This window comes from Manacus candei, unplaced genomic scaffold, assembly GCF_025592945.1.
Source record: "Manacus candei isolate 608988 ecotype Guabito, Panama unplaced genomic scaffold, ASM2559294v1 h1tg000053l, whole genome shotgun sequence".
Taxonomy (NCBI): Eukaryota; Metazoa; Chordata; class Aves; order Passeriformes; family Pipridae; genus Manacus; species Manacus candei.
In genome coordinates, this window is record NW_026138101.1 from 776166 (window position 1) to 919413 (window position 143248).

Consider the following 143248-nt stretch of genomic DNA (forward strand, 5'->3'; position numbering starts at 1 on the left):
GTGTTGACCCAAACAGTGTGAGTATACAGGATATCTGAATGTTATTTAAGTTTTCTAGAAAACAGTTATATCTTTCCCAAGCATAAAGGAGACCTTGAGGAAAAACAAATAGTGCTGTCCTCTATCTCCAGATGCCTTCTCTCCGTGCACATTTCATGTTGGATAAAAATAGCTTTAAACCCTGGGTTAAGTAAGCTTCTTATATTTGAAAAACCTGTTTCAAGTGGACAAAGGAGGCACAACTGAGACACTATAAAAAGGTTTTTGGTTTCAGTGTCTGCAACTTGAAACACCATCCTGATATAATTTTCTGTGTCCAAGAGGGAACTAACCAACATTGAGACACTGATTGCAAAGAGCAGAGTAAGCATGAACAGGAGGTGTGAGGAAACAGGGTGTGGGCTGTCTAGTTCTCCTTTCTGCATTTTTCTCTCAAGAACAGGATAAGTTCCTTTTCAGGGCTAAGTGGAAGCTGCGTGAAAAATTACTCACAGGGAAAAGATAAAAATCCATTCTGCAGATCTCAGCAGTACACCAGGAAAACATGGTAAAATTGCAAGTTGGTCAAGACCTTTGCTACAGAAGAATCATCTAATTTCAGGCCATTTCTGCAGCTAAATTGTCTTGCTAAATTTATTAATCAAGTGTCCACAAACAAAAAAAGAGTGGGGAAAAAAGACTTAAGCAAATATTAGAGACCTGATTCAATTGCCCAGTTGCACTAGTCTGTTCCTAGCTGGCTACATTTCAAGAGAACTTGTTCCCTTCAACATTCCTTAAGTTTCCCCTTAAACACCACACACACCCAAAAGGAGAAGTCAGAAGGCTAATCATCTTCTCTCAATTATCCACACTAAGATCACCTTGGAGGATTATGGCCCAAGTCCTGAAAATTGATCTTTGCAGGATTAGGAGTTAAAGCATTATTATTTCTGATTATTGCTACTCCCCTAAGAATCCTTTTGACCAAAGGCAGAGTTTGAGGGAACTCCTGAGGCAGAAGCATGGTAGGTAGTCAGGTGATGGAGGGGACTCATAACTATCCTAGAACAAGCCATTCCCACATTTGAATCCGTGCATTTTATGATGGAGACCAGATTAACAGTGAAATCTGTTGGATCCCTCACCACAGGGTTTAGGAGACAGGGATTTATGACCTTTCAAGACAGTAGTTCCTCTGAGGGACCAAGTCTGTGTGAGCAGTACCAAAGAAATCCCAAGTTGGATCCATAATTCACTGAGCCCCGACTCAATGAGTATCCCAAGTACAACAGTCCAGACTGACAGTCCCTTACCAAATGTAAAGCAAAAGTCACCCCACAATAAATTCACACGATCCATTCCTGAGAAAAGATGCTCCCAGTCCCCACTCCCAGCACTACAAGCATCTGGCATTGTTACAAATCAGGTCACAGCCCAAAAGAGCAGGAAGCCAGAAGGAAATAAGTTGGGTGGACAGAGTTTACAAGTGCTCTCCTCAGAGAGGTTGCTTCCTTAGAACTGCACCTTCCTACCAAACAACCCTTCCTAGGCTGATCTCAGGGTTGTGCTTCTCTTTTGTGAGTGACTGGCCTCTTGGCCACAGGGGAACAGTGTCAGAAAAGCTGCAGTATTTTTCCCCTGTCCAGAACAGAGACCCAACATCACAAACATGATTCTATTTGTGACAGACTGGATTTCTGTGGCTAAACCACTTCACACCATGTCACCAGCTTATGGTGACAATTCTCTTCTTCCTCATAGGTGCTCAGGAGGCCACAATGTGAACCTGTCAGGAGCCTGATCTGGCTTTAAAATCAGGTGATTTTTAAGCTGAATCAGTTCCCTGATCACTTTCCTCTATAATAAATTCATTTGATAAAACTGAGGGCAGGACAAGAGCAGGAACAAGTAAAACTCGAAAGGAGAAACTAGAAGAATGCAGTAACCCAGCATTACCACTGAATAAAGTAATTCAAGTAATAAAATCACATCACTGTGCCTTAGGCAGAATTAGGTACTAGTAGTGATGATGGGTAGTTCTGGAAAGCAGTTGTGCCCTCAGAAGGATTCAGCTTGAGAACCCACATTTCAGAGTTACAGAATATCTTGAACCAGAACAAGCACATGTAGCTATTCTTTCTCCACATAACAACATTGAGAACATCTCAACATACATACATATAAAAAGCCCCTTAAAGAATATTTTTACATCCCAGCCTCACGTTCAAGCTGTGTGTCAGTCCTGAAAACTGTCAGGTAAGCATTTTAGAGTTCCATGTGTGGTTGTGATTTTTTTTTTTTAATTTCCTCTTTTTTTCCCCTAGAGAGTTTAATGAGGAAATATCTTAGAAACCTTGGAAAAGGACAGACCTCCTATGCCTGTGCAGTAATGAGTCATGGGCAATGTCTGCCCATTTGTCAGTAGGTGGAGAGGGATTTCTGCTCCTGTCATGCAGTCCAAGAGTAGATGACAAGGAATTAGGGCTAATTGAACCACATACCTGAATAAGCCAGAAGAAAGCAATGCAACGCTCTCGAAACTGTAGATCTTCCTTGAATTCTCTCTTGGATTTTCCAAAGGAGATTTTTACAGCATGGAAGAATCCTTTGAAGAAACAGAATGAATGTGTGAGTTACTTTAAAAGCTCCCTTTTTGAAATAAAACCCTGAATTCCTAACTCATTCTAGATGGAACAGGTGTTAGGGTGAAAATCATGTCTCCAGTGTTTCAGTGTGTTGGTGTCTCCTAAGACAATGTGTTCCTGTTGTCCAGGCAGGCTGGAAATTGGTAGAGAGCAGGGAAGCTGCCTGGGCAGGGCTTTACAGGGCCTAAAACTGGAAGCATGGGAAGCACAACTTGCTCAAGAGAGAAAACTAAGGGGAGAAAAGCCCTAATTACAGTCTTAATTTATTTCAAAACAGACATATATTCATCCAGATTATAACAGCTTTATAAAATAGGTGGGACATGTCTCTTAGGTAGAACTCTGCCCTATAAAATGATATGAGCAAGTGAAGCCACACAGGCAGTGACAAGCTCCACCTTTACATGCCCACAAACATTAAAATACATTGTCTACTTGGGAAAACCAAAGAGTTTAAAGACACCTGTGTTAAAGGTGGGGAGAAGAGGGAGTTTACAACTGGAGCACGATTTTTGGGCTCAGTGAAAGAGTTACTGGGTGAAACTTTGTGGGTTCTATTATGGAAAAGGCAGGTTAAAGTATTGTAATGATCTTACTGGCTTCAGAAAATTAGCTGTAAACAAGGAAATGGACATCTGAATAAAGAGACAAAAAAAGAGCACTAAAATTCAACTAGCCACGTTCAAGGTAACACAGAGATAATGGAGGCTGTGTTTCCACACACTACACTGATGCTTTCCCAAAAATAGAACAGTAGATTGTCTCCCTCAGACTAAACAAGACACAGGAACTGAGTTGGACTGGAGCCATGCACAGCACAAAGATTATACTGGTGAGTGCCAGTTTCAAAACCCCAGTACAAGAAAATTGCTCAACTTCTTTGGCAACTTCTCACATGTTAACAGGTCTTCCATATAAGCTTTTAAACATTGTTGTCAGTGGGAATTTCACCTTCTAAAGCACATAGTTTTAGTAGGTGGTGTGTATGCTACAGCAATGAAAAGGCAGCAGAACAAAATGATAGGATGCAGAAAATTTAACACGGGAAAAATGTAAACTGAACATGAAATCCCTGGAAAAAGTATTTAACTGTTAAAAGCATTTAACATTTAAATCACCAACCTTCTTATTTATTTCTAGTGAATCACATAATGGGGAAAACACTTTGACTTTTCCCTCCCCACTAACAATGCAGGTGGTGGCTCTTAGCTTGGAAAATTTTATCTCTGAACTTATCTGCTCTCTGTTTACTCAAGTGCTCTACCAGAGATCATCAAAGTTAATTTCCAACCTGGATTTTCACCTATAAATGCAGAACTAAGCACATGCCAGGCATTAGGTAGCTCTACAAGTTACCCAGTCAAGAACCCTAAATACTGTGGTGTTTGAGGAACTGCCACACTGGTAATTTATACATCCATGTCTCCTAATGAGCATAGTGTACCAGCAAAGTAGGATTTATTCATTCCAGAAGTTTATGAGTAATTTCTGACAACAAATCCATCTGAGAATTTCGTAGTTTGTCAGCAAACAAAGGAAGTGGCAGAATTTCTCAGATTAATTAATCTTAACGTTATTCACCAAAACTTCTTACATAATGAAATAGGGAACAATTCTACATTGACAGACAGAACTGGGATAACAATCCAAACAGATAATTTTCATCTTTTGTTTCTATGAAATGTCAAAGACTAGAAGCATTTTTGTTTGTGTCCTCCATCAGCTTTAACACCACTGTGACCCAAAGCAGACTTAATATACAGCACATGATGAAATATTTACTGACATGGTATCACTTTTTTTCTAATAAAGCAAAAAGAGGTTCTTACAAATATAAAGATAAATTATAACAAAACCTCTCTAAAATCTTCAAAAGACATTATGAGAGATGAGTTTTCTGACAGAGCATTTCCCCCCAGCAGTCTTACCCCAGAGCCCACCCAAAGCCAGGCAGCCACTCTCCATCCTCATCACTTCCTTTTAAGCAATAGCTGGAAATAGCCCCATCTGCTTTGAAAATCAAAGAGCAGCAGCTGGTGATCAGCCCTCTTTAGAGAAGCCTGTGAGACTTAAGTATATTGTCCTGAGCAACTCAGTGAAAATTAATTATAACCTAGCTGGAATTAATTAGAGGCTATCTTTATTTCATCTCCATTGTTGTGCACACAATTGTTTCACTACTCCTCACATGACTTGGTAATTACAGTAAGATGAAACCACTTAAAATCAAATGTCCCGAATGGGCTTTGATTCAGATTTACAAGAGTGTGTTTGTGGAGGTGGGGGGAGAAGAATGCTGTTTGTTAAACACATAACAGATCTGCACACACACACACAAAAAGGTTTGTCAGCTCTTGTTATTGCTCAGTTGGGGCATCAAAACAGAACAGTTCCTTCAGAACAACATATTTCAGCAAACGTACATGAGAAAGCCAAACATAGCTGGCAGAACACAGGCCCATAACTATATGGGTGGTATAAATGTTCAGGACTTCAATGCAACTCAAATAATTCATGTGGCTGAGGATTTGGTGTATCTGAAATTAATCCACGAACACAACAAAGAAAAAAGAAGGTTATATCTGTCCGATGCATAAACATACCCAGCTGTAATGGCCTGCAGGAGGGTGTACATATACACTTTAAAGGTGTATATTTATTTTACACACACATGCCAACTGGGCAGCATGTTTTTTTATTTCCTATCTGCCAGTAGGAGTTAATTTGTTATTTTAGGTGTTCTTAGGATAATCAGATGTTAAAATACTTTGCAGCTGGACATGAGAAAGGTGTTGGTAGTTTGTCATTTGTAGTGAAAAGATGTCTTAAAGCTGGAGGACCATTCAGTCTTATATTCAGAAGTGGCTTTTTGTTAATTAAAAAAGGAAACTAATGAGGAATAAGTTGTCGCTGTAGAAGAGAAATTGTGATGGTATTCTGTTGTCAAATTCAGAAGATTTTAGATTCCTGAAGCTTTCCCCTTGTATTTGAAGGTGTAAGAAACTTCCTGAGATCTGTTACGTGGGAGGAACCAATAGTTTTATCTTGCACTGTGGGAGTGAGTTCTTATAGACACTTTAATACCAATCCAGATCAAATGGTTCTAATCAGCATTTCCACAACCTACTATCAAAGCAGACAAGTGTCTGCAAGTGATGCAGAGGCTTCCCAGATGGATTTGAGAGACAGTTAAAAGAGAAGAGTGTCATCAGGACTGAACAGAGACAGTGGAAGTTTTCTATTTGCTTCATAACTACTGCTCTCATTATTAAAATCTTTGATTGGATTACAGAAATCAGATTCTCTAGTTTGATAGCATAAAAACCATCTGAGAACAGCAAAATAAAAAACCCCAAACTTTGCATTTAAGAGAGAAGAAAACCCACCCATCTATTTATAATCTATTGAAGTGACTTCTCCCTTTAAGCATAAAAAAGCTAAATTGTTCTAAATTGCACATGGGCTTGTTAGAGACTAAATGGAAGCTGAGTCTCCCAAGGACACAAGTGCTTCCAGGGGTAATAAATAACATTTCCCTTGTTGTTACTGTCAAATGGATGCTTGGCACTCCTGGGAATTAAGCTCAGCTTAGTCTATAGCACAAAAGTGAAGGTGGAGCTGAATGATTAATTTATGTGGTGCCTGTTCCTAGGAAGACCCAGAGGTCCTAGGTAGTGGGGACACTATTTTTAGAGTGTGAAATCCTCTGAACTTACCCTGAGTTTGGGATGTATAATATAGGAGGAGCAGGGGGGTCCAGCCTCCCTCTGCCTTGTCTTACACGTGGTGGTTTGTGGCAGAATTTTTGCTTCATCAGTCCTGTGGCAACCTCAGGAGAAGGAAATGGCAAAGAAAAATGGTTCTTCTTGATAGCAGCAAGCTGCTCTATGTGCTCAGCTTTCTGCTGTCTGAAAAACACACACAGGAGCAACATCCTAAAAACCAACAACATGAAAACAATCAGTTGTTTTCGAGACAGGTTATAGTCACAGGCTGAGGCATTCAGTGGGAGCCCTTCCAGGCATCCTAGAGCAATCCCAAACTGTTCTCAGAGACATCCAAGTTAAAATGAAGACTCTGTTGCCTCTGGTACTCCAGGAGAGACTTTCACATGGAGGTACAGAGTTACACCCAGTAGTGTGGCTTTGGGTACTGAAATGTCCCACTTATACAGGACAAACACAAAATGTTCAGGAAAATTTTAAACTGAAGAAGTGCACAACTCTCTTGTACCTGTCACAGATATGCAGGGACAACTAACTGTAGCAGTAAATGCAATAAAATAAAGATTCATCACTTCCTTAGATCTAACAATTCTGTGACAATCTGACTTGATTTCAAAACACACAGATTTCCCCCCTTTTTATCCTCTGGACAACAATTTCTGTTTACTGAGTTGCTTCCCAGAAACATTGCAGTCAAATATTAAAACTACTGTAAGCAGAGAAAGGTCATCATGAACATTATGTTCAGTAGAGCATGGAAAAACTTGATTAGTCTGAATAAAATGAAATATGTGTGTTTCTAAAAACTATGTCTTCCCATTATTTGGTTTAATTAAAGGGAATTTTAGTCTAAATCCAAACTGTCAATGAAAGCTTGTCCATAAGCTAGCAAAAAATCTGTGATTTATTTATATGTGCAAAATCCTAATTATTTCACACGGCATTGTTCAAAGGATCTTTCTGTGAGACCAGTCTCATTTTAATCTTAACAGCATAAGAAACTATTTACAGTTCTTCCTGCTCTAGAAGAGGATTTAAAAACCTTGTGTTCCAACCAGCCACACTGTAATTTCCAACATTTAATTAGAAAATAGATGAGATCACTTTATTTAAACTGGTACTTGAAGTAAGCAATTAAGTGCTTCACTTAATAGGAGTGTGTGCTGTAAATCTGGCCTTTCATTACATGTACAGTCCCTCACACAATAGGTTTCTAGTACCAGACAGAAGCTTGCAGGCATGGCTTAAATAAAAATATGCTATTTAGGAATATTGTGATGTATTTCCACTGCCTCTGGGAGACTTATCCTGATACAGCCTATTATGTGTCCTTATTACATAGAAGTAAGTATGCAATTAATTGGCAATCTGTAGTGGATTATGGAAACATTCCAGATGGATGGGGGTTTATCACAGTGTTTTGCAGCAGCAGCTACTGTAATTTCCTCAGTTTGGGACACTGAATTTACAGGAATTTATTTCTTTGTCAGGTAGGTCTTCTGAGCAAGAATTTCCATTTCCTTTTACATCAGAAGCAAGATGCAGCACAAAGCACCCGTGAGATAACACAGGGTTGCTTCAGCAGACTGTCTTTGTGCTCAGACACAATGGGATGTGTGGGCTGCACCTCCCTTAAGAAATGAAAATGCAATCAATTGACTTGGTTAATATTTTGCTCTGTGGGAAAAACTCCATTAGACAGTCTGGAGCTCCATTAATCTGTGGCATTGCGTGAGCTGTGGCAGCCTAAGCAAGAGAAAGCCCTTCGTGGTTTGCCAACCCTCCTCAGCAGTTTGGGCTCAGGGGTGGTTGTTCACCCTTCCAGGCTTGCCTTCCACTGCCAACTGGGGTTGGATAGTGCTGAAAAAACTGGGATGGCCTATCTGGAGCTGTCACAGGTGGCTCTGATGTCACTGGAGCCATGGGGAGGGAAAGCTCACCTGAAAGCTGAATCCAGACAACATCCAGGAGACCAGCAGACCTTGGCAATGCATCACAGACCAGGGCGGGGGTTTGGAACACACCACTCTCTCCTTCTGTTCTTTAAGATATTCAAATAAGATGCTATTGTGCACAAACCTCATCTGTGCAGTCTTTTGCTTTAGGGAGACAGAAAATGTACGAAGAGCTCCTTCTGCCCTTGATTTTTACAGCCATTTTGAAACCCCAGGGCATGAGCTCCTGTTGTGGTACAGTGTCTGTGCAGCAAACAGAGAGAGAGACCACAGGAATAACCCTCCTGTTGTGTGACCCTTTGGGGCAAATCCGTACAGTTCCCTTTCTACAGTGGCAATAAGTCTCATTGTCCATTATTCTACCCAGGTTGTGTAGATAAAAAGTCCCCTTCACACAGCAGTCGTGTTATGCTCTTATTCCATGGTCTCAAGATTTCTGTTTTCTCCCCTCAGCGTGAATACACAATAAAGCTACTAAAATACATGGATGAGAGTTATATTCTTGTTTGTTTGGGTATCCAGTTCCCTAAGAGTGAACAGCTTTCTATGCACTCAGCAAGTATCAGAATTCTTGTAAAGGTCTCTAAATGCATATTTTAATAGACCGCAGTTCAGCCAAGTAACCCAATCCTCATGTGAACTTCATGCCCTGTTGTAGGAATTTTCACTTTAATGTAACTTAAGATATGCATCTGACTGCAAAATAAAGTATTTTCTTATTCTTCCAGCTATACCTAAGCCTTCTGATTCCCCCTCCTCTTTGGCTTTTTCAGACTGTTAATTGCCCCCTTTACATTTCCATCAACAGACCCCCACACATCCAGTGAATCTCCAGATTGCTTTTGCCATGTGTTAGGATTAATAATTAATGAAGCCAGCTGATTGTTCCAATGACCCATTATAATGTCAGGGCAGAGATGAACTAGAGAGAAGACAGGATTCATTTCTGAAACTCCAATTTCAGTATCAAAGCTCAAAATCAAAACACCATCAGCAACAGAAATCTATTTCTCTCAAGGGATCTGTTTTTTTCTGAGGGGTGGCCAGAACAGCCCCCCAGCCTGGAAAGCAGATATTACCATGCTCAGGGCTTTTAAAACATAAACTATTGTGTTCTTGTCCAGTATGTGGCATTTCTGTGGCATTTCTCAGGGCTTTTCTAACATTTAAATCTAATCCTGGCATTTAATGATAATCGAGCAGAGAAAAAGAATGGGAAAGGGAAACACACATTAGCATGAAAGATTAAGGGAAATGAATATGTATAAGACACAAAAAAGACTAAAATGGTGGTATACAATGGGATGCCATAGAGCAGAGTGGGAGGGCTTCTGTTCATTAAGTGTTGATATAGTGGATTTAAATAAAATTGAGTAAAATCCAATTTAAACACTAGAATAAAAAGACTTGAATGATCAGCCCTGGAACAGAATGGATTTCTGTCCCTCAGAGGTCAGATCAATGCCTGGCCAGCAGCAGCTGCAGATGGTCTGACAGCAGAAGCCTGCAAAAACAAAAACTTACAGGGCTAGATCAAGTCTGCTGGTTCTTTGTAACCCCTCTCTTTGCTGTTCCTCTAACATAAGATTTATCTCTAGCACGAAAAAGTACCTAGCACAGGTGTCTTAGCAGAGTTGGTGTCTTATTAATTTTCAACATGTCTCACGTTACGTTAGCCTCGATGTGCATAATCCTAAGACAGTACTATTCAATTTTACAAGAATAATTGATACTTCAGCAAGCAGACAGTAAATTCTCCTGCTGAGAAAAAGCAAATAAACAAATAAATGACAGCTCGTAAATTTATTCGAAGTCATGGGCAAAGCTTTACTGGAGATAGCACTACACAGCTTATTATCAGCCTGCTGTTAATGTAGGGCTCCCTGCTTTGAGATTATTTAAGGATGACTAACTCATGTTACATTTATTTCCTCTAAACTTGCTCTGGGCTACATGAAAAGCAAGAATCAATTAACTATTTGGAGGAACTTTCAGGCAGTACTACAAACAACATTCAGGATTTCAACACAATACTCTTGTATTGTCCTCACATGAAATGAGGACAAACCCAAACAAGTAAAAATTGTATTTTTTCCCCATTGTTCTGGGTTATAAATCCACTGAAGTGTTTTAGGTGTGAGAGCATTTTAGAGAAGGAAACGTTGATGTCTGAGAAGTTAACAGTACACAATGCATAGGTTTCACTGTTTTCAGTCGTGTCTTCCTGCTTCACCACTCTTACAATTAACCTTTACAGAATGCAAGAGCTTTTTTAAGACTCATCCTACTGCCACAGGATCAGTACTTTTTCTAGCAAATGACTCACTTTTTCATCCCCTCCATGCCATGGTAGGACAGAGAAGACAAGGGTGCTCATATTGTCTCTAGTTGGCTGCACAGCTGAAATTGTGCTGCTGTGACTTCATTGTCCCCAAGGGACTGGCTGTTAGGGCAGGATGGTTTAGTCATGACAGAAGGGAAAACCTGTGGTTATTTAAGGCAATCACTGAATCACTTTTGTGTTGTGCCTGTTATTGATTCACTCTGAACTGTGCTTGGCTTTCGGTGATAATCTCCTTCTACCCTGAGATGTGTCAGGGGCTGCACAGGTGGGGACTGTGCTTTGTTTGGGGGTCACAGGCCAGCCTCTAATGTAAATTACTGGCAGGTTACAACAGTGTGGATAAAACATGCCTAAATGAAGTACTCCTGCCCTTCTGTCTTAGTGCAGAATACCTGACCTACACCTGAATCTTCTGCTCCAAAAGATGGGCTGGGAGCTCCAGCATTCGGATTAAACACAGGGAGCAATCCTGTACTAGTTTAAGGAACAGCTTTATCAGGCTGCTCCCAGCTCAAATGCAAATGAGATTATAATGCCATAATGCAATGATACCTTAGACACTGTGGTTCCATAATATCTTTCACTCACAGAAAGTAAGAAAACTCTATGACAAGCCAAAGAGAGACATTTCATCTGCAACCTCAGTGGATGGCACATTTGAAGGTACTTATTACCCAGAAGGATGTAGGTGAGTTGTGTTTCTTCTCTGCAGGAAAAAGGAACAAAGGCCCTCTCCAGGGATTTTCTGAGGAGTTTGCAAAAACCATCTTTTTATCATTTTAGAACAGCAATTGCTAAACCACTTCAGCCATGGAGTACCAGCAGCTCTCTCTTTTCATTTTTCCTGGAAATGTTAAAAGTGAAAAAAACCACTAGAAAGATCCTTGCAAAGCAGTTATGGATTATTTATGGTGCCTTTAGTACCCAGAGTCTCAAATGCACTGTTCCACGTTGAAAGAATATGGTTTAGCTGTGAATGATCTATGAAAGAGACAGTCCTGGCAGTCCAGTGCTGTAGATGGGATGTACTGAGGGAAAAAATAGAGACAGTGAGAGTGTATTTTAAATAATAAAGTGTATTCAGTACTAATTAATCTACAGGGTTACAATATGAACAGACTGGTGAGATCCTCTGATTATTTTGTCATGTGCCAACACAGTGCTATTCAGGGCTACCAGATCAGTTTGTTAAATACCTGACAGGGGGGTACATGACTAAAATTTCCTGAGATTATATGTGCATTTGACTTTCTGTGTACAAAAAATCTGACTCAAGCCTGTGCTAGGTTTGTGGTGCCATTCTTCTCATGCATTTCTCACCTGTGTTTAAAAAAGCTGGCTGAAGTTTCTGGTTTCAGGTCTGCTCATTCTCCTTCAAGGCAATCATTTTGCTTGCCCATTGCACTGCTACTGGAAGGGGACAGAAACTCTTCCCACCCAAGATGAAGTAAGGGGAAGAAATAGCCTCAAAAATCAAGCCTGTTGTCATGGAAACCAGAACCAGGATTTTCGAGGCCAAAATGGATGCATTTATAAATCAGAGATGAGGGAAATCCTACCCGTTTATAAGAATACATTAAATGGAAAATGTCTTTATTATAGGAAGTCAGATATATAGTAGCTCAACAAATGCTGCAGTGTAAAGCAGTATGTGAGTGATTTTTTTTTTCTATAATACAATATGATCTCATCAGAACCAATGGTTGGTGTGTTGGAGAGAAAGGCAGCAGTAGCCATAGAAACAGCCAGCTCTTCCCAAGTGGAATAAGGTATCGTGTAACACCCAGTTTTGGTGGTGGCCTCATGCTCCTGCCAGATTTGTGGCTGCTTTTGAGTGCAAAGTGGTTTTTTGATGCACCTCAAGCCACAGGAATCAGTTTTATTCCGTGTAACTCCTGCTTGGCAGGTACATCAGCTCTGAAAGGAGGTGCCTAAGGCAAGGGGGGGGTCCTTCTGCAGGATGGGAATAAAAAGGTGGTTTCAGGGGAACCTGTAACAACAGTGCTGTTACTTTTCCTCCCTGTGTTGTTAGAAAGCATGTTGCTACAGCAGTTGAGAAAAATCAGGGGCATTACACCCTGCACTCTTGCAGGACTTGTATGGAGAAATGTACAACTAACCTGCCTGAGGCCACAGAGCAAGACAAGAACAGACCTTGGGGAAAAAGAAAAAAAGAGGTTTTTATCATTTTTCACTCCCAACTGATCACACAGAGCGTTTCATCTCTTCACCTTCTTCTCCCCACCACCCTGAATCTCCCCTTCCCCATATCAGCTGCCAGCAGAGCCCAATATAAAGGCAGAGCTTGGTTTGGACTCTGATCTGTCACGTATCTCCTGTTTAGTGTTGAAAATCACTGCTTTAAACTGCAACTTGAGCCTTCTCTGGGGACACACTCTCTGAGTCACCTCCAGCAGCAGATGACTTACAGGCAGCCCTTCAAAGCTGTCACAGCTCTCTGCTATGATCTTGATCTAACCAGTACCTTACTCAGGATAAAAGCATGTTATCCTCTTGCTTGTTTGTAATGCACAATTGGGCCCAAGCTGTAAAGAGCCAGCCTGACCTTTAACAGCTCATTGTGCTGTGGAGAATAGTTGGATTTGCAGTTTAAGACTATTTGTTCTTAATGATGGTTTCACTCTTATGAGATAAAGTACAACCTGAAAACGGAAAATAAAGAGAAAGCTGCTGTGTTTTGTTCTGGAAAGCAGCTGTGGGAGACACATCTGCCACACTTGTTTTGTGAAGGCACTGGACTTATCCCACACATGGGATAAACACTGAGATGGAAGCAATTTACTGCCCTAACTTCCTTCCACAGCTTATGGCTCTAGTAGGCAGCACACCTGGATCACACAGGAAGCTGTTGGATCAAACAGAAAGCTGCTGGATCACACAGGAAGCTGCTGGATCACATAGGAGCATGAGGCAGGAACAGCTTCCTCACACACATATCTGGTGTCTTACCTTCTCACCTTTTCCCAGGTATTTCTGGAGCAGAGATCCCAGCACTGAGCAGGCAGCAACAACTGGATGCTCCTACAATCTGCACTGGTTTGGGAAGTATTGCTCTGGGCAATAACCACCCTGTTGTGGGCACTTGTTTACTCCAGGTAAGCCAAAGACTTTGGACTCTGATAGACACACTCCACACCTGGACAGGAATATGGGGAGCAGTCAAAAAGATGAGCTATGGTGGAAAATAAACTGTACAGCACAAAAAGAGAGTGAATAGATACAACCCAGCCCAGGTGGTAGGAAAAAGACCTGCACATAACAATTAAACCAGTGCAATGTTACTTGCACAAACACCTGAAATTGCAAGAAATTTATTAGTTTATTTAATGGCCCTTAAAATCACGCAGGCCATGATCATGTTTCCATCGCTTATTTTCAAAACCTAAGAGTTTTCCATACACCAGAGGACAAAACACTGGTTTCTTGTTACATGGTGGGTGTAAATATTTTACACTGCCAAGAAACACAGCTGCCCTGCTGAAAAAGTCTTCCTTCACTAGTAACTACAGATCTAAGATGTTCTAAAGAGTTCTCTCCCACTGTTTGGAGGAAGAGAAAGAGTCTACATGAGTTAAAGAGTTGAACAAGGATGAAAATGAGCTCAGGAATGTTACCAAGATTTTCCCATCTCCCACTCAAACCCTGTTTTTGTTTGCCAGACATGGTGCTCTAAAATGCTTTGATTTTTTTCACTCTATTTCCACCCTGTTGTCTTTGCTGGCGTTAACAATTCCAGGGTTTTGGGTTGATAGACCAAGCAGTCTGAGCACAAGGACACAGCTGTGATAGCGCACTGTGAGGTGATCTATGTTCATGTCCAGCTCAAAAAAACTGGGCCACAGTGCTACTGTGTGTAGTGTTGCCCACATTACAATTGAAATAGCTGAAATGCAGGCTGTTCTCTGAGGAAATGAGACCTTCTGTTCCCATCCACAGCAAAAGGATCCTCTGCTTTCCATCCTGCAGTACTATATATAGAAACAGCTCCAGTTATGCATCATCAGACTCTATGGAAAACTTCCTTATTAGAACAAATACACTGAGAAAATTCTAAAATTCCTCCATGGAAAGCAGCCTTTAAAAAAACCCCAAAAACAAAAAAAAACAAAGCCAACAAAAAACTGACCCAACAAAATTAAACTGAACCAGTGAACCAAACAAAAAAAGAAACAAACCCAAGGACTGTTGATGTTCAGTGAGAGACAGAATTCTACCATTTGACTCCTTTATTCAGTTACAGACTTGCTCTACTCCTCTGCAGTTTTCACTAAACACAGATTGCAAGCCTTTACAAACAATACAGAGGGTTAGGTAATGCAGTGAGTAATCTGGTCTGTTTAATTCAAACTAGACCTGGGCTAAGCAGAAAATAAACAGAAGTGGTTGTGTAGAGTTTCTGAGGATCACAGGTTGCATATTTTATGGAGAAGGCTCCCTTGACGAGGATTATTTACCTTGTTAAATTAGTTCTAGTTTATATGAAGATTATAGCAGATAGTTCCTTAAAGTGAAAGATTTCCTAACACCAACCTGGGCCATAGGTCTTGTTATGAAATGATTTATAAGAACTGTATATCAAACTATATCAAAACTGTGTTGAAATGGCCAACATAAACATCCCCAAATGTCACCCAGTTATCATGGGATGCACCAGGAACCTCCACTCTGTTTTGACAGGTACAGAGCAGCACAAACCTGGGGCACATGAAGGACTTATAGCTCCCCCCATACAAGCTGCAGGGGTGAAGAGGACTTCAGCTGTGCAGCCCAGATTCTCTGTGCCAAGTCAATGCCCTTCAGTCAGAAGTAGATGGATATTCTTCCAGTTTGATGCACAACCACATTTCTCAGTGGCATGAACAATGACAATTGTGTGCACAGCAGGAGCAGCAATACAAACAGCTGTACTGCTTGTGCTGTATCTTGTGAACATCTGGCCCAAAGGAGATCCTCTCATATTTCAGATGCCCAGCACTTCCTACATCCAGCAAACTGCAAGACAGCTGACTTGGAAAAGACATTGGAATCAGTTTTTTCTCTACGTAAGAACAAAGTCAGTCCCAGTTCCTCATTTTTGATTGTTAAACTACATATGTACCTAAGCTAGCTGGTAATTTGCAGTGTTTTTTATGAAGGAAATCTGCATAAGAAAAGAATAATGTCTTCCTCCTAATTGTTCCAAAGTGGAAGAAAAAAAAGTATCTCTTCTCCTCACTCCAGGCAGCTTGTTTTTAGCTTCTTGTTTTGTGGAGTCCAGAAGTCAGCATGGTCAACATCTCATGTCTTCATTAATGCTCCAAGCCTAAGCCCTATAATGTTTTTGCACATTAATTATCCTACCTTCTGACTATTTTATCTAGCTGTGTGATAATTCCACCTTGTCTTCCCATGTAACAGCTCTAATCACAGAATCATAGAGGATGGAAAGGATTCCTGGATCCAACCTCCACTCAAAATGCTACAGTATTTCAAGGAAGACAAAGCCAGGGCAGTCTAGGAGAGCTTTGTTTTCATATTCCCCCCTCACTATGGGTCGTGCACTTCTTCCAGTCACCAGGATCTAGTCCACAGCCCAAAGCAATGTTTATCATCTATATGCACACAAGACATGCTACAATTTAGTTTAGTAAAGTCAGACATTGCAGATTTGCTGTAAATGTAGTAGCTGCATCTTGGCAACAACACATTTCCTCTCAGTTAATAGGCTATGACAGGAGGCTTTTATCCAATCTGTAACTACATTTTCTAAGATGCTGCATATTATAATCTCTACCCATAATCAAAGATTCATAGAAAGGTTTGGAGGGGACCATAAAGGTCATTTAATTCCAACCCCCAATAATCAGAGGCATTTCTTCACTGCACTGTTTCTTTCTCCTTTTATAGATGGGAATTGGTTACTAGCAGGCAGAGGGTTTTCTAAAAGGAAGTATAAAGCCTTGCAAAACCCAGAACTTCCTTTGTGACTGCCTAAGAACACAGTTCTATGAGAGTCAGACCATTTCTTTTCCCCAAATATGGCAATCCCACAGAACCCCAAAGGCAAATCAGGTAAGTAGCTGCAAAGGTAGAGCTGTCCCAGCAGCCAATTACAGGCAGAGCTGAACAACATGGATATAAAAGGACATGAGGGGGAAGGTTTGGACTATACCTTTTAAAGTCAAAAGAATTCTATGCTGAGGTCACACTAGAAGATGATCAGTGGGCTGGGCCTGCAACTAGTTTCATCAAATATCAATATTTTTGCAGGATTCCACATACTGTGACTGCAGATGGTTTGTAAAAATACATCATCTACATCAAAACAGGAAACACGGAGCCTAAATGGCCTTAGGAAGAGGTGCAATGACTTTTGTGTTCACTGGACCCTAAAACATGCACAAAGGTCTTTTATAATTTAACTCCCCTGTTTTCAAGAGGTCGTTTGACCTCTTTTGCAAGGGCCAGAATTCTGCAATATAACTGAAATGCTGAGTAATAACTGGGAAGTTAAAAGTATCAAATGTGTTTCCTCCATGTGATTTACACTAGTGCTTATCTAAACTACAGCCTGCAAGAGAGTGTTGAAACCTAATGGCTTATTTAGAAGTATAGTCCCAACCTCCCCTTCCTAAAAGGTGAATATGCTCCCAAAATACCCTGCTGAAAAATGCCACTGATGTGGTCTCACCATTTTTTGGAGTTCTCTGATGTCTGTGGCTGAGAGGACTGGTGTTCTGCTCAATGTATGTGTGAATGTAGCTAATTATAAGCTCTTGGGAACAGAAATCCTCTGTCTCTCTGCACAGTCTTTGGCACAGCAGGGTCCCTTTCTCAGCAGGCCTTCAATAAGAACACAGTGCAAAGGTGAATCAGAATGATTCTCTGCATCACTGACAGAGAGGGTAACAACCTTAACACACATCTGCTAAACTGAGGAGCAGCAAAATTTCTCTCTTTTAACTCAAGGTAGGAGAAAAAAATAATTTTAAAGGGAATAAAAGACAATCTGAATAAAGCAGAAGTGCTTGATATAAAGACACAGCTGCTCAGCTCATAATTTACATTCCATTGTTACCTTGCAATCATTTCCTTTAACTGAAGGAGACTTACTTGAAATGAGAGACTTTACTGATATGAGAATTATTTGGAACTAAGGCCATTTAGATTTTCTGTAGTCTTGGCAAACTAATAAAACCAAACTTCTTCCTTTTATGCAAGTCAAAGATATACAGTCTTTTAAATAAAACAGTTTGGGGTTTTGTGGGTTTGGTTTTTTTCCCTCTGCAAACAAACACAAGTCTATCAGCAATTCACAAAATTAGCCACAATTGCTTTTAGAACCCTCTTGCATTTTCTTCCTCTTTTTTATACACCAGTATATTCCTGAATGTCCTTAAAAGGCATCTTAGTGTATTCTCTCTTTCTTACTGGCAGAAACAAAGCTGGGGACACTTGACTAGCTCTGCTGGGTATCTGAGAATATACATGAGGAAGTGACTACTCATTTCAGGAGTTCTGTGAACTGTTGCCCTTATGCACCAGGTTTTAACTTGACTTTATACACTCTTGGTGCAAAAAGGTGATGAGAGGGTGTCAATTTGTGACCTGGAAATTCCCCCGCAGCAGGAGCATAATCTGGCTGATTTAGTGTGAGTACCTTGTGGCCTTAAGAGTTAGTTAGCCTGCAGTTTACAGCCTACTGTCACAGGCAGTGACAAAACACCATCCAGTAGCAGCAGGAAGCTTGGTTTAGATTGACAGACAAGGCAAATAAACCCACAGTTCACAGGGACTTGAACAAAAGAGGCTAAAGCAGAACCTATCTTTGCAAAACTGGCTGCTTGGAGCTAAGGCAGGCCAGGTACCCTTTGGCTGGTTCTGTGCTCAGTAGTTGGAGAAAAAGGTCATGAAGTCATCATATGTTTGTGAAGGTGATACTGGTCAGTCAGTCTTGGGGCAAGGTAGGTTAGACCAGAATCTCTAATCTTGTATTTCCTGGCTGAAAGAGACCCTCCAGACACAGCTACAATATGAAACACAACCCTTATAAATTAAAAATCATACAATTCTCTGTGAAACACTATGTCCACAGAAATACTATCCTTTAAAAATAAATTAAAGAAAAAAAGAAGTTAACCTGAATGGGAAAACTTTGTTTTTCTTGTAATGTATGTTTCATTTTTTTTTTCTTTGGCATCAAGTGGAAATTCATTAAAACTGATAGAAACCATTCAACAGACTTTTCCCAGGACCTGCTTTTGCAGCCCAGGGAGGGACTTTCACTGAGAACCGAGTTTTGTCCCCATGGTCATGTATTGTGTTTGCAGAGTTAACGGGAAAGGGATGAAACAAATATCTTATTTAAGCTTTTAGTTCTATACGAATGCTGTCTATAAACGTGGGAGTCTAAACACACTTTCAGCAGTGTCGAAGCCCTCAGTGCAGGCTCCACAGAGAACTTTCTAAACATGCGATGCCATCGTGTGGGCAATTAAGCCTCCAGCAGTTTCTAGATGAACTTCGCCGAATTTCATGGAATTCTAGAATGGTTTGGGTAGGAAGGGATCTTAAAAATCATCATTTCGTCCCTGCCATGGGCAGGGACACCTTCCACTAGCCCAGACTGTGCTCACATTACATGAACATCCCATAAATTCCCTCACTTTTACTTGCCATGTCCTCACCCTGCTGATACAAGCCGGGTAACTCCTGTGCCTCTAGTGGTGACTGTAACAAGTCGAAATCTGTTATCCACTCGTTCAAACGTGGTCTCCTTGGAATTCTGGTCAATGCGTTTCTAACTCTCATCTGGCAGCAAGAAAAATATTCTACATGTTTTTATGAAGTTTTGCATCCATGAAGATTAAAAAACAAAACCAAACCCAAATAAAATGGGTATTTTTAGAACTTATCTTTATCAATATTTTTACTCATTCTTGCAAAAGAATAAAACAGGGGGAGCTCTGCCATGGCTAGTACAGATAGAATTACAGAACGGTTTTGGTTGGGAGGGACCTTAAAGCTCATCTTGTTCAAATCCCCTGCCATGGGCAGGGCCATCCTCCACTAGACCAGGTTGCTCCAAGCCCTGTCCAACCTGGCCTTGAAAACTTCCAGGGATGGGGCATTAATAACTTCTATGGACAACACTTTTTTTTTTTTAATTTTCCTTCTTTTGCACATATAAAGGAACATAGAAGATTTCTATTGAAAACACACTGATCAGACTATAATTAAAAGTTAAATTCTAAAGCTGATTACCTGTTCCATTTGGTTACAGGAACTCACACAGCACCAGCTTTGTGGGAATCTGCACATCTTCCCCCTGGCTGGAAGGAGGAGGAGTCTTCACACTGAGCTTGGGCTGCGAGGAAACCAACTGGAGTCAGACAAAGCACAGTTGATTGAGGTGTCACTGCTATGAAGGCAAAGGCCTTGGTATGTTACAGGAGCCAAACCCTGTGGCTGAAAGTACAAGGAGAAGGCTGCTGAGTAATGTAAGTGAGATAGAAAATTGTTAACCTGAAAAAAAAGTAAATTCTGGGACCAGTTTTCGACCACTGAAGTTTTAACTTTTCTCACAGGTCTGACTGAAGTGCAGGGCTGATCTCTAAGCACAATCCCTGTGACCTTGCACTGGTCCCTCAGCCTCAGATCGAGGTGATTTTGCCAGTCAGGAGATAGAAGTTTAACCTATACATTGAGAAATTGTTGTGTTTTCCCTCCGCTCCCCATTGCCGTTGAAATTCACCAGCCCCTGACTGTTTACCCTGAAAATGAAAGTGTGTGTTTGTTTGTGTGTGTGTTTGTTTGTGTGTGTGCTTGTTTGTGTGTGTGTGTTTGTTTGTGTGTGTGTGTGTTTGTTTGTGTGTGTGTGTGTTTGTTTGTGTGTGCATGTGTACATTACACACAGCCTTTTCCTTCCCAAAAGCCAAGACCTTTTTCCAGCACAGATCAGGGCTGGCAGCACCTTCTGCCACAGATCTTCCGGGCATAATTTTTGGGATGGTTTTTAAAATGCCTCAGCACAGGCCATCGCGGCACCTCAGCTCTGAGAGGGGGCTGCTGGGGGTGGTCGCTCTGCCCCGGCTACAGCTCTGAATTTTTACTTTTATTTTTGAAAAACGTTTTAGGGGCAGGGCGGCTCAGGGAGAAGGGTCTCCTCAGGGAAAAGGGTCTCCTAATGGAGAAGAGTTCCCTCAAAAAGGAGGGTCTCTGTAGGGTAAAAGGTCCCCTCAGGGACAAGAGACACCTCAGGGAGGAGGGTCCCCTCAGAGAGAAGGGTCACTTCAAAAAGGAGGTTCCCCTCAGGGCAAAGGGTCCCCTCAGGAGGATGATTCCCTCAGGGAGAAGGGTCTTTCAGGGTGGAGGGTTCCCTCAAAAAGGAGGGTCCTCTCGAGGAGAAGGGTCCTCTCAGCAAAAAGGGTCTCTTTTGGAGAAAGGGTCCCCCCAGGGCCAAGAAGAAACACCTCAGGAAGGAGGGTTCCTTCAGGGAGAAGGGTCTCCTCAGAGAGAAGGGTCTCCCCGGGGAGAAAGGCTGTCTCAGGAAAGATGGTGAGGGAGATTTCCCTCAAAGAAAGGAGTCCCCTCAGGGAGGAGGATGCCCTGAAGGCGAAGGATGTCCTCAGGGAGAAGGGGCCGCCGCGGTCTCGCCGGTCTCCTGAGCTCTCAGGCCGCCTCCTCACCGCCCTGCACAGCGGGCTGCAGCACCGCCCGCCTCTCCCCTGGCGCTCGGGGTGCCGAAATCCCCGCTGTCCCGGTCCCTCGCTTCCCTGCCTTCCTCCATCCTTCCCGTCCGTCCCTCCCTCCCCGCCGCCTGAGGGGCGGCTCCATGGGCCGCGCTCCGCCCCGGCCGGGCGGGCTGAGGCGCCGGATGGCGCCGGGCTCTGTGTGACGGTCCCGGGGGCGGAGAGGGGCCGGGGGAGCCCTGCCGGTAAGCGGGGAGGTCTGTCAGGGTGGGGGTCTCACCTCAGGGCTGCCTTGTCACCGGGAGGGGGTCGGACACACACACACAGACATACAAACATACACACACACAGACACACAGACACACAGACACACAGACACACACACACACACCAGGGCTGCCCCGCCGGGCGGGGAGGGATGGGCTGAGCACAGCGAGAAATGAACCTTTCAAGGACCTTCTTTCTCCAGCGGTTCGCTAATTTAAATTAATCGTGTCGCCACGGTCACGGTGGTTTCCATTCACTCTTCGGGGTTTACCCCACGGTCGAAATTTTCCTCGCAGGCAAACAGGGCTTTAGGCCTGAAGGTGAGGCTGCCCGACCCGGCCTCTTGTGTGCGGTAAACAACGCAGCAGATAGCGATAAAAATACTGCATTAGGCTCAACACTGTGGCCTTCTGGCGAGGCTGAAGGGCTGTGTGATGGCCTTGTCTGCAAAAAGAGATTCCCGTGGAACTGGGAATCACAAACCGAAAAAGAGGTGTCAGGAAGGACATGGAAATTACAGAAAGAAAACTACAAAAGAATGTTTTATTCCACATCTTACCTTCTTTTTAATGTCACCCCAGACATGTGTCTACCCCAGACATGTCTACCCCAGACATGTATCTACCCCAGTGCAGGTGAATCCTGGGACAGTGAGAGAAATCGGAGTTGTACCATGAAATGTGTAAAACAAGCAAACAAGGAAACCCCAAATCAACTCTCCCCCCTGCCTCCCCCAACCTTAATTCTGTGGGTACCAACTCTCAGTGATTTATTGACTTCACATAAACCTGTGTGTTTTTAATGGGTCTTGCGTTGTTCCTAAATGTTTTTGTTACTTTGTTTCAAAATGTTTTTGTATTGTGTCCTTAGAAAAAAAACATTCTCGTCATTTTCAGAGGCTTTTCCCTGACGGTGTTTTAGTGCCACATCATATTGGCAGACATAGCTTCAGTCCATTAATGCATCAGAATGATGTAGCATAATCTGTCATAAGTAATCCATAATCAGGTTTTTTCCTTCATGTTAGGGCTGTATTGCAGCTGTTAGACTCATGGTCACTTTGTATAAGCTAATTTAACCATTAGATCATATTGGTTTTTCCATTTGATAGAGACTTGAATGATGTTTGCATTGGTGGACGGGGGGGTGTTAGCAAAGAGCTGTCAGATTGTCAATTTTTGAAACACAGTTACAGATGTTCTCCAAATTCATTAAGTCTCAGTGAATACAGAGACTAAACACTAGTTTTAATAATTTCCTGGAAGGGTAGTAGTTTGCTTTTCTTGTTAAACTTGCACTGGTATGTTAGTCAGTTTGATATGTCTTCCATGGCCCTTGTGATACCTTTCTGTGTTTAATTTTTTTTTTTTTAATTCTTTTTCCCTTGCTTCAGGTTGAGAAGATGGGAAATGCAGAAAGCAATGCCTATCACAATCACCTTTCCAGATTTCTTCCTGAGGAGCAGACTGACATTGATGGAGTGTTTGATGCCTTATCGGGGTCAAGTGGCTCAGCTGGAGGAAAAAATGCCAAAGCTACAAAGAAAACTATGACTCTGGCAGCACTACAGGCAAGACAATCTATTATTCATTATATAGCTGAGATGTAGTGAATCAATCAGAATTCCAGAAAGAAATTAAAGATGTGGCAGTAGTTACTTTTAAAGGATTGCTCATCTCAGTTGAATACTTAATGTTTTGGGTGGGATGGATTTTGACTTTCTCTTACAGTTAACATGAGTAGTGAATTTCAGGCCTTTATTTATCTCTTAAATTGCACTGTTGAGTCCATTTGCAGCTTTCCTGATTCTGAAGTAAATTGGGATGTATGGAAATGTTTTTACAGCAACCTGAAAAATGGGAAGAATATTTTCCCCCCTGGAATCTATAGTGTGGGATTATTTACAGATTTTCTGGAGAAGCTGTCACAAAGTCAGTTTGTATTTGGTTATATCTGTCTCCCTCAATGCATCACCACCTCTAATCTCTTCACTTGCACTAAAAGGAGAGAATTCAATTTTGCTTGATTAAGCTGTGATTCCCTGTTTTAGCTAATTAACATGCAATATGCTTCTGATTAACTTTGAATTAATTTTCTAATCAAGAAAAGAGAAAAATGATTTGCTGAAATGGTTGATAACTTCAGTTAGGCAGGAGCTAAGTGGCCAAATGAATGTAGTGGTAAAGTGCATTTTTATATATGTTACACAGCTAATGGGATCAAATTAAAACTCATTGGAAGCAGCAGGTTATTTTAAGGTATTTAGCAGTTCCTCTGCATACAGACCAGCTTTAGCCTTCTGCAGCCTGGCTGTTCAGGAGCTGCCACTAGTCTGGAAACAGTGTTGCTACTGCCTGGCTTTTCAGCACTGCTTTATCCAAGAACCTGTCATTGGTGTCTCTTACCAGTCTGGGACCTGGAAGAAGTTGTTTCTGGCTTTACCTCTAGATCAGTGTGATGGTTGATGAACATTTGTCTTTTCCCTTCCTGCCTTTTTGTTAGCCAACTTACATTCAAATCTTGGAAGGCTGCCTGTAGGTGCCCAGTTCCTTGGTGCAGGGACAATTCCTGTGGCATTCCTGCCTCATAGGTGACTCTGCTCATGTCTGGGCTAGACTGAGATGTGGTAGGTTTGTTCTAACAACAGTCTGGTGACACTGATGAGTCCCCAGGCATTACCTCATGGACTCTGCTTAGGCTCATGCTTTGCTAGAAGGAAACTACATGGCTTCTGGGCCAGAGCAGGCTGCACTGCACAGCTTGGAAAGCAGGCAGAGCAGGAATCTCTAGATCCTTTCTTGAAGCCATTTAAGACAAGGATTCTAAACTGTCAGAAGTGTGAGTCAGTTAGATGTTTATTAAAGGTTCCTTTTTTACACATCTCCTTTCTTTACACCCCAGGTCTACTCTTTGGAAGAGCTAAAAGCAAAATGAGTGGTGGGCAGGATAAGGCAGGGAGTAGGTAGGTGATTCAACAGTGTGAAGTAAAAAGCCCTTGAGTATAAGGTTTTAGTTGTGTTCCCTGCTGCTTCTCCCACTTCAGGCTCATGTAGCATTTTCAGAAAGCCTCTCAAAGACAGCTGTACCCCCTGTGACCATCCCTCCCTCAGTATGGAGCACTCTGATGTGAAGGACTGTGGCTGCTATTTCTGCTCCTGCTGGAATCAATGGGAATTCTACCACTGACGTCAATGAAAGTAGGGTAGAGCTCGGGATATTGGATCTCTATATGCCCAGCAACAGCCATTAGCATCAAATAGGAACAGCCCAGGTGGCTTCCAGAGGAGTGGTATTGAGCCAGCAAATCAGTAAATGGAGCTGGAATAGTGTTTTTGGCAGGTGCAGCTCCATTGATTTCAGCATAGTCCCCACTGGGCTACACCCCTGTACAGAACAGTCAAGGCAGGTCCTCAACATGCTGTGCACAGTGAGGATGCTCTGTAATCATGTCCTAGTGTGTGCATGTATTTGAGATGATTTATTTTTAAACCATGTAATTATCTTGAACACTGTGAAAGTTGAATTCAGAGTCAGATCTTCCCCACAGAGCTGTGATGTGTGACGATGTGTATCAGTTAGATTTCAGTTCAAAGGGCCAGGCATGCCATTCAGATGAATAACTCCTGATCTCACCTGTCTTAACATCAGGGTTGCCTTACAAAAATCAAGGGATCCCAACTTTGTTCCATGTTTCAATTAGTTGATATGCAGAGGGAAGTTCCTCAGGATTGTTTCTGCACATGCACATAGAGTTAAACACATTGTCTTGTGGCCAAAACTGAGATATGGCAAACACTTTACCTTCTCTTTGGTTTTAAATATCTATGAGCTCCACTGTCAAAAACAGACATGAAACATGATTTTGAATATTTGACTGGCAAAATTGTAGACCTTTGCAACAGAGTTATCATGTAGAAACACTTTGCTAATATTCTGTTAAGACTTTACAGTGTGGTTTTTCTGAAGTGCAGTATCAGTATCAACCTGAAATCAGTAAATAATCACTATAAAAATATAGATTTTTTATTTTTTTCTCTCGGAAAACCAGTCCTTTGATGGAAGTTTGTTGCTCGTAGTAGATACTACATCTCAGCACAGATTACCTGGAATACATTAGTTATTCTTCACTTATAAAATGTGCTCTTTGCTGTTTCTCCCAGGCACATACTCGGGAGGCACTGCCAGAGCAAATGACTGTTCGGTTGTACAATGGGATGAAAAGCATTGACCTGCCTGGGAAATCATCTGGGCTGAGTGAACAGATTGCTAAGGAGCAGTTTGTAATTTTTATGTCAGACCTCTTAAAAGGGAATGCAGATGAGAAGATTGCCATAATAATGAGAATGATCTCCAAGACAGAAGGGCCCGTGAAGGGCAAACAAATCCTAGAGGTAAACGGGGCAGTTAAAATGTGTGTGTGTGTGGGGACAGTAAGAGAGCAGGGCTGTATTTAAGAGCCAGCAAGGGTTGTGGTGTGACTGATGCTTCTGGAAATTGAGCAAAATACTTGTTAGAGCTTTAGTTGCAGGAGAGTTGTGGGAATCAAATATAGCTTGCAAGGTGAAAGAGTGGGATGTCACAGAACAGTAATTCACCAGCAGCTCCTACCACTGCAAAACTTGGTCCTCCACTTCTTCTTTCATGCCATATTTTATGGAGTTGCTTTATGGAGTAACATGTACAAAATATCGAAAAAGGCTTCTTTTCAAGACCTATGACACTGAAATAGCATTTCTGTAGTTCCTGACTTGTCATGGCAAGAGAAGTTTCTGCCTTGGGATTACAGCATCAATACTGCTTGACTTTATTTTCAGACAGTCCGTTGAAGCTCTTGGCAATTTCCTCTAAGAAATACCAAAATGGTGATGTTTTAATCTTTTCAGTTCACAGAGGATCTGATCATGTCTCTAGTCCATGTACTGAGCTACAGGAAGGAACTGAAAGGTTGGACTTTGGAGAATACTCGGGATTCTGCCAGTGGAGTAAAGGCTTTGGCTTCTCAGCTGCTCTCAGAGTTGAAGCTTGCAGGTAAGCACCCTTGGTGTAGCAGATCTTAGAGCTCCTGTAATCACTGATCTCCTGGCATGGGAATTTTATTTATTTTACCTTACCAACTTTCTCCTCTAAATTCAGGACAGCTTTGGGTTGACGTCCCAAATTAGGTGGACATGCAAAACTATTTGTCGTGGAACATGTCTGTTTTACAAAGACCTGGCTTGCAGATGATGGGCATTTAGATGCATGGGCATCTAAGTATTACTTATTTGAATATATTTATCATGTACTTATGACCACATGTCCTTTTACAAAGCATAGGTCTGTCTTTGCACTGTTGTAATAACAGATTTTGCTGTCTTGCAAAGAACATCCCCTAAGTTGTAGCCAGGAGCCCATGTTTATAAATTACAACAGCCCAGCCAATGAATGTCACAAGTAGATCTTAATTCTGTGGTTGCATTTGCTTAATGTAGTTGACACTTTATTGTCATGGCTCCTTTCACATGTGGTTTGCTGTCCATCAAAATAATGAAATATTGTGTTTACACTTAAAAATCAGCTGATTATTTTCCGGACTGGGAAACTTACTCCTGTTTCTATATGTCTTATTATTTAGATGGGACAAAACCTGTGGGTCCTCAGCTGCTGGAGACAAGTTTTGATCCGAGTGTCGTCGAGGACTGGGTGTACAGAGTTCCTCAGGTCTCAGTTTTCCTCAGTGTCGTGATCAGGCAGGGCCTCCACGTTCTCCATTCTCTCCCAGACCAAACCAACGACATCCTCAACCTGGTTCCCCGCTGCAAAGGCATGAAAGGAAGAGGACTTGTCAGCCTCTTTGACATCCCATCCATCATATACATCAACTCCCACCTGCCTGCAGAGCTGCAGCACAAGTGGCGGCTTTTATTTTCTTCCAGGCTCCACGGGGAAAGCTTTTCACAGTTGTGTGGGCACATAGTGAACAAAGGGCCTTGCATAGTGATCCTGAAGGACTTGGATGGGTTTCTCTTTGGTGGGTTTGCATCTCACTCCTGGGAGGTGAAGCCACAGTTTCAAGGTAAAACTCACTTTTTTTTGGTATCCCATGGCTCTGGTAAACATTCCCTGTTCTGTGCAGGTACAAGATGGATACTTAATATCCACTTCATGGGTACTGTCACTTTACTTTCACGACATACAGTGTTTCTTACACTTCCCAAGTGTATTTTTCTGTGGCAAAAATAACATTAATTTTCAAAAAAAGCACAACGCATGCGGAGTTATTCTTAGCATGGCACTCAAACATGTTACAGATTAATATTTATAATTTTCTGTTTGATAAGACCTTTAAAATTGCAGGACTTACTGATCTTGGAGCAAGTTTTCAGGGAAATTTATCAAGCCCTGTAGCTGCATAGGTTGAAAAGTAAATGAAAATTAAGGAAGTAAGCACAGATGATTAGAGATTAAATGATTTGTCCACAGGATGGCAGTGTTCCATCAGGAACACCTGAGCCAAACGCCAGGTTGAGCCTCCTGTTGTCGGTTGTGCACTGTCTGTCTCTGTTTTCCTTCTAAAATCCAGCAGCCAAAGGGTTCTTTGGACAAGCTAAACTTTTTGTTCCCTCGAAACCTCAGTAGAGAAGAGAAGGTTTTTTTCATAACTCTTTGGAAAGAACTTTTGTGATGGATTTTTGAAAAAACAATTATGGGCTCTGGATAATCCGTCCTGTTGGGAATTCTCACTTTGGCTACATCAGAAACTCACTTCCTATACTTAATTAGTATTTGATAATTACCACTTGAGTCAGTTAATATAGCGTTATGTTATGTTGATTACACAATTTCCTTGTGTTTTTTTCCTGATAGAGTAGCACGTACAGTGTATTAGTCAAGCACAGCACAGGTCCCTCTGAGTACCAAACTGGACATAATGAAAGTTGTGCTCTAAATCATTGACTCTGAACTGATCTATGTTTCAATGTAGTCAGAACCAAGGGTGTCTGCACTCACATCAGTTTGTGCAGATCTGGCAGCTGGCCAGTTTTAGATGACAGAAGGCAGCCTGTGGTAGGTGTGCCCTCATACAGTGACATAATGTCCTAGTCATGCCTCTGATTGCCCTTGATCACAGCTTATAATTGCATCAATGTCTGTGACTCTGCACAGAATTACCTGAGAGTAAACAACAGGTCTAGATCTTGCTGAGAGATAGCTACTGGCTTTCTGAGGTGGCAGCTGCTGTCTTTGAGCTATTCAGCTTCACTTCTTCCATTAATTTTTCTATCCTATTTGTAGACAAGTTATTGTGTGACCAGTTGTCTGACTTCAGGTGCTTTTCCGTTTACAGGTGACAACAGATGCTTTCTGTTTTCTGTTTTCCCCTCTCTTGCTGTGTACACATACACAGGGTACAATGACCACTTCATGTATTTGAACAATGGCCAACAGACTATGCCAAATGGACTTGTAAGTATTCAGAAATGACAGTCTGGAAATTGGATTTGTAGCTTGTGTTTGGAAGAGGTTTTTTTTTTTGGTTTGTTGTTTGTTTTGTTTTGTTTTGTTTTTGGTTTTTTTTTTTCTGTTTCTGAGAGCAGATTTATTTCACCTTTTATTCTCTGAGGATGTTTGCATCCCTTGTGCCCCACTTTTAGTAGGAGGATTTTTTCTTTTTTTGTGTTAAAGCATCAGTGTAAAGTGTGAGCTATGAATGATGATGGAGAGCTGCTTACAGCACTGATAGAACCCATACTTTTCTTTACAGTTAATATGTATATTGAAGTACTGAACCAACTAAGATGGAATTTATTTGTGTGTGACCCAAGCAGGTGTGCTTTATATAGGTTAAATTTCTGGAGGTTCTGGGAAGAAACCTTTTTGCCAAGTTTGGTTATCACAGAAGTCCTTCTAGGTGTCCTCCCTGGACGAATTGACTGCACATATCCACACCACTGGAGCAGCACAAAATAGCTGATCTGTGTAACTGAGGATCCTTCCCCTGGCTGCTCTCACTGCCACACTAACTGCTTTTTAAATGATGGAAGAGAGAGCCCAACAGAATTAGAGTGCAAACACTGCAAGTAGCTGCTGCTGCTGCTGTGTCATTACAGTGGCAGAAGCTTCTCTTACTCAAATTCACAAATGAGCTCTCCAGCTGCAGAGGAGTTTCCACAGAGCTACCACACACTACCTGTTTTGAAACTGCTTTGCAGTTTTGCAGCATTACGTGCCCATAACTTTGGGAATTGCAGCAGGGTGGAATAAATTTGCTCCAAAGAAAGTGAACAACATCAAGTTACGTTATTTGTTTCTGTAGATGCTTTTCTAAATGGAAAAGAGGCAGCAAACCAGGGCACTGTCACTCCTGTTTGAAAACCAGGAGCTAAATTTCTGGTACAACTCACAGATACTGGTATTCTTTGAAGTGTAGAGGGAGGGCAGTATCACTCAAGTAAATTCTTGTCTGTCTTCAGGAATGCAAGATGTGGGTACAGAAGCCCAGGTTCACTCAGTATCCCCCTTTTTTTAACCTCTCCATAGAAGTGTGGCACAGACACTGAGCACAGCAATTTATTCTCTAGGCTTCATGACTTTCCCAGTCCGTTCTGCCTGTGCAACCAGTGTTTAATGTGCTGCTTTGGTTGACAGGGTATGGGTGGACAACATGGATACTTCGGGCTCTGGATAGACAGTGACTATGGGAAGGGACACAGCAAAGCCAAACCTCGATGTACCACCTACAACAGCCCCCAGCTGTCAGCCAAAGAGGATTTCACACTGGATGCCATGGAAGTCTGGGCAGTGGGAGATGTCCCTGAAAGCGTGGTAGGTGAACCTGTGAAATGGTGTCCTGGTTGGAACAGAACATGCAAAACCCACAGTTGCAGTTTTCTCATTAAACTCTTTCTCTCTCTGTTGTAATTAATAATATTTTCTATAACTGGCCCTGTGGTGCCATGTATTTTGTAGCAGGCAAATAGCAAAATAGTAGTGGAATTATGGAGGTTGCCAACAAGAAAGACCTTCAGGAGCCAAGAGGTGATAGAGTCAGAAGAGCAGTACTTTATTCTGAATTTCCAAAGGCGTTTCCAATATTGATGAATGGTCTCGAGGAGGAACCTCCTTGGAGAGGGGTTCAGTAAAACCCAGTGTTTATAAAACAGAAAACAAGCACTGGAAACTCTCAAGTAAAGCCCAGTCTGTAGTTCAGGAACAGACCCAAAAGATTTCTTTATCAGTAGCTTTAAATTTACTCTTGTTTTACAATAATTTTATGTGATTCAATTGATGCCAGTCTTTCTGCACTTGGTTTATTTCTGGGAATGAGCAGGAACCCTCTTTCCACTCTCCTCTGTCCCCGTAATTTATTCTTATATTAAACTATCTGGTCTGTACAGCTTGGTGTTGTTTTTTTTTTTTTTTTCAAATTTTTACTTCTTTTCATACTAAATTTGTGTGCCTTGACTTCACTGGACACAGAGCTCTAAATAGAAACAGAACAAACTGTTTACAGAAAATGTCAAATTGTAATTGAATCTCTTCTTTAAAAAAACCCTTACTTCTGCACTTCAGTCTGAGGTGAGGTTAACCAGGATGTTCTGGTTGGCTTGTAACCTGAATAAACTTGAAATAGTTCACTGTCATCTTAGGAGAAGTTTATGGCAGCTATAAAAATAATTTGCTGTATCCCAGTGAATCTTAAATGCCTTACTTGGAAAGTGTGTCTGCTCCATTGTGCCAAACCTGCAAACCAGATCACTTATGGACTTCTCTTGAGTGTGTCTCTTTCCCTTAGACTGATATTGACATTTTAAATTGAGTCTGTTTTATTTTCTTTTGCAGACAAAAGGTAAGAAGAGTATCCTGGATGTGGATCCTGAGGCTCAGGCCCTGTTGGAAATGGCTGGAAAAAGTCGTCACAGCGAAGGTCTCCGGGAACCCATTGAAGAGGACGAGGATGATGAGAACTAAAGGAATCACAGTAAAATGAAAATCCCTTTATTTTTATTTGCTTCCAAGTGTTAATGTTCCTTGGAGAGCGTATTTTTTCCTCTTTTCTTTTTTTTCCCCTTAAATTTACCTAATTATCTGGGACAAAGCTTAAGCCTCGTACTTATGTAATATTTAGGTCTAATACAATATTCTGCCTGAAGGGTTTTGTTTGGGGAGGACGGAAAAAATAACTGGGGACACAATCATTAGACATGTCTGAGTCCTAGCTGAATATGAATTTGCTTGCATTCCCCATAGATCATGTCTGAAAACTAAATTGAAAGCAGCAGAAGATATTGACAGTATGGTGTACTGACTTGGAGAATTGATATTTTTGTATATATATATATATATACAAAAAATGTATATATATATATATATAGACTGTCCAAGACACTGATTAAGGCTTTTATACCTCAACTGCAGATTTATTTGCATGTAATGAAATTAGTCAGTGAATTTGCAAATTGTAATGATGTCTTACATTGGTAAACAGAGAATAGTCCACGATTCCATATGAAGGGTGCTATTAATTTGCATTGCTTTGGTTAAAGCATTAAATTTGACATTTTCTAAGTTGGTTTTTTAGCAAGTGACTCCATATGGGCTGTAAGATGTCCAGAATATTCATATACAGCAACAAGGTTTATAATACTACACTATAGTTCAGTGCATCTCACTTCAGCTGTTTCTGCAGAAATTTGTCTGTTGTTTTTTAAACTTAGTAAAACAGAATCACTGGAATCATTCAGCCATATTTTTCCTAAAAATGGGCCATACTTTCAGCAGAAATTCTCCAGGGAAGGTAACTTCTTTAGTAGCCTCACTCGAGACTGGACTAAAAAGGAAGCCAGTTAACTGGGAATAGGATCTGCAGATACCTTGTAAAAGAAATAAAAATCAGGGTTATGTAAAATGTTTAAAGAAGATTGCTGTACACTTTATTTCCACATAATTAATCATTACTGCATTATAGAAAAAAATGCCTGCAGTTATTTGGGGGTTTTTGCTCTGTTTTGTGACTGTTCACCAGTCAGCACCAGTTTTGTCAGGTCTCTTGTACTCAGGGCTTTTTCTACTTGAATTTGTTCCCATCTATCAGTAATTAGTTTGACCTCACTAATTCTATGTGTAATTAACTTGTCAAAAATAACCCTAATTTTTACCAGGGAGTGTAATTTCTAACTCAACAAATAGTGAGTTATTTGGTTATTGGTGTCTGTGATTGTCAATCTTTCTCTTCCTGAGGAAAAGGACTGTACCCAATCCTCTTTGTCCTGGCATGACTTTGTCTTCTGTGCAACTTAGAGCAAAAAATGTACCAGAATTCTGCAATTCCTGATCACGTGACCTTCCTTCAAATTCTTTCCCTTAGTGTTTTCTTGTGTGTGGTCTTTTTTTTCCCCACCTGTTGTTTTTCACAGGGAGCCAGATTTGAATATTCTGAATAATCTGCACTTGTGCCTTAATGTAGGTCCCATTCTTTTAGATTTTGTTAAACAAAGTGAACTTAGGCTTGAAAGGAGAACATGAAGAAATCACTCCAGCCAGACATCCTAGAACTCAACTGTGCATTTTGTACACTACCTGAACTAATGACTGGGGCATATATGCTGTTTGTTCCAGTACAGAGTGTGCTGGGGAAGGCCTGAACTAATGTCCTTTTTGCTTAAATAAAAACCTGAAAGTCTCCCAAGTTTGTAACATGTAGAAAAAAAATGTAAGAAGCGAAACAATTGCACTGATACTTTTGTATAATTTTCTCCTCTGTATATTAATAAGAATGTTAAATAGTACAATGTAGGGAGTGCTGTATAGACAGCAAGTCAGTACATGAAGCTCTGTGTGGGTGTGGTGATACCAGCTTTTGTTTGAACATTCTCAAACTCCCCCCATAAGTCTCAGAGGTCTTTTCCACTTAGGCACTGGGTACTCCAAGTGGATGGCATACAGGAATGAGGCAGCTGAATTTCTGCAGTTACACATAAAATAAACAGCTGGACTTTATTTTCCTTCCATTAGAAGGCGGAGACTTGTCTTTGAGAACTGAAACTGTTTGCAAGGGTTTTTAGAAAAATGGTGAGGAGGCTGTGTCTGGGGAGGGTGAGTTTCACAAAGCTACTCTTCTTCATAAGTATTTCAGTGGCCAAGTTGTCTTTGATTTATGATAAGTATCAGGATAGCTGTTTCTTTTCAGACTATGAATCCAAAATGTAATCCTGTTTAAACATCATGTTGTGACAATCAGCATAGCATTGTGACCTCTGAAAGTGTAGTTTTTTGACAAGTTTGTGTCTGAGACTCTTCATCTTCACTTTGAAGTGATGGTGTTAAGCTGGAGCAAGAGGAAAACTGACACTATGGCACTTCAGCAAATGTCTCAGTGAAGCATTATTTACTAGGACACTACTGATCCAATCAGCAGGTGGGATTGTTCAAAATTGTTCTTTAAATGTAAAAAATGGGCTTGGGAGAGACTCAACTTTTTTTTTCCCCCTGAACCTAATGATTAAGCACTCTGGGCTTTCTGCTCATGCACCTAAAACATCCAGAAAGCATTTATCAGCAGTGGGCTTAGCTGTGATCTAAACATCTCAGTCCCTTTTGTGCAGCTCTTGATCCAACTGCAAAGCTCAACATCCCTGCTCTGTATGACTCATTTTTATTCTCAGATGCTTGTGAAAACAATTCCCTTCCCCATTAAATCCACGCACTGCTGTGCTTTGGATCACATCACCTTCCAGTTTGCTCCTCTGTCACACAGGTACCAAAAAAGACAGCTGAGGGTTGGCACTTCAGCTCTCTATCATCTCCCCACAGTTTCCTTGAAAGGCTTGCTGAATCAAGGCTGGCTATCTGGAAATCTAGAAACACTACAGATTGACTACAGGAAAAGAAGTGCTAATGAAGGCAGGTCTTTTCCAGTCTTCTAATTTAATGTAAAAGGACAGGTCTAAATCAAGTCTCACACAGATACTTGTCAATAACATTTAAAAATGTAGATTTTATTAATAAAAATGACTTTGATTTAAATAAATAAAATTTCAGTTTATGCACAATATATTTTTCTGTACAGGTGTGGGACTATTTTGTCTGGGACTATCACAGCCTTCTTGACATATGTTATAAAAATATACCTGCTCTTGGTTTGAAACCGGAGCTGCTGCAGAGGTTTCTGTAGAACAACTCAGGTGGGGCGTGTAGAGGAGACTGGTGGTACAGATGTATGTGGGTATCTTCAGGAAGGATGTGTGGCAGCAGAAAGAGATGCATTTGGATTATCCAGCATCACAGCTCTGTTCCAAGAGTGTTTTAGAGGAGGTCTGAGTCAGGTGTGACATCCCTTTGTGTGCCCCGGGCGGCAGCAGCGTCGTTCACACAGTTTGACGAGCTCGGACACCACAAACACTGAGGAAGCCAGTCCAGTGAGGAACAGCAGGTCTGGGGGAGGAAACAGAGTGCAGGGGAGCTCAGCTGGGCAAGAATCCCAGGGCAGGGCCTTCCTGCAGCTGGCATATGTGCTGGTGTAACCCATGGGTGCATGGCCTTGCCATGCCTTTGCCAGCTGGAGAATTAGGGAAACCGCTGCGATGAACAAGGGATCCATAGCTGGGTCTGCTCAGAGGGTGGAAACCTCTACATTAATAATTTGGGATCATTGACCACTGCTTATGACAACAGGCCTGATGTGGATGCAACACAGTGTGGTAGGGTGGAGTTTGCTGATTCAAATGGTGAAACCTGCATTGCATTTCAGCTGGGAAACAGTCACCCTGCACTTTCTGAAGGGAGTGCACAAGGATCCGAGATAGATTTATGGACAGAAACATCAGACCTCATAGAAGATCTTGGCATGTCTCCATTTACTTGCAATTATGTGCAGTAAATCAAAATTCAAAACCCAGGCTGGGATAATATCATTAAATACTACTACTATTTGTGTATAATTATGTGTAAATATAAAGGTATAGGAGCTGTTGATTGATTTCCCCTACAGAGATGTGGTGGGAGGTAACATGAAACAAACTGGGAATGGCACCTGCTTTTTAAAGTAGCTTAAATGAAAGAAAAACCAAACCATTATTTATTTTGCAACTTACCTAGCACTCCTAAATTCTCTGTCTGGAAGATCTTCTGTAGTGGAGGGATGTATATAACAGCCAGCTGTCCCAAAAATGATCCAAGCACGGAATACAGGAACATGCGGTTCCGAAAAAAGCCAATTTCAAGTATCAACTTTGTCTAGAGAAGTAAGGGGGGGGAAAGAGAAATGTGAATCTCTGCTGGAACATAATATCACAATGTTTCTTTACATGCAAACTCCCTTTTTGAAGTTATATAAACACTAACTTAGGCAGAATTACATAGTTGCAAGTAGTTGCAGTTGAACTGTGATGGATAACTTTATTTATATAAAAAGTTGATAAAAATCACAGTGCTTTAAATGGCATTAAAAAAACCCCTTACTATGCAAACTGCTGGTATTCTAATTTATGTTTGTGATTTGAGACAAGAAATTATTGCTGACAGAGTGATCTCACCTGAGAGCGACATGTCAGGGCATTGAAGAGGTCAAAAAACACAAAACAGGTAAAAGTCATCGTTGTGGTTCGAGGAGTTATGCCACCTTTTGGATTCTGGAAGCACATTTAAAATTCAGGGCTTAGTTAAGCCTTACAAAAACATGTCAATTCAGTAGGTGAATTAAATGTTCCCTTTAATGATCCCAGTCATATCAAAGGGTAATAAAACAAAGGAGTCAATCGAGTTCTAGCTATTATAGGTAGCATTAATTTCTCTTTACTGATTTTTGAGATTATGATTTTATCAACTATGTTTTAAATTCTTAAAATGATGTGGAATTGAGTAAAGGACATTCTAAATTAAATTACCTAAACTGTTAAAGTAACAGTCACTATTTACCAACAGCAATCCATAGCACTTGGCATTTTCTACCTACATGCAAAGGTAGAAGTGGAAAGTCCCTTAAAGCATCGATACCACAGCAAGTAAGAGTTTTCCTATTGTAGTTAGGAAGCTCCAAATTAGAGGCAACACAGGAAGGCAGAAGCAGAGCTATGAGCTGACCCTGGTTTCTTAACCCTCTGCCTGCACTGATCCTTCCCCACAGGATACATCCCTGAAAGTCCTTTGCATGTCCTTGAGAAACTGCCCTTCTCTTCATTTTCCACCCTGATGAAAACAGGATCCGATTGCAGATTTTCCTCACCTCCTTCCAGAAGACAAAGAGGGTTCCACTGATGATAATGAGAGCTGACATGAAGATTTTCAGGATCAGTGATTTGCTGAGTATGGTGTCTGTGATACACCGGGGGGGCTGTTTGATGGTGTCCCTGTCAACAGGTTCAACTCCCAAGCTGCCTCCAAGAGAAGCAGAGGGATGTGTTTAGTTAGTACAGGGCATCCCAAAAAGGTACTGCTGATACACCAGGGTGGAGCTGGAGGAGGCAGTTCTTTGGAATACAGCAGGAGTATTCTGCCAGGGTGACATAAGGCCCCAAATTTGTCTGTGACACCAACACCAAAGGTCTCTTTTGCATATGGAGCTGCTAAAATGACACATTAGACCATCATGTCATCTCCCTGTGCCAGAGGGAGAGCTAACTCTGAGAGTGTGGCCAACATCTCTTCCATGTTGTGGAAGCAGTAATTGGAATTGGTTGTAGTTGTAATTAGCAGTTGGATGAGGTTCCTAAGTGTTGTGATTTTGGGGCATACGCTCCCACATGTACCCAGTATTCCCTTCCCAGTCTATGAGCAGGTGATGTTCTCAGTATAACAGACCATTCCTAGCCAAAAATGACATAGTTAAGTGTTTCTACCATGAAATAGTAACACAAAAATGTGAAGTAAATGCTTTTGGACAGACCAGAAGGGAATAAAAGCACAATTTGTCTTATCTAACCACCAAATAATTAATGCATTGATGAGGAATCAAAGCCAAGAATGTTTTGCTCATGTGACTCTTCCATACCTCTGGGCTGGCGGCCCATCCATGATGATGTTGATCCATAAGATCTGCATAGCATTGAGTGGATTTGGTAGGTTGAGCACTGTTGACAGAGTAACTAGGCTCAAAGCTGAGATACTCCTGCAAAGCACAAAAGAACATTATTCTGCAGGGACTCTCCCCCTGAAGGTGCTTTCACTGGAAGTGAAGCAAACAGGAACTTACGTGCTCAGCTGGAACCGGACAAAGTTTTTTATGTTGTAAAATATTCCCTTTCCCTCTTCTATTGCATTCCTGGAAGGGAGAGGAGAGTTTATTAAGTAAAGAGCACTAACACCGTTTTACACTGAGCTCCCTGTGACACTCCAAACACAAGCTGTCTTCTCTAGCCCTTATTTCAGTTGAAATTCAGAGCACAGCTCAGGATGAGGTTGTCAATGCAGCTTCTCACTTACAGTCACTTTATCAGAACTAGGAGATCTGAAAACATGGGTCACATGGCCAGGTTTTGGTTCATGAAGCAGGCCTAGGATCTATTTATATCCCTACTGGACTCTGCCCACTCTCTCTGTTGTTAAGAACCAACAGAGCATTGCAAATTATGTTTTTCCTCTGAACTTCCTGGATGAGGAAGTGAGCAAGTGAGAATCATAAAGGTTGGAAAAGACCTCCAAGATTGTTGAGTCCAACTTTTGGCCAAAAAAGTTCTGATCTACTCAGACTGCTGGGTAGGTGCTCTCAGACCCCAGTTAGCTACAGCAACGAGAAACCAGAGCTTTCAGGTGAAAGGGGGCTTTGTCACCACCACTTGAATCAAATTGCTGTGTATGCTGAAAATGAGCTGGACCCACACTGGGTATCTCCACGTACATGTCCTGCATCTTGCCTTGTTCCCAGGGCTAGTTACACAACAAACTTGCTGCAATGGATGGCCAGAAAGTATCTGGAGTAAGAAAGTGCCTGCTGGTAAGAAAGTGGCTAAACCTACATTACTTTTGAGAAGTCATCGTCCACGAGGATCATGTTGGCAGCCTCTTTGCTCACGTCCGTGCCGGTCTGTCCCATCGCGATCCCGATATCCGCGGATTTCAGGGCCACGGCATCGTTGACACCATCTCCTGTCATGGACACCACAGCACCAGCCCTCTGCAAAGCCTGTGGGAGAGGAGAGGTGACAGGCTCTGTAGCCAGAAGATAAGTAAGTCCTGTAGGCAATCACAGGGTTTGCAATAACATCGAGGGAGCAGAAGTGCTGTGTGACTCTGAGGGTAAAGCAGGCTCAGCAGCCACTGAGGACAAAACTCAGATCAAGAATTAAGAGACTGGATTTTCAGAAGTATAGAGCATCTCATAACTCCAGCAGAAGTTAGAAGAGGGGAGTCAAGTCCTCAGAAATCATTGTCCTGATATTATGCTTGCTAATAGCTCACTAGTGTCTTTTAAATGCCCAGGCCACACTTGCAAGAGAAATCACAGAATATCCTGAGTTGGAAAGGAACCTGAAGGATCATCAAGTTCCACTCCATATCTAAAACCTTCAGTGTAAATAGTGCCAATGCTCTAGCTGAGTTTTGACAGTCCTTTAGTTTGAGCTGATCCTGCCATAGAAGACCAGGTCATCTAGAGAACTCTGGCTCCCCCTCCCCCTTGTTTTTGTGAGACATGCAAAGGATTTGAGAAGCTTTTAGTACCTTTATTATTTTTAGTTTGTGCTTTGGACTTGTTCTGAAAAAAATGGAAACCTGAAACAACAGAAAACAAACAAAATGTAATTAATCTTGTATTGGATGGAAGCTATTGGGAATAGGCCTTGTTTATGTAATCAAAACCATTACATTTTGGACAGTGGATGACAACTCTGCCTCTTCCAGTTGGTCCAGCTCTTCCCCAGACATAGCTTTCAGCTTCCCATTGCAGAGACCAATATTCTGTCCTGCAAAGAAAAGCTCAAAATGAGATCTGCCCATCAGCTCTGGAAAAAGCCAGCTCTTTCCTGACTTAGAGAATAGACAGCAATTAAAGAATTTACTGGGAAATGTGTCCGAACCTGGGGCACCAGACAGGACACACAGCTCTGGGACTGGGCCAGTCATCCTGTACTGACTCAATGGGAATTATGGAAGTAATATTGTACCCAGAACTAGAGCTGGTGCTAAATCTGTCACTCTCTGCTCTGCTACTTGCTCTGTGCATTTCTAATGGAAAAATGAAAAAAATGTGAAGAGTTGAAATACTCACACTCTGAACATTATTGGATTCTATAATCCCAGCAATACCATCTGTGTCTTTTGAGGGTCTTACACTGAGATTTTGCCATTTCTGGTGCTAAAATAGAATTAACTCACTGGAATTTGGCTCATAGTTCGTAGATGCTCTATTACTGCATTTAAGTGTTAATTCAATGGAAAAGCAAGAGCTCAGTGACTTCTAAAACCTCTACTGCACACACAAAAAGGATGATAAAGTTGGTTATTAAGTGATGTAACATTTGACTGATCTGACAGACATACTATAGGTCCCCAGGGAAGAAGCAAAGTTTGGTACCTATAGCCACAGCTGTTTCCAGGGCATCTCCAGTTATCATCTTCACTGCCACACCAGACTCAAAAAGGACCTGAACAGCTTCTCTCACTCCAGCCCTTGGGGGATCAATTATTCCAACCAGACCTAAAAATGTTAGTTTGCCAAGTTCTGGACCTGAAGCCAAAGCGAGTACTAGAAACAGAGGGGGGGGAAAAAGATGACAAGAGTAAATTATTAATAATGTATTTCCATACATCAAAAGGAACATTTAGAGGAGATATGAAATTGCCAGTTTTCCAGCAGAAAAAGTCATTAAAACTGGATCTTTAGTCATTACAATCAGATCTTGTATAGACAAGACAAATATATAGACAAAATTCAGTCCAATTAAATAATAGTTCATCTGAATCAGAGCATTTCTGTTTGACATGTTTCTCTTAGGATTTATGTCCTTCTCATTTTAAATTGAATACCACATCTTCCCCAAACACAGATGGATTAAATCGAGACAATGCAATGTTAGGCCAGGCACAATTAAACTGCTAAGTTAAACAATAGCACTTACACTTTTTTTTTTACTTTAATCTAAAAATGTGAAATGTAAATTCAGTTAAACCAGTGAGACTCCCATCACGTAAACATCAAGGCTCTGAACATTTCATTTCTGTTCCTGGTGCATATCCACATCATTCAATCATTAAATCACTCAAGGATATTTTGCCAGGGGTTCGTGTCAGTGTTGCTTTGATGATGGAATCATAAGCTGCAGCAGCTGCCTGAGCTAATCACTTCCCTTCAGAGCAGTAATTTGCTGTTACCACAAGGGCAGATGATTTGGATATTGTAAAGCAAGCGCCGTACACGAGTTACTAACCACAAGACACGGGGCTGGAGAATATGTACATTAACTGTACCAGCTTCCAGATCCGGCTGCCAAGACTTGTTCTCATCTACTTACAACCTGGGAACACGCACAGGAGATGATGTCTTTGTTACTGTGTGAAAGCCTAAGATATTTCTGAAGGGATGTTTCTAGTGGTGAAGGAGATGACACGTGTACAAAAACTTCTGTGGGCTGTGCACTGACACGCAGTCGGGATCAAGAGGAGATTGTTAGATTTGGTTCTAGTGAAGAATTGAAATGAACTTCAAATGAAAATCTCAGCACCCAAATCCATGTTTGGAACTCCTTTCAAAGTGGTTTTTTGTTGTTTTTCAGGCAGCTTCTCCAAAAGCAAACCTTGGCAGAGTAGTGCTTATATGGGGCCCAGCACAAAGCTTTTCAATGCATCATTCAGACTGTATGCCAGGCAATCACAACACTCCATGGAAGAAAAACATTCACCTTTCCAGTGCTTATTTCAACCCCTTTCAAGCTCACTAATTTAAACCCAGCAAAAAACCAGATCAACCAGCAGACCTAAGACATGGTCTTCAGCAAACTCTCACGAGGGTTGCAAAGGGATCATCCAAGCGATGTTAAGAAACTGAATTTAAGCTGAAAGAGATTTAGATGGGATATTAGGAAGAAATTCTTCCCTGTGAGGGTGGGGAGGCCCTGGCACAGGTTGTCCAGAGAAGCTGTGGCTGCCCCATCCCTGGAAGTGTTCAAGGCCAGGTTGGATGGGGCTTGGAGCAACCTGGGCTGGTGGAAGGTGTCCCTGCCCATGGCAGGGGGTGGAATGAGATGAGATTTAAGGTCCCTTCCAACCTAAACCATGTTGTGAATCTGTGATGACTGAGCCTCTGTCCACCCTAACTAAAAAAGAGCAGGAAAGTACCAGGGCATGATAACCCATAAACTTAAGACTGACCTCGAAGTCCTGAGGAGCCCATTCGCTTCTCTTCCTGCTGGTAGGCAGCTTTCTGCTGGGGGGTGAGTGACAGTGAGATGCCACCACTGTTGTACAGAGTGCAGTATTGAATAACTTCTTCAAATGCTCCTTTCATAAAGTAAATATCTTCCTGGTCCTTTAAAGCAAGGAGATAATACACTTTATATTAAAAAGAGAACTTTTTTTTTTTTTTAAAAAGGATCTTTTGTTTCCTCTTTTACCTGTTTCATGAGATGTCCAGGAATTTGCATTATGTATAAGATGGGATATTTTTGTTCTGGCCATTTTTCATGTTCAGCCATCAGAGACAGAATTGTAATGAAAAGGTTGGTGAGTTTTTAACCTCACCAGTACAGTATCAGCCAAAATGAACTCCTTGACCCAGTAAGGGGTAAAGGGCCAACCTTTTTCTCCCAAACACCATATCTCTCTTTGCCTGTCAGTTATCTCTGAAAAGCTTTTGTTTTCCTGCTCAAACCAGTGTATGGAAAGTATTCTCTCCTCCCATTCAAACACAGCTCTACAAGGTAAAATTACACCCAAGTTGGGAATTTGGAGGTTTGTTCAGTTTTCTCCCGACATAGTTAACTCCTGAAAACATTATTTGCTGAAGAGATACCATTTCATGCCCATTGTTGAGGTGCACAATTAGAAACACGAAACCAGCCACCACCACTGTTTGCTTTACCTGATTTTTCAGTGTGCATTTCACAGCCATCCACTTCTGTTCAGAGCTAAATGGAATTTCCTTCTTTCTTACATAAATGTCTTTTATGTCAGCTAATTCCATCTGAAGTAAGGTAAAATAAAAAGAGCACTGTAATGCTGAACACTGCCAAAGTTTGTGTGTATATATATATTTATATATATATATATTAAAAGGGTTGACTGTTGACCATGTCCTTCCAGGCTGTCAGATACCACAAAAATTCATATTTCAAATATGAGAGAAAAATTCATAATTCAAATCCAACTTTTCCTTTTGGTGCCTCATGTGGGATAAATTAAACTGGAGTTCAAAGCTTGATTCCTACTAACTTTTAAAAGAACTAGGGAGCTGCTCTGCCTTTTTGGTGGGGCTTTGGGTCAAAGGAGGTTCAAGTCCATTCCCTAAAACTACAGCAAAGCAACGGGCTGGGCAGATTTCTTCCAGCCCAAGCTCAGGCTCCCCCACTTCGGTTATTTCCCAGTGACTCTAGTTGAAAGAAAAAGGGAAATTGCAAATAACTGAAGGGTAGATTGTAGCTGTGGTTTCCAATTATTTCCTGATGAGTTGAACTCAAAAAGCAATTCACCAAACTGAAAAATTAAAAAGAGAAATGGAAGAGACAACCTCCCACATATTCTGCTATTGCTTGGCTACTGAATGCCAGAGCAGGAGGGAGCTTTTAATTCAGCATTTAGGGAAGTGAAATATTATTTTTAAAAAAAAGAAATTTAAAAAAATCATGATTTTGCTGTTAGTTATGGGCTTTAAAAATAAGAGGTAAGATCAGATGCTAGGAGGTGCATCATTTCATGGGGTACCCTCTGTACTTTACAGCCCAGCTGAGCTCTGAAGCCACAGGCTGTGTTATGCTGATTAGGTGATACCTTGAGGTATTTTACAGCCTCTGCCTATGAGCATGAATGAAACATCCATAAAAAAAAATCTTCTTTAACATAACCACAACTAGAAAAAAAGTAAAAGCTGCCAGATGACTCAAAATGAGGGTGACCCTCTGCCATGCTTTTCAGTCTGGCCTGTTCTTGCTCATGTTTCACTCCTGTCTTCCTCCTGAACTCTTAATTGGCACATGCAGAAAATGTTGAAAAGGCTGTCCAGTCTGACCCTGAAAGAAATCCATTCCACAGCCTAACTGCATGATTAACCAAACCAAACAGTTATTGCTGTTAGTGCAGAAGCTCAGGGAAGGTGTTTGCCCACGACAAAAAGGTTGACTGGGAGAGGTGTACATGTATGACCTTGGGAAGAAGAGATGAGGAAAGATTAAAACCAGTCTGGGGAATTTAAAGCAGTCTGAATGCTGCTGCCAGACCTAACAATTCCAGCTTTTTCTTTTTTCATTTATTTTTTAAATTTCTGGAAAGTTTTAAACCATAAGAACCTTACCTTCATTGCCAGGGCAATGAGAGCTCCTTCTGTGGGTTGTCCTATCACACTGTTTTTCCTGATAACAGCATTATTGACCACACAGCCAGCCTGGAGAAAGGGACAGGTTTTCATGGTTTATTTTTTTAATTACTAAATTCATAGCTTTTCCATCTCTTTAAATGAAATAATGAAAGATTGGAGAATGAAAGCAGCCACATCCCAAAAGATTGGTGAAAAGATTCCCCACAGCAGCAGCATGAACTGAGATCAGTTCTTGTGCTTTCTAAACCCCCTTACTCCATAGGATACAGCAGTGAAAGCTTAGTGTCTCCCCTACTATTGATTCTAATGTGAAGTGTGGATAAGATATGACCTAATCTCCATATGAGATTCCAGCTCATATCATTTCACCACCCAAACACTCATTTTAATTTACAGTTGAATGTTCAAAATTTTATTTAATGCTGACACAGGATGCAGAGATCATCACAATACATTTATAAATTGACTATGTGGCTAAAGTCTAGAGTCTGTCCGCACTTAAAACCTGAACATGGTAAAATGAATCAGTCTCTCCTCTGACAGAATTGTGGTTTTATCCAAAATATCATTGACTCTTGAAGCTGATGACCCTGGTCTCTCCCTGAATGTCTTATGATCTCTCCCTTTCACCCATAAGCTTCAGGTACCACATCACACTCAGCATCTTTCCATGAGAATATTTTAGCAGGACAGTTCATTTTGGAGTTACAAAAGTTGTTTGTTTTGTTTGTTTTTTTTTTCATGCTAATTACCCAAAGTGATTAGTTCAACTGAAAAGTGAATTTAACTGGGGTAAGCTGGTTCATAGGTTACACTTACCTCCACTAGCTTCCCAATGGAGACGTTGGAAAATTCCTTAAGGATCTCCTTTGTTGGCAGAAGATAAACATTTCCTTCTCCATTGTAGCCCACCCCGCTGACCTGAGGGAGGGAGAGACAGAAAGGACATATTTCCCTTTCAGAACAGTCCTGTCTGGCACAAGTTCTAATTGTGAAGGAGTTCTGGGATTCTTTTTTCTGCCTCAAGCTTAGAGGAAAGGCAGCAGATAGTGACAGTATAATATAATAGCTGTATAGGAACAAAAAGAACCAACTTGTCCTATACAGAACTTCTTCACCGTGATTTCAGGAGTCTCCTGCAGCTCAGGTGAGAAATCCAGGCTTTTGGCAGCAGTGGGTTCAGTGGTTTTGTCCAAGCCCTGCCCTCACTTTTCACACAGGTAAACAAACCAAGCAGAAGGATTAAGCCACATCTTCCTACTGAAGATAGACCAACAAGGGTGGGTGGCAGGTTTCAGTATTCACAATAATTACAGAGAACAGCAGGTTATGTCAACGAGCAGGTTATATCAACTGTGATATCTGAGCAGTTTGTGTACCCTCAGCCCCACCTCTGCCTCTCTCCAGCGCTGCAAAAATCCCTTCTTTTAATGGGACTGGTGATGTGCAACAAACTGCTTGGTTTGGGGCTGACCAGCCTCCCTCATCTGGGTCTAAATGAACTAGAGGCAAAAGTGCCCTGCTGAATTTCAGCAGCAAAGCCTGAATTACTGTCCCATGCCCACCTCTGCCTGGAATCCATCCGAGGTCACCAGCCGGGTCACCGTCATCTCGTTGGCCGTCAGGGTGCCCGTCTTATCTGAGCAGATGACATTGCAGCAACCTGAGGAAGGAAAGTTCTTAATCAGAACTGATAGATGATGCAGCCCAACAGTGAGATTCAGAAGAGGGAGGACAAGTTTCCCTGATGTTATTTAAACTGCACCAGTGAGAAAAGACCAGGAAATGGATGAAACTCCTGACAGGGTGTGTAAGGGAAGGATTTGAGTGCACGTCAGGGCATTGGGCACATAATTTGGGTGTGAGATGGGGTAGGAGACATCTGAAGAGGGCCATATTGTCTCATCATAGGGTGGGCAGTCAGAGGGCATTGATCCCCAGAGAGCTGGTCAGTGTTTCTGAGTTGCAACATCACACAACAGAACAGCTGCTACATTCCAAAAAGACTGCTCAAATTCCCACTGCCATGTGCTTCCTCCCAGGGGCCATTTGACCCTTGCTTCCCTAAATCAGGAATAGCAGCCCTTTCCTGCCTCACCAAAGGACTGTGAGAGCAGATGGGTTAAAGGCTGTTAAAAAAGTACTTAAAGATCCACAGCTGAGAGAAGAAGCTGCCCCTTTGCTCTGCTTTGTGCCAATCCTGCTTCAGTAAAGCACATTTTTCCAGGGCCCACTTACAAAATACAGTAAAGGAGTAGATTATCAGAGATACCACATTCCAGAGGGTTTCCACTCCCAAGAAGGGGAAAAAAAATCACTTTAATAATAATAATAAAAAAAAAAATAAAAAATCAGACTCCAGCTCCCTTCTGAGTCTGAATATCTTCCCTGGCTCTGGAGATGCCCACAGTGCTTGGGCACAGACCCCACGAGCATGATGAGCTCCAGGTAAGAGCCTGGAGAGAATAAAGCAGATTAGGCTGCAATTAAATTAATGGTAGTTTTCAAGGATTAGCAGAGAGCAAAGCCATCACTTCCAATACTACATATTTAGTTACTGACAATTGGAGGAGAAGGATTATTTCTCTCCTTTTCAGAAGTTTAGCAGACATGGCACTCTCAGTGTGTGGGTGAGCACAGGTTTGGCCACCTGGCACTGGCAGTTCTGCCTCCTTGGGCACAGCCCCACCAGAACGGAATTCCTCATGAGGGAAAAGCCATTTCAGATGTTCTGGGTCAGGGCAGACACAATAAAATAAGGGTGATAAGACTCCTTAACTGCAGAACAAACAAGGGCAGTTCAAACAATAGCAGGGTTTCCAGAGAAGACAGGGTTTAACTGAAGGATCTGGTTGTGCAGCAGATATCTGGGACTTTGCACAGACCAGGCTTGGCATTGATGTGAGTTTAATGAGGGTTCTAAACAGACACCACAGTGTCTCCTCCTCCCTTTCCCTGCTACACTGACCCAGGCATGCAGCCACCTGGGAGTAAGGGCCCATTTGAAGATAAGGGGAGGTGGAAGAACGATTTCCTTCTGGTTCATTCTGCTCTGATGTTCTGAGGATGGGCAGGATGCCTTCTCAAGGTCTCTCTGTGACTTTTTGGATATGAGGGAGATGGCTACCCAGGCTGCAGAAGGAGATATTTATTTGTGCTGCAAGGCTTGACTTGAGGCTGGGAGGTTTTTAGCCAGACACTGAGGAATTGGACAGGATGGACTTGCAGGATGATCCCAGAGCGGGGAGAGGAGGGAAAAACCAAGCTTTTAACCCAAGCAGGGCATGTATGTCTGTTCCCTGTGGACCATGGCTCGGGTTGCATCATTCCAAGCACCTGCCTGTGTTCACACCACTAAAATGAGGGAAAAGGGTGAGAAAAACAGGGTAGAACACATTTAATTCTGAGTGGGTTGCTCTGTCCCAGTAAGCATATTCCAAATTTCTGTTTTTCATCAAACCAAGGCTCATAGGGCCAACCCCTGGCTCAGATTTTGGAGTCTGGGAGGTGACTGAGCTGCGTGGCCCCTTGGTAGCCTTACCTAAGGTTTCTACTATGGGCAGCTTCTTCACAATGACCTTTTTCTTGGCCATCCGGAGAACTCCCAGCACCAGAGTGACTGTGACCACGATGGGAAGGCCCTCAGGGATGGCAGCCACGGCCAGGCTGGGGACACCAGAGACACAACAGCTTCAGCAAGGGGTCAAACAATGAATACTGACCAAAATGTGCCACAGGGACATTTCCATGACATGAATTTTTCTGAGTGTCTGCCTGGGAGCACCACTGGGACTCCTGGCTCACTGTAAGTACAAAACCAGGATATTTGTCCAACCCTTCAACCTTTTTCTGGATGATTTTTGACAGAGTAATTATTTTTCTTCTTTACATTGCCAAAGAGCATTAATTTCTGGCTAAGCAGGGATTTAGTGGTTGGATTTCATTTCGTTTATTTAACTTTCTGAGGATGGAAGTTGAATATTCCTTGGCATCATGGCTCACACATTAGCTACTGGCTCCTGGCCACATGCAGCCCCTCATCTCCTCTCTTACCCACTATGGAGGGGCAGGACCAGCTCCCCAGATCACTCCAACTGGTGCAATACCGAAACCAAAACCTTCCACACCTGATACGTTGGAAAAATCCAGCCACAGTCTGCATGTTCAATATTAGATATTCCTTGGAAAAGTCTGAATGGTTTTATGTCTGTGCAAAATATAATCAAGGAGGGCTTTCAAAACCATAGGCTGCTCTCCAAAACTCAGGATTAACCACTTTTCTTTGCCACCACATGCCCTGGCAGACAGGGAGGTGGCACTGAGCCATTTTGGCTTCTCTGTTGTCCCCTCATCCTGGGTTTTGTTTTAATTTCCATAGAATAGTTTTTTAAAAATTGATTTTAGAGCCATGACAACCCCAAGTAAGATGGTTTATGGGCATTACTGAAATGTAGTAACATGGTTTATTATGTTTGATTAAGAGGCTGTGCATGCTCTTTTATGCTGCTGAATTGTTCATTCATATCTTTAGATGTAAGTCCAGTAAGAACAGCAAAGAGTAATATTTGCTGTTGCTACACTCCCACTTAAATTCACAGTACAGATAGGAAAGGGCATTTCCAGCATGATGAGGTAGAGATGCTAGTGAAGATTTTAAAAATGCCAATTTCCAAAATTAAATAAACCCTTGATCTTTTGTTCTCCTAATCTCTGTTTAAAGCTCACATTAATGTCACCAGTGCAAGAGCAATATGTACTTAGGAAGGGTCTTACTCAGGTTCTCTCTTGTGAAATGTCCATTGTTTTGAATGAGGAATTCCCTGGGACGTGTTTCATTAGAAATCAAGGAGAAAGGTGCTCTCCAGCCCTCACCTGACTCCAATGGTGAACATGCTGAGGAGATGCTTCCCTTGCAACCACCCAATGAGCATTATCAGACCTGGGGGGGGGGAAACAATCCCATTAAAAAAAACTTAAATTCATAAATCTCTAACCTTCCTTAGCTGTTGTTTTAGAACTAAAAGTGCAATAGAACCCCAAATATCTCCTTCAGAGTTGTCTCCTCTTAAACCCCCAAAGTCCAGGTAACCCCCATTAACAAGGACTTCTGGGAAAGCAGCCCTGGAGCACAGAGGGATTCCACAGCCGACCGTGCCAGTGCCAGCATTGTGTCCCACTCACCAATTATGCCAAAGGAGAACAGGCTGAGCTGCTTCCCCAGTCTGTCCATGTTTTTCTGGAGAGGTGTCTTGGGAGTCTGGAAAAATCAGAGAATATCCAGTTTTCTTTGCTTGTTATGTGGGATCAGAAGATTCTTGTCAGCCCAGAACAACTGATCCACACAGTCCTGCTTATCCTTTCTGTGGTCCCTGCAGTTACCCAGTGCTTACCCCACCCAAATCCCAACAGGGTCTGTTGGGCACAGACTATCCAGCAGGGAGTGAGTCTGCCTCAATGCACTCAAGACAGGCAAAAAAAGTGGAGATAAATTAGTCACATTAGTGTGCAGCTGGGGAGACAAGGTAGGGACACTAATCTGGAAAGGTCCTTGAGTCTAGGACTGGATAACGTGTATGCAAAGCCTCTGGGACAGGGGTAAAAAGTCTGAAGCCCATCCCCATGGTCTGTGCTCTCTTCTCCAGGGCTGTCTGTGACCTGGCAGACCCAAGCAGACCCTTCTCCTCCACTGAGCCAGCTCAGAGAAAGTTTCAGGCCAAGGAAGGTACGAAACCTGAGCTCCTATTCTGCAGCAGCGCTTTGCAGAGACCTGCAGAGCATCACAACAGCACAGAAAAGTGGCTGCTTCTGCTTTCCTGGGATTTCTTGTGTTAATGGATCAAGAATTAATTAGTTTCTAGACCCTCATCTGTGTTAGTTCAGAGATCTGACTGGTGAGATCTTAACATGTGTAGAAGTTAAAGATTTTTATACCTACTGGAAAATATTTATGTGAAATAAAAAAAGAAGAAACCACAAGTTTTAGGTGACTATGAAATTAGGTATGAGCTACATATCACAAGTCTGAATTCAGAAGCCTAACTCCTGCTAATAACCTTCTCTTTCAGATGCAGCACTTGTGGTCAGTCACACAGGCATTCTGTAGCAGGAACAGAACTGAACTCAGAGCATTAACTCTTGGGACTGCTCCTGCTCACAAACTGTCACCCAGGACATCCAGCATTTCCATAGACACAGATTGTGTTACCTCTTCAGCTTGCATCATTTTGAACACCTCGCCAAACTGGGAACTTTCACCTGTGCCAATAACTATGCCCTGAAAAAAAGGGAAAAAAAAAAAGAGATGGAGATGAAAAAAATCTAGAGACTCACAGAACCCCAAAATGGTTTGGGTTGGAAGAGACCTTAAATCTCATCTCATTCCAAGCCCTGCCATGGGCAGGGACACCTTCCACTAGCCCAGGTTACTTCAAGCCCTGTCCAACCTCACCTTGGACACTCCCAGGGATGGGGCAGCCACAGCTTCTCTGTGTAACCTGTGCCAGGGCCTCACCACCCTCACAGTAAATAATCATAATGTCTAACCTAAACTTGCCCTCTGTCAGCTCAAAGTCATTCCCCTTTGTCCTATCACTCAATGCCCACACCGAAAGAATCTGTAACTATTGCCAAGGAAAGGATGGATGATGTCAGGACTCACTTTTCCCTTCCCGTACTGCACCAGGGTCCCCATGAAAACAACATTGCTCAGTGTGGTTATGTCTCCAGCTTCCAGCAACACAGTGTCAGTCTTGTTGCAAGGCTCAGCTTCTCCAGTAAAACTGGATTCATCCACCAGCAGATCTGTAACCTAATTAAAGAGACACGTTTCTGGCACTGTTAGGACAAGGAATTCCCAAGCCAGGCTCTTCCATAGCTGAATTTACCTCTATCAGCCTGAGGTCTGCAGGAACTCTGTCTCCAACAGACAGGTAGATGATATCTCCAGGCACCAGCTCTCGTGCTAGAAGATGCTGCAGTTTCCCTTCCCTTAGGCTATATCAGATAAATGGAAAAAGAAGAAAGCAAACCAGGCTTTGAGGTTTTTTTCCTCCTGCAGGCTTGGGAATGTGACTGGCAGGAAAACAAGAAGCCTTGCCCCAAAGAACTTCCAACGTAAATAAGAACATAAAATCCTCATAATGATGAGAAGAGGATTATGTTCAGTTTAGACTCAGTTTTAACTTACAAACAAATGGGCAGGTTAGGGATGATTTACATTTCAGCAATAAGTGAATTATACAGTATTTAGACAGTAGATAGGAATGACAAGAGGGTGTGCTTTTATGATCTGAATAATGAAATGCAGATTGTTTAACCTAAAAGGAAGCTTTTTAAAGCTACAACTAGCCCTGTCATTCCACTGTTGCATCCAAAGTACAGCCTTCTAAACAGTCAGATGCTTATGGTGTCATATCATAAATAAATAAAGAACCAACAGTGGGGTTTGTAAGCTCCAAACCAGGGTGAACTTTGGACCAGAGGAAAACCCCACACCTCTTTGGCAGGGCCAGGCTTCCCTGAGTCTCAACGCTTATTTATGTTGGCCTTGACAAAACTGACTTGTGGAGACTTAAATAGGAAGAACTTTTCCTGTAATTTAAGGCACTGACAGCAAACATCAAAGCCCTTGGGGCAGCAGGATCTCACACACCCTGTGGCTGCCCCAGGGGCTGTGGAACTGCTGTGCTCCCGTGTGCCTGACAGGTGTGTACAGAAACAGGCAGCGAGGAACCCCAGCCCACGTGCACCTCCACTCCTGTGCTGGTTTGTGCCAATCTTTTAGGGGTAAAACTACCCTAAAGTCCCCCAAAAATACACAGGTGAGGTTTTCCCTGCCCAGGAAATCAGTGACACACAGGACGCTGCAGGGATCTTTATGCAGGGTGTGGAGTGGAACATTTCTGTGACCTTCCTGTCTCTGAGCATTTATTCAAATACAGGGTGCCTACTTTAATTATTTCATCCCCTTTTCCTGTGACTTGCAGCTGCATCCACACATGGTGCCATCCCTCCAAAGGACCAGGGTCTCATTATGTCCACAACAACCTGAAAGAATTTTCTTCACCTGGTGGTTCTGTCCTCCTACCCCCATCCCTGCCAAACCCCTGCAGCAGGAATGTCTCACCAGTTGCACTCGGGGGGCACCAGCTTGTTGAGTTCTTCCAGAGATTTTTCCGAGCGATATTCCTTTTAAAAGAGAAAGGAGAAGAAAGCCAGGAGTTACAGGAGAGGGCTTGCTCCTAACAGCCAGGGCCATGGAACTGAGCTCTGGATAACCTACCTGGATGAAAGCCACGGTGACCACGATGAGCACAGCCTGTGAACAAGGAGGAGTTACAGGTGTGGACACACCAGCTCAGGGGGCCACCCAAATGTTGGGGTGCAGGAGAGGTCCCACCTACCATGGTGATGCTCGCTGCATCCTCATATTCCTTTGTGATGACACTCACCAGAGCTGAGGCCAGCAGCAGGAGGATGAGGGGGCTTTTGAACTGAAAAAAAAAAAAAGAACAAGTCACAATATGAAATTAAATACAGACCTGCTGAAGCTGAGCTGGTGCAGAGCTCAGCAGGAAGGATTCAGGTGTGGTTTTGCTGCAGGGACCCTCCTTGCTTGTGCAGCAGCATTGCTCTGCCCAGAAAGAGGGTGCAGCACCTGCAACCAGGCATCATTGCAAATCCCAATCCTGTACAGAGTGCTTTGGGGACCAGCAGGACAAGACTCACACCAAAAGGCAAAAGTTTTCTCAGTTTTTCCCTTTTTGCACAGACAGTGCTCCCCTTTGCAGGCACACAGCACAGGCCTGACTCCAAATGCTCCTTGGATGCACAATAAGTACACTCAAAGACTTTATTGTCTTTTCAGAATTTGAAACCAAAAATCCTCTTTCTTTTTTTTTTTTTCATTTTTTCTTTAATTAATCTGCTCAGCTCCTCATTGGACCAAGGCTGTGGGAGTCAGGTATTCACCTTTTCACTTCTAAACATGGATTTTAAGGCCCATTCTCCTACCTGAGGACATTACATCTCCATTGAGCTAATGTGGGAATTGTTGGAAAGGAATTCAGTAGATAAAGAAAAACTGCCTGTTTTGGGTAACAGATGTGTGGAGATGCTCAGTAGGAAAGCCAGGATTTAAATGTCTTCCTTGCTGAAACCAAAGGTGAAAATCCCTCCACTTCTCTTTAGAAAACTGGGGCAAAGGGGATGTTTACAAAAAATAGCAGCTGTAAAAAGACACAGCAAGTGTCTGCTGAGGGATGACACTTAAGTGCAGGGTGTGAATGCAGTGGGACTGCAGCAGCTCCTCCAGAGACACCAACAGGTTGCAGGAGGCTCAGAAATGCCCCAAAGAATTCCTTTGGTGCCTCTGTAAGAGAAACTGCTTGCTAAAGTTGAGCAAAAAAACCCAGCATCTCACTTGAAGAGATGTAGAGATAATTACCAAGACCTTAAAGAATGCCAATCATATAGAAAAAAGAGATAAATCATGACATAAAACTGAAGTCTTTCAAAGCAACTCAAATCTTCACAATTTGACTAAGCAAGAATAAAATTAGTCAAATTACTAGTTGAAAATAAAAAATAAAACCAAACAAAACAGACTCTTCTTGTTTAGTGAAAAGCTCTAAAAGAGAGGTGAAAGATGCTTTAAAAAGTTATGAGAAATAGTTAATAAAAGCAAAACTCAAGGATAACTCAGCTGAGGGAAGACAAGATTGCAAATACCACCTTCTGCCTGGTTTTTTGGGGAAGCTGGCATGAAATCATGGATCTTCACAGTTCCTGGCACCATGTGTGAATGATTCTGTCACTGATATCACTGACACTGCCCTGGGCTCCACAGCTGCCCCTTAACTGCAGGTTTAGGCCTTTCCCTCACTGTGGCAGCCAAAGATCAGAGCAGATCTCAGCTGCTACTGGTTCTCCTCAAACCTTTCATGATTTTATCACTTGCCTTAAAGGGAGTAAATATGCTCCAGCAATCAGGGCACTGATCTTGATTTTTGATACAGCTTTTGATTTGTGGGCTGTGTGGAGATAAAAAGGTTTATTTCTACTAGAAGATGTTATCTTCACACTCTACATGGGGACCTCACAATGGTTTTCCCAGGGAACAGACAGTTTCTGTGTCCAGGGCACAGCCTGTCGCAAGGCTGAACCTCTGGAAGCAGAAACTCTGAACAGTTCAGTGCAGAGACACTCTCAGCCAGGGGACTTTGCCAGGAAATGAGAATCTGTGCAGAAAATCCCTTACCTGGTCCAGATATTTCTTCCATATCGGCTCCTTCTTCTCGACTGAAAATTCATTCCAGCCGTGTTTTAACCTGCGCTGGAGCACGGAAAACTCAGACAGTCCAGTCTGTAAATCAACCTAGAGGGAAAAAACCCCAAACCCAACCCAAATATTATATATTGTTACGGAAAACTTATTTAGGCAAGGTTATGTTAAACCCCTGTAAGCAGACTGGGCAAGACGTTCATGGCTCAGTTCCCCACAAAAAAATAAATCTGCCCACTCTTTTCCTCTTTAGTTATTTATTTTCATTAAACCATAAATCTTTATGAACAACCATTACAGAAAACCTTAAAGTAAGCACAAGTTAATTAAAAAAAAAAAATGCATTTCCAAAAGGGAGAAACCCAACAGTAGATAACAAATTAGAAATCTAAAACAGTAAAGGAAAGAATTGATTTCTGATTTTACTGTATATTTAAAGAAAAGCATTAAAATAAAAAAACTCTGACAAAATTCAAAGAGAACAAAATTAGAAGGGATAAGAGCTATTTTGTCTGGGTTAAAAAAAACCACTGAGATCAGAAACCACAATATAGCCAAGCATTATAACTTTCCCTGGCCTTTTCCTCCTTGAATCCCAGTGTCTGAGCTGTGCTGGAGCCCCTCCTCAGCTTCAGCCCCTGCCAGGGCTCCATTTTCCAGGCTGGGCAAGGAAATTCTTTCACCCACAGAGCAGTTCACTTCAGTGAAATCCCTCCCTGAGACAAACAAAGCCCAAATTCCCAATGCTGACCCTCGAGCCCATCCAGGCAAGGATTCACCCCATGTAAATCCAGAGGAATTGGGCACTCCAGGAGTTTGCATGAGAATTAAAGACCTGTTTTGCTGCTCAGCCCCTCCCCACGGGCAGATCCCTCCACCTGCACCCCATGTTGGCAAAGACCCACACAAATCCTTACGTTCAGAGCTCTTGCCAAGTCTTCCTTGTGGCATTTACAGGCATCTTTCGGGGGCACAACTGTCACCTCCTTCTCCTGCTCAATTATTTTCAGTTCACAGTCCTCCCGGGGCTGAGTAAACAAGACAAAGCAATTGTTAGGTGAGAGCAGAGCAAATGAAAGCATTTCAGCACCTCTTTGCTCCTTCCCTTGATCCCACTCCCTCCCCTCACTTTGCCAGGTGCACAGCTTCAATTAGCTACAACATATCCCAAGTCACAGCTTTATACCATCCCCTAATTAATCCTGATTACAGCCTCCAAGCCAGGTGTCATTCTTGTAGTGGGAGAAAGGCCATCAGGAGCTGAGTAGCCGAAAAGAGAAGCTGCTGATGAGAAAAGTGTGTCAGGCTGTGCTGTTTGAGGTGTCCTGTCCCACATGAGCATTTTTCCATCTCAGTGTCTCACCAGCCCGCTGCACACTCAGCACTCAGAGTAAGGAAAAAACCCTTTCCCCTTGTTAAAGACATAATAAATGAACTGAAAATGTGAGCTAGGAAAATCTCTGAGCCAGCAGATAGAGCAAAATCTCCTCTCCCAAATGCAGGGCTGTTTTGCTCCACCACTGATTGCACAGATGCTTCCAAGCAGGATAAATCTTCTTGCTCCATCCAGGCAGCCCAAGGTCTCAGCACCCCAATCTCTCTTTCCTTTCAAGATTCCTCATTTTCTGATCAAAAATGCACTTTCCAAAGCAGCAGCATTCCCTGAAATCTCAGCCCATGATAGAGGTGGTGTGACCACTACTGTAGGGTAAATGCAGAGAGGGAGAAATCTCACCCTTCCCAAGGGACAGCGATTCTGTTCCCATTTACCTTCATTCATGAAGCACCAGAGTGTGTGTTCATTAAGAAAGGCATCCCCAGGGATCGTGGTGCTCAGCCCTGGCTGGAATTTGTCACCTCTCCCTGCTGCCAGCACCCAGGGGTGTTTGCTGTGGGATGCTTCCAGGTCTGGCTCATCTACAGCTGAGCAAGGCTTGGAGGATTTCAGGGGTGTCTGCAGCAGTACTTGGGTAATTAGTCCTCCTGAACAGTCAGGAGCTTTCTGGGAACATCCAGTGCTTTACAATGTAAGATAAATGCAGGAAATCAGAAATGCAGAAAAATCTCCCTGGCTGTTTGCTCCTGCTGGGATGTGGAATTGGTTTCACTCTCTTGGTTTCTGGAGAGCTCATAGCAGGTGAGCAAGGAGCATCTCTAAGCCTTGCTCCTTGAAGAGGCTTTAGCCACATCCATCTGTTGCAGCCCCCTTTTAATGGCCATTTCCTGACCCACAGCTCAGCTGCCAACACGTGGGACACCCACCTGCTCCCAGCAGAAAAGCACAGGGGTCTGCCCTGACCCCTTGGACTGGGGAGGGCTCATTTAAAAGCCATTTTGCCCCAAGAACACCCTGCCTTCCCCAAACCCCAGCAACTGGCCCAAGATCTCCAAGGGTTTTCCTGCTCTCATGATTCCCTCACGCTGGTGACCACACTTTGCCCAAAGAAGCTGCAGTATTGGTCCCCTTTTCTGAGCCATACCAGCACTGGACATCACCCTTATTTCAACATCTCCTTAATAGGCATCTCTAGAAGAGGCAAAAAAAAAGTTCTTCAGTGTTTAAAAGGGATGATTTATATCCCTATTTGTGTGTTCTGGTTGTGTAAATTCATCAGTCCCCTGCAACTTTGTTGACATCCAGACACTGCAAGCCTGAGAGCCATCCATGTGTCTAAGGAGATGGAAGGACTTGGTGGGAAGAAAACCCAGGGCTGTCACAGATAGACACATCCCTGCATTCATTACCATCCTAATTAACATGGCTTCTACAGGCTCCTCTGTGCTGCAGGTGACACACTCAGATATCAAGGTATAGACTTGCCTTGAAGGATTTTAAATTTTAATTAAAGCAGCTGGAGGGCAGGAAGAGACCTGGGCATGAGGATGACATGCCTGCAGTCCCCGGAGCCAGCAGGGCAATCAGGGCCCAGCTCTATAGCTAATATTTACCTCCAAAAAAGTGTGGAGGAAATAAATGACAAAAACCATGGTTGTGCCCAAGCTGTGTGTGATTTCATTCAAAATGTTGACAGCTCCCTGCTCCCGACAGCCAGGGGGGAAAGGAACAGCTTTATTGGGATGAGTCCATGTGCCGTGGTTGGCTTACACCTGGGATTTTCCCACCAGATGAACAGCCCCAGTGATGCAAAGGTCAGAAAAGCAGCAGTGGGACCTCATCTCACTCATCCTCTGCAACATTCTGCCAGTGTAGAGCCCCTTTTCACATCCCACCCCATGGATGTTGGGCACCAGGCAGTGTCCTGAGCAAACCTCTTCATAAACAAACCTCTCCTTGAGCATCACTTGCTTTTCTATTTACATTGCAAAGCAGATGTGGGTTATCCACATTATCCATTTACTTTTATAACCTTTATCCTTTAGACACAGGAGTGCACAACTCCACACAGCAGGGCAGGAAGAAGTAACAAAAAGCTAATTATCAGTTTATCTATTGCTTTGCAAGGTCAGGAAATACTGGAGGCTGTAAAGAGCAGCTGGTGGGGGCCGGGAGCCACCTCGGAGGTACCTGCACATCCCTCATCCCGAAACAATCCATCAATTGTCATGCTGAGCAGCCCATGTGGGAGAAAGAAAGCATAGGACTTTCTGCAGAGCACACAGCCTTTTTTGTGTACTCTGGCAAACAGCCCAAAAGATCAGTTCTCTGGATTTTCCCCCACTTCTGCCTTTACTGAGACTTCACATATTCTTTTTCCGAATCTGAGATTGCTTTGGACCAGTTAATGTACTGTAATCCAGAGTGGGCTGGGTTATTTAGTCTACAAGGAACCCTTTAACTTTATCCTTAGAACATAAACTTCATCCTTACCAAAGACGCAATGAATAAATCAAATCATCCCCTCCAAAGCCCTTTACATGGCTGTTTTTTTTTGCAGACAGGACAGGCAAAATTCCTCTGTCTCAGGGGTACTGGAATAATTCAGAATCCAACCCACAGCAACCCTCAGCTTGGACCAAAATACTGCAAGTATTTTCAAGTAAAGAAGCAAAATACTATCGAGTATGGAAAATGTGAGTCATTTACCAGCCTAAATCATAAACTGAGAATAAGTTCCTTATTTATCAAGTTCCTATTTTCATTTCACTCTGCTGCCTGCTCCCTATCCTGTACCAAAACTCAGGTTGTCTCCCTGTCCTGTTATGCACACATTGCTCTCTGCACGGACCAGAGCTAAAATTCAAGAGGGGTTTAGATTTGGAAGTAAATACATGTCACTATTTATTTTGTCACAGCAGAAATGGTGCAGCCAAGGAACAGGCCAGACTAATTGCCAGCAGCCTCTTGCCTATGTATGATCAGAAATCTCAGCTTCCCATCAAACCAGGGTACAGATATTCTCTGTGACTTCATCAAGATTATCTTTTCCTGGGATTTTGGGCTCTTTGTGAGCAATGTAGAGCAATATCTCCTAACCCACTGTGTGGTGCACAGGGTAAGAGTTCAATGTCTTGTTTTCTTCTCCCTGCAACCTCACCAACCCCCACACTGGATGGACGAGACTCAGAAGAGAGCAGGGGATTAGCTGAAATCTCATCTGAGAAAAGGCCTCAGTCAGACAGTAAGAAAAAGCACAGGAATATTTCCATGTGCATGGATGGTGCTCGTTGGGATGGGAGTAAGGGCTTAACTCCACGTGCTGAAGGAACTGGACAAATGGGGTCCACGTGAGAGAGACCCAACCAATCTGTCACGCGGGAGAAAAAATAGGGCTTGGGCCATGGAAAACCCTGTGCTGAGCAAACAATCACATAATCCCAGACCTGAAAGTTTTGTGATGAAAAAATGAGGAGAATAGCAAATGTGTCACCCAAACCACCACTTTTTGGTCCATCTGCACCCAGGAGAAGTAGTGAGAGCAGGATGGGGAAATCAGTGCTCTACACCGGCACTTTTGGAGGAAAAGAAAGCATCACTTCCAAGTGGACTCTGCAGGTCTGAGCCAAAGCTGTTCTTGGCCACTCATTACCAGCATTGACAGCAGCAACAGCACAGAGGGCAGCCTGAGGGTCACAGCCCAAGGAGTCACAGCCCCTCTACCACTGATCAGGGGACCCCTGGGGACAGGGTTATGAACCTTGCTCTTCATTTCCCCTCTGCTGGGCAGGGCTGGCACGTTGTGCCCACACTCCAGAGCTCACACAGCACTCATGGCCACATAGCATGTGCTCTCCCACGTTTCCTTAATTTTGAGCCTCCTCAGTGCAGAGAAGAATGTTCCTGGGCAGAACTCAGGCCTCAGCTTTATGTCCTGTGAGTATTGCATAAAAGCAAGGCTCCCCATTGCTCCCCACTGCCTGGTAAACAACATTAATCTCACCCCTCCTTGCACGGGGAGTGACTGGGCTGCTCAGGAAGGGAGAGCGCAGCGGCCGCAATATCAAGTTACCGGTGGGACGAAGGAAACAAAGTAGACAAAATTAACCCCAATTACACAAACTATTTCAGCAGGTCCAGGCAAGAGGCACAGGCAATCCTCACCTCCTCTTCCGGCTCTCCGCTTCCAAGGGGCTGATACTTCTGCACGAAGCGGAAAAATGACCTTTTCTGGAAGAGTTTGGTGAAAATCCCTTCTCCCATCTTCTCTGCGCCGCAGTGGGAAGTGCCCCAGGGCCACCGGGATGGGGCCACCGGCTGCTGGAAGTGCGGGCTCCAATTCCCTTGTGAGCTCAGGGCTGGAGTTACCTGCAGGGAGAGGCACCTTCACCTGCCGCCAAGTCACGCCTTCGGCCGGCGGTGCCGGAGGAGGCTGCACACCCTCGGAGCCACGGCAGGGTGCTGCCCGTAAAACCCTGCTGGGGGAGCCTGGCTGTGTTTGACGCCGTGCCTGGGACACGAGTGAACTCGATATGTGTGTGTGTGTGACAGCACCTGAAGAGCAGGTTGAGGTTTTCTTCCGCCCTCTGGAAGATTGTTGCGGGAGGAGCGTCGGCGGTGCCACATCCCGGGCAGCAGATAGGGCAGGTGTTTTGCCAAGGCTGCTGTGTGCAGAGGCAGGACAGGTTACACACACTGCCCAGCCTGTTTGTAAACTTCCAGGCTGGGGTAATCCTCCTTAGGAAATGCTCCAGTCAGCAGAAGGTCGGTATTTATAAGTATTTGCATCAGGGACAGGGCATGAATGTGTGATGTGGGAATTTGTGATGATCATTTGTAAAACCACAGTGTTTTATTTGTGCTTTCATGGTGGATTGCAACATGCAGCTAAAGTCGAACTTCAGTGTCAGAAGCTGGACTTTGATGATTCCTATGGGTCCCTTCCAACTCAGGATAGTCTATGGTTCTATCATTCCATGATTGATGAAGTTCACCAGTTACATAATTTCCAAAGATTTATGGCTGCCTGTCAGGGAGCATCATGCTCTGGTTGGCGCCATGAGAACTACATCCTCCCCCAGGCATCATGACTGTGGGATTCACTTACACTTAAATTGTCTCTGAGGTGTAAACTATGAGATTAAGATACTCCTTTGACAGTAAAAACCTCATCAAGGGAATAGATGTCATTCCCAGCAGGAGGAAAATAGACGTGTAATTTCCTGCAGGAGAATAGTTTTCTCCAAGGAGATCCAGATGACAGCTTCACAGCCCTGGAGCAGGTGGTGATACCTAGATCATGATGAGGCCGAGACCCCAGATTCTCACCTGTGTGACAGCCCACGGTACCCAAAACCTGGCCAACTTCCCCCAAACTGGTGTTTTCCCCTGGAGAATTTCAGCGTTGCTTATTTGCATCCCCCAGCTCCGGCAAAAACTGATGAGCCCCGTGGGACACTCCCCTGGCACGATCTTTTTGCCACAGAGAGCACCCTGTGGAGGGAGAGGCTCCTTCCCAGACTGAGGAGAAAACAAAGAGATTGGGAAACACCCTGCAAAGAGCCCTGTTCTCGTAAAACACAGCTGGTGCTTCCCAAATCCCTCGGCTCCCTGTTGAGCAACGCTTTCGCAAGGATCCAAACTGGATGCGTCAGGCAGATGAAGGAAGTTCCTGCATCGTCTCAACAGCCCTTCTTCCCATGGGAAAGGATCCAGGGGACAATGCTGGGCTCTGATTTTCTGGGAATCTCACATCCAGGCCCTTCCCAGGGTTTAGGTAAGGTGCTTAGCTGGGACTTGGAGCAGCCCAGGGGTACACAGGGATTTGGATATTATGGAAATGTGAGGGAATTAGGAGGTGAAACCCCTCTGAGCTCATTTATGCTTTCACACTGATCCTTCACCTGCTTCCCTGCCTGAACGAGGGCTCGTCACACTCTTGTTCCTCTTGTGCCACCTTGAGGGAAAAAAACTCTGCTGCATGGGTAGAATTGAGTTTGCTGCTACCCAAAAATCCAAATACTTCACTTTCAGGTTGGGATTTTCCTGGGCCCCTGGGCAGAACATCCTCTGCTCCTGGTTATAAATGCAAAGAACAGAGTTTTGGGCTGTGGTTCCTTTCCAGCTTGTCAATGCTACTGATAAAGGCCGAATGAAATCCTTAGGTCTGTCCCTAGGTGTGGAATGAGGAAGGAAGAATTTAATTAAAGCTCTTGGTTTCTTTTTGCACAGTGTCCACTGCTTAAATCGGGACACTCACCTGGTGGGTGGCTCAGACTGGGTGAAACAAGCCCCACCATCCACATCTCCATCTGGGACACGCTCTAAAGGTCTTTTTTGTTTTGCATGGCTTCTCCCGTGGTTCTTGCTGTTCTGTCTGTGTAGAAAGGTAACAAGAAGGAGAAAATAATGGGAAGAAATAGGATTTACCTCTGCAGACTCACCAGCAAAAAGTGAGTTTTATTGTCTACCTTTAAAGGATCCTAAATGATGCTGTAAATCCTTTTGCCATAGACAGAAAACCAAGGCTCACCCGACCCCAGCTCCAGAGAGAAATCCAGCCTGTGTAGGCAGTGTGAGGTGGGAGAAGAAAATAACCCCCTGTATGAACAAGTCCCTGCTGTGTCACATCACTCTCCAAAGATTTTTTTATGGGTTGTCTTCGCCTCATGGGCTTCTTCACTGCTCATCAGCCCATGGAACAGCTTCCTGAAGGTAACCAGAACACTCCTGCTCCACAGAGCTTTATGGAGCCCTAAACCAGGCAGTCAGAAATAGAGCAATTTTTATATTATTCTGATTATTATGGTTATAATTCTAGACTTCTTGAAGATCTACTGTGTTGATCCTGCTGTTGATTCCAGTAGTTGGTTTCTTGGATGCACCGACAGCTCCTCAGTGTCAGCTGCAGATGCTGCCTTAGGTCACACTGTGTTTTTTTCCACCAAGACCATTACCCAGCTACAGCAACAGGAACTATATTTGCTTGCATTGACATGGAAACAAGCTGAAATTAAAACATGATTTTGTGGTGTTCACCAAACAGATCCTTCTCTTGAAAGCCGAGGTACTTGGTCCATGTCACACTTGCAGGAGACAGGAGTTATGTACACACACCCTGTAATCTCCCCTTCCAAACAGTCTCTGTGAGAACTGCCATGAAAAATCCAATTGATCCCAGCTCCCCTGATGGAGTGAAGAGGTAACCTGACACCTAGTGCTGGCTGGCATCTTCTCAATCCCCCCTGGAACACCTTTCCAAAGCACTGACTCCCCACTATCCCCCCCATCGATAAATTACAGGCAGTTTCTCTCCCTGATACAGTTTCAGGGCAGAAGGGAGGCAATGCAGAAGGACTCCTGCCCACTCCTGACAAGCAGGTTGAGCAAGACTGATGTGGGTGGAGCAGGTGGGATGGTGGAGTCTTGCCTGCTCCTTGGAAACGCAGAGCTCAGCAGCCCAACCTCTCTCCTCTGCCAGCCCCGTGTCCTGCAGTGGGCACAGACCAGCATTGCCCTTCAGCTTGGTTTGTTTTTCCACCCTTCCAGCGAACCTTGGCCTCCTGCAAAGCTGCCTGAGGAGCTGCTTGTGGGCCCAAATCACCTGAGCTGGCAGCTGAGACCCAGCCAGCAGCGACCAACAGCACTGAACCAACAAGGACAGTGCCTGGTGAGACCAAAGGGTCACCTTCTCCTTGGGGCATCATCTCCAGCCTCTTTACAGTCTTGTCCGTCCTCTTCGGCAGTAGGCATGCAGGTGACAAGAGCTGAGGGTCTGACCTACAAAGGTGGCCCCTCTGAGAGGGGACAGGGCTGGTGGGTGTGTTTTGGGGGTCCGTCCCCTCCCTTCCAGTGGACAGAATGACTTCTGCCTCCTTGCGCCTCTGCTATCTGAGCCTCCCCCAACAACTAAAATATAAAATATTTGTCCCTTTTTTCATCGTTTGAAGCTCAGTGTATGCCAAGAAGACCCAAGTGAAACCAGGCAGGGTTGAAAAATAGACTGGTCACTTTTTATTGAGCACCGAAGCGGCAGAGCCGGGACACGTCCGAGCACGGGGGGCACAAACCAGGGAGGAGCTGCCTGGGGCTGCCCAGATCCCCAAAGATCAGGGGGGCCATGGGCATTGCTAGCACACAGTGACACCTGGCAAGTTTATTATAGCACCAAACACGCTGTAAAGTGTGCATGGAAACGTTAAAAACAACCTACAACAGTGATTTCCTACTGTGCTGCACAGGTCTGATTTAACTGCTGTTAAAACATTTGTCTTTGGAGAGAAGACAAGCTGAGGACAACCCACTTGGTCTGTGTTTTCATTTCAGTGTGTGATGGATGTCAGTGTTGAAAACACAGCACTTGGACAAGTCTCTTCTGTGGCTTTTGTTGCTGAGCTTGACAATTAATAACTTGAATCAAAATGAAAAAAAAAACAACAAGAATTGTAGCACCACGAGAAAGGGTGATGGCTTTGATAACACCCAGTAAACAGAAATTCACCAACAAATTACTGATTTGTCAATTTTCCTTTTTTAAAAATCCCTTTTGCAAGAAGAAAACACCTGCACCATCCCACCCAGGTGGTCAGGAATGTGCTTCTGCAGCTACAAAAAAGCAGACACCGAAGTGACTGTGTCCACTCAAATTAAGCATATTTTTGGCCGCTTTGAAAGATTAGGTTGAGATTTGAAGTTTTAATCTTTGAAATTTGTTAATGCTCAACACAGGCTTTTTCAACTAGATCCTCACAAGGTTTTAGACACTGAATTTTTTAGTTTAAAATAGAACAATTTGATATTTCGTCTTTGGGGCTTAGCAGTGATGACTGAAGGGCTTTGCCCATTTAATCAGAATTTGATTTTTTCCTGAAAAAATGCTGAACAAAATCAATCCATTTCACTGAGCAACACTGAGGAGCAAGGCTGCAGTAAGATAAATAGCAAGTTTCTGGCCTAAATTGAGATTGGAACTATCAAGTGTGGATGGGGCCCTGAGCAACCTGATCTAGTGGGTGGTATCCCTGCCCATGACAGGGGGATGGAACTAAATGAGCTTTAAGCTCCCTCCCAACCCAAACCATTCCATCATTCTACAGTTCTATGACTGCTCTCTTTGAGCAGGAATTAAGATATACATGAAGTGATGAGCAGGAATTAAGAAGTTGTATTTGATAAAATTCTAGAAATACCTCTGTCCGAATATTGTGTTGCCTTTAACATCTAACACCTTAAAAAAGGCTCAAAGAAGTGAATGGAGATCAACAAAGGAAGATATTTAGGAAAATGTGAAGCCCTTCAGCTGTTCCTGTGCTCTGTAAAGCACTGAGGGCTGTGCCTGTTCATGATAGGAAACAGAAGAGCAGCTTGGCATCTTCCATCTCTCCAGCTGCAAATGTTACATGCAAAGTGTTTTATAGGAATCTTGGCTTTGGCTTAAACTACTTTGTGAGTAGAAAAAAAAAAACCTCCTGTGTTTTGTGAGTGGAAGCAGGCACTTGCATTTGTGATTTGGGTATTTGTACACACTGCTACTACTCTGCAAATTAAAATGCTAATTTCATGCACGCAGATGGAGACATGTAATAAAACAGGGAGGAAACGTGGCTTCTTCTGCCCAGCAGTTCTGGCAGATTTGTCACAATAAATGCAAATGTCCCTTTAGAACTGCCACAGAACAGGAAAATATTAATAGAAAATGTGTTTTCCATTTTGCAGTGCTAAACAGCTAAAAGAAGCTGAAAGGCCCAAATACGAATAACTTGATCTTAAGGATTTATGGAAGTCAAACTAAAGGTACAGTACTTATAAGGAGCAGTGGCCCATCTGCCAGACAATCCTTTTCATCACACAAATTTATCCTGAATTTGCTTTTCTAGTCCATTCAACAAATAATCCAGACTTCAGCCCTTTTGCTGAGGTTTTGCAGGTACAAACCCACATATTTTGTGACTATTATCAGTGCTGGCTAAAAACAGCAACTTACAAAGCCTGGTACACACATGTGGCTGCTTAGATATTTTAGAAAGAAATCTGTTCTGTTATTAGCTCTTGATCTGCAGCTTACCAGACTGAGAAGCTAAAGGAAGGTAACTTAAAAAAAGAAATTATAAAACTGTTTTGCTCCTGGCTCAGACTTCCTCAAATTCTTAAGACTTCAAGTTTAGGCTTGTAGAGTGGATGTCAAACCTGGTAAAACATAGATATAAATAGGAAAAGAAGAAACTTGCAGGTTTCTCTGAATTTTAAGCTTATAAAAAGGCTTATTTAAAGCAGTTGTTGAAGAGAGGCAGGCACTGGATTTGATCCAGAGAGCCTCCCTAGTCTTACCTATTTTAATGCAACTTAGATATGATAATTAGGTAAAAATCGGATGTCACTTCATTGTTTTAAAATTGAGTTTCGTTCATGGTCATGAAATCTGAATTGGTGACACAACAAGCACATAAAGGGCAAGCTCTGTGCCAGCAGCCTGACAACGGCACTGGGGCTTACAGGGATCCCTTGGAGGCATTTGCATTCCATTTGGAGAAGGGCAGCTGATAAAAACAGTGTGGTTTCCTTCGGGGGATCACATTTCTCCCCCTCCTGATAGGTTAAAATTTAGACTCATCCTGTTCCTTGAAGTCTTTTATCAGTGATGGGCAGATGTGCTCGTGGAGATTTGGGACCAGAGTTCTTCCGAAACAGAAAACTGCTGGGTAAAGCATTCCTTGACAGAGGGGTCCAGCTGGGTGAAAATCAAACAAAGAAAAAAAAAAGAGGAATTAAAATATTTATCCATCCTGGGATGTTTGCACAGAACTTGTCCTTAAGTAGGTGAGTAATCTTAACAGCCAGCCTGACGTGGGTACAGAGGGACACACTGGGCTGCTTTGTTTTCATAACTCCCAGCTAAGCTCAAGTTAGTTTTAAAGTGAAGCTGAAAATGTTTAAAAAACCATCTTGGGACACAACCTTTGGTATAATAAGTATTTTCATTCTTTCCTAATTCAAGCCTGATAAGATGGTTGGAGCTTTTGCTGTTGGCTTGGCTCTGGCCAGAAAAATGTACTCAAGTGAGTGGGTCACACTGGTCGACCCAACTGTTCACACACATGAAACTACCCCTCAAAATCACCTCTGTGCTGAAGTATTTGCAAAACTGACCCTTACTGGAGTCAGTCCAGAATAAATAGGTTTTTGAATTGTCCTGCAGGAGCAGTTACACCTACATTAGAAGTCCTTAAACAGAAAGTTTAAAGACTTAGGGCCCACATTTTGCAGCATTTATTTTTCATCCTCATCCCGCTCCATCCTCTAAGCACCCACAACGCAAAGGTTCTTCAAAGAAATGGGGTGCATCTTGTGAAATGAGAATGTTTCATGGAGCTGAGATGTCCACCCGTACAGAGTTTTAAGGTGCTGAACTTGCACCAGCATTTTGATGACAGGTGATTTCACCCTCAAACAACCATTGCTTTAAATAATTTCATACCGAGCACCAACTATTTCCACCCAGCTCCCCCTTTATTCACAGGACACTTACCCAGGCACACCTTGGATTAGCCCAAATGCTTCTGCTGGTTTTTCACATAGCCAACCACATTGTTGGAATTGCTCCCTGTAAAGGAAATACCAGCAAAATAAGATTTTAAGTTAGTCTGTGTTAAATGTTTCCTCAAGATCCTCTCAGCAGTACAGTTCTACTGGTCTCATTATTTAGCAGTTCTCTTGGAGAGCTGTGACTGCCCACACTGGAAGAGAGGAAGGGAAATCCTTTCCTAGTTTTATCAGCCAAACTGGCCAAATGTGGCTGTTTGTAAATCTTATCATACCAAAGGTGTTCTCTAGTTATACCTGAATGTCACTTCCAATCCGATGTGACTGTCCCCCTCTAGATCCAAGAGTGAGCAGAAAGCAGGAGCTTTGAAGCCATGAGGAAAGAGATCACCTGGAAGATGCTTCTGCTTTCTTTGGGACACAGATCTATCAATTTGTGAGAGGGACCTGGCACCCCTTATGGCTGCAGGTCACACCAAGGGACTGATTCCCTGGGCTCACTCATCTCTTGTCACATACCACGATGCAGGACAGTGGCTAAAGTTTTTGACAAGAGTTCTGTGTTCAGCTGCACAGAGTCCTGGGCCATGAGCAAAGCTCCAAAAATATACTTAAAAATAACAAAACGTTATTGGATTGTGTGTTTCCCACCCCCTGGGTGGGAAGCCCTGGCAAGAGGCTGCACCATTTAACACATTCCATCACAGCTGGAGATTCTGATTCTCCAGAATCCACACCTTGGTCCCTGCAGATCTTAAAACAAGATCTTCTGCCCAAGGCATAGAGAGTTGAGGCTAAAGAATCTCTTTTTGCTACATGCAAACTTTCATTTCATAAATAGCAGATTCCTTGTAAGCATTGCAAGACCTATTTAGCTTTATAATAGCAAACATTTCATGCCAGCAGCTTACCAAAATATTCCTTGTAATACTTATGCCTCAGGTTGTGTCCATCTGAAAAAGAGGGTACATAATGAAAATATACCCAGGCAGCTTTCATTCTTTGTGTTAAACTCTGGCCTTTTTTGTACAGCAGAGAGAAGTTGTAGATATGGAAATAATAACCTCACAATGAGGACAGTAAAAGGTCTCTGTAGCTGGAGTACTGTGGGCTGCTATAAATTCTTAAAAAACTGTTTAGATTGTTGAGCTATGTGGACACAACTCGCTTGCCACAGGAGTGGGAATTGCTGGCCACTTGCATGTTATAATATTTTTGGTAGCTACAAGTCAAGGAATCACAGGCTTTCCCAAAAGAAATAAAATTTGGGTAACATTTCAGGCCATGTATTAGCATTTTACATAATTAAAGTTCCAGCTAGGTTGTTCTGTTTGCCATTTGTATAATTATTTAAGCTCTTAGAAATCCTTCATGTCTAGGACACCTGTAGTTCTATATTGTATTGGTTACTATGGATGTTAATAAAGGAGAAGTTATAAAAGAAATGATCAAACCTCTTGTTCTGTTATGGAATCAGCTCTAAGATCTGATTTGATGCTTCCCCTGTTTTTGCAGAGAAAAAAAGGCAAAACTAGTGCCTCAAGTGTGTACACTGAGGTGACTTGTAGCCCATTGCAGACATAGGTTCTACTCTTCACTGAAGTTACACATACCCAGACATGTTTTGAGCTTTCCTGGAAAATCCCTTGGCCTACGTAAGATCCTCTATTGCACAAACGTGTCAGCAGAATAAAGGGAATAATATTTCAGACACAGAAAGCAAAATCAGAAGTCAAAACTGGAATTTGAAACTCATATTTCTGACTTAAGTGTGCAGTAATACATAAATATTTCTGGTTTTTGTGCTGTGCAGTAATGGCACCTGCAGATCACTACTTGCTCTGCTCACACAATGCCAGAGGACACTGGTGTCCTGGTGTCCTGCTCCCTTCCTTTCTTGTTCTCTCATGCAAACATCAGTGTGCACTGAAGAGAGGGAGGGGGATTTCCAGCCCACTGACCTGGGTTTCCACGGAGTTTGATGCACTGGCCCCTGTTTGGGATGCCCTCGGCCGTGTTGCCCGGGTTGATGATGTGGCACTCGTAGCCCGTGGGGCAGTGCAGGGGCTCATCCCCATCCTCGGTAGTGCTGCAGGCCTCGGCTGCAAGAGAAGCCTGCAGGTCACAAACCAGGGCTTTAACACCCAGGGGGAACCAAAATGTGCCAACACAGCCCCTCCTCCTGCACCTCCTGCCAGGCAGGACCTCAAACTCCTTCCGTGCTGGACTACCATGGGGCTGACACCTCCAAGGAATCCTGTCAGGGCAGGTGACCCAGTTCACACCTTGCACCAAAGCTGATGTGTATCCTGACACAGGGAGTGCAGGTCAGCCCCATTACCTGCAACAACAGCCTCCCACAGTCTGTAGGAGGGTCTGTGTGAGGCTGGAGGGTGCTGGAGACCACCCACCACTGCCCACCCTGCTCCCACTCAATGCAGCTATTCCCTCCCAGCAGGGATGAGTCTGCTCCAGCCAGGCTTTGGGCTGGGTGAGGGATTAGGAAAACGTGACCAGGAAGCTGGCAGTGTGCTGCTCTGTGCTCCACACCCTTTACCTGGGGAATCTAAACCTCAGGTGTGACTCACGGGGTAAGGCAGTGCCACCCCCTGTCCCAAACCCAGGCTTTAATCTCCCTGACCCTGGATATCCAGCAAGTGCAGAGCAGAATGGGAAAGTAAAGCAGGGCCCAGGCAGTTTTTGTGGCCACTAAATGTACAGACTATGCAGGGACACTCCACCCTTTCATTTGCAGGGTTTTAATTTCAAGGGCCTCTGCTGTAATTCTCATGCTGTGACTGATGGCTCTTATTTCCCTAATTACCCCCTGAAGCTGAGATGAAGGTGTTAAGATAAGAACAAATAATATAAGCATGACAAGGATGGATGAGGAGGAACCTATTTTGTCTTATTTCTAGCAGTGCAGCTCCAATGAGCTGGAGGCAGAATTTTCTCTTCAAGAATGAGGAGTTTCCATAATAGATGAGAGTTGAGGCTCGGTGAGTCTGATACCATCTGTGTAAGACCAAAGAGGGTAATTTATTGGCACTACCTGTGTCTGACTAAAGTTGATCAAAAGCTGGAATACCTTTTTCATGAAAAAATCAGGAATTTCAGGTATTCATACATATGGGAATGACTCATAGAAGAAAATCTCTCTTCCCACCACTGCACTCTGTTTCAACTTGAGGCATTGAGAAAACATTAATTAAAAGACCTTTCCCTATGGAATTAACCTGAGAAGCCCAATCTCATTAGCAGCCCCCAAGCTTGGCTGCTCCAGCTCCATGTCAGCTTGACACAACTCTGCAGCAGTTTGCCAGAGCTCCTGTCCAAAGCAGCCTCCAGATCCAGGAGCCCCAGCCCCAGCCCAAGGCATCTGTGTGATGAGGCCACTCTGGATTAAAGGATCTCCTAATCCAAGTGCACCCACAGTCTATCAGGAAGCTGGCAGAAAATGATGACAAAGCCTTTTTCTAAAAGAAAGATATATTTCTAGTTATTTGAAGTATGGTTACAAGTCCACTTCCCTGGAGCATTCCTAGTGCTCTGATGGATAATCCATACCCATAAAGAGAATTTATTTACTGCACCAGAAACCAGCCCCCAGCACCACACAGTGTTATTCCTATGGAAACTCCAGACAAATTCCAGCAGCTCCAGCAGACCAGCATCCCTGGAAAGCCCCGTGCATGAGGAATATCTTGTCCAGTGCCTTTGTATAATTACTGATATCACAGAGAAGACAGTGAAATGTACTGTACCTTGTAAGACTTCCTCTGGGCCATCCAAAAGCCACCCATTTCCTCCCAGCCAGCGGGGTTTGGGCTGCACCAACCAGTCTAAGACTGTGGAAGACAGAAACAAGAAACCACAGAGTCGAGATGGAGCAGGCATGGGGCACAGTGTTATGGAAAAGTCATGGATTTCCTCCAAGAGCCTGTGATGAAGTTGCCAGGCTCCTGTAGGATGGGTTTGATTTTGACTTATATTCATGCTCTTGTTGTCCCAGTGGCAGGAGAGACAGGTATGTTTTCCAGGGCCACAAGAGCCTGGTATCATGAAGGATAAAACAGCTGTTGCTTCCCATCCTCCCTTCCCATGGCAAGGGGAATGATGAGATGGCTGCCTCACTGCTGTGAGCACTAATTCGGATTAGGATTCCTTATTTTCCTGAATAGAATCACAGAATCAACTAGGTTGGAAAAGACCTCGAGTCCAACCTTTGACCCAACACCACCTCATCAACCAGATCATGGTGGTAAGTGCCACGTCCAGTCTTTTCTTAAGTACTTCCAGGGGTGGCGACTCCACCATCTCCCTGGGCAGCCCATTCCAAGAATATGGAAAACACACAATTATAGAATTGTTTGGGTTGGAAAGGACCTTAAAGATCATCTCATTCCAAACCCCTGCCGTAGGCAGGGACACATCTCTCTAGATCAGGTTGCTCCAAGCCCCACCCAGCCTGGCCTTGAACACTTCCAGGAATGTGGAATGGAATATGTCATGCCAGGAAAAGAACTAGCCATGAGTGACTTCTACAATCCAAGCTGATGGAAATTTGCAACACTGGCTTGCCTTAGGTGATTTTTTGACTCAGCAATCACCTCAGAAATCAGAAGTATGGAACTGAAGCTTCATCCTCAGTTCACACCCAAACCAGGCCTCCCACCCAACACACATAGGGATGACCACCACCAGTTCTGCATGTTTCTCTCTCAGTTTGTTTAGGGGCCTGATGCCTAAAAAGCTAAAAAATAACTCTCTAAAACTCCTTGGAGTATTAGAAAGCAAAAAGCACTCCTTTATTTACAGCACGTGGGGGGCGTGAGAATCATTTCCAAAGTACATCCCCGAATCACAGAGGTTCTACAGTTTTTATATCATAATATCTAGACATTACATAATCCGTTACACCCACTTCCCAAACCACCCCTCCTACACTACCACCTTCACCACACCCTTGACACACCTCCCGAATTTGAGTCGGTGGTCCTAAAGTGACCACCCCTTCATCTTTATCTTTGTCTTCCTTGTCATCTCTGTCCTCCTGGGAACGGCTTCGAGGCCTCTGGGTAGTTTTGATTACTTATATCGAGTGATGTGACTCTGTCATGGCTCTTCCTTACACACTTCTACAGACAAGCAGCTCTCCACCTTCCTAAAACCTTCTGCCTACTGAAATCCCTGATGAGGAACGTTAAACAGCGTTTCCAGAAATCTCGCGCCGCGAGCTAAAATTGCCAAGGAGCTGTACCAAAACCTTACACTACATTAATTTTTAAGGCATCGGGCACCACTCTACCTGGTGGGGGCTGCACAGACTCCAGGCAGGCGTAGATGCAGCCGTTGTAGCAGCAGCGTTTGTGCCGCTCGCACTCGGAGTCGGAGCGGCAGCTCGGCACCTCGCAGGCGCGCTCGGGGAGGGTCTGCGGCGGGGGGGGACAGCGGTCGTTCTTCTGGTAGTGGGAACTGTGAGAATGAAGAGGGTACTCATAATCCTTGCAAAGAGAAGAAAAGGAAATCAGGTTTGGCATAAGGGTGGACACCGAACATCCCCGTCAGCTGTGAGGCCTGAAAGCTGGAAAATAGCTCTCTAAGGCTCTTGTTGGGTATCAGAAAGCAAAAAGTGCTCGTTTCTTGCAGCAGGAATGTTTTCCAGTAGTTGCTACAACTTTATACTGTCATCTAATTACAATATTTGGACACTACCTCATCTGTTACACCCGCTTCCAAAACTGTCCATCCCATCATCCCACCCTCAGACACGCCTCCTGAATTTGAATCGGTGGTCCCAAGGACCCCTTATCTTCATCTTCCTCATCTTGTTTCTTGGTCTTTGGCACAGTATCACGCCTTCTGGAATGGTTTCAAGGCTTCTAAGTAGCTCTAGACTGGTTATATCAGGTGTTACATCTGTTTCTCAGTATATTTTACAGGTAGAAAACTCTTCACCCCCTTAAAATCCCTTGTTGAAATTCTTAACGAAGAATGCCAAACAGCACTTCCAGAAATCCTGCACAAAGGTACTTAGCAAGCTAAAAGTACTAACAAGCTATACTAAAATCTTATATAATGTAGATTTTAAGGCATCAACTGAAGCACAGGAAAGATTTTCAAAGTGGTTTTTCAAGTATTTGCTAGAGAGGGGAATTAACCACTTGGCTCCTCCAGCTGTCTACTGCACTCTGCTTTGGAAACACCAAACCACTAAATTATTGTGTGGAACTCATTTTGTAATTGAGATCATTGCAATGAAAATTAGGAGGTTAAAAATAAATCCTTAAAAGCCTTTTAGACTTGTCTGGGAAGCAGAAAGAAAGACTCCAGGCATCCTCATGATGAGGACACAAAACACTTTGATAGCAAAGCAGTGGAAGTGATGGCACTGAATTGTTTTGGGGTTATGTTTACAAACGGGACATGGAACAAATATCCCTGGTAACATCTATCTCCTCAATGGGCTCCTTGTGCTGAAACCTCCCAATGGCTCCTTTGGAGCACATGGGCCTTTGCAAAATAGCATGTTCCCATATGTATTCTCCAAAAAACCATCCTAGGAGAGGCCCCAGCAGGCCTGGGGATTGATCTGGTCCACAGGGGCTCTGCTGTGCATCCAAGCAGCAATTAATGATTCATAACGGTGAAAACAAGATCTTCTTCACTCCCTTGGGATAGTCTAATGTAGAGAATGTGTGTGTGTCTGTGTGTGAGAGACAGAGAATTCCTAATATTTCCGTGAATGACTGCCTCCTGCCCCGTTCCCAATATCAATAAACAATTTTCTTAGCTTTTTTCTTAGTTGTTTCATAGAATCATTAAGGTTGGAAAAGACTTGTAAGATTATCAAGTCCGACTGTTTCCATTCAGTCACCAAGAAACTGCTCAAAAGCCCTTTTGAGAGGTCCTTTTCCCTGGAACTGATAGGCTGTTTGAACCATAAAATAGATTAAAAAAAAAAAAAAAAAGATTTCCTAATTTTGATGGTGTTTTCCATGCTGAAGGTGCAAGCTCTCACATGATTCCATTCCTCAAAAGCTGCAAACACTCCAGCTTTGAAATAACATGTCTGAATGGAAGATATTGAAAATACACATTTTTTTGGTGTTGTTGGATTTTGAATAGAGAAAATGCTTGGAACAAGTGTAATTCTGGGATATAAGGGAGCATTTAACAGTAAATCTGTGCAGTTCCAAACATTGAACAGGTTTCTCTGTTGGAGGAACTGTTCATCCTAGAAGGTCACAGTTTACTATTCTATTTGAAAGGTCAGCTGCAGATGGAAATTTGACCAAAATAATACTGGCAAATAATGGTCACATGAAAAAAACCCTCAAACAATTACTGCAGTTGATTCACAGATGATTCAGAAACCAAGAAGCCAAAATTGCGATGAACAGCTGGCTCCATGAATGAAATTTCCGTTTGGGAACAATATAACAGCTCCAGCCAAATAACTTTGGACCTCCTGACCTCCCTGCCCATTTTCTCTGGTCACCTATTGCTCAGAACCCATTTCTTTAAAAACCTCATGGGCAAAAAATATTTTGCACTTTTAATCTAATAAAACCAGTGCCCCTGGTTTATATGTGCATAAGTCATCCCAAAGGAAAACAGGATTCCCTCACTCTCAAAATAACCTGGTTAAGTATGTCCCCAGGTTTGGGTCACAAGGTTTTTTAAAAGCTCTCCAGGATTCACAGTTTGGCTCTGAGCAGAGTCAGATTTATTTTTTTTTTTTGTAGATTGTGACAACAATAAAAATTTCTTCCTTTACAAATATTTTTCAATGCAGGAGGAAAATTGCAGTTTCCCAGGGAAACTTATTAAATCATTTTAATGATAATATCCAGAAATGAAGTAAGGGGAAACGTTCAGAGTTCAGCTGAGGAAACCTGAAGGTCAGCAAAGATGAGGAAAAACCTCAGTGGAATCACAATTTGCCTCCAAAAAATCCCAGATCTGTTCTATTATTTGTGCCTGAAACAGATCCCTGAGCTTGTGTCAAAGCACAGTTCTCTGTTAATTCATATTCTGCATGGACACCCCCAAGACAACACGTGGGCTTTATTTCAGCCTCCCATCACCAGGTCTGTCCCTGGCAGGTATTCCCAAACACTGGCCATAAACCACCTTTCCTCTGGAAAAAAATACACAGCCAGGAGGAATTTAGAATCCTCCAGTATTTCTATTAAAGACCTGGAAAATCACAGATCATTGGTGATCAAAGTTGGAAATATCAAACTGAAGGCAGGTTAAATAATCTGAAGGATAAGACCAAAACAGCAGGAATAATATTCTCCTGCTACTGACTCTGGATTAGTCATTTTGGTGCTGGTGTTTGCAGTACTGGAAAATTGTTGCAAAGTTAAAGAAGATGCACAATAGTGACTAAAGGACTGGAAAGCAGGGAATTTTGTGCAAGACTTGTGTGCCTGCAGGTCCCAAAGGGGAGGCTGAGGCTACTCTGCTCATATGTTGCTCTGAGGATACTTGGGACAGAAATCTCCCAGGAGGTGTGCTGACCTCAGTATTGATTCATGACAGCTAGCTGGAGGGTAAATAAATTGTTGGAAGAGCATTACCAGCAGCTGTGAAGAATTCTTCATTTCTGGAAAACTTTAAAAGAAGGCTGGAAATTTTTCTCAAACACTTAATGCAGTTGACAATGGAATAAAATCCAGACTGGTTATTTTTCCCAGTGGACATGTGGGTGCCTTGATAATGAATTGAAGCCCACTCTGAGGTAGCTGCCTCCCTCTGTCCTTTGGGAACAGCCTATGGACTCTGTGGGGGCTGCAGAACAGCAGCTGCAAATCACTAAACTTGATAAGTGTCCCTCTGGCTGTAAAATACACGGATTAGCTAAAAACCTGGAAGCCCAGATCATAAAAGCTGGAAGCCCAGCCCTCCTTCTCTTCCTTCATCCCACTGTGACTGCCAGGTTTTTCTTCTCACTGATGTCCCTCTTTCTTCCTTCCATTCCCACTTGACCCCTCCTTGCCAACCAACACCCTTGCCAGGCACCTGATGAAATTCTCCTGGCCAGCTCCTCCTCACCACACCTGCTCCTCATTCTGCATCCATCACTTTTGTGATACATTCCTCCTGCTGTGGACTCAGATATTTTGGACTCAGACAACAAAACTCTTCCTGCCTCTCCCTGCCCCCTCCCCTCAGGCCTGTGTCCTGCCAGGGGTCCCATGGGGGTGTCTGTGGCCCATCTCCCATATGGCTCCGTGCTGCTGAAAGCACCTCCATCTGTTATCCCTCTATCCAAGTGACTCACAAATCAGCTCTTCCACCTCCAGCCTCTGATTCTCCAACTGCAGGGAACACAGAGCATTTGGTAGGACAGAAAGCATCTCTCTGAGAAAGCAGAGGGGCTGCCAAAACATGCTCTTGGTGGGTAAGAGGATGGAGACCAGACACCTCCCTCCTTACAAGGGTTTGAGCAGAAGGGGGAAAAAAAGCATTTTCTGTTTCCCCTAGACAAATGTTCCTGTCAATATAAGCAATTCTAACTGAGCTTGCCAGATCAGTAGCACCTGGATTCATGTCTGCCAGGAAAAACAGCCCTTTGAGGAACTGCAGGTTGAAAGAGGAGGATATATCCTGAGGGGAGCAGGCTTTGCCTCTACAGGGCTCCTTATCTGAAGATCAACATGTAAATTCCTGTCCTACTCCTGTACTATCTCTCTGGGTCATTTACTCCTTAGTTCCCACTGAATTTGAGATTCACATCAAAATATGGCAGAAGAACATACGAATAAATACACTTTCCAGTGAGTAATTTTGCAGGAAACACAGCTCTCCACAGCACCATATTTCAATTGAAGTGTAAACCAGATGATACTCTGTCTCCAAGAATGGATACAATGAAGATAATTTCTTGCCAAATACTGAGGTGCCTTTCAAATATTAACACCATGTTTTCTGCAATATTTCAAGGAATCAAGGCAGTATTTCAGTTCATTCATCAGGGGTGTCACACTTCTGAGTCAGCAATTGCACAAACCAAATGTAGCCATCCCCAAACATCATTCTAGAAGTCATGGGCATGAAAACATCCTTTTTAAATTAAAAGCTGGGGAAAATTGATGGAGAAATCCACATGTGACACCAAGATGCTGTTTATACACAAGCAATTCTGGAAGATGCAATCAGACCTGACTGGCTGGGGCTTCCACTGAAGTGATACAAGGGCCAGAAGCCTTGGGTCAGTTCTGGCTTAAAAGGGGAATTTAGTGGATTAAGTCAAAATTTCAGATTCTTTTTTCCCCTTTATATACAACAGGTCTTGAAAGTCAAGCTGTCAAACAATTTTTTTTCATTTTTATTTTTTTTTTTTTAATTTCAATTTTCCCCATGACCATTTCTAAGCAGTCTTTTGGCCCAGACACGCCAGAACAAAACCTAGCACCACCATTGCCTCTTCTTACGGTAACTGGCTGCTGCTTCAATTCCAAATCCAGCACTGCTGCTCCAAGTACCACTGCAGATTTGGAAGCTCAGAATCCTACAAAGTCTGCCAAAAGTGGGCAGGGACAGATGGTGCCACTGAGTGTCTGCCAGGCTGTGGGCAGCAGAGGGGAGCTCTGCTCCCTCTGAACGTGCCAGGCAAGGCACAGCCACGGGAGTGGATTTCTCACATCATCTCCCTGCACCCTTTAAGGTGATGGGCATGGAAGTCTATATGCACCAATATTTACAAAACCATGAGCAATGCCACCATCCCTGTACTCACATTATCACTGGGAGCTGGAGACATTTACCCAAAATTACCTCAAAAGGCAGTGGAGCACCTGGGCAGGGAACGCTCCTCCCCACTCTAAGCAATAAATCACATTATCTTTTTTCCACTAAATCTATCCCCAGCCACGCAGGTTTTGCATCCCTTTTCTCCCCAACCAGGCTTCCCTTGCTGCCCTGGGAAGTTTTTTGGAAAAGCGGTGACGATGCCACAGCAATGCCCTCTCCCTTCTCCCAGCGTGCTTCCCAAGCTTCCCACCGCAGCAGCTAGGTGGCAAAAGTTCCCTCCAGCCTGGCAAACTTAATGATTCCCTTCTATGAAGAGCCAGCCTGCGAATCCAAACACTCCTTATTCTAAAACAATACACACATGTAAGGAAAACTCCCCTTTCACGGGGAGCACACCCGGCTCCCCCTAAAATCCCCCCAGCCTTACTCACATCGTATTTTTCCGTCATTTTCAGATGCAGAGCGCGCTTCCAGAGGGTCCTTGCACCGCCCGAATCCGGCAGCAAAACTAAGACACACAGGGCTGCAGCGAAGATCTTCTTACAGAAATGCATCTCCGGCAGCACCCCGGAACGCATCTTCCCGAGGAGAGATCCAGCAAGGAGCCCGGCTCTCGGGATCCAGGCGGTTCGGAGTCTTGGCAAGGAGGGAGGGAGCCGGGGAGGGAGGAGAGCGAGGGCTGAGCGCTGCCGAGAGCAGCTTTTCCCTGCGCAGCTTCTGGGGAAAAAAAAAAAAAAATTAAAAAAAAAAAGGAGCCCACAGGCAGAAGTCAGGAGCTGCTGTTGAACTTCTTTAAGTTAGATCAGGTTCTCGGCTCACATGTTCACACAAAGCACATGCTCTCCTTGAATGATAGATGGGAAGATTACTTGGAAAGATTATTTTTAGACCTTTGTTCCCGACATCTGGCATCCTCAGAGAGCCCCATTCAAAGCCAAAGCGTGGGATCAGATGACAGCTGCCGCAGGGGGAAATAAAGGTCTTGGAGGGGTGGGCTCGGCAGCTTTTAGCAAACAGCTCACCCAAACTTGCCGAGGGACTGGGCTCTCCTTTTGTGTGCTTCCCACCGTGCCCCGAGCCGTGGGTTTGCATCATGTTTTGACAAAGTGATAACTTCATCTGGAGGTGGCTGGAAGGAAATGACTTAAAGACACGATAAACGTGCTTTAAGGGGCTTTAATTAGACCAACTTGACGTTAGCTCTCTGCGAACGGTTTTGAAGAAGGGGAAGATGTGGCCACTATGAAAAAACAAATCCATGTGCATGGGTGGGGAATAGGGAAGGAAGGTGGTTTAGAAATGACATGACCAAATAGAAAGCAAGGAAGGGGACATGAGTCAGGCTGTGCCTGACAATGGGAGAGACGGAAGGAGTGGACGTGGGGTTTCAGATAACTCCATGGACACTGAGGCACCCACGTGTCTGAAGGACAAGAATGGACTCATGAAGTCAGGCTGGAAGCATCCCAGCATCCTGCCTGGGGTGGAGGTAGAGGCAGGTGCTGAAGAGAAAGTATGAGAACAAGGCAACTGTTACTCCTGTGTGTATATATGTACGTATGAATGTATATACCTTTATATGTAAACCTTCAGGAGTGTTGTTCAGGGCTTGCTGAGCCAAATGTAGGGGCTGTTTATTTTATAGTTCCCTCTGAATTTCTCCTCCAGTAGCTTGTCCAGCCTCTGTCTGAATGAAGGAAGAAATGGAACCACAAAGCCAGTGGAGATACAGGCACCAGGCCCTGCTTGCCTTCAGTTTACTCTATGCAGTCCTGCTGAGCAGAGTGGAGGCTTGCTGGATCCATTGGGTTTATTTTATATTTACTCTGAAATGATTCTACAGAGGACTGTTACACCCTGTGGACAAACACAAAAAAATTCTTCCAATTCTTCCATATACCTGAAAGTATATGGAAGACACTCTGATCCAAGACACTCTGATCCCAAGTGTCAATAGCTGCATGTAGGTGGTAGCCAAAGGATTTCCTCTCCCAGTTTGCCAGAATATGGTGTTGGGAACTTGGAAAGAGAGTGAAGAGTGGTTTGAAAAGCTCTGCATTTAAGGGAATATGTTTGGTTTATTTAGAGTTCAGGTGTTTACAGGGTTTCCAGCAGCACCTGTGCTTTGGGAGAGTTCTGTCTGTATCTCTGCACTATAAAATCTTCTTAGCAACAAAACCTGTTCAACTCATGCCAGGGAATTTAGTTAGGAAGTAAAGCCAAGCAGGGTTTACTGTTGAGTGGGGAAAGTAGAGGGGTAGGGAAAGAGAATGAAGAGTTAAACTGAGGGAGGGTCATCTCCCTCACAGCTGCAGCAGTACAAGGAGGCCCCAGTGGGACAGCAGAACAGGTGCCTTAGCTCTGCATGGCCTGTGGATGCCCTAAGGAGTCCTGATGGCAAGTGTCTGAGAGGAGATCCCACGGAGATACAATGACTGTATATCACTCTGTGTCTGTGCAATCTTCATCGCTGCTTGATCCTTGGGTTGCTCCTGCAATGACATGTCAGTTATTCCCTAAGGTCTGAGCAGGGTTTTGGGGAACTGACAGGATTTGAGGTGACCCCATGGAACAGTTATTTCAGGCATGGAAGGGGACATGGAGTGTGCATTTGGGCTGGAGAGCCTTTTGTGCCACAGAGGCTTCGTGGCCCTCCACCAGGGTGCTGAGATTGCCTCAGCAGAAAGCACAGCTCCAGGTCCCTGCCAGTACCACCCTGCCAGTTCTCCTCTCTGCCAGAGCTGTAGTCACATTTAAGAGTATTTATCCAAATTTTCCTTTGAACAGGTCATTTCCCTCAGGCTGTCTTCTCTTAGGTCTTCTCATGGGTCAGCCTATGGCAAAGTGACTCCTTAGTGGCTGAAGTGTGACCATGGGATGGAGACAGAGCTCAGCACCTGCAGGGCACTGTCATCTCCACCTAAATCTCATCCAAACCCACTTGAAATCAGCAGCTGTGCTGGAATTAGTGAAAGGCACACCCACAGAGCTCCACTGCATCCAAAGAAGAACATATCACTGCCTTAAGACTTCAACCTGTGACTTTGGTTTTTGTTGCTCAGAGAACTTTGTCTGACACAACAGGATGCTTTCAATTACTTTTAAAAACCAATCTCCCCTGTTTTTTGCAATATTAATACCTGTACTTTGATAAAGCACCTCTCAGGCACAACCAGGAGCTCCCACCCATGTCCTGACTCCTGTGCTGGAAGGTGACAAATGACATGGCCGCTTGCACAGAATAAACAAGATTTTTCCTTAGAGTATTCCTACTTAATTTATGTCTTTGTGCTGATATTTCACTTGTCTGGGCTCTTGCTGGAACCCAAACCTACTTGAAACAGCTGTTCACAATAAATCTCCCTAATTTAATTTCATTTTTTGATGTTTCATATACTTGAAATCTGGACTTGGAGCAACTAATTCTAAAGATTAATAGCTACTTCAGACACCATTTACTGGCTTTTCTCTTGGCAGATATAGAGCTTTGACATTTATCTGGGAAAAACCAGGGTCTGTGCCTTACAGTTCATGGGTTGTACACCAAAGCAGTGAGAATTCTGCAGGACTAAAACTCAACAGCTGGACATGGTCTTCACATAAAAATGAAAGTTGATGTTATGACACTTATAACACTATAACTCCTCCTGCACACAACTATTTCATCTTAGCAAAGGGCTGCATGCAATGCCTGGGCTGGATTATCCCTACCAACAGCTGGGGAAACTTAGGCCCAGAGTGAGTGATCTGCTGAAATTAGACCTTCTTCCATCTGCACAACCAAACTGGAAGGGTTGTACCAGCCCAGTCTGGGCCAGGGCTCTGTGCTTCCATGCTCTGCACTCCTATTCAGTAGGGAATTCTTCATGCCACCCATTTCCATTCCTCACATCCTTCTACCTCCAGTCTGCCTTGGGAACTAGGCAAGGGGTTTTACATATTTTTATAGGATTAAGAAAAACTTTCTTAGCACTATTGGAAAGAATGTATTTCTCACCTTTTTCTGGATATTCCTCTTGGCAGTCCCTGGCAGGGCTGTGTTGTCACAGGACAACTGCAGGACAGCTTTAGCCCATTCATATCCACATTGTCCTCCCATTTTGTGCCCAGTGAACACCTGAAACAAGAGAGAATTCAGTTCCCTCAGTTATGGAGGTGCCTTTCTCCCATCAAAGGGCAGTTCATGTCTTACCAAGTTCACTTTTGAATGGCCCATTCTGACAAAAAAGAAGAGAAGCAACTTTGACTTTCTGAAGAATTTCTTGCCTAACAAAGCAATTCTCAGCAGGTTTATGGCTCCAACTATTTGTATAAAGCATTCTTAGCAGCTTATGAAGAAATTATAGGCATCAGCCACAAATTCTTACAAGTACAGCCACTGGCAATAATTAGAAATTTAAAATTTACGGGTAAGCAGGTTTTTGAGATGTGTTAGTTCAGATGCTGAGTATGCAATGATGTATGATGATTTAAAAGCAACTATTACAAGGAAGAGAAAAAAATTAACTGCCAAGTGCAAAGCCACACCTAAGGAACACATCTGGCCAGGTGCAAAACCTGTGTGAACCAAGCAGTCAGCAAATTTCCTGTCAGTGAAAGTTTACAGTGTGCTTGGTTGTGTTCATTCATAATAAAATGGTATTTTTCTATGTGCTTGTCCAGGGAATCCACAGAACATCACTAAGTCAAGATTTCTCTGCTTCAAGATTTGTGGTGCAGCTCCTCACACCAAATTCCCGCTGCCTTCAAGGATTTTGAGTGAGATTGCTTCATACATCATCACCGAGCAAGGAGTCATCCTCTGGGCATGAATCTCTGTGAACTCCCATTCCACAAGTGGTTTCAATAAGGCAAATCCTGCAGTAACATAAATTGCTGTCAGATGACAGTGCAAGAACACGGGCAAGACTTGAGCGTCTCCCCTGGACCTGTGAAACCCTCAGCGTCATTTGTTACAGTGAGGAAGATGTATCTGAATGAAAGGACAGGTATTTTATCAGGCTACAGCAATAAAATAGTTTTTTTGGGACCAGGACTCGTGCTGCCTGATTAGAATGACTGAAATAATGTTTTTTTAAAAAATGTTCTCAGGGAGGTTCTGAGTGAAAGTCACGGAGCGTTTTGTACAGCCAAGGAAAAATGTCTTTCTTTAGCCAAAACCAAGGTGGGTCAGCCTAAGTCAAGACTTCCCCTTTCCCAGAGGAAAGATCTGACTTTTAAGGAAAGATTGTGTCAAAGAGAGAGTTTCTTCAGAGCACTTCACTCCAGCAGCACGAGGTGACTCATTTTAGCTGGATATAATCACAGCACCTTCATGCCAGGGGTTGCTGCAATTCTTTATTCAGGGACTGTTTCCTTGCCAGCTCTGTACAGGTTCTGCTGCCAACAGCAAAGGGCAATGGTTTTCTGGGAGTTAAGCAGGTTAGGAATTGTTGATATTATCTGATCCAGTGGGAAGGAAAGGTTGTGGCTGCTTTGCCTCCCCCCACCTCCTGCCTGGGAGGTCCTGCCTGATGTACCACTTGGGAATGGGGTATGTGTGGCCTGGGGGAGACCTACAGGTGTGTGCTGGGATCAGCAAAGGGTGACAGAGCACTTTCCAGGGCTTCTTGTGGATCAGGAGAACAACTTCCCCTGATCACAGTGACTAAAAAACAATCTAATGCTCCTCCCTGCTCCTCTGGCTGCCTCGTGAAGGCTCAGCCCTGGGGGCTCACCTGCCAGACTTCCACTCACTTTTAGGAAATCAGGAAAAAAACCCAAGTAAATCCAGAGTGCTTTTGTTGTGAATATAAGCAAATAAAGAATCACAGCCCTGATTCATCTTCCCTTAGCTAACCATGCCATTAAATCATGACAACCTGCCACGTGAAATCCAGGGAAACCTCTAGGAAGCGCTGGGCTCCCCAGCAATGATGGATAGCATCACTTGTACCTGTGTGGTGACCCCTCCAACCTTTGCTTGGGTAAGATATCCTAAAGCAGCAATACTATAATTGCTACTTTTTAACTTGCCTAATCCAGTAGATTTGGATTGTTCCCTGCATGGACTATCGGGAAAAGGAGTCCCTTATGTGCCCATCCAGATGGGTGAATCTGATAATAAACATATAAAGAACCTGCAGCATCTCTTGAAGGGTGCAGATAATACACCCCCTCACCCAGAGGGTTATTTTATGGCCAGCTCTACAGGAAGACACCAAATCTGGGGTTTCAGTATGGACTCATTCCTTCCCTGAGCAAGGAAAACTGTGCCAGATGTTTGCTACCAGCGAACTCCACTGGGGATTTATAGAATGAAGTAAAAGATCAAAAGCAATTCAAAACACAGACAGGTGATTCTCTTTAAGCACCTGGCCTCAAGCCCTTGAAAAGCCTGGCAGAGGTCAGTGTTAAGTGGCCCCTGACCATTTGGAAAGGCCTGTAAAGAAGAATATAAAGTGGCTCTACTTTTAACCAGCTTTATTGGATATGAGGTATAAATTAAGCAGATGAATGTAATTAGGGAAGCGCTCGCACGAGCTCTGCATCCCACTAACAGAGTTACCAGGAAGTCTTCGACTGCATGATCAAAACATCCTATTAAGGGGTAGAATGGTTCCCTGCCTGGGGGAGAGGCTCTCCTGTGGGTGCAACCGTGCCTCTGCTGCACTGCCGGGTGCCCTGGGGACACCACTGTGAATCCCAAACAATTCCTCTGGGTGGGACTGCCAGGGCTGTGGTTCTTGCCCACACCCTCCCTTGTGCCGCTTCCCTCTGGGACATTGTTGTCCCAAAGTCTTTTGTCTCCAAAGAGGCTTCTGTGAGCAGTTGATGTCCCCTCACAGAGGCAGGAGAGGAGGTTGGAGGGGCTGGGGGGAGCAGGGATCCTTTCCCTCAGGCCAGTGGGAGTTGCTGCTTGTTTTGGATGGGGGTGGGATGTTCTGTGAAGTTCACACACTGTGACTGCTGAGAGAATCCAGTCACAGACTGGAAACCTCAGAGAAATCTCCCTGGAGGTCAGATTTCACCCTAAAATGAAGGATATGGGAAGTTAGTCTGTCTGTGGATTCACAGGGATTTTACAACCTTTACCATGTTCTGCACAGCAGCCAGGCTGATTCCCTGAGCCAGGCTCTTGGGGACCACAGCCCTAAAATAGCTGAACTGTGCTCCAGGGGCTCCCAAGAAGTGTAGGACATGGGATATCTTGCTTGGACCATGGCAAAGCACAAGTCAGAGCCAGGGACCATGCAGTTGTGTCATAATGGACACCAGTAAAACCAGTTAAAAGGCACATGCCTTTACAAATTCCCAATTTTACATTACACTGAAACGGGGGTTATTTGGTGGCTGATTCCCTGCACTGATCCACAGAGAATTGGCCAGGGTCAGGCAGTTTAGTTTTGGGGCTGGACCTCTCTGAGCTGGAGCTCTGCCTGCCTGTAGCCCCAGAGACAGATGGTTTCCCATAAAAAAAGTGTCCTGCCTACATCCAGAAATAGATCATATTCTTAGATCATATTCTTAGATCAAGTGCCTGTCAGTGGCACCTGCAAACACTGCACAACTCAGATGAAGGGCCAGATGTGTATCAGCACCCTGCTTGCGTAGGATTTCCTTTAGGAAACCTTTCACCTCCACATCCCACATCCTATTACAAGTGAACTCCTTTCACTCTGCTGCTCTGAGGCCATGAGCCCTCTGGCAAGGACACCAAGTGATATCCCAGGCCCAGCCACGAGGGAAATGTCTTTAGAGCTCTGAAGTAACTCCAGCTGCTTCCGTCAGCTCCGAGGATGTCAGAGCTCTCCGGAATAGCTGCTGACGTGCACCTTGAGCTGTGCTTCCACCACAGCACAGCCCCAGCCCCTGCAGGGACTTGGCTGGGCAGGGAGCATCCCTGCAGCTCATACAGGGATTTTAGGATTTGCAGTCAGTAATGTTGCCCCAGAATTTCTTAAAAGATATCTGAGGATTTTGGAGCCCGAGTCGCATTTGCTGTATCACACCATTGCTCTTAAGGAGTTTGCTATGGGAAGGCAGATAGTTTTTCTTGTCTTCTCTTATCCAAGGTGGAGGGTTAAACAAGCCATAGAAAATCCCACTTGCCTTTGACCTCTTGATAAAAGTCTTATCTACAGCTGGTTGAAGATAGACAGCAGTAAGCAGACTTGTTGCAGATTGGGTTTATCTGGAAGTGTTCCCTTTTAAGTCCTTCAGCAGAGTGTCTGGACGTCAGCACATGTGTTTCCATCACCTGCCTGGTCTGAAGGGGACATACAGGCTCTCTTGTCTCCAAAATCTCTGGATCTCATTCCCCACTGTCTCCTGGTGCCCAGACAGAGCTCAGACTCTGGTTTCCATCCTTGCATTGTTTTGAAACTTCTCTTGGCTTGGACATAAATATAATTAGATACCATTTCAAAATAGGAAATCAAGAGATGCAAAACTGGCATTACAAAGAAAAAACTTCCTGCAAGAAAGTTCTCCAAACAGCTTCCTGACATGCACACATGCCTCTGGGCAGACAGACAGCATCTGCAAGGTTTGATGTGGTAGGAAAACACAAGAGAGCTCAGGTAATGTCCTTTTTTGATGTGTGTACCCCTAATTAAGAGGAGGCAGCTTATAGCTTCTGTCTTGGCCAATTTCATTCCTCAGCTCAGCAAGGGACTTGTTTTAGCAGTCAGACATAGCTTGGTTTTTTGAAGGCACCAGGAGAAGTATAATAAGAAGGGGTTTCCTCCCCTTGTGTCTCTGTGTGAGGTCCTGAACAGCAGAGGTTTAGTATTCCAGCTGAATTCCTTCTGAATCCTTCAGCAGGCTGGGAGAGACACATGGAGAATTTCCACCTTTTATCTGAGCACAGAACTTTCCATCTGAATAGTGTCTCTTTAACGGGAAGCTTTTTGTCCTCCAGTGAGCCACTCATTTTTCGGGTGACAGTAACTTGCATTTTGCTGCAGATGTTGCCTATTACAGTGTTTCCCATTCCTGACATAAAGGGGATCCTGCAGGTCCTCTGGGCAAGCTGTGCCTCAGCCACAAGCAGTGCTTTGCATTCTCTGTCATGTTCCACTCCTGTGCAGCTGCACAAAACCATTTGGGCAAGCAGGGAGAGAGGAGAACAGAAAAGCTTGGGGACATGTGGGAGAAGAAGAGCATGAGAAACAGGGACATCTCTGCCACAAAGTCAATGGTTTGAATTTTGTGCAGGGACTCAAGCAATTGGTTTCCATGCTTGAGCAGAGGAGGTTGGGTGTTGTTAGCCAAGCACAGAGCAAAAGCTCTCTAAACACCCTGTTAGCACCAGGCAGAGCTTAAAAGCAGCACTAAATCCAGACTGTATTTCAGACCTGAGTGCTGAGGTCCTACAGAGGATGGTCACACCTCTAACTCTCCTGGGAGTACACTCCCAGCTCGGCAGGACACAGCTGCTTGTGCCATTCCCCATGGGAACTTTATATGCTGGAAAATGTTTATTTCAGTTTTGGATCAATGTTCCTGTTAAATATTGTGTATTATATAATGGAGCTATATAATGTTATGTTTATGTTATATAAAGATAAATCTTTTTATGTATCTACATAGTTCTATATGTTTACATATGCATAAACTTAAATCTCCAGCATGTTTCTTGTTTGTTCATGCCCCTCTAGCCTGCCCCCTCAAAAAGTGATGGAACCACATCATAGAACTGCAGACTGGTTTGGGTTGGAAGGTATCCTAAAGGTTGTTCTACCCCTGCCATGTGCAGGGACACTTTTCACTATCCCAGGTTGCTCCAAGCCCTGTCTAACCTGGCCTTGGACACTTCCAGGGATGGGGCAGCCACAGCTTCTCTGGGCAACCTGTGCCAGGGCCTCCCCACCCTCATAGGGAAGAATTTGTTTTTAATATCTAATCTAATCATCAAATCTCTCTGCTGGTTATGTTATAGCTCTTCCTAATACAGGCTACTTAATACCTGTAGAGCAGGCATAGGGCTTGCCAGTGTTTGAGTTCAGACTTACGCTCAAGTTTTGCACCACTTAGCAACATTTTTGCTTCTTCAGGGTTCATTTATCTGAATTTTTCAGTGCCCAGCAATTCTGGACATGTTCCAATGCAAATCATTTCTACAGAACAAGTAGTTGTAGATTTTGTCCAGCTTGAATCATGGCAACCTAAGGCCTCTGTGACTTGTATCTAATTAGTGGGAGTAGGAGAACATTCTGAAAGTATCCTAGAGACCTTTGAGCCCACAAGTCCCATGGGCCATTCTTTTAGTGTGTTTTCATAGTATAGGATAAACATTTGCAGCTGATTTGGCAGAAGTTCCAGATGTCCTTCCAAGCCTACCTGTCTTTCAAAGTCATTAACCTGTTCTTGAGTGTAACCAGCCCCAAGAAATCACTGTTTTCTGCCTAATCTTCCTGAAGTAGGTGCATTATTTCATCATCCATGTTTTCTGCATTCTGAGAGTGTTAAGGAAAGAGGAGGAAGTGAATAGCTGAATATTCAAATAGTTTCTCACAATATCTCTCTGTCTTCTCTTTAAAGTCTTGAATTTGATTTTTTCTTCCAACTTACATCCAGCAAGCTCTTTGGCAAGAGAAAGCTCAGATGAGGCTTGGTTCCTTAATTACATTATTGGCAGACTGTGGCATTCCTTTGTTACTTTCTTGATCTAATTCCCCCTAAGAGCTGCAAAAAGGAGAATGGTGGATTAATTTAATCATAGCTTCTTGTGTGGTTAAATACCAGCTCCTTTACTGTCCACCCATAGGTTTGGGTGCTCTGAGCTCCATCTCTTCCACCCAGGGGGAAAGGCTTTTCCTCTGTACGTTTTTTCCCTTCAGACTTTACATCAAAGGAGTGATGCAGACTAAACTCCATGCCTTGGGAGTAAGTGGAGACTCAGTAGCTGGAGTAGAGAATCCAGAGCATTTCTTATTCCATCAAGTCCTTAGGGACAAAATGACAAGGCCAATTTAGCTGATGGCTGAATGGCACCTCCCACAGCTCCTTGGAGCAGCTGCAGGCACGGGAAGGGTCTTTGTAAGAAGAATGCCAAAAGTCAGTGTCAGAGCAATGAGTTTGCTTGAAGTTTTTGGGGCACTGAGCCCCACACCCCTACTTTGCTGAACTCATGCCTGTGTAGAGAGAAAATCCTTCTCATGCCAAGGTAATGGAGACAAATACTGTACAAACTCTTTTTATGTGGAGCTTCATGTCTGCAGAGCTGGCAGTTATTACAAACTTTCTGTCTCTATTAACTCAACACTTCTGCCAAAGAAACCCAGGACATGCTGTTTGCAGCAGGGCAGATTTACTTTTCTGTGCAGACTTAAACAGCTGTTTCAGGCTGTGAGTGAAAAGTTATGGCATTTGCAGCTGAGCTTTTCCAGACTCTTCACTGAAATGTAATCCTGGAAGTGTGAGTTGTGTCTCTTCATCTCTGGATCTGTGTCCCTCAGATGTGAGGCCTGCCTTTGTCTCAAGGGTTGAAATCTCACTTGTCCCAGATTAGCTTTGGAGGAACCCACTTAGTCCCATCTAGTTCTAACTCCTCTATCTCTTTCCTTTGGGAGCTTGTTGCCAACTGTAAATTTGAGGTAGCCTTTGCAAATCAAAGTAGCATTTAATTAGAACATGAGGGTCTGAAGGGTAACAGTTAGCACCCTCTTCATAGCTATTGATTGAATGAATTCTAATCTCTGGACCACTGGATAGTCCTGCTTCTAGGAACTTCAAGGCAGCTCTCTCCCTCCTTCAAGAATCTTCACAGCAATTCCTTGAGCAGAGGAATTCTTATTCTCCATAGTCAACTCTGTGTCAGTGTTGAAAAATCAAGTTGCAAAACTGGGCTGGAGTAGGTTCTTCCCAACTAATTCCTTAGGATTCTTTGCTGAGCTGCCTCAAGGAGAAGTCTTCACTGGGGCTTTGATCTGGAATTCCCATACAGGCAGTTTTTCACACTGCTGTTAATAACCTAAGCTGGCATATTTAAACATCTCAATGATTAGTTTACATACAATAATTGTGAAATAGTACAAAGTACAAAATACTATATTATTCAAAGAACTATCAAGGAAAACATATTTAAACATCATTTGGATGTATAGAAGGAAACTCAAATTAAGCGAGAATGAAGACTAATAAACCAGCAGTCTATGCTATAGGAAGGCACCATTATATCCGGGAGAAAACACTGGAATTTAGGTCAGAAATTCCATAACATACACACAGGTCACACATGACCTGGCACAGCAGCCCAGCTCCTACAGTTTCCCCCTCTCTCTTAAGAAGAAAACGTGCTGCTCTCCCCCCTCTCTACCAACTGAGATTTATAATTGCATGTTACAGAGTCTGATCCTGATTTTTTTTGTAAGTAATTGTTTGCTAAGAGATCAGAAGAGATAATAACTGAGAATATAAGCAAATCCCTTCACGTGAATAATTGCATGATCAGCCTGTTAGTGGGGGTCACAGTCAGAAACTTCCAGGCGGCTGCTGGGACAAATGCAAAGTCTCAGGAATGCATAAGCAAAGGCATTAGACACAATACATCTACTGGAGCAGCCATTCATTAGACAAAGCAGCTCCTGGAAACATGGAAAAACATGTTCAATGCAGGAATAACTAATGGCTCTTTCTCCCAAAGGGCAGTAGTTATTGTAAATTGTCAATACTCATAAAGTGACAGCCTGAAAACATATACTTTAGGTAGTAATACTAATTCTTAACAAAAATATTTTGACAGGTATATCACAAACCCAAATGACAATAAATTTCAACAGTTTTCAAATTTTCTGAAAAAAAAAAAAATTCTATGGAATTCCACTCTGTTTGCCTGGAATGGGAATTTCAAATCAAAAAGCTGAGAGTGAACTGACCCGTTGTGGTCCAGAAGCATTTCAGCCTGTTTCACCTTCTTCTCATTATATGCTGCTCAGAGGGATTTATAATTCCATACTCTGTGCAGAACAGATGTAGAGAATAATTTCTGGTTTCTCTGAAACATGATCAGCATATTTTTAATTGGGGGCTTTGCAAATGAGTTCCTTCCATAGTGGAGGCTTGGGGCCACCGGGAAAAGAGAGGCTTGCTGATCAGAGTGCCCTGGTGCAAGCCCAGAAGCCAAGGGGTTACTACCAGAACCATGGAGACATGGAAAGGGCCCTGAGGAGCCTCACCAAGCCTGTAGATCCACAAGGAATCTTGGCCTTAGCCCTGCATATCTCGGGACATGAGTAATGTCTGTGCTGCTGCTGCTGCTCTGGTCTAACAAATGCCAGGCTAACTGGCTAGATCATTACCCTCCCCACTATGGGACTGATCCCACTCCCTCTGGAGCCAGCTGGAGCCTTTCCAGGGGGTGGATCAGCCCCATTCCTTTGGCTGTTTGTCCTTGTAGGGCACATGGGTCCTCCTCCCACCACCCCGGGAGGCACCGGGAGCCCGAGGTTGGGACATGAGGGCAAATCCTGGAATCCACAGCTATTCCTCAGAGGAGATGGAACTCCTATTTAAGGAAAGGAAAAAAAAACCCAAACAACTGAGGGATGGTTTTATGACTAAGTCTGGAATGAGGCAAGGAAAAATAATGTGAACAGTTCAAACCAAAGGAGATGGGTTTTATGTTTCAGTCAGCCTGGACCTTGAGAATTAAACGGTGGCACTGCCAAGGTACACCCCAAAATGTGTCCCTGGGAAAAGGCTTTATCTGCTGACACTGCAAGGAGGATTGTAATATTGGGGAGGTCTCCCTGCAGAGCAAGATTTTGGAGTTCCAGCTACTGTAAAAAAATGAGCACAATGATGGTCCCCACCCCAAAGCACAATTAAGACTTGGAATTGCAATTATCCTGCGTTCCTCAGTCTGCAAGTTTTGACCTTTGGTGGGGTCAGGGACTGGTAGAAAAGGCACAGTGAAAGGGTAGGAAAGTGGTGATGGTTGACAGCAGAGCAGTGTTGACAGCAGATGAGTGTTTCCAAGAGGCAGGGATGAGCAGGGGTTGTGTTTACAGGCTCTGAGGGCTTCTCTGGGTCAGGGTACTCTGAAATGTAATACAATCCCACCCCTGGATGGGGAATCCCACCCTGGATAGGGAATAAGGGTTTACAGAGTATGAGTGAAATTCTAGTTTTAAAAACCCAACCTTCATCAAAGGGCTCTACGTCAATCCATCTGTGCTTGGCCTCCCTCTTCGTGCATGGGGAATATTTTGGAATTGTTTCCCATTTATGACTGGCTGCCCCTGCTGTTTGGGTCTATGTTGTAGAAAACAACAGAGAAAAGCAAAACCCTGGCCCTATAAAATAGGAATGTGGGGAGCATAAAGTCAGAAAACTGACAACAGGCAGAGAAGAACCTGAAATTATTTCTAATTCATTTTTTTCAAATGACAAGATTTCAAGGTATGTCCCTCCTGCTTTAAATTTCCCACTTACTGGCTGATCCTCAGCTGGGACAAACTGCTCTGGGACCATTGTGTTTTAGGATGAAATCCTATTCCCATTGCAAGTGGAATTGATTCTCATAGCACAGGAATCTCTGCTGAAATCTGTGGGTTTCACACTCTGCAGGGAGGCAAATATTGGCCTCAGACACAGTTTTCATTGAGGATTTTATGGAAGGAAACATTCCAGTTGTTCAAAGGTTGCATTAAAAAATGCTGATTCTGCAGCATTTTTAATTCGGAGGCAAATTTAAGGTAATACTTACCCTTTCCCCATGTCAGAATCAGCAATATGAAAAAAAATTGACAAAAGGTTTCTTATTAAACCCTGAGAAGTGAGGTCAGAGGGTTAAGGAGCTCTGGGAAACAGAAATCCTTAAGATGCATGTCTGGTTGTTTTTGTCTGAATGGGAAAGTTGCTTTGTTTGAGCCTTTTAAGTGACAGGGTTTGCAGAACAGAGGTAACGTCTGCTGATAAAGATGAAGAAAATCCCCAGGTCTGAGAATGAAAATTGAACTGAGACTCCACTTCAGGGTGGAGGAGACAGCATGTGCCTTTTGTTGTGGAGGAACTCACCCCTAGGGATTCAAAAGTCAAATGCTCGACCTCAAAATGCGAAAATAAAGATGCTAATTTTTAAAAATAACTGAAAATATTAGAACCACACATAAAGATGCAGATTCATGTGGATTTCTTGGTGAGGAGGTGTGGCAGTCTCTCTGCTGATACTCAGCACAAACCTCTGATGGGCCATTCCTTGTCAGTGCCAATGTGTGCAGGGAACTGCAGTGAGAGTGGTTCAAAATATGGAGGAGTGGGAGAAAATCCCTTCCCTGCCTCCACACAGTGATCTGATTAGCTACAGAACTTTACCTCCTGCACTCTGTCCTTTTCCCAAAAGTTTGTTTTTTTCCTTCTGCTTTTTGGTCACTTTTTTTCCTCTCCCTTGGAAGAAAACCCAGCTTTCTTATTTCTACCTTCACAGCTCCTGGGCTGCGTGGATTGCTGATGGATCAGGATGGACAAGGACACACCAGTTGGGAGAACTTTAAAGGCAAGAGTCTGTTGGATGCTGATTTTACAAAGACAAGACAGTGATATGGAGCCAGTGCACCAAACTCCTATCCAGAGAGAGGAAAAAATTTGGAGGCTGCCTCCTTTAAAGAATGATCCAATCTTCATTCCTCTTAGATTACAAGTTAAAACATCTTCCGAGAAAAAAAAACATAATTTTTTTCTTATTTTCCCTAAGATTTGTGGTGTAGCATTATAATAGGAGTATAATTACCTTAAATCAGACATAGCCCATAGAGGAAACAGATGCTTATTCCTTTTAGAGATTAGACAACCTTGCAGCTGGTCCAATAGGAACAGAGTAGGAAGCAGGCAATATATCTCATAAGCATCAAGCAAATTAGAACATTGCTCAGGAAATAAGTAGATCTTGTAACTGATAGAAAAAAAGTAGTAGGTAATTTTTTTTTTTTATGCAGGCTATAGCAAGAGTTCATTCATTTTGAAGTTGTCAGCCTCTCTAACCACCATGTTTTGGCCTGCTGCACCTTCTAGGTCTGCCTAGCAGTTTGAAAGAGGAGAAAAGAGGATTTTCCTCGAAACTGCATTTGGCACTTCCATAGCACATCCACCAGCAGCTTTCTTTGCACTTGCCATTTTATTTCTGAGTTCAGGATTTTTCCAGAGCAGCTGATTCTCACTCGCATGGAGTTCAAAGCCCAAGTACCTGGGGCTGCTCCCCAGCCTGGACGAGCCCCAAAAGAAGCATTTTTGCTTTCAGAGCTGACTGTCTGCCCTAAGACCAACTTAGGAGAGGTGGGAACCTCAAGGCATCCTCCTGGAGAGATTTTCCGGTTCATTAAAGCCTTGCTACATTAATGGCCTGTGCGTGATTTCAGAGCCTGGTGTGCCGAGCTCCTGCAGTTCGTGCCTGGAGCTTGTTAGTGTAATTTTCTAAAGATTAGCAGGCATTGATTCCACTGGGAAGCCTTGGGGAAATGCCCCTAATCCCTCCTGGCTGCTGCAGCACTGGATGCCGGCGGAGGGGCCTGCTGGGCCCTCACTGCTGCCGGGGATTTGACTCTCAGGGAAAGTTTTCCCTTTATAAAGCTGCATCAATTGCAGTGGAGAACCATTAGCTAATGGTGGCTTCACTGAGGCAGACAATTCATTTTTATCTTCCCAGGTTGTCTGAGCCCTGGAGGCCTCCCACAAAATATAGATACAGACTCAATTCTGGCTTCGGTTTCACTGTCGTAACTCCTGTTATCCTCAGCAAGCTCAGACAGGTATGTTATAGATGGAATTTTACCTGCTGGAAGGACATCATATATATTTTCACCCAGAAGAGTTGTGTGTGTGTATGTGAATTATTATACAGTGGAGAAAGAAATCTAACCAGAATAATTCCTAGACAAAAAAATAATTTCCTAGATGAAAGGTGGAAAGTACTAAAATGAAGTAGAGGATGTAATTCAATTTTCTGGTTACAAAACAGAACATTCTTGGTAGCATTAATGAATGAATGCTGAGTTCTGGGCCAGTGTTTACAAATCAAATCTCACAGTACACAGGTGGGAAGGGACAATAAAAAGTCTAATTTTAAATTAAGGCCACCAAAGGAGGACCTTGGAAGCTGGCTTGTATTCTGAACAACTCCTTACCAATTCTGCATGAGCCATGGACTTAGGGATGTGAATACTGCTTTCAGTACCCTGTTCTGAATGCAGAATGATTGTCACTGATTTTCAGTTTTACTCTGTGTACAGACAAGCAGAGCCTTACCCTGGGGAAAGTATTATCAGTTGTACGTCAGCAATTGCCTAAACAAGGAAACAGTGAAACTTAGAAAGAGAACAGCAAAGTGCCTAAAGAAAGACAAGTTGTCTGGATAGTCCAGACATCGTTTTCTTATCTTTAGCTAAGATGGGGAAGTAGATTTGTTGGTCTTGACAAGAAGGCCCTTTGTACATTGTGGGAGCAGGAGACCCTGGGGGACAAGAACAATGGGCTTCCTTTGACACTGGGATTGATTACCTTCAGGAAGTGCATGTGGATTGCTCTGTGATTGAATTCCAGTATTGCTTTTTCACGATCATCTAATTATATTACAGACTCTATCATAGTCCTTTAAATGGCCACAATCTCTTTTACTGCAGTAAAGGGATAACCACAGCTCAAAAAATTGGTATTTTTTAATGGGCTTTGCAGCCAGCTGCTGACAGCACAGACAACTACAGGGATGTGTTGCAACATCCATGGTGTGCCCCTCCAATTCCTCTGCTTCAGAACTGCCTAAATCATGTTGGCAGGAGTCTGTGGGAGTGAGAGAGCTCTGAGCTGTTCCTCGCCATTCCCAACCAGCAGGGAAATGGTTGCTGATAGACAAGAATAAAAAATAGGGCAGTGTTAGGTACCTCTTGCATTGGCAGTTACATTGGATTTGGGGGCATTCGTGTCCATTCAGAGTTGGAGAAGACATAACTGGTATAAGACTTCTAGTAGTAAGGCCACGTGCACCAGGAGCTGCTTTACAAAGCAATCCAAACTATTCTGAATCTGCCAACAAAACACCAGGCTCACTGCTCTCCCTCACAAACCAATATCTTACAAAGTCCAGACTTCTGTCTTAAACAATAAGATTTAGGAAAGTTTTCCATTTCCCTTTTTCTCACAGTATTTGTTTTTGGGCAGATGCCAGCTTGCCCCATAGCTGTGGCGCTCATGGGAGACCTTGAGTAGGGGCATCTTGCATTGCTCAAGGACTGCCCTCAAACTTGCATGTTGCACAAACAGGCCCCTGTGAAGAACAAAGTTGATTCATGGCTGTTTGCTTACAAACTTTTAAAAGCACAACAGTAATTTATGGGAGATTTCCCTTTCCTGTCACCAGTGCTAGACCTGGAGGAAAGCTCTGGGCTGCTTACTTTGGTTATGTGCACACAGCCCTTCTATGCTGAATTACCAAGGACGTTTCCTTGCACAGATGCTGTTTTTTTGTGCTGCAAGTGATGAATTCCAGAGATACAAAAGCTGGAAAACTGTCAGCAAAGAGCCTGTGGCTCAGGGAAAGGAAAGGCAGCTGCTGGGAGCACCTCTCCCTGCGGGTCCCCTGCCGTGACCTCCACCTCTGGCAGGGAATCAGTGAGAAAGAATGGTATTCCAGGGCATGAGCTGGCTCCCGAGTGGAGGTCACTGGGAGCAATGACAGGGATGTTTGGGGATCAGGAGGACTCCCAGAGATTTAAAGGTTTGTGAATAAAGACTGTGGGAGTGGTTTACAAAAGATGTTTTACTAAAAAGAGAACTCAAATGGCCAGAAATTCCTCCCCACTGTTGTTACTTTGATATCATAGCTAGTCACAATCTAATTAAATTAAATTTTTTCTGATTTTGTGCAAAAAAGGTTTGTGACTTTTCCAACCTGGGGGGCTGCCCAGTTCTGTGAGAGGACATGGGATCCATGTGTAAATCATTCCTCCTCTCCAGCTGACCTCTTGCTATGGTGGATTAAAATCTTCTCCTTATTTACAAACATCAGCTCACTGAATAAGCTGCTGAGGGCTGCCATTGTTGATCGATGCTAAGGTCACTTGAAACATCAAAGCAAAGGCTATTTTTATGAGGAAGGACTGAGAAAACGTGGTAACCTGCCTCTCTTCCTTTCCAGCCATGTGCAGCAGCAATGATTCCATCATTGAGTGTGTTTTAGAAGTACAGGCTGCAACTTTTGTGGGCTGAAGATTAAATACCAAGTGTGGTTTTGGTGGCAGCAAGCACAAATCTCCCAGTTCCTCAGAGCTACAAGTGCCATTTACCTCTGTGCAGTGAATAAATAGGGCAGTGCAGATGGAGGGGGTGAGGAGGGGGTGAGACCTGGGGTTTGGAGCACCTGGTTGGGATCGATGTTGCAGGCACTGCTTTAGCATCACCCACTGTCTCACCCCAGCAATTGAAGTCACTGGCACAAGAAGTCAAAATGGCTTTATCAGTAGCATCAAAATGATATAAAATCCCTGCTCATTCCTAATTTTATGTTAGCAGAGAGATCCCTTTATCCCCTCAGCCCTAGGATTTAAATCAAAGATGCCCCTTTGAGATTATCTCCGTCAGCTTTTCGAAGTTGCAGATCCCACAAATAACACCAGCCATGAATTTCCCCCATCACTTTAGATTTCCCTCAGTCCCATTTAAATAAAAAAGTGGTTTGTTGCTTTTAATTTAATTTTGCTTTTCTTCTTATTATTTTATTTCCTGTCAGGTTGAAAAGATTAAAAGGTGCAATTCATTTTTCAGACAAAGTATTTCACTGAACTTCCCTAGTCAAGAATTGGGATGTTTGTAACAGATTTCAGGTTCACACAAGCAACTGCTCTCTATTTTTTTTTGCAAAAAACCCAAATAAATATGCAAATTAAAGGCATCAGTAGCTTAGAATCTCACCAGAAACCATAAATAGCTTGCAGCTTATTCCAAGGAAATATATTTTGGAAAACCTTTCAGCTTTCAAGAAGGCTTCAAGGTGGTGCAAAAGGAGAGAAAAACTAAGCCCAGTTTCCTCTTGCTCCCACTACTTTCATAATATTTTACCTTGACATTTGTAATTTACCAGACAAATGATTTGCACCGAAATTGGAATATTTCCATTGGTGAGAGAGGATGTGCACCATCCAGAACACTTTTGAGGGTTGTTCCTCCTGCGTTTGGCTCCTGACCTCAGAAGACTATTTTCCACTGTGAATGACACTCAAATATAGCTCACAGTAGATGTTGGGCTAAATATAGCAACCTAAAAAAGGCATTTTTATCGCAAAGTACCAAGATATTAATTTCCCCAGGCATGACAGCCTTTCAGCTTTGTTTGGCAATCAAGAAAAAGTGAAAACACTGCATTTCTGCTGTTACTTAGGTGAGAGAGCTGAGGCTAGAGTTGGGTCAAAGCCTTTACCTCTGTTAAAAGTTGTTTTTGTGGTAAAGCTGCTTCCTGGAAGCCCAGGGTAGATGTTAGACCCCCAAAATGGGCCTTCCCCAATTACTGTTGGGAAAAGCAGACTGCTTTGCTTGCAAGCACAAGTCCCAAGTCACTTCAGCCCTCGGTAACATCTTCCCTCAGACCCTTGGACTTTCCTCCACCTCAGGTCCCTCTCTTGGGTACAAACCCTCCTTTGAACTTAGGCTCAGGCATGGGAAGAGCAAATGAACCTGTAACTTCATGGAGCCAAAGAGGGGATACTTTGTCCCACACAATTTCTTATAACTTCCTCAAACACTCTCAGTTACATCCTTGGCTTTTCTTTTAAACTAATGTCCAAACTTAGGTCTTTATATCTCCATCACACACCAAACATCAAAGGGCCTCCACGTCTTGATGTGAAGACTATAGCCTTTTTTCACTTTCCTAAAGCAGTCTTCCCAAGAAACCCAAACTACAAGCTCTGAGAATTCCAGTAATCTTCAGGTGAAGGTCACTGGTAAGTGTATAAAAGCAGAGGATTTTGGTTGCACGAGGCTTTAAGCACCTTAAATGAGTAAGTCCCCTCGAAGGAGGGTTCATGTGCTTAAACTTCCAGATGGGCTGTAGGGTTTTGCTGCTTTGGGATCTTGGACCACAAAGCACACAAAGGAGATCTGTCAGGATTCTGATGAACCACAAGGGCAAATTTAATCTGCTTAGAAATGTGCAGCTGACTTGATACAGATTTTCTGGTGCACAGATCAAAGGGAGCGCTGTGCACTGGGCTGGCCTGTGTGAAATAGATGTAGAAAAATGGGAAAAATATGAGAAAACTATGAGTGGGGCTTAAATCTACAAAAGATTTCCCTATATTTGTTAAAGAGACTCTGCCTGTTCACAAGGCAAGTAGTGAGGAGAGGGGAATACAGGAATTTTCTTGCTTTTTGTGATGGCTTCAAAATAACCCTCAAAACTGCTACAACTACTGGCCTGAGTAGTTTGCTGTCAACTTCTTTCACCTCCTTGGGGAAAATGGGTTCTTTGAGCCTCCTGGGAGAAATGGTCAGGCAGAAATGATTCCAGACTGGAGAGAATGGGATGGCTTTTGTATTCACAACATCTCTGTGGCTTATACGGCACAGGACAATCCAAAGGGTTTAGGGAATTAGTTGACAAGTCCTGTGGCTCTCTGAGGTTGTTGTTGAAATTAAAGAGGAAATATAAAGCTGGCTTTGTCATAAACCAGGACTCTGTAGCCTTCCCCAGACAGGACTTTGACAGCAATCAATAACTAGAAAAATGAAGCCAATTGTTGGCAGCAGGATTTAATATCTCTTTGATATGGTACTTGATTTTATTTCTGTACCTGGCTGTCATCTTCTGGGACAAGATCTGGGAGGAGTGAAGCAAAATCCAACTTTTGTTGTGCTTTCACAGTAAGAGTAAGTTTGTTTTGCAACTTGAGGTGAGGTTGTACACTCCACAAAATAACTGCTCAGTCCCCCATCCCCAAATTCTTGAATTCCTCTCAGAGGTTAAACACAGCTCTGCTTTGACCTGGAAAACAAGATATGTCTAACGGATTTTTAAGGATTAACTTTTCCAAGGTGCATTATTTAACTCATTACTCCAGTGCTCAGCTGAACTGTCAGATTTGGTCTTTGTTGTGACACTTGGAATAATCTCCAATTAGACACAACAGATTCTGCTGGGAAACCAGACAGAAATCAGGTAGTGCCCAGTGCTGAAGCTAAATGGGCAGACTGAGCAAAACACATGCTCAGGGGTTCCCTGCCACTGTACATGACCAGACATGAGCAGATTTGCTGAGGGCCATGAGATGTGGGCCAGTAGTGAAGGGTGGGTGTCAAATTCTTGGCCAACTTGCACCAAAATTTGAGGAGACACCAAGCAAATTCCTCAGCTTTGTGAAAGACTCTCTGAGGGACAAACACTGGCAGCGCCCAGAGTTCTGCTGCTCCCTGGAAAACAGCTGCCTCCTCTGGAAGAGTCACAGCAATCCCCACTGCTGGATGGCAACAAATGGCACAGAAGCATCTGTGTGTTCAAAGCAAAACAAGATCTGAGGGGCAGCAGGTCCTCTGCACAGAAATGATACTGGGAGTTATTCTGGCTGCTAAGGGGCTCCAAGGGGTGCTCATGTGTGCAGGGAGAGATGCTGCATCCCTGACTGAGGCTGCTTTATGGAGCTGTACAGGACCTTTAATGGGACAATCCCCATTTGATCCCAGACTCCACTGTCATTCTCAGGTGACCAGTTCAGACTGCTTATTCTGAGACTTTCAGAACTCCATACTACAGGTTTCTTTTTTTGCTGTAATTTTATATTCAGCCCTCACATGAAATGTCACTGCAGGAATAAGTAGCAGATCACTTCCCCTGGAGCACTGGGCAATCCCAGCTCTCCTCCCACGTAGCCCTGCAGCATGCTGAGGGCTCTTCCCATGGCACAAGTGAGTAACAGAGCAAGTAAGCAAACACTTGTACAACATCTGCTACTGGAATTACAAGACCTTTTCCTCTACCTAGCTTTAAACATGAGCCATCACCTTAAAACTAGCGTTATTTCCTAATCTCAAAGAAGTGCTGCTACTGCAGGCACTAATATTAATCAATGCCACTAGTCCTAATCAGTGTTGGTAACAGCTTTATCTGGAATTCAGAAAGGTGATAAACAGATATTTTCATGTTTTGTTTACAAACTCTCCTCTCTTCCCCTCAGGAAAATGTATGTTTAGTAAATACCTCTGATGACATGAGCAGGTTTTATTGTTTGAGTTAAATGAATGTCATAGACTTAATTAGTTACACATTTCCCGAGCAGGAAATGAGAAGCCATTAGAACTACTGCATTAAAATACCCCTCAGCTACTGCTTCTTTGCAGATGATTTCAATTTTGTTCGTCTGCCTTTCCCTGTGAGTGGTTTCACCAGAGATGCTCAGGGAGCAGCACAGGATGAACTTTGCAAGAGGGAAGTGACCTCCCGCTTTGCTTCCCACAACTGGAGCAGGAGCCCTGCACCTTTCCCATCCTCACCCCTTCCCTTACAACTAGGGAATAGTCTGGGATCAGCTGAATCCTGCTGGGATCAGCTGCCCTGGCTGTGTCCCTTCCCAGCTCAATGTGCCCCCACCAGTCTCCTCACTGCTGGGGTGGGGTGAGGAGCAGAAGAGGCCTTGGCTCTGTGTGAGCCCTGCTCAGCAGCAGCCAAAACATCCCAGAATTATCAACAGTTTGCAGTACAAATCCGCAACACAGCCCTAAACTAGAAACCATGAGGAAAATTAATGCTATCCCAGTTCAAACCAGCACACCTAAACTCCCTGACTCACCCTGATCTGTACCATCCTTCAGTCTCCAGAAGGAAACCCACACCTATTTCTGTACCATCCATCCTCTGCACATACCTGTGTAAGTTCAGCCCTCTGGTGTTACCTGTCACCTACAGCTCAACAGGTAACATTCAGCCTTTCACTTCACAGTATTGTCTCCATAACAGGAACAAGCAAAGAACTAGAGAAAACTCAAAGAGGATGAGCAGACAGACAGGGGTTTAGTTTGCTTGAGTTCCCAGCAATATGCTCAGAGGATAATGAGTATGATGTACTGCTCATTTCAGTTCAGGGCCATGTTCAAATAAGCTGAGCCATTTAATTAATGAATATACTTAAAATAAGGAATAGAGGGATAAAAATCACTGAGAGGTGCAATTATTTTGACAGATGCTGCAAGTAAGGTCCTGTAATTCCTCATGGAAGGATTGTGCTGAGCTAATTGTAACGCAGTGATTCTGCAAACAGGCTCTTTTGGGGGGCTCTTTTGCCTTGGGTGAAACTGGTCCTTCACTGGGACTTTATTTAGAGACTTCTGAGACCTCATCAAAAGCTGAGAAGTACTGTTTTTATAATATATATATAAAATGGGGCAAAAATAATCATTGCAGTTTGGATTAGTGAGCTGAGACAGGATTTTAGCACCTGTCCTTGAACTCCTGCTTGTATTGCTGTTGAACACATGAAAGGCACATCCAGACAGGCACAAACATGGTCTGCACCATCCCAGGGTGGTGGAGGGTGCTGGAGCACCTTCATGGTGTCATGATCTGACAAATGACCAAGGGCAAGGGCTTGTGAACCTTTTAGTCAAAGGTGATCCCTGAAATTCTTTAACTCTGCCTCTGAGGATTGAGAACAGCACATCTGGAGAATCAAACTCCTCCTCAAAACAATTATCTGTGATTTATGTCATCTCTAGCTTTTAATCCTCTCCCTAAATCAAAACACATAGCTTGCTCTTTTTTTTGGAGACCCTAAGCAGTCACACAAAGTTCACTCCCTGGAACCCACCTGCTCTGAGATTCTCACTTTAAACTTAGAGCCAGGCTTGCTTCGTGCCTGGCTTAAACCACAAACTTCTACAGTGGGGGCCTAGAAGTCAGGGCTCAGACTTTCTCGAGAAATTTGCCATTTGAGGATGGATCTAGACAGAAGTGCTCATTTTGAGTGAGGTCTGATTTTGTTTGGAAATTAAATCTATTTACACAAGCTCTTTGCAGCTTAACAGCTCTGGGTAAATCTCCTGTAACCCCACACAGCATTATCACTTCTGTTTGAGAAGGTACTGAAGGCTGAAAACTCACATTTTCTAATTTCAGGATCTTGTTTGCTTTCTGATTTGATAGCATCCTATATTTTCTGATGCTTCATTTCTTCCATTTCCAGTTACGACTGACTCTTCCATTACTTCAGGACTATCAAATATTGCAAAAGATGAATTACAAGGAAATAGATGTTTGGTACTTTGTTAATGCTACTCAGCAGTTACAATCTGAAAAGCATTTTGAAGACTCTAAAACCTACTCAGAAAAAGAAATAACATTCATTTAATTTATTTTAGTGATGCTGTTAGTGTCATCCTCAAATGTCACACAGCATTTTCTCTTCTTTTAAAGGCAATTGAGGATCTGACTGCAATCCTGTTCGCCATTTTGCCACAACTGTTGATTTAACTTGAGAGGATGAGTGTTTTTATTGTGCTGAAAATGTCACAACAGAAACAGCCTGGCTCTAGAATAACAAGGATCCTCCACCTTCTGAAAGCATAGCAGGGCACTGCAAGCTGGAGCTGGCCTGGGGGTTCAAACTGGGAATTAGACTGGGAGATGCCTTTGCTGAGACATTTAAGAGTGTCCTCTGTCCCTTTTTAAGAATGCAACTGTCCCAATCAGATTACATGGGTTTTTAAACAAAGACACTGCAATGCCCAAAGTACTGCAATGTTCATGCATATGATGCTCTCTTGACAGGAGGAAGAAGATGTAAAGTCTTTGCTGATTAAATACACTCATCCATGCAGTGATTTGTCAAACATTTGGATGTGCAAGCTGTGATCAGGGAGCTGAGAACCTCTGCTTTGAAAGGGCAGTTGATAATAAAGTGTCATGATGTGGAAGCCGGGTCTGTAACCACAACTCAGCTCTCCAGGGTGGCCCCTGTTTTCCTGCAATACTTGTTGGTGTAGCCACTGTGAGTTACCTGTGACAGCACTGATTAATGCCAGCTGAGAGCTTTGCACTGCCTTTCCCATCCCACTGACAACCCCTGGCTCAGATTTGTCTCCACGGACATAAACTGCACCTTCCACAGCAGAAAATGGGACAGGTGGAAGGCAAAGGTCTGTTTTATTACTTTTTATCACATACTGGTTCTTCTACATGTAGAACCTGATATTGATGTACAGCCACTTTTGTCACTGAATATCCATCTGAGAACAGAAGACACTACAAGGACTTTAGGAGACCTGTTAACATCAGCTGGATACATGAATTTCTCCCAGAAACCTGGATGGCCTCCCCTATGCTAAAAGAAGCCTCTCTCCATATTTCAAAGGTAACCTGAAGCAGTGCAGCTACTGCATTAACACAATATCATTAAAAACTACTTAGGAGAAATTTCCACAACAGCCATTACCCTTCCCCAGGAGCAGTCACACCACAGGAGAAATAAAAGGACTGTTCTTCCGATGACTGTTCAGTGATGGTCCAAAACAGAGTGTTTCAAATTTCATCATGTTAAGCAATCTTTCTTCGGGGATATAGAGTCAGTTCAAATGGAAAGGAATTATTGAACAGGCTTGTAATTAGCCAAACCAAGCCTTACAGGTTAAAGGTGCACATATTCCTTCAAATGATGATGTTAGGACTCAATTAGATTTAAAGCACACTCAGAAAAAATCATGATGTACATTAAACACAGGAAAAGCACTCCAGAAAGAGGTTGTATGAAACAAAATATTTACTTAGTCTTAGGGGAACCTGCTGGTGGGAGATGTCTGACTTGCAGCATTACCAAGGAAATAACCTCTTACAGTCTCCTTGGAGCTGATGGGGACTTTCAAAGAATATTTTGCAAGTTAGTCCTAGCCCAGCACATCTGCTCTTTAGACTAATTCTCCTCTGTTTCTCCCAGGTTCCTTCATTGTCCTGCACAGCCAGCAAGGAGACTCTGCCTGAGACCTTCATCTCAGAGTACAGCATGAGAGCAGCTCGTAGGGACACATTGAAACCAGCACACCAAACCCCAAAGGCAGCAGACACGCTGTGGTGCCATGACAGAGATCTAATTACATCCTTTTCCATCCACAATTAACCTTACAGGTGAAACAAGAAGGTATCAAGTACAAAAGTGCTGCTGAAAGACAAAGCTAGAAAAGTCTCCTTCATTGCAGAGCTACTGTGAGCAAAGAGGAAAATCAAGAAACCAGATTTGAGACCCTTTCTGTGCGCCCTGTTAGCCTGCCACATCACTGAGCTGTCACAAATGCAAAATCCAGTTTATACCAACAGACAGGCATCTGGGCACACACTTGTTAACTCACACCACAGATTCAAAGCAAAGTTTTAGCAGATTAGGGGAGAGAGAAATAAAAAGAAGTGAAAAATTTGTTGCTGTAGAAGCTGAGCATTTAAAGCACTTCTGTTCGAGACAGTGTGGAAATAAACAACTTCTTGTAGACACTGCCCTCATGCTGCCTTTTAATTGAACTACATAGATCAAGGAGTGCCAGAGGGAAGAGAAAAACAAAGCAGCAAGGAATTTAAATGAGTTTTAGGGAGGAATTAGGAAAGTCACAATCAAGCCGGGACACAGCTGTAAATATCACTGATCGGAGTACAATGACAGGGTGGATTTTCACTGCTGGTAGCAGCTCTTACAGATGCCTGTGCAGATCATCCCCCTCAAGCCAGACCCCACATGCTTTACTCCTTTCTCTTGTGTGTTATGGATATTATTATAGATCCCTCCTGCATGAGCCCTCACATCTGTATGTGTGGACAACACCTACACATGGAACAGACAGGATTGCCCTGGGTGTCTGGCTGTCCTTCTGATTTGGGACTGGTAATTCTTCTAGACCCAAATACACATTCTTAAAAGACTCTGACTGTGGGGCCCCAGGAAAAAAATCACTTGGTTATACACAGGCACTTCTCAGCATTTTACCCACGATGAATGACCTAAAACCCAAATAACCTCTTGCCCAGTGCCACAAAGCCTGAGCTCTAACTGAAGACCCCAGATGATACCAGATAATAAATAATTACTATCATCATCTTCTACATAGACCAAAACCCAAAAAGTAACACTTGAGTGCCACTGAAGTCAATGGGAGTTTTGCCAGAAACTTCAAGCTGGCAGGATTTCACCCAACCTTTCTTTCACATTAGATTTAATTAGTGGTCAGTAATGAGGCACTCTTAAAATTCTCCGCATCTGGGGAAAGAGAAACATGATTAGATTAGAGTGTACAGTTATAATTCACAAATAGGATTGTTAGAACTAGTTTTCCTCTGCTTTTTTTCTCCTTCTTTGCCAGGAATAACACAATTAAACTCAGCGTTTCCACACATAATTGAGTCAGGAATGACTGAAATAAGGTGGTGGTGAAGAAACCTGCTGCAGACTCCTGACATGGAGGCCTGATTTAGGGGTCTCATTTCAGATTGGAGGGAAGTCTGATTAATTCACATGTGGTCCTGCATAGAGGAGTACAAATTAACCACGAGTCACCCAAGAACATGGCTTCAGATGGAAAATAAATCAAGAGGGAATTAGTCAAAAAGTAAACTACCTCTTCCATCAGGTTAATGAACACAGACCATTTTTCTTGCCAAGAGTGTCCTCAGCTGAATCAAATGAGGTTGTGCTCAGAAAAGCTCAGCTGTGAGTGCACCAGAAAAGCATCTCTGGTCTGAAGGCAGGACCCCCAGAGAGCACCACGGTGGTGACACACACTCTGCAGTGCCATGTCACACCACTGCCTCTCAGACCAAGTCATGGCCTGGCTGAGCCCTGGTAGAAAGTTGAGCTTTATATTCATTTATCAGACTACTGAGTTCCCATTTGGTTTGCTGGGTCTGCCAGACCTCTTGTCTGAGGACCTCCAGGGATTACAAACTGAAGAGAGGACAGCACCCAGCTTACCTTCTGACACCCAGCTGAGATGAAAATGTACAAATACACACCCAGAAGGAGCTGTTGCATTGGAGCTACAGCAGGTGTTGTTCCACAAAAGGGATTCTGGTGACAATCCACTCAGAGGTCCAAGAACTGAGGAGGAATAAATAAGAGCAGAGTGGTGTGGCATGGCTGGTACAAAAGATGGCCATGGGATAAGCTCAACAAAAAGGCTGCACACATCCAAAGTAGATGGAAAATGGGGTGATGAAGGAGGAAGTTCAGAGATCCAGCATGTAAGTTTGATGGTTCTTGGGAAAACAAACCTAAACAAAACAAGTTTGTTTGTATTTGAGAATTCTGTAGGAAGCTGTTCCTTTGATTTCCTAAGCAAACATTTTCTTGGTCATATGAAGCTCTTCTAATATTCCACAGGGTCAATAGAAAACAAAGACTGGAAGCTGAGCTCAACATAATGATGTGGCATAAACCCAAAGTCAGGCACGAGCTGTAATAATGGCTGGAAATATGGATTTTATTTCCATTTGCTTTCCTGAGTAAGTGCTCCCTGGTTTTCATTAACATTTGGAAGAAATCATGCCAACTCCAAACCGATTAGGAGGGGAAGGCAGTAAATGTAGCATGGATTATGGGATCACTGTCTAGATTAAGCTGGCCAGAGAATGGCCACAACCTTCACTTTCACAAAGCACAATAGTTTCCACTTGTGAATGCAAATGACTGGACACCATAGTTACAGCTACATTATTATATCCAGGTCTTTATTTTCTCTTTCACTTCCCAGAGGATTACTCCATTTGCTTGGAATAATAAGCAATAAAAATGAGCGGGCTATAAAACCCAGTGATCTGGATGGATTTACCCCAACCTACTTCAAACATGATCCGTGGTCACAGTGATGACAGGCCATGGCCAGAAGTCTGCTGCAGTCACAGGAACAGCAGACACAGAATTCCACACTCACAGGATGAAGAAGGATGACTGTATGGGTGGTTCTCCTCAGTTAAAATTCACATTTTAGATTTTTCTTGCCCTTCAAACATCCTTTGCTATACTTAGGGGGTGTGGAAACGTGGTATTTGTTTCACTACACAGCCCAGAGGTGTTGAGTTTCTAACCTGCCTTTGCTCAGTTAACACCAAAATGAGCAATTACATTCAGCATAACTCTCAGCTCAAATGTCATAAATAGCCTGCCCTGGAGGGATCACATTTTCATCCTCATCAATGTATAATTGTGCATATCCACCAATGTCACATCCACAGGAAAAAAGTCAACCTTGCATTTTGCACACAATCCCAGATGCTAAAGAGAAATTCTGGCACTGTTGACCACTTAACACAACCGGGTTCCCACACAATTTACATGAGTCTGTTACTGGTATCAGCTGGAATCTCATAAAACCACAGAAAAGTTGTTGACCTTCCTTAAGCCTTTCTGTGCCTTGGAAGTGCTTATCAGGAGCCAGTTTGCAAGGAAAAAACTCACTTCTCCAAAATGCTTCTGGAAATACGTGACCTTCAGAAAACCAGGTGATACTTTAGGCTCCAAGACTCATGAGCAACAGTTATTCCAATATTTCATGTTGTTTCTAGAAAGAGGAACTCTGGTACACAGCCTTCCTGGAATTCTCAACTGCAGTGGTAAATCTGGGGACTTGATTCTTAGATACACCACAAATCACCTCAAATCCTTCAGGGCAAACAGAAACAGACTTCTGAGATAGCTCCCCATATATAAATAAAAGTTTGTTCATGTATAAACCCAATACATATTCATAAACCTCAATGCATTCATTGGGGGAATGTTAAATATATCACCCGTGTTACAATCAAGAGCCTGGTGCATCCCAAGGAGCTGCACATATAACTTTACTGGTTTGACAATATGATATTGTAGAATTGTGCTCTGTCACTGTCTGGCCAGGCTGTGTCATCCCGAGGGAGAGAATCTCTGCAGAGCCTATTTCTCTTCCAAGCAGAGGAGCAGAGCAGTTAAGGATTAAGTGCTGCAGGCCTTTTCTCAGGCTCCAGGTCTGAGAACAAAGATGTTTCCCTCCAGCAGCAGAGCAGGGAGTCTAAAACTTGAACAATTGCATCTTTTTTTTCCTGGGGACTTTTTCACTGCAGTGTAAGAGCTTGCCTCGCCTTCCAATTATTTTAACTCCTCGGAGAGCAATCACCTCTTCTAATGGAAGTGATGCCAAAACTCCTGGGAGCACCAACGTGGCCCAAAAGAGTATAAATCCTTCTCCCACTTTCTCTCTTAATCTCCACTAAATCCCCTTACATTACGCTGAATTAGATAACAGGGGGGGCATTAATATTTCCTCAGATAAGAAATAAGCTGCCCTCAGTTAAACATCCCCTATTATTTATATCCATGTGAGCAACAACCATGATTTAGGGGATGCTGAATTCTCTGGCTTTTTTTTGGTTTGGGTTCTTTTTTTTGTTTTTCTTTTGAAATATGGTTGCATATTTCAAAAAAACTTGTGAAGCTGGGGACGGAAGTTATTAAATGGGAAAAGCCTGATGGAACAAAGCTGATCCAGAACATGGATTGAGGAATATTATGTAACTATAAAATGTTTCCCAAAAGCAAGTGAATAGTGCCCTGAATCTGTGGACATGACATCACCACCTCCTAAGAACTTAATTCCCACAGATCCATTGTATCTTATTATTATTTACAGGGAAAGCACTGAGTGAGATTGTCTCCAAAGCACACACTGTGTGCAGCCATTAGGCTTAGGAACTGCTGCTGCCTGTCAGGGCTTCAATAACTGGGTTTATGGGCTTCTCTTTTATTATCTGTGCTGCCAAGATGTGGATCCTCATTGAATCCACCCACTTCTGCAAAGGGGGAATTGTCTGTTGGAGATGGGAAGGCTTTTCTGAGCAACACTCACCTCTCAGGAGAGAGTTTCTCATCCAAAGTGGAAAAGGATCTTTAAATATTTTGTCCAAGCAACAGATGGAAACATCAAAAACCTAATTAGAAAAGTACATTTATTTGAGCTGACAGGTTAATCTGAACTGTAACTATGGATGACAAAGCCCCAGGCAAAACAAAATTCATGTGGTAATTCAGCAGGAGCTGTTGATTAAAGAATTACCAAATAACCCCCCTGAATCTGCATTTCTGAGGTCCAGCTCTGATTGCCCAGCAGTTAACTTAATGGCCAGATGAAAGCTCAGTGCTCAAATGATTCAACAGAATATTCCATTTTCCATCAGCAAACACATAAACCAGGAGTTATGAGAAATCCTTTGTACCTCTTTGGAATTAGCAGGATCTGGGCAAGCTGACTGTAATGACTTATTTGATGAATGAACTTTCCCCCCTTGGCAGGGAGCACATGTTGTAATTTTTCTGAATGTGCTTATTATTTTAAATTGTTTGCTCTATCATTGTCTCAGCAAATGAAGGGAAATGGATTGTCAGGAAATAAATATCTGAGGTCATTGAATCTGCATGTTTAGTCACAAAAGGGTATGATTTTCTACCATGAAATCTATTCTTCCCCTGACATATTTGTGTTTTCTTGCAAAACAGAACACTTCTGCAAATAAGCATAAAGAAGGAACAGTGACAAGCAAAAGAAGGGGTTCCCAGCCAGACCATTGCATACTTTTATTTCTGTTCAGTTACCCACAACACTGAGAGTCCTGCTGACATGTTTAATTCCAAACTCTGAATTGCACCCACTACTCTCAGTCCATCCCACTTATCCAGACTGGTTTTTCGCCTCCAGCATCCTCACTGTCAAAGAAATGAACCTTCAAACTCCCTGTTACCCTGCAAATTCAATGAACTCAGTATAAATCCAGCTGCAAAGATTTCACAGCATCGTGTTAATAATTTGCATCTCCAGCGTTTAAGCCACACAGATCTCTGATTCTGTGCCCGGCCCCGGCTCCGGACACCCCGTGCAGGGGAGCCCAGTGTCACACGGGCACAGGGAAAGTGTCTTTCCTCCTCCCAAACGCTGTCCTCTCCCCTCCCTGGCCATCAATCGAGGTTTGCCCGAGCCCTGGAGGAGGCTTTTGTGTGGGCAAGTGAAGAAATAGCCTGACAGACTGCTCCCCGTGTCTAATCCTGCGAATCAGGACCAATAATCATCTTAACTCTTCAGCAGATCTATTTTTAATGAGTGCCGCCCCCTTGCTGACTCTGGGCTCCCGATTCCAGATGTGAAGCCATTGGCTGCTGGCTAATACTTGACTTTCACTGGGACTGCATAATCCCTCGGGATTATTCAGTGAGATTCCCTCTTCTTTTTACATAACCAAGGGGACCTTTCTTATTTATCATCAGAATCGAGTGGTTTCTAAATTCAGGCCAGAGAAGCTGTTCTCTAAACAGCCCTGCTGTACACTGATATTTATCCATTTATAAATGCAATATACTGAACTCAGACAACTAGGTTCCTAATTTTCAGCTTTTCAGAAATTGTTGCAATTAAATCTCCAATAATATTTTTTTTTTCACTATATTCAAATTTTCCTTGGGGAAAAAAAACCAACAGATTTTACTCCTAGCCCAAACCTTATATAACTCTTCAGGATATGATTCATACTACAATTGCATTTTGAAAGACACACACATAGACATTGATGTTGTCTGCCAGCATATCAATTTTCTCTGAAACACATAAACTCTCACTGCCTTCCTTTGGCTGAAGGAAGAAATCTGTCAGTGTTTTTAAAGTCCAATATGAAATACCTCCGTTGTGACAAGAACTGAGTGGGAAGATTTTTCCTGTTCCCTGAAGAACTGTAAGATTTTGGAAATGTTTCATGTTGTGCATCAGGACAATCCGTCAACACTTTCCAAATTCTCCAGGAAGAGAAATTCAGATTTCTTGTCATAAGTTCTGTGCAGCTGAAAAGTTTCTTCCCTATAATCTGGTAACATTTTGTTCCCATTTGAAGCATTACATTTTTGAGATATCTAAAATATTTAAAGGAGAGATTATTGCCTTCTAAAACCCCAATGATTTTCTTATTTTGCTAATGATTTTAAAAATCGTTAAAAAATAAGAAATTCCTTTAAAATTTTGTCGTTTTCCAAAGGCAAAATCCGATTAATTTCAGGAAAGAATTTCTCAGGGTGACTATTTCTTTAAGAATCAGCAGGTTTGTGGACTCAGTTACCTGTATTATAATGTCTTAATTAAAATGATCCATTTGAACAGGAGCCAGAGAGAATTCCTACACCTTGGCATTGTGTTACCAGGGCAGTACCCAGGGGAGCACAGGGAGCAGTGGAGGGCAGCTGGCTCTGCTATCTGGTTACTGAAGCACTCATGTGTTTCCACCCAGGAATCCTGCAAATATTAAATATTCCTCATGGTTTAATTCAGGAAAATCTTGCTACATGATTTTATTTTATGTAAATTGGAAATTTAGAGAAACAAAAATTATCTTCATTTTGACTGTAATGTTTTTGGCTTTACCTGTTACTCTCTAAGATCTCAATGTAAAAACAAAGTGGGATTTTTGCTTTGCAATTATTTTAAAAGGAAGTATTTTTTTTAAACAGCCACTGAATGTAGTCAGAGGTGTAAGAACCAAGGGATCTCAAACAAGAGCACTAATGAAATATATGTGTCTGGGTTTGACTTTTGTAATGGAAAACAGAAGCATTTCTGTGATTTCTTGACTACACCTGTACTGCATCTTCCCATCACACATTCTTTCCCATCACACATTCCTTCCTGTCACATATTCCTTCCCACTCTGTCCCTCCAAGTGTCCCTGCAGTGCCCTGTGCACCAGCCACAGGAAGCCTGACACTGTCCTGCCCAGCCAGAGTTGCTGTGAAAGGTTTAGAACTCGACTGGTGGGTTCCCTCAGCAGCCAGGACACGCAGACAGACAGGGGGCTGCACAAACTGGTTTCCAAGGAAACCAGAAAAAACCCCAAAAAACCCCAGTCTCGCTGGATGAAAATATTTAATTCAGTGATTTAACAACTTCCTCTAGATTTAACTTGGTCTTAATGATGATTTTTTAAAATTTTGACTCCTTGAGTAGGAAAAACCCCTCATTTTACTTTTATCCACATTTTTAAAACTACATCACAGGTAGTTCATAGGACTTGGGTAAAAATACAGGACTGGAGATGGACTTTTGTTCTCTTGGCCTTCCAGACCAAAGTTGATTAATTTAAATATTTTTTAATATATAAATTCCATGGTTTTGTTTGAAGGTTCAGACTTTGCCATTATCATGTTTTTAAGGCTGTAAAGGGATATCAAACCTACGACCTGGAGGCACCAGGTACCACAGAGCTAAATCCAGTGAGACTGTTCTGTGTCCTTGGCTGTGCCTCCATGACAGAGCTGGAGAGCTCTTTAACTTGTGCTTTTTGAAAAAAAAATTAGTTAATTCTGAAAGGTCAAGCTTTGCACTTCATGTCATTTGATCAAAGGCTGGAACAAAAATTCAGAGATGCAGCAAGAGGGGATGGTGTGCAAGCAGTGCCTGCTTAGCCAGGCTGTCTTGGGGAGAGGTGGAAGCAAACACCACACCTTGTTATGGTGCTGTGTGAACCAGCTATCACACGCAATATCCTTGTTACTTTAGCACAATCCCTAATGGGCTGAATCACTACATTGTTGTAATCTGATTTAAAATGAGAAATAGTCATAAACATCTGCTCCATCACCACCCAGTTTGATTTTACTGAACTCCTGGGTGTATTGCAGTGAAGGAGCCGCCATGTGCTGCTGAGGTCCTGCCCTTTTCATCTTCTGTAGCTCTACTAACAACCTCCAGAAAGTAAGAAAATCCAGAGAATGACTCAGAGGTAGAGCAGGACTGAGACCAGAGCTCAGTGGAAGTTGTTACACGGTAGGTCAGAACATCCAGGAGTCACTCACAGCTACCCACAAACTCCCACACAAATAAATGAGTGTACTTGGAGAAGCTCTGGTTGTGGTGCCACCCCACAAATATCTGTGCTATTTACCACACTCCCTCCTCCAAAGGACCATGAGGACATGGGGTATATCTGGAGGAAGGTAATTGAGTCACCTGAACAAACAGGGGGATGAGAGAACACTGACTGAGAACATGTACTATGAAATAGGAATAAAATCAACCTCAGTTCTCCATGTATCAATATGTTTGTGTCATCTGGCTTATTTTTCTACAGTGAAAGACAAACTATGAGATCCATAAGTAGCTTTCTCTGGCTGCTTCCATCTATACTGTTAAAAATATAATGGATTTGGAGAACATATAATATTTCCCAACCCTACCAGTTAGGCTCCAACCCAGTGCACCTGCCAGGCAGCAACACAGACCAGTCTGGGGGTTATGGAAGACCCTTTTTCCTAACCAGCCAAAGATTTCCCCTGTGTTTTAGTTCAGCCTCAAACATTCCTTCTGGATCCCGGTATTTTCATTTTCTATCAACTTTTGTCAATAACAGACCTCAAAAAGTAAACAGGGGCATTAAACTGTAAAAAAGAAAAACAACTCAGAGAAAATCCTCGGCAAATTGTCTTCTAGAAACACCCTGTTACCTACACACTGAGTTAAAGATCAAACACATGCAAGATAGAAATAGAGAGAAAGGAATGAGTCTCTTGCCTTCACTGTTTGGCTTTTCATGTATTGGCTGTGTTTTGCAAAATATTATTCAACCCCCCCAGCAATATTTCTCTCTCACAGAGCTCAGGGCCTTGGGATTTCAGCAGCCGGTTCTCACACAGTTGTTTCAGCCTTAAAATCTCTCTTCTCAGTAAATGTACTTAATCCAGTGACAGATTGGGCTCTTACTGTGTAGACAGAAGAAATAATCAAGTACAGGACAGAAAATCCCAGACACCCATATGACTTTACTGCCAGAGAAACCAGACGGTTTCTTAAATTACAGAGAACATGTCAACAAATAGCAATAATGTGGTGAACTATGGCCCAGCATGGCCTGATCCCTGTTCTAACACAGGGCTTGGCTTGCCCAGCTCAGCTCTAATCTTTCAGCTTTGTGGCCAGGCAGGAAGGAAATGCAAAGCTGGCACAAGCCTTGCAGAAAAAATTTTGAGGTAACAGAGATGTGTTTCATCTCTATTTCGTCTCTCACTGTGTGTTTCTTTGGTAGTTAAGTGGGATCAGTAGTGGAAGGAAGACTTTTTCCTTTCCAGTTTTTCAGAGGCTGATTCTTTTCTAAAATAAAGTCTGTTTAAGTGTGGCCTGGGGCACTCATGGTAGCACATCCGTAGCACAGGCAAGGCCAGCAGGACCAGGGGGAAAAGCTGCTGCAGCATCTTGGTACCAAACTCACTCTTCCTTCCCACTGTGGAAGTCCTGAAAATGGGACTCTGCTCCCTGCTATGTACTTTTCTCTTGTTTACAGTGAAAGCCAGACCACAAGGTTTATATATTTCAAATCAGAAATCCTCCCTGTGTTAATTAGCGCGGGCTCTCAAACCCTGTGGAAGGCATCTGTCTCATGTAGGTGATTAAATACAGTAAAAGGAAGTTCAATCTCCTTCTCAGAAGGCAGGAGCCACCCCCAGAGAGGTTGCCTCTCCCCAGTCATGCCACAAGAGGAGAATTGAAGCTGATCTCAGCTGATCCATGATGAGCTCCAAGACTGTGAAGTCTCAGCTTTGCTAAAAGAGGTAACAAAGCTCTCAAGAGCTTAATGAAGCCAAAACTCACCCCAGTTCACTGTTTTCCAAGTTGAAGGCTGTTCCATTTGTCCACATAAACTAGAGACAGTTCCCCCCGGATAGATCTCTCCTTTGTTTCTACCCCTCTTTTCTAATAATTTTTTAATAATTTTAAATTGGTTTATTTAGCACAATGACACAGAACTAACTTTTCCATGTGATTTGTTTTCCTCTTCCTCATTTTATTGTTTCTTTTGATTTCCTGTCTTCTTTATCTCCTTTGTCTTGAGCTGTAGGTGCCCTGAAATACCCCCAGCTGCTTTTGCTTTTCAAATCCATCTGCAGCCAAGAAACAAGCAGGAGGGATGGGAATCCTGCAGTCTTGTGCTGGGAAGAAAGAGGGAAACCAGGAGCCAGAGGTGGGCAATCTGTGAAGGACAGGAGCCCTGAGAAACACACTGTGAGTGGAACTGGAAACAAAGCTAAAAATTACAACCAGGGGGCTGAGGGTGAAAAGTTCCATTTCATTTCCATGCCTTCTGGATTCCTCACTCCCTTAGGTCCTTTCAAATTGAGTTGAATCTTTGTGATCCTCAGACAGGCAACATTCACACTGACTTGTTATTAAGCATCCTGCTCTCACACCTCCTGAAGATGCAGCAGGCCCTTGTTCCAAAAGGAATTATTCCAAACTGACGTGCCAGATGGACACACAGATCTCCACAGAAGTTCATTCCAGCACCAGTCCTCTGGTTTTTTTGAGACAACCCCAGTAATGAAAATAAATGCCTGGGGCCTGACAGAAAGCAGGCATTTGATTACATTAACAGCCAGTTCTGCAGCCAAGAGTGATAACAAATTAAATAGCCATCTGAGATGTTCAGTAATAAACCCAGGGATGCTGGCACAAACTGCCATCTCTGTCTTGCTCACAGTCTCCAAAGATCCAGTCTCCAAAGTCACTGAGCACCTTCACCCAGATCCAGCAAAGCATGTGAGTGAGTGAGGGGTTGGTATCAGCAGCAAAGCCCAAGGAACAACTCATATAATGAACACTAAGCCTGTATTTAACTACTTTGCTACAATAAAGGCAGAAAATCCAATTGAACATTTAATATATATATGAATTTGATACATAGGAACAAGTATGTCCTTAAGTGATGAGTGACTTCCAATTTACACTGTTAGGAATAATGTCCTGCAGCAGATACACACAGTTTATGTTACTTTACAACAGCTAATATTTAAACCTGAAGCAATAAAATTATGGTAATTCAGAGAAAAGATTGGAAGTGAATTTCTAACCTGACTATTCTAGCAGCTCCCCACAAGCTATGTTTCTCCTAAAAGGTGATTTCGTGTTTCTGAGGTTCACAAGCTCTGCACAGAAATGTGGTTGAAGAAATATCAGTTCTGACACATAAAATCCCACTTCTTGAGATCTCACAACTTACTATCCAAGTGTTCAAGTTTTTTCCACGGGAGGTAGCTTTGTGTGTGTGAAAATGTTTCAGCTAAAGTCATGCTGCGAAATAAAGGAAAAGCAGAAATCACCAGAAAAAAGCAGAAATGAACTACCTGCCCAGCCTGTGAGTAGCATTTTCTTTGTACAGGTTTCACAACAGATTAAAGCAAGAAGCCAAGTCTTTTCAATTTAATTTTCTACTCTTTGGTGCTTTTTCCTCTTTCATTAAATTTCAGGTCCAGCAAGTTGGTGGTTCTAAGAGTTTTAGCCCACATTAAATAAAAAATACTACTAAAAAAATAAATTCAACACTAAGACTTCATGGTTGTAATGAAAAGATTAAAAATGCGATCTAAATATAACTTTCAGAACCAAGGAGGAGGTACAAGTAAGAGAATATCTTCATTTTTTTGTAAACAAGTAATAATTTACAAAGATTAATTTGTGATTTAGTGGCTGGTGTTGGCAATGCTGTTGTTAAGCACCTGCTCCATCCATATGAAACTCTGTTGGTTTCTTTGACTTGCTCACTTGAATTTAAGCACATGAACAACCATGTTCCTACACAAGAGCTGCTGGCAGGAAATTTCCCAGCAAGACTGAACTTGAAGGTAATTGATCTCCAAACTTCTCCAACAAAATTCCCTGCTCTGTTTGCTTACATGGTCAAAATGAAACAAATGCTGCATCAGAAAGAAAAACACTTGTAGATGATTTTGATGATTTCAAGCACTGAAGAGGGAATTGCAAGCAACTTCCAATAGTTTCAATACTGAAAAAGACGTTCTTTATGTTGTTAGAGCATTCATTCCACTTTTAAAATCAAGGGTTGTGCAGGGTGAATGCCTTGGGAGAGCACAAGACATGCCAGGGATAACAGTTTTGCCCATAAGTGCCCGTGGCAGATGCTCCGTTCCCCAGGAAGCCGAGGTGGGACAAGGGACCGAGCTGATGGCTCATTGCCTGAGTGCCTGTGTGTGCTCCTGCAACACACTGTGTTTATTGAGGCTGCAATTAATGGGGAGTTATTAGTCATCTCCCCGCTCTGCCCACTCCTGCCATCTGACTTTGCAGCTCATCAAGGGCCCTCTCTCTGCTCTGCCTCCAGATGAAGCCCTCAGTGGCTGTTGAGGGCTGTGTTTTGCAGTGAGTCCTCACAGCTGCTGCTGCTTCTCTCCTCACCAAGGAAGAACTTCTCCTCTTCACTGCGAGCAGATATTTGCATGTTTGCAAACATCCATGTGTGTTGCAGCCAAGGAGCAGCTGATCCCAGGGGACTTGTGCAGGGGAGGGCTGGCAGCTGTGTCATCGTGTCATGCAATCTTCTTTTAGCTCCTGGGATGGGCCAAAGTCCCCTTGGCTCTCTGATAAACCCACACGAAATACAGAACTGTCTTATACATCAGAACATCTTTGGGATCCCACTGTACAAGTTAACAATGTAATGATAAAAAATGTTTATAGTGTTTCCATTATAAAGACTTTCACACTATGATCCCTTGTCTCTACATAACCCAGTTTGATTTTACTAACTTTCTGCACACCACATCAGTCTCTTGACTGTCTTCTGTTACTTCCCCATGTACTTTATGGTGTCATTAGGAAAACAAACTAGTAAGACCTACTAACTGATGTTGTCCCCTCTGCTTTGTTTCATTTCCCTAGAACTAAAAATAATGTCTAATTTCTCTGAAATGTTGAGAAGATCCCTTGAGGCACATTATGGGACATGAGTTTTCTTTGTTATAAAAAAAAAAAACCCCTTGGTGACTGTGCTGTGTGTTTATCATATCACCACACAGACACATGACACAGGTAATGCTCTGCTCTGCTCTTTGCCCCTCTGCTCTGCTCTGGTGAGACCCCACCCGCAGTGCTGCTCCCAGCTCTGGAGTCCCCAGCACTGGAAGGACATGGAGCTGTCAGAGTGAGTCCAGAGGAGGCACCAAGATGAACAGAGGGATGGAGCAGCTCTGCTGTGAGGAAAGGCTGGGAGAAAGGGGATTGTTCAGCCTGGAGAAGAGAAGGCTCTGGGGTGACCTGATTATGGCTTTCCAGTACCTGAAGGGAGCCCATAAAAAAGATGGAAAGGGACTTTGGACAAAGGCCTGGAGTGACAGGACAAAGGAGGATGGCTTCAAACTGACAGAGAGTAGGTTTAGATTGGATACTGGGAAGAATCCTTCCCTGTGAGAGTGGTGAGGCCCTGGCACAGGTTGCCCAGAGAAGCTGTGGCTGCCCCATCCCTGGAAGTGTCCAAGGCCAGGTTGGACAGGACTTGGAGCAACCTGGGCTAGTGGAAGGTGTCCCTGCCCATGGCAGAGGGTGGAATGAGATGGGCTTTAAGGTCCCTTCCAACCCAAACCATGCTGTGATTCTGTGAATGCTGGTCCTGCAACTTCTCATGATCTCAGCACAACTTAATTTTTTTCTACGCTGTACATTTAATTTTTTGAATAGATGGCCACCAGTTCCAGATGTCTCAAAAAATTAGAGCATCTGAGTAATTCAGCACTCCCAAGTACCAGCTCTGTGCAAGCAGAACAGATGGCCAGTCCCACAGCCTTGGATGTACATTCTCCTGACGTGTGAGATGGAAACTGCAGTGCAGGAAAAAGAAGGTGTTGGGCTTTTTATTGGTTTTATCAGGTGACTGACATTTTGCTGGAAGCCAGGCTATTTCTGGCTGCCAGGTGTGCTGCTGCTCACACCGAAATTGGAGATGAAGTTGTGGAAAGACGTGAAAACTGTCATGATGCAGCAGACAAGAGGATGAAAGTCTCTGGTCTAGACAGATTATGACAGAATCCCATATTTCTAATTTAATACTGAAGGACATGTCTATCATCACTGGCAATGAGTGGACACACTCTGCTCCATAACAAAATAACCAGTTATTATACCAATTCTGTAAAAAGAAGTGGGATTATACAAGTAGAAAGGAATGATAGCAAATATATAAAGAGATATTATGGTCTTCTTGCATCTCAGTGTATAGGTAAAAAGCCATAGATAGATATACATATAAAGAAATAAAATCTAGACAGGCAAAGAGTTGTCAAGATTTCAGTGCCTTGGCTCCTCTCATTAAATACAGGCCTAGAGCCAAATTTTCTCCTAACTTTCATATCGTTGAAATAAAAATGACAGAAAAATAAATTCAGCCCTGCCTTAGTTTTGTGATTTAGCAGCTCTGACCCGTAGCAGGTTTTTCACAAAACCTTCCAACATCTCCGCAGAAAGAAAACCTGAAATTGTGGCTGTGCTGATCTATTCCATGACTGTTCAGAAATGTCTCTATTTCCAAGAGAGTTCTAAATTCTCTGATATATTACTCAAAGCACACACATCTGGATAATTTGCATATCCTAAACATTCCAATCTGGCATGTCAGTCCAATTTCCTTAGATAATATAACAGAAGCAAAACGTGTATTAATTCACCTTGGTGCAGAGTGACACCTACACAAGTTCTTTGCACAAACTCCGCTTCCTAATTTCTGAAGTCTTCTGCTTGTTTTAACTAGTATTCACTCTAAAAACTGTATACTTTAAATGGAAAGCTTTAGAAATTAAGTTCCTCTGCTATAACTCCAGACAGGAGGACTTTAAATCTTCCTACAGTGCTGCACTAAAGTTATGTTAACACATGAATGAATGAATATTGCTTTATGTTGTCTCCCACACATGATATTTGGCAGCAATGTGCAGGTTCATTTCCCTGAGGTTGGGAAAGTGAGAGGTAAGAGCACCCCTGAGAGTGCTTCAAGTTACAGTCACAACACACATTCTCAACAGGACCAGGGTCACTTAATTTTATAAAGATCATTTACAATCCAGGCACTTTTCCTGTGTTCAGAAACCATTCCTTCTCTTGCAGACCACAAGAACACATTAAGCAAGGCAGCCCCTCCTTTGCAGCCTCAGCAGATTTCTGGGTTGCCTGAACTGCTGTAAACACTGTGCAAATTCTTTGAGGGTTTGATCCTTTCCTCAGATGGTGCTAGAATTTCCATTATTCCTGACAGTGCAGGATAAAGCTCTAATTTTGTGTCTGAGGGCTCCCAGTCTACTATGGAAGGGCTGCACAACACCACAAGTTCCCATCTTTACCATCCAAACCATTTTGGTACCTGTAGCCCAGGGGCATAAAGAGTATTATAGAGTGTCTCTTGAAACAAGCAGAGAGCAATAAAGGTGACTGGAGAGCTGGAAAACATTACTTACAAGGAAAGGATGAAACTGGGAGTGTTTATGCCAGGCACTAGAAGAAGTTATAAAGCCCTAAACTATATGGGATGATTTTCCTGACTGCTCTGCTCTTTGCAGTTCTCCAGATCCACTGGGCAAGGCTTGAACGGCAAGAGGGAGTTTGAAAAGTGGAAAAATGCAACAATTGCTTGTTACTCTCTTGCTAAAGAGAGTTCAGCACTGGCAGACCAGGAATGGATCAATTTGTGGACAGGGGACTGTCTCAATAACCCATTATGACAAGAGAGGGAATGAACATCAAAGGGATCAACTTAGACAAGTACCTGTCAGAAATGGGATAAAAGTAGTTTAATCCTGCTTTGGGATCAGGTGTATGTGGCCTCTAGAAATTATTTCCATCCCTATTTTTTATTACTCTGTCTCAAGTACAGCTGGAAGATTTCTGCAGTCCCTCTGGGCACAGGTGACTCTGTGACTGCTCAAAGGCAATAATATTTCTCCCAAGGAGAGTCTCACCCAGCAACAGGGGATATATGGGTTGTGTTAACTCTTCCCATGTTCCTCAAGGAAACAATTAATGTGAAGTGCAGCTTTAAGTACCTCCTCCCTTGGTTTCTTAACCAAAAAGGTTGTGATAAACTGTCAGGTACTCAGAGGTCTGTGAGACAGTCTAAAACCAAAATGCTTTACAATTAAACTTATCTCCTACTTACTCGAACCCAAAAATAATTTTCAGCCCCACTGATGTTTATAAACCCCAACAGTCACACTGTCCTCCATCCTAAAGAAAACAACTATAACACATGCACATGTTTCCCAGTATGTGTGGTTTTGCCAGTGTGTAGCTTATGATCTGGGCACTTGCCAGACTGCTGGCATTTCAAAATTTATCCCATTCCCCTTGTTCTGTCCCTCTGAGGTACCCACATTAGGCTGAAATGATAATCTCTTATGGCATTTATTTTAGAAAGACATCCAAAGAAGGAGGGGGAAAAAAAGAAACTATTATTTTTTTTTAATTTGGAACACATCTCTGGAGCAGAAAACGTACTTCTGATCTACCTGATGTTTTTTTTTCTATTTCCTATTTCATTACTTAATCTTGATACAATATATGAATAGACACAACAAAATCCAATGGGAGATTTAGAGCAGTGAGAAAACTAATCACTGAGCAAACTCTCAGTGAGAGGAGGGAATTCTTTGGGTGGCCACAAGCTGTTGACACAAGACCAGTGGGATCAGGTTTGTGACCTCGTTACACAGATCAGAACAGATGCTATAAAGCCCTCGGGCTATAAAACACTTTCTGGTGTTTATGTACACACTGAGGGATAGAGAAGGTGTGTCACAATTGTGTTAACAGAACAAGCTGGAGTTTCTCAGCTGGTCTTTCAGAACAGAGAGTTAATAAACACAGCAAAATGGATGCTTGGAGTAGTCCTCAAGCTGGGAGACACTCTCTACTCTAAGCACCTAAATTCTAGCATGCTGTAAGAATACTGTGTGCTGAGAGGAGAAGTGCTGGCTAAATCCTTCATCCAAAACCCACAGCAAGTGTTGCCTGTGGATACACTGAACTGCAAAGGAGTTCCTGGGCACCCTTCTTATTCCTCCTCACAGGAACAAATGCTCTGCTGTTTAACTCTGACAGGGAACTGTCAGAGGAACGTGTCGGACAAGGGAAAGGTAAGGAGGAGTTTCTTTTTGCTTAATGAGCTCTCTGTTGTCAGTGTCAGATGTACAGGAAACCAAGCTGGAGGTCAGCTGCACACACAATATGGGTCAGCAGAAGTCAGCAGGTAACCCGAGGACAGCTCCCTGCCCTGAAAACAGGCTGCAACTGGGCAGCTTTAGTACTTAACTGCACTCACTGGATGTCTTGTTCACTACTTACATAGCTAGAGTTTGCTTGTACACGTGCTTTTCTTTTTTCCTTTACAGGTGTTTTATTAAGCAGACAATAGCGGTCAAAAATATGAACCCTTCCCCCAGTTTCAAGCAAAAATTAACACTAAGGAATAAAACATCCTTAAGTTATTGCACAGGCTGAGTATTACAGCTACCATATATGTGTACTGCAGCACTGCTCAGAACTCTGGATTCAGAGCAGAAAATGGGTTTCATTGTGACACCTGCTGTAAAGGGGAGATGAGAGTGGTGCCAGTTTGCTGAATTTGTCAGAGAGAATAATTTAATTAATTCATTTCTGCTTACTATCCTCCCGAGGAACAAGAGGCAGGACTAGAGGAAATGACCTTAAGTTGAGCCAGGGGAGGTTTAGATTTGATATTAGGAAACATTTCTTCACAAAAAGGGTTGTCAAACATTGGAAGAGGCTGCCCAGAGCAGTGATGGAGTCAAAATCCCTGGAATAGTTCAAAAAACATGGATATGGCACCTGAGGACATGGTTTAATAGTGAACAAGGTGTTGGTTCTGGGTTAATGATTGGACTTGATCTTGGAGGTCTTTTCCAACCTTAACAATTCCATGATTCTATGATTCTGCTGTCCCTGAGCAGCATCAGAGATCTCTGAGCACTACAAATCAAAATAAATGCACCAATAAAGTTTGTTTCTTCTTTGAACACCTGGAAAACCCCACTTAAAAGGCTGGCAGCTTCACTATTATCCCCCCTTGTAACACCAGCCTGTCCCCAAAGTGTCTCATTATCGTAGTTCTTCTTGAGTTGAATGACAGCTTTAGGTAAGCAGAGATTTTTTTAGTGGTCTACACAGCAATTAACTTGCTTCTCGCCTTTAAAATGATAATATGCCAGATGACCTTTTTAAAAATTTATTATTAAATAAAGAAGGTATTGAATTTATTGGAAATTTAAAACCTGTGACCAATTTCTCCTGAGTCTTAAAGAGAGACAGCAACGAAAGCTACGTAATAAAACCCACTGAGAATCCTCTGAAATTCCTCAAAATGTTTTTTGTTTTGTTCAGTGCTGGATAATTCAGGGTGCTGGAGGTGCTGGCTCACACCTCCTGTGACCACAAGGTGCTCAGAGTATCCTCACAGAGATGTCTGACAGGGATGGAGCAAAAGGAGCACACCAAAAAGCCTCTCTTTAACTTATTAAAGCCCTTTGCTGCTGACTGTGGAGGGACTGAATGATCTCCCACACACTTTGAGCAAAGGTGAAAAAGGGCAAGAACACAAGTTCAAAGTGAGGCTTTGCCTGGCCAAGAAAACCCATCCAAGAAGCACCATAAAACCACCTCCAGTTTCCCAGTGGGCTTGAAGTCAGTAACAGGTTCCCACTGTTGTTACCAGGTGTACTCTTTACAAAATAAAAACCACATATACACATTCACAAATGTGACACAGACTTTGTCACATAATCTTAGACACTAAGGTTTGCATGACAAAAACTGCTTACAGTTAAACAAACATCACCTAATAGTATAATCTTTAAAATGTGACTATTTTGCTAAGCAAGTCAGTAGCTGCTGGGCTCAGGCTCCTGACAGTCTGAGAGATGGGCAGAACTACGTGTTCCTTTTCTTTCTTTTCAGACACAAATATAATCCTGAAGATATTGAAATATTCATGATACTAAATATTAAAATCCTTCCATCCTGCCTGCCTGGATACTTCTACATTCACCTCCCCCCAAAAAAAAAGAAAGAAAAAAAGAGAGTTCTAACAAACTGAAAACAGAAATAGAGGGAAACAGAAAAAAATATATGTTCACAAACACAAGTGAGTGTTTGGGAAATAACAGTTTTAGCTGAACGTTGAAAATAGATTCCCAATGAAACAGAGATGAGTATTATTACAAAGGTATAACAATAAGAAATTCCCTTTCTCATCATACAGTGGCATGTAGAGAAGTAAGGATCAGGCTCTGCTCAGTTTGAAGACCTCAAGGGTCAGATGTAAAATTTATATCCAGATTTGATTCTAGGGTTTTTCAACCTTCAGGGTCTTACAGTCAGATGCTGGGGCCTGCTGTGTTTTATTAACAACACTTTTCTTTCTTGGATTATCCCAATGTGGGGATGGAAGGCATTAGTTAAACTCATGGATGGGCAATGGGCCAAACCCAGCAGGGTTTAACTAATGGGCAGACTTATGGGAAGCAGAAAGGTACAGATCTTCAGGAAGGTGGTTTTCCTTTTTGTTTTAAACAACTTATTCACAGAAACTAGAGAGGGGAAGGAAAGGGGAGAGACAAAGCTTTAAAAACTGTTACTGCTGGAGAACCCAGATGTAGAAAACTCTCCTTGATGCACATTTCCAGGCCAGGGACTGGCCATCCCCATGTCCCAGCAGCAGCTTCAAACCAGAATCCCAATAACTTGCAGGGTTTCAGGTGAGGGAGGACCTGCTTATGAAGGGAACTACCCCTCTCTCAACAAAGAAGGACATTCTCAAGTCTTTCTGGGCTGACCTTTTAACAAGGAGCACATTATGAAATACATTTTAAGAACCACTGTATTGAGTCCAAAATCACCTCTTTACTCTAAATAGCTATTGACTGAGTCACCCAGATCCCCTCTCACACTGGAGTTTACTTGTCAGCCTTTATGTTTCCCAGAAACACATGAGCCAGAATTATCCACAAATCCACAAAAAAATGTTGACACTGGTATGCTGAATATGGAAAACACATGACCAAACATCTTCCAGATATGTTATTAAAACTACAGTCATAAAGTTTATCCAACTCTACAAACATAAAGACACAAAAAACCCCCTCAAACAAATAAAAGGCTTGTTGAACCTTGGCAATTTTACTTTTAAATGTAAAATTTAAATTCAAAACAAATGGAGCATTTCTTTCATTTCCAGCCATGTGAGTGATGCTGAATTTATATGTAGGTCATATTTAAGGTACTTTGCTCCAATATTAGGCTTTTAAATACAAGTTTTTGTTCCTTACTTCTTTCTTGCATTCTCTTTTCTACAGTTCTGGGGTATACAAGGTACTTTAATCCTTTAGTTCTTCAAGGCTTTATTCACCTTGATACAATTGCAACCACAGCACCAGATCACTACTGCAATACCAAAAATTTATATGGTCACTCATTATGCTGTGATCAGCAACAATAACTCAGAGCTTGTAGGCAAAAACCAGTCAAGAGCAAACTAATTTCCAGAATGACTCCCAAATGGGGTTCTTAGAATCTGAAATCCCTGGGAGCAAATTGCCCCAAGTTCTGAAATTGCTGAGATAATTTCGTTTTTCAGGATTTTATATGGACATGATATATGGAGAGCAAAAGGGGGGGAGAAGCCATGTTACACAACCCCCTTTCCTCACGTGTCCCTTGACAAAATGCTTAATATGAGCACAATCTGCCAATGTCACCCACATGACAGAGCTCTGCATCTGTGTGGCCATATGAGGGCTTAATCTGCCTGTTTCGTAAGATAATTACTGAAAGAGGCACCAATATGAGCCATAATCACAGTGGCTGGGGCTTTGCTAACACCTCTCAACTGGTCAAGTTCCCACACCAGTTTGCACAGAACTTTGAACTCTTCATTGGACATGGAAGTTGGAGGGACAGGATTAGGACTGAGCCTGAAATTTGCTCCTTGTGAGCTCCAAGTCCACAGCCATTACAATCCTTTGGGCTGTTTGCCTCAGACAAACTGCTGTAAATAATCCATCAGCCAGTTAAAGAGCTTCCCCCTGATTTCTCTAGTTAATAGAAGAGCATTAATTCTCTCAAAATAGAAAATAATGTGGGGCATGTTAAATCTCTTTTGAGGAAATTCTAACACCGAAATGTTCTACAGAAAATGGTTCCTTGAAGTTTGCAAATCAGTCCTGTAGAAATGTTAAAGAGAAAAGTTCCCATTCCTGCCTAGTGAAAGTGCAAAAATTTCTACAAGAAACTAGAGCAGTGATTTTGCCTCCTGCATTTCTCAAAATCAGGTGTGATGGATTATTCATCATTTGTGACACACTATATCCTATAGTAGGTGTGCATATATATATATATATATTTATTTACACGCACAAATATGTTTAATACAAGTAATAGGAATTAAGAAAATGAAGTTATATAGTAGAGGTAAACAAAAATTCATATAAAAGATGCCTGAAAGGGATCTATACAAAAATGGTAGCGAGGAAATGTTCTTTATATATCATCTCCTGCATAGGCACTGCCTGAAAATAAAATGCTTCTGAAATGACATAAATACGAGTTTTTGTCAAATTCCTCACTCAGTTAAAAACTGGTCTTTGCCAGTGCGGGAAAAATACTTTAATTCCTCACGAAATGCTTATTTCCACGTGTCCTTTGGCTGGATTTAGTGCCAGCTATTGAGCTGCTCTCCTGCAGAGCGAGCGGCCGTGATCCGACACCCGGCGATGCCCTGACGGGGTGAAGGAAGCCCCATCCTCGGGTTTCAGCGTTGTCAGGGGGCACAAAGACAGGCAGGAGGGATGTGAGGGTGAGGCAAAGAGCAGGATCATCTGCTGGGCAAACAACACCAGCCAGGTGATTCCAAACCAAACACGACACCGCTGAAGACAGGGGCTCTTTGATGACAGACTCCTAAACCTCCTCTCCTGGGATGTCTCTTTCCATGACTCAGTCGTTGGTTTTAATGATGGTCTCTTGCTGCTTGTGATCCAAGAGAAGGCCTTAACCAAACCACTGCTGCCTGATTAAACCACTCATGAGATATCTGACAGCAGCAGAACTGTGTATGAAAGGGAGGGCAAACAGCCTTTGGGAAGAGAGGTGTTTTCATTCATCAAATGTCAGACGAGAAAAGTTCCAAAAACCGAGCAAAACCAAGACTTGCCAGTGGAGAAAACTCCCCCTGTCACTCCAGCTCTGCTGATTCCAAACAGAAGTGGCAAATGCACAGAATAGGATGTTTTAACAAGGGTTTGAGGGGACCTCACCTTTCTGGCCCCTTCTCCAGCAGTTTGCCAAAGGAAGGAGGGCTCTCTCCTGCCAGAGGAGATCCCATCCAAGGCACAACCCAGGTGGGGGTAACTGCTGTGGCTCAGTGGCTGATTGCTTCCCAAACACTCTGGAAACGTTCCCACTTGGTTCTTGTGGGATAACTCACTGGATTAGGTCATTTTAGGAGCCCAGTTTTCCTCCTCGGAAAGAGTGGGGCATCTGTCATGGATCAAAATGACCCAGAATCAACCTTAATAACAGATAAATAAGAAACAACTTAAAACCAACAAGATTAGCAGCAGTGGAGCCAGACTGAAAATGATGAAGTGGTGAAAAATATTAAGATTGACAGAACTATCCTCTTTCATTCATAAATGTGATGATTCCATTTGTGTTGTAATAACATTATTTTGCACAAGCGAGCGGTTTAAAAAAAAGAACACTAAATATACATTTAAGTCAAGATGTGTCAATGCAGTAAAAGCATTTCAAAATCCCCGACCTGATTTTCTACTCACTTAAATCTCTCTTTGCTTGTGTAATCCCATGCAATATAATAGCTTTGTTCTTTAGGGGATAAAATCAGATGCAGAAAAGAAATTACAACTGGAAATGATTCCAAAAAGTCACAAAATAACTTACTCCCCTGTGCAATACGTCAAAGTGAGAGAAATCATGTGTCTGTATTTTTGTCTGGGTAAGAAGACAAATGAATAGACAAAAATTAAGTTAATCAGTATTAAACAACATCACCTGAAATGCTCCTAGATAGATGTGACCAAGAAATTAATATCTAAAACCCAGATATGTTCAAACAAAAACTCTTTGAAGGCTGAGTATTTTTGAATATGTGTCGTCATTTTACCTCCAGTGGGGACCAGACATTCCAGACTCTGCACCTTCAAATACACAAGTGGACTTATTCCTTACTTATTCAGGTTGTAAAACATTAGTGTCCCTTAAAAAACTAAATTCTAAATGCCAGGATATCAAAAGCACTGGAAGTTCATTCACAGGTTAAACACAGAAGGGTTAAAATTAGGTTTCCTTGAACCCACCCAACAGGACAAATGAGCAGCATAGCACAGAGCTGCCTTAAAAAGATGGAGCTATGGGAATAGTCTCATGTATTCTCCAAGTGAATTTATCCACAAATGAATTTGGCTTTTCCCCCCCCCCCCTTGTCTTTATCTGAAACAAATGCTATGAAGAATAATGATAAAATCACTTTCCTGTCAATTATGTATTAAACTGTGAGGCAACTAACTGAGATTATTTTTTCTGCATAAAAATGATCAAAACTATAAAAAGAAAATGTTAATAATAAGCCAACTGGCACATTTTGAGGCCTTCTCATGAATACAGCATCTTAAATGAGTCAGTCATGAGACTGTGTTTTTGAAGAATCTACATTCACACTAAAAGATGATATAACTCTTAGTAAAAGAAAAAGGATGAAAGGTTCTATTTTTGTTTGTAAGTCAGCCTAAACAAACTGAACTGTAGTGAAGTATATTTGGAGAAAAGAAGGAAAACATTTGCTGATGTTGTGACACAATCACCACATCCTCGTCCTGTGAGGGGCACAGTGAAGGACAACCTTGGGTTCAGGACCATGCAGGGCAGTGGGGTGGGTGAGATGGTCACAAGGAATTTACTGTGCCACGGCACTGAAAGGGCCATTAGGAACTCAGAATTCTGTGTGCTTGGGATCAGTAACTAAAAACCAGTTTTTTAAAATTAGAATTTAATAGAAATACCAGGATATGGGAGTGTTTGTGTGACCAGACTGCATCTCCAGTCAGGAGAGTTTGACCCTTATAAAAAAATTCACTCCAGGTTCCATATACTGGCACATAAAATTAAATCACTTACTGAACAAACAGTAACTGTTGCAGGTAATTTTTATTAGAGCTGTAAATGTAACGAAATTAAAATCTTTTTCAAAAGAGGTATTTTGAATATTTTATAAAGTCGTGTAGCTTCTGACTACAAATCAGCAGTCTGCTCTTACTCTAAAGACACCCCAGGAGAGAGACGTGGTGGGAATCTAGCAGGACAAAGCTTCAGAAAAGCAAGGAATTACCAGTGGAATTTATTATGAAAGGATGAAGTTCAAACACATCACCATTAGCCAGCTAAATCCATTGTAAATAGCTTCTGGAAGGAATTGCAATTTAAAGGACTCATTAGTTAAGGTGGGTTAATATCAGCCAAAGACTTTTACTGCCTGAAGCGAATTCAAAGTGAAGATATGACTGATAGTAACACTTGCTCTTACAGACTGCTCTGCACACCATCTACAGCTCAGCATTACTTCACCAGAGTCTGAAACCATTTGCTTTGGCCTTGGCCTGGAAACAGATGGTCCTTCCTTTTCTCTAACAACTGCTGACAGATTTGGCTTGTCATGTCCATATGAACATTTTCTGCTCACAGTTACAGGACAGAATCCAGTAGAATTGAAATGAACAGAACAATCCTGGGATGGAGGCAAACAGGATTTGGCCCTGCAATTATATGTATCAGGCACTTGGTCAATTAATGACAATTATGGGAATTCACTTGAGAGTCTCTCGGTGAAACTGAAGACCCAATTTTGCCTTGAAAATGGGAAATATTTTCATATGATACAAACCCACAGAGCTGACTTAGTCTGTTGCATGTATTTCAAGGGTGAGCTTTCTGAAACAACAGCCATCTGTTTGTCCTGTGTTTGTACTAAACAAGAGGGTGTTCAAGCCTATTCCTTGGACTCTTCAGCTCTGCTGCAACACCACTAATGACCAAGTAATAGAAAAAACAATCTTGTCTCAGACACCATGGAGTCAGCATTGATTTCTAGAGAATACTCATGTAAGAAAATATTGGGTTTTGCTGGAAATCATAGAGCCATAACACAGCAAAAACATCATGGAAAGTCCATGGCAAGGGAGATGTATTACAGAGGTGGTTGTATCCCAATTCCCTGAAACACTTCATCTGAGTTGGAATATAAATTATGAGCTAATATCACTTTACATGAAAACAATAACGCTTCTGTAACAGTATAATAATTAAGAGCACTACCAGAATGTGAATCTGGAATGTACTAGTCCTTCCAAAGCCCTGCAGCCAGCAAAAATATGTTGGAGTACAAAGCTTCATAAAGCTGTGCCTTAAAATTAAGATCTCATCCTAAAACCAGGAAAACATTATGCCACTTCTTGTTTTTCTAATCAGCTTTAGTTCTTTCCTTCTTCTTCCATCAGTAATGAAGAATTTATAGTCCAAGCTATGCCCTCCATGCCCTTGAGTCCCTCTCAGCTCTCGTTCATCACTGAACTCTGCCTGAACTTTGTGATCAATTCTGTTGACAAGGCAGAAATGGGAAGATGATTTAGCTGCTTTTCTGCTAGCAGGATTGCTTCCCCAAAGCTGGAGGAGAGCAGCATCCTCAGTACCTGCCTCTTAGTTCAAGCAGGGAGTTGGAAGTGCTGAGTAAAGCAGCAAAGTACAATTTTTTCCTTAGTCATTGTTCAGAGTAGACTCTGTGTTCAAGTGATGCCCTCTGATAATCTTGTGTTTAGATCACATCACCTCAAGTGCTCTCCCTGTTTTTATCTGCTGATGCACTTACAGGTGAGAGAAGTAAGCATCTGCATTGATTTTACAGGGTTTTGCAGACATAGAGGAGAGTACCAGCAGTAACACACTGCACTGTCACCTAATGAATGAAAGGATGCACTGTATTGCCTGGTTCCACCCCCATGGTCTGGTACCCTGAGGTTACTCCTGAGAAGGAAACAGGCTGGCCAGAGTTCCTCTGGAAAGGCCAGTTACTGCAGAAATAGTACAAAATGGCAGCATGAACAAACCCCAGCAGCAATCAGAGTGTGGAGGGTCGTGGAAACTCATTCAATGTATGATCAGCAACCAGGGTTTCTTGAAGGACTCCACCAAGAACGATATCAGGGAAAGCTCACTGATACTTCTGCTGCCTGTGTCACTTGAGGAGCTTATGACAATTTGGGTCATTTAATTCTAATCAAAATCTTTTCCTATTTCTAATCCCTTCAGCAGATTAAATATTGCTAGAAGGAAAATCAACACCCACACAGAAAGTCTGGGCTCGGCTGTTGAGTGTAGTTGTCTCCTGGAGGTCATTAAGGTTGAAAGACAGGCCCTCTTGGCCAGCTCTATACCCGGTAGGGAAGGACAAGCAACAGGAGAAAATCAGCCTTTTGGAGATCTCTATCACCCTCTAAGTAGTTTCTTGTTCTCTGCTATCGAAATAAATCGTCTGCAATGAATAAAATTCAAATTAGCCTCCTTCGTTCAGTGAGATGGAGCTGCGCCAAGTGCTGCCATTTACTGAAGTCCTTCTACATCACTGTTAAAAAGGAAAGTTCTAAACAGTGACATCTTGGAGGCAGAATTTGTTCTGGGCACAGACTGTGATCAAAATGTAAGCACTAATGTTAAATTACCAGGGACTTGGGGTTTCTGCAGCCCATGTCTAAGGCAAGGAACTATTACTGTGGTTTAAAGCACTTCAGCTAAAGAGGATGATAATTTCTGCTTACCTCGAGCAAAGGGGCGCATGGAGACATGTTTATTGTGTTTTATTCCATGTGAAATGGTTAAAATGAACTACAGAAGTTCTAACTTCTGTGAAGAAATATTACAGCCACAATGAGCCTTCCAATTCACTTTTCTCCTTTGCTTGCTGCCATACATTTATATGTAATGCAGCTGCCTGGATATTTCCCAAGCGAGCAATAAGAGACCAAGTGGTAATTAAGTTATTTCACTCAAGCATCAGGTGTATTTGGAGCCATGGTAATATCTCAGCATCTCCTGTACCTTTCATGTCCTGTTGTTTACCAAAGGAGCAATGAAAAGGAGCACGGGAATGAGGTGTAGATGGATATGAATTATTGAAAGGGACTAGGAAGAAAGAGCTGCAGAAACAGGAGTATCTGTCATTTAAGCTCTGGGTAAGAGGTTTTAAAGCACAAATGAGAGCAGTGAATGTGAGAATGCTCTGAGTGGTGTTTGTGCTGCTTAATAGAGAGTAGGGGGTGTTACTTTTATAGTCTGCAGCAGTGTGTCGTGCCCTGCCTTGAGCCAAGGGTAAAAACCCTTCTCTCAAACACCATCCTCTCCTGCTTACGCCAAGGGCTCACACTCATCCAGACCAGCCACTGGCTGCTAACACCTGGCAGGACAAAACTGCTGAAAAAGCTCCTGTTCCTTCCAGAGCCTATGTGACATTTTATTTAAGATATTTTTTATCGTCTAGTCCAGGCATTCAGCCTGAAATTTTATGTCTTTCCTAAATCATTCAAAGCAGCATCTCCCTTCTCTTCATGGTAACACCCATTTGACAGCTGAGGGTGGTGGTCATGTCAGTGATCATCTTTTTTTTGCCTTTTCTTCATAAGACAAAACTTTCATGTCTATAAATTGCTTTGTCAACTTTACTCCTCTCCAATTCTACAAATCCTTTTCAAACAGTGAAATCCAAAGCCACAGGAACTGAAAATGTAACACTACCTCCATTTAATCCATGATCCATTGCATCTTCTCTTTAAAAATCTCTACAGGCATCTTTTGATTAGTTTGGTGGACGGACTACAGGAATGGAGTAATTTTACATTTTCCTTTCTTCTACTCCATCATATTATAAAACCAAACAGCATTTCTGCTTTCCAGACTCTTGCTTTTCATTTCACTCATCTCTCTTCCTATTTTATGGCTGGTTTGTTTTAGATTAATCCCTCATAGTGGACACAGAGTCATTTCCTCAGGTTCAGCCTGATTTTATGGATGCCTACCATTTCCTCTAATCTCTTCAGCTCCTCTCTGTCTCTCTATCTACCCTGCCAGACATTTCCCTTGATTTTATCTTTAATTAATACATCTTTGTAGTGTTTACAACAAAGGCTGAGTTGTAAACGTGACTCACAGATCCATTCCTTGCCCCCCTCCCTCCCCCCCAAGTCACACCTTTGCTGACTCAGAGTGCTGATAATATTTAGATTATAGTGAAGGGAACACTTGCTGGCCTTTCAGCAGTCACAGCCATAAGTCCTCCTGAGTTTGTAGGATAGGAGGATGCAGGGAGCACAGGTGGAGAGCAGAGTGACCAGCTTGTAGAAGGTAATGGCCCAGAATGTCAGCTTTGGGCAGGGAAGCTCATGAGCAGCACTTGTCCCTCCCTAATCCCTGTGCCATTGCATGCCAGGCCAGCTCTCTAGAGAGCCTTTGAGCAACCCAAAAGTTTCTCTACATGAAGGGCTGGTGAAGCAGCCAGAGATCAGGAAAAGTGGAAAACACTTCCCTGTTGACAGCAGGACAGGAACTCCAGCAACCCTTTAGCAGCACCGGAGCTTTTCACCGCTGAAGCCTGACAGCCCTGAACCTGTGAGGGGTCTGTCCCTGGGGGCTGATGGGACTTTCCAAATAAACAGGGAAACAGGTTGTAGGGAGGAAAGAGCAAACCAAGGGCTTGCTTTGGAGAGCGGCTCTGCAGCTCTTAATTCACTTTTTGAAATATGAACCTGCAAAGAGCAGGTGCTGTCAGAGGGATTGAAAGATGGGTCTGGTGAAGAGGTGGAGGGAAGAACTTGGTTTCTCACCTGATGATGGGCTTTTAAAGGATGTTTAGTGTCAGCCTAATAAAGTCACCCCCAAAGCAGATGGTGCAACTCCCAGAACACACACAAGGAGTAAAAGTTCTCCCCTTGCCTCTCAGAGGGAAAAGTAGAACAGTTCTTCAGAGGTCAGTGCGTGGGGATCTCTCACAGGTTTCCAGAGACTACAACACAAGGACATGGTCTCTCTACTAATTCCTTAAATAACATGATCAAATCATAATATCTTTGTATTTTAGTCTGAACAAGGCTAGTATTTCACGGATTAAAACAGATACAGATCTCAAGGAGAAACCAGCTAAGTTATTAAGAAGAGCTCAAGGGTACTTTTTAAGAAGTGGGTGGTACAACAGCATAACAATGTCTTTTATACATATTGCTTTTAAGACAAGGTCACAAGGCTTGGAAAGAAATCTAATTGGAATGATTTTTTTTCTTTTATATTTAATGCATCATAAATGGAGAACTGGATTTGTAGGGGTAATTTGTTTGAACAGTATGGTATTAAGAAAAACAAGATGAAGAAATCAATCTCACCCGTAACAAACAAAACAAAATTCTCAGACCTTCCTTCACTAGTTTTAAATGATTTGAGAAATAAATCATAACAGCAGAAGGGGAAAAATAAAACCCAACAACATTCAGCATTCAAACCCACCTCACCTACTTAGCAATTCATGTTTTAATCTGGGAGTTCGTCACGGCAGCTAATGGAATTTTAACACTGTTTCTCTTTCTATTTGAAAACTGAAAACGCTGCTGCATTTTATTCTTCAGCTACACAACTTTAAATAATCAGTCTTTCTAATGACTCACCCACCTGCTAAAAAACTCTCTTTTCCAGCATGGTTAGTTGAGTATCAACTTTTCAGTACCTCCTGTCCTTCTCCCCACATGGGAGCTCGTTGTCACACCCCAGTATTACGAGCACTGTTCCTACAAGACCACTGTAGTTATATTTATTTGATTTATGACTAAGAAACAGAGGCACAGAGATACTAAATGATATGTCTGGGATGACAAAGAAAGGATTTTTGTCTGTGTGTGCAGGTAGACACCCACAACCCTGTGAGCTGGAAAAACAGCAGTACTTAGAGATTTACACGTCCTCAGCATGTAATGACAGTATACTTGAAACATCTGTTTGAATGTTTCTTCAACTTTTCTTCCTAGAAAATTAACAACACCTTCTTCTGCACGTTTCCCTCTTCAAATTCTGAAGTGGGTGTTATTTTTTCCTAACTAGTGGTGGCACAGATACAATCTCCCTGTTACCTGTCCCTGTGCAGATACTCCTCAGAGCTTCTCTCTGAAGCAAAGCTTTCTCTTAATCATGTCTGCTGTTGCTGACATAGAAATGCATGAAAATGGTAAAACCCCCACCAATCTTGGCACTCACTCAGTCAAATATCCCTTTATAGGGAATAGTAGAAGTTATTATCTGTATGGTTGTATCCTGTACCATATATTGGATATTTGTGGTATTCCAATGATCCTGAGGTGGATCACTGAAATGACTCTTTTAATATCAGTCATGAAAGTGGTGTGATTCATAAATGCTTTGGAATTGAAATAAAAAGCACTTGGCAAAAAAAACATTTATATAGTTTCCGATTTTTATCTCACCGAAAGATTTGCACTGTCAAGATGTTTTCAGCTCTGACAGAAACATCAAAATGCACAGTCCAAATGTGCCTGCAGGGTATGAGAGAAAATGGAGGTTTGTACTTTTGAAGAGAACTTCATTTATCAGCAAGAGCCTGATTATCACCAGGGCCTCTCTTTCAAGCCTTTGGTTGCTAAATTCTCAGTGAGGTCAAAGATGCCAACCCAGCTTATTTCCTCATGTCCACACAATTAAACAGATGTGCCCTCTGGTTTGGAGTCCAGGAAGGGAAGGTTGTCTCTGCTTCCCATAAAAATTGTTGTCACCTCCTAATGCTCAGAGGTGGCAGAAAAACTTCTTCCTCAAATGCTCAGCTTGTGTTGGGGGGGCTGAGGGTGAGACTGATCCCCAGAACGGGAATCAGGAGAGATTTGTTCTCCAGGTCTGGCCATGAAAGACTGGAGGTTGCCTTCCTCTAAAGCAGGACTCCCACATTCCCTGGGCACGTCTCTCCTAATCCATCTCTTGCCATGTGGAGAGGCACCAGCTCAGCTCTAAGTCATGGCACTCAGCTGTTTCCATGCCACACATTTTAATGCCCTGAAACCTTTAAAACCTCAGTGATTCAGCCCTTATGCAAAATTCATTGGGATAGACATAGGAATGATTATCCACTTGAGATTCCTTTCCTTAGGTACTGTCCATTAACAAGTATAATTTTCTAGACAGTCCAAAGGAAATGAGCACAGAGAACTTCAGGGCACTTATCCCAAAATGATTCAAGTTCAGTCTTCATGCATGGAGAGGAGTGAAAGGGCACAGAAATAGTGTGTTACATATCATGGACCTTATTTTACATCTACATAGCAAAGAAATCCTCTGAATGGTTCATTTGCTTTAGTGGTAACTCACCTAACAAGAAATGGCCCCTTTTAGTTTCCATCAAACTTGACAGAAATAAAAAAAAGAAACTTTTACAAAGACCAGGATGAAAATAAGGAATAAAACACTGCCAGTGATATGTGACTCAGTTTTCCAGGACAATTTGTGGCACATCAGGACCATGGATCACTACTGGGGTTTCCAAGGGCAGAGATGAACTAGAAATATATTATGAAAGTGCTTAACAAATCAAGGGTACCCATGGCCTGATTTAACACATATTCCTGAGGATTGCAGCATTATTCTACTGGAATCAATAATGCTGCAACTTGGTAAGACTTGAATAATGAAGAGGTGAATCGAGTCCTTTACTGTCAATTTAATTATTCATACAAACTAGGCATTTGGCAAGAAAGGGTGTTTCTATTGCTCCATAAAGATAAATTATGAGGAAATAAACAGGAACATGAAACAAACATTGTTGGACTGAATAAAATGTTGGAATAAATCCTTAAAGTTTACATTGCCATGTGTAATATCATAATTAAATGAAGAAAACAAGGCTGAGCTATTCTTTATGCCCAATGAGTAACAGAGGGATCTGAAAAGATGCTGAATTTCCATGTAAAAAGGCTATCTGAATCCAATTAATTCCAGAAATGCCAACCACCTGTGAACACAATGGAAGCATTTAAATGAATTTTTGAGTGTTAAAATGCTCTTTTCAATCCTACGAATTTATTTTTCAAAGAAATGAAAAATTTTTTTATTTATTTTAAGCTTTTACATGGCACAAACATAAAGAACCTGGGAAAAGCCAGGCCTATACATTGGCTGAGGTTTAGAGAAGAATTAGACAGACAGCAGGCAGACAACGGGCTATGCACTCAACTGATAAAAGAAACAACATCCAATGATTTTGTGATGAAATTGCACAGACTGACGATTCAGCACTGGGCTATTTTCTAAGCCAATGAATGAAGACAGTGCAGGGTTTTAAAATTAATTTCTTTTCCTTATTTTTTTTTTGGTCCCCTTTTCGGTGCATTCATGTTTCCTTAAATAATGATTTTTATTTACATTTTTGTTTTCTCTCTGATTTTAAAAGCCTGAAATGCACCTTGTGTTATAGATTCCAGGCAAAACAATTATCTTTGTATTATACTTAAGGGTTACAAAAAGCCCAGTTGGGAAGGAAGGAAGATTGACAACAGGGTCTTTATTAAATTACATGAAGCATCTCTGAGTGTGCAGCCTCCCCCTCTGTGAGATTGCCCATTATATACAGAGATCATTGGTCTGGAATATATATATATATACATACACACACAGATATAATCAGATAATTCAGCTCTTTTTTTGCTGTTGTAACAGAGAAATATTGTCAAGTAAGTAGTGCATGATCAACCCAACCTAGTAGAGCCCAAGGTTCCTCAGCATAAGAGCATCTCCACAGAGTCACACCAGTAGCTGCCACATCATCTATCAAAAATCTTGGGAAAAATAGACCAGGAAAAGCACATACATTGTGCTAAAATATCTCCCTGCTGCCCAGAAATGTGTTTCTGTGCCAGACATTGGATGTCCCTGGTGGACTTTCCTGGCTTAAATTTCTCAGTCCTTTATCTGAGTACTTTACACTTTGGGCCATCACAACTCCATGTGCCCAGAAATTCTGCAGTTTTAGTAAGTGCTGTGTGAAAAACAACAACAACACAAACAAAGTATCTCTATATTCTGTATTTATCTGCTGCCTGATACAGGATTCTGGTATAATTGCAGAGAATAAAATAAAGGAGAAGAAATCACAGGTGAGCAAGTGACAGCGAACATCCCTTCTGTTTCCCATCTCCTACAGCATTAACTATTATCAATACCCAAATACCAGTCCTGCAAATGCTATAATTACTGAACTATGGAAGAAAAATCTGCTCACTTCAATGGATGCCTGCACCAGATTCTCCTGTGTGTGTCCCAGGGAGAGGATTTTAACTGCACCATCACACCCACTGGTTTTCAAGACAGCTGGGGAAGCACCACCTCCTTCTGCTCAGCTTTCCTCTCAGCAGCACCTCGTCCTTGTGCAATGGGAATGAGAGGCAGGTCTAAACCAAATTACAGTAGAATGGCAAAACAACCAAAGGAGAGAAACAGGCTTGTCATTCATGTCAACAAAGAGATGAAACATATGGAAACTGCATTTAATGCATAAAAGGTATGTAAGGAGTTGATATGAGCAGATGGCTAAGGAGCAAGGAGAGAGCAATTCCAGAAACTGTGAGGGAAATAGAGAACAGAGAAAAAGATTAAGGATTATGAACTTCATCTTGAAAAGAAAAAAGGGAATTTAACAGGAAAACTACAGCAGTAGCTATGAAAATTAAAAAAAAAAAAAAAAAAGTGAAAAAACACATCAGCAGAGGTTAGAACTGAGACAGGAATATGCCTTTCCCATCTGGGGGGAGATATCAATTTTGTGGTGTCAGCATTTATAGTTCTAGATGCTCCACTGCTGAGGGGGATCTCCCACAGACATGGCAGCAGCTCTAGGGGAGCAGAAGCAGAGAACGGCCAGGGTGGAAGGACAGTTTTGGGGTGAGTTACATGTTTGAGACCTTCAGATCTGGGTTAAGGGCTTGACTTCCTCAGACACTAAATTAAGGATTTCTCTTTTGTGTGCCTTCATCTCCTGTTAATACAATCTAGATAAAAGCATTCCTGTCTCATTTATGAAGACAGAAGACTCTTAAGGACTGTCTGACAGATATTTGTACAATTCCAGTCAACAGTGAGGTCCTGATCTAGCTACAGACACAGCTGCAGATCCCGATAAAGCAACTGTTAGAATACCCAGTACTGAAGCCTTAAAAACTAAAATCCACGTATTTCTTGATAAATAGGTATAGCACTCAAATCACTCAATTGCATACAATAATTTCTCTTTTTATTTTATTTATTCACCTTCTTGTGAACTGGTTTCAGAAATATAACCTTTAACAACACCACGCAAGGACTTCACAAGGTAAGAAGGAAATGTTAATTGCTTTTATCCTTTTGTGAAACAATCCATCCAAAGTTAATTAGAATAGGTTTGCTTTTTCTTTGCAAAAACAATCCATAAGAAAGACTGATAGGCAGAGCAAACTGCCAGAGGTGGTAGGATTTAAGTGATTTTGAGCTACGCTCCCAGAACTCAGGTGCCTTCAGGCATCTATCTGGTCTTTCTCTTGGATGGTATAATTAGGACTTGAGTGAAAACCCCAGTGGTGAAGCCTGATAAGAAGTTAATCTTCTGGACACCACGTGGGCCAAGAGAGATGTGCCAAAAAGTCCAATTAGCAAAGGCTTCCCGTCCCATAACCTTGCTCAGCACTGACAAACAGCCTCAGCACCCACTGCCGAGGTGAGTGTGGTGGTGCACAAACCCCACACACACCACACCACACCTGCACCTTGTCCCCACACTGCTGAAAACCAGCTCAGTGATCCCAGCTCATCACACTTCTCCACACAACCTTCACACTCACTGCGGGACACAAAAATCCCACGGATTCACACACCTCTCTAGGAATAGGATTCACCTCAGTGCTTTCAGCCCCGCTGGGTACAGACACAAGCTGAGGCATTTGGGAGCACCACAGAGGGTGCTTGTCAATAGAACCTCAGCCCAGGTTTACTGAACCCTCTGACTGAGGCCAAGCAAGCAGGATATGGGTAAAATCCGTGTCATCCCAATTACAGACCGAGGCAGCTCAAGACCCGCTGGCAATACAGGACTCAAAAGCATTACAGCAATCTCAACCCCCTACAGCCATGCATGAGTAAAGTGAGAAAAGGATAATGTTTGATTTCCCATCATCTGTAAAGAGGAAAGTACTTGGCTGTTGGAAAACACTGCAGATCTGGAAAAGGGACTGCTCAGCACCTGTGCTTTACAAGCCAGAGACCCTTTCTTTTACAGGAGGAAAGCATTTCCTTGGTAGCCAAAGGAATGCTGAGGCACAGTATCCATGCACCCAACAAACTTCCCTTTCTTTCTAGGGATATTAGAGAGCAAAGCCCAGTTTCATGGGGGATGAAGGTCATGGAAACTGCCTATGGGGAATTTGACTGGTGTCTCCAGCCCAAGCAACTGTAGCATGTCTATGATGGAGGGAGTTAATAGACACTGGAATTGTTTTATCAAGTAGATTTGCCAGAATTTACTGATTATTAAACCTCATTAGTCGGGGACTTGTACTCCATGTTCTTACCCAGTTGCTGCCTGCTGCCTGCTGGATAGATGGAGGGATGCTGCAGAGATTATTTCTAAGCCCTTCCCCCTTCCCTCTCCCCTCCTCTTCCAGGGCCACATTGGCAGTCCCGGGGGAAACAGAGGAGAGACAGGGAGAGGGCAGGATCCACCAGCTCTCACTCAGCACATTTCACCAGGAAGCCCCAGGAGAGGAGCTGCCCCTCGGGACACCGCCTCCCTTGCAGAGGATCTGTCAGTACAACATATGTTACATGAACACACGCGGCTGTTCTCCCCGTCCAGGAAAGCAGGAAAACAAGACGAAGAGCAGAGAGACTGCCATCTCCGGAGTGCTCTGGTGATTTTTTTACACGCAAACAATACTGTAAAACATCCCCAGGTGTTTGTGCCGGAGCAGCCGAGCGGTGGGCGGGATGTGCTCTTCACCTGCGGGGCAGGCGGGCACCCGGCAGCAGCACCCGGAGCGCTGGTAAGGAACTTCGCGGAACTTTCCTTGCAATTCTTGCACTTTGGGATAAGAATAAGAAATGCCTTTTAATCTTTAGAGCTGATGAACAAAAGCAGGGATTTGTTCCTGAAAGGAGGGAAGTTAAGGAAGGGGTGAGTGTTTCAACTGCTTCCTCCCTCCAAGCTGATAAAACACTTTCTGCCTGTGTAGCAAAGTTTTCTTCACGGTGAGCAAACGGTCCCTCTGTCTTCTCGGTAATTTGCAGTGACACGAGGTCGGGTTGATAAGAATAGTCATCATTTACGCAGCACTTTTCCACTTAAGGAATTTTATAAACCTCTAGTAGCTAATCCCTGCCATACCCCCGAGAGGCAGAGCCGGCGTGCAGGGAAGGAAAGAGGAATCACAATCCGAGCAGTCAAGTTAAAGCAATTAGGAACTTTGCATCCAGCTGATGGCAGGTAATTGACCACTCCATCCCTAATAACTATTAAGCAGCTTAGTTGAGTTAGAGCGTGTTTGAGGGTTTATGGAAATAACAAAGCAAAGCGGCAACTACCGGAAAACAACGATCTAACGATGCCTGAGATCTGCTCCGGGAAGAGCCCGATCTGTTCCCGGCTGGATCTGCAGGCACCCGACCCTCTGTGATAATTATGAATGAGGCTGTAGCTCCTCTGTGCCTGTGTTGCCAGACAACCAATGAGGCTGCAAAGCAAAGCTCATTCACAGGCTGCAGGTTTCAGGAAGAAGCACAGAGGTGACTTTTACTTACAAAACAGGCACTCAATTTTGTGATTTAGGAAAGTAGCTGGAAACACCTTTTGTCTTGCAATAACCTCTGCTATGTTTTCTCCTCCTTGCTGTATCTTCTGGCTGACAGATACCCCTGCTCTGATGCCGTTTCGGATGTCCCGGTGAGAACTCTTAGAGATGCCTATTCTCTCCAGAGGCAGTGACCAAGACTATAGTAACATTAGCTACAACTCCTGTAATTCCTTGAGCCACTTCATCCCTATCTGTGTGGAAACCCCTTCTGTCAAAGGGGTCCATTACCAGAGAGCCAGGAGGATTTACCACCCTGACCAAGTCTCTGCGGCCGATCTAAAGACAGAGATCATGATAAATGTTGGAGGCATGAAGTACCTGCTGCCTTGGAGTACTTTAGATGACTTCCCTCTGACCAGACTGAGCAAACTAAAGCTTTGCAGCAGCTACGAAGAGATAATTCAGCTGTGCGATGATTACGATGAAGACACCCAGGAGTTCTTCTTTGACAGGAACCCCAATGCTTTTGGGATGATTGTCAGCTTCCTAGCAGCAGGGAAGCTGATGCTCTTAAGAGACATGTGTGCCTTGTCTTTTCA

General features: G+C 43.0%; 4 protein-coding genes and 1 long non-coding RNA gene across 11 annotated transcripts in view; 2 read left to right on the plus strand and 3 right to left on the minus strand.

The window, feature by feature from the left end:
- Nucleotides 1-10142: 10142 nt before the first annotated feature.
- LOC127477464 (uncharacterized) lies at nt 10143-22654 on the minus strand. 5 transcript variants are annotated; one of them, XR_007906950.1, is made up of 6 exons: nt 19916-20298; nt 19339-19462; nt 17343-17494; nt 13630-13808; nt 12772-12805; nt 10143-11679 (listed from the first exon to the last, which is right to left on the minus strand). It is a non-coding gene; the product is annotated as an uncharacterized LOC127477464 (long non-coding RNA). The 5 variants fall into 5 exon arrangements; XR_007906951.1 differs by lacking the exons at nt 10143-11679; nt 12772-12805 and adding exons at nt 12849-13314; nt 21734-22654 and having other exon boundaries at nt 13622-13808; nt 19916-20119; XR_007906949.1 differs by lacking the exons at nt 10143-11679; nt 12772-12805 and adding an exon at nt 12849-13314.
- MEAK7 (MTOR associated protein, eak-7 homolog) lies at nt 21508-34625 on the plus strand. 2 transcript variants are annotated; one of them, XM_051801773.1, is made up of 8 exons: nt 21508-21587; nt 23003-23179; nt 25770-26000; nt 26493-26637; nt 27224-27664; nt 28937-29055; nt 30238-30414; nt 31432-34624. In XM_051801773.1, the coding sequence occupies exons 2-8, from the start codon at nt 23012-23014 to the stop codon at nt 31558-31560; spliced, it is 1410 nt and encodes a 469-aa protein (XP_051657733.1). In that variant the 5' UTR covers nt 21508-21587; nt 23003-23011; the 3' UTR covers nt 31561-34624. The 2 variants fall into 2 exon arrangements, with proteins under 2 accessions (XP_051657733.1, XP_051657734.1); XM_051801774.1 differs by lacking the exons at nt 21508-21587; nt 23003-23179 and adding an exon at nt 23450-23540 and having other exon boundaries at nt 31432-34625.
- A 259-nt stretch (nt 34626-34884) lies between these two features.
- Nucleotides 34885-60179, minus strand: ATP2C2 (ATPase secretory pathway Ca2+ transporting 2). Its single transcript, XM_051801823.1, has 27 exons — nt 59830-60179; nt 55247-55357; nt 54306-54422; nt 52450-52539; nt 52329-52364; nt 52173-52234; nt 50932-51040; nt 50706-50855; nt 50253-50321; nt 49229-49304; nt 48920-48986; nt 47589-47713; nt 45613-45710; nt 44867-44968; nt 44024-44113; nt 42599-42700; nt 41890-42046; nt 40097-40267; nt 39388-39485; nt 39244-39294; nt 38541-38707; nt 37778-37846; nt 37577-37693; nt 36812-36959; nt 36123-36218; nt 35682-35823; nt 34885-35022 (listed from the first exon to the last, which is right to left on the minus strand). Exons 1-27 carry the CDS (start codon nt 59926-59928, stop codon nt 34910-34912), a joined length of 2832 nt encoding a protein of 943 aa, XP_051657783.1. The 5' UTR covers nt 59929-60179; the 3' UTR covers nt 34885-34909.
- Nucleotides 60180-63655: 3476 nt separating this feature from the next.
- WFDC1 (WAP four-disulfide core domain 1) lies at nt 63656-79143 on the minus strand. 2 transcript variants are annotated; one of them, XM_051801808.1, is made up of 8 exons: nt 78858-79143; nt 78399-78684; nt 72512-72707; nt 70968-71051; nt 69165-69305; nt 68115-68156; nt 67190-67264; nt 63656-66391 (listed from the first exon to the last, which is right to left on the minus strand). In XM_051801808.1, exons 1-7 carry the CDS (start codon nt 78893-78895, stop codon nt 67206-67208), a joined length of 846 nt encoding a protein of 281 aa, XP_051657768.1. In that variant the 5' UTR covers nt 78896-79143; the 3' UTR covers nt 63656-66391; nt 67190-67205. The 2 variants fall into 2 exon arrangements, with proteins under 2 accessions (XP_051657768.1, XP_051657769.1); XM_051801809.1 differs by lacking the exon at nt 78858-79143 and adding an exon at nt 78787-78801.
- A 62654-nt stretch (nt 79144-141797) lies between these two features.
- Nucleotides 141798-143248, plus strand: part of KCNG4 (potassium voltage-gated channel modifier subfamily G member 4) — a 16747-nt gene continuing 15296 nt past the window's right edge. Inside the window, exons 1-2 of the mRNA XM_051801767.1 lie at nt 141798-141902; nt 142765-143248. The exon at nt 142765-143248 is cut by the window's right edge and continues 316 nt beyond it. Of these exons, the coding sequence (XP_051657727.1) occupies nt 142815-143248 (434 nt within the window). The 5' untranslated portion in view covers nt 141798-141902; nt 142765-142814. The remainder of the gene's footprint in view (nt 141903-142764) is intronic.

Bases quoted from the DNA above. Each gene is read 5' to 3' on its own strand.
- MEAK7 (XM_051801773.1), top strand. From the start codon at position 23,012: ATGGGAAATGCAGAAAGCAATGCCTATCACAATCACCTTTCCAGATTT. The intron at 27,665-28,936 runs GTAAAACTCACT...TTCCGTTTACAG, and splicing joins GGTGAAGCCACAGTTTCAAG to GTGACAACAGATGCTTTCTG. The intron at 30,415-31,431 runs GTAGGTGAACCT...TTTCTTTTGCAG, and splicing joins GAGATGTCCCTGAAAGCGTG to ACAAAAGGTAAGAAGAGTAT.
- ATP2C2 (XM_051801823.1), bottom strand. From the start codon at position 59,928: ATGGGAGAAGGGATTTTCACCAAACTCTTCCAGAAAAGGTCATTTTTC. The intron at 39,486-40,096 runs GTACCAAACTTT...TTTTCTTTGCAG, and splicing joins GGAAACAGCTGTGGCTATAG to GACAGAATATTGGTCTCTGC. The intron at 35,023-35,681 runs GTAAGTTGCAAA...TTCCTCCCCCAG, and splicing joins AGAGAATTTAGGAGTGCTAG to ACCTGCTGTTCCTCACTGGA.
- WFDC1 (XM_051801808.1), bottom strand. From the start codon at position 78,895: ATGGGGCTCTCTGAGGATGCCAGATGTCGGGAACAAAG. The intron at 72,708-78,398 runs GTGAGTAAGGCT...TCTCTTTGCAAG, and splicing joins AAATGACGGAAAAATACGAT to GATTATGAGTACCCTCTTCA. The intron at 68,157-69,164 runs GTCAGTGGGCTG...CCTCTTTTTCAG, and splicing joins CAAACTCCGTGGAAACCCAG to ATGGACACAACCTGAGGCAT.